Source organism: Rutilus rutilus (assembly GCF_951802725.1).
Source record: "Rutilus rutilus genome assembly, chromosome: 15".
Taxonomy (NCBI): Eukaryota; Metazoa; Chordata; class Actinopteri; order Cypriniformes; family Leuciscidae; genus Rutilus; species Rutilus rutilus.
The window spans coordinates 11,968,639-12,112,817 of record NC_140220.1 but is presented as its reverse complement, the minus strand read 5'-3'; the positions used below and the strand labels follow the sequence as shown (position 1 = coordinate 12,112,817).

Genomic DNA, 144,179 nt, shown 5'->3' with positions numbered 1-144,179 from the left:
AAATCGGCTAGTGAGTATTTTTTACGTTTAAGTATTTAATGTGTTGACTTATACTTCTAATCAGTGACTTATTGTCAGGTCTTATATTGCCCAAACGTTCAATTATGATGAATTGTTCATAACTCATAAGTAATTTAAAATGTGCAGTCTTTCCTTGTTTTCTAGGGCCAGTGAAGAAGTAGGTGGTCACTGTTGTACTCTATTGGTGGTTCACACTGTCCAATTATTACTTGAGTGGGTTGATGGTGGTATTGTATGATATGCAGAACAGAATTATCATAATTTTCCAATGCTCAAAGCTTTTATTCACTTATTTAAAAAAGACAAGCCTGATGAATTGACAAAGATATCTAATATATGTCTCCCCGCTCACACAATGAATAACTGATTTAGTTCAAGACAGCGATGAATAATAATAATAAATCGTTCGTTACATTTATATAGCTCTTTTCTCTGCACTCAAAGTGCTTTAAATAGAAGAGGGGAATCTCCTCAACCACCACAAATGTGCAGCATTCACCTGGATGATGTGACGGCAGCCACGTTGCGCCAGAACACCCACTACACACCAGCTTATTGGTGGAGAGGAGACAGATCAGCCAATCAGTAAATGGGGATGATTAGGAGGCCATTTTGATGGATTAAGGCCAATGGGCAAATTTGGCCAGGATGCCGGGGTTAAACTTCTACTCTTTTTCGAAGGACATTCTGGGATTTTTTATGACCACAGAGAGTCAGGACCTCGGTTTAACGTCTCATCCGAAGGATGGTGCTTTTTGACAGTATAGTGTCCCCATCACTATACTTGTGCGTTAGGACCCATACAGACCACAGGGTGAGTGCCCCCTGTTGGCCTCATTAACACCTCTTCCAGCAGCAACCTGGTTTTCCCAAGAGCCAGGTCTCCCATCCAGGTACTAACCAAGCTCAACCCTGCTTGGCTTCAGTGGGCAACCAGTCTTGGGCTACAGGGTGATATGGCTGCTGGCTTAATTTACTTTATAATGTTTGATACATTAGTACAGTATTAACATCAGCTTTGATTCAGTATGAATGCCATGCAATGCCATTAAAAGATTAACCTCTGATTAACTAGGCCTAGTTGAAATCAACATTACCATACATAACCCTCTGCAAACGTTACATTTTGGTCTCTGTTTACGAATGAAACATTAATACCAAACCTGTGGGCTCGACGCAGCGAACAAGCTGTTAGATGAATTGTCCAACAGTGAGAATTCAGGCTCCCATGAGCACTTGGCAGTAAAAGTTGAGTACCATGCCTGAAGTCTGTTTATATTGTTGACAATAATAGAGGAATAGCCTATACAGTCTTCTGCGTGTTTACACTCAAGGCTGGATTGGGCAATGTATGCTGGTTTCTATAGAGAGCCTTTTGACATTGACTTCTGGTGTCCAAGCAAGTAGCCTAATTGTTATTATTATTTTTTGTGGAGATAGTTACGATTTAGTTCATTTTTGCACTATGATTTTATTTTTTCCCATAAAAAAAATCACTATAGTGGTACCATGGTGGTCATCAGATAGCAATACTTTAATACAGTGGAATTAAATGATGACTATATATATATGTGCCATGGCATTCACATTGTATTCTAAAGTACTTCAAATGATACCTTGGTGCTTTTTGTTTACCGTTATGTGTGTGGATGGGCCTATGTTTATTTATTGCACAGGGGGTTTTAATGGTCGTAAAAACTTTAGACCCCACGAAGTTCTACACCTCTCTGCCTCCGCAATACGCCAGACAGGTAACCAGTATCATGTATTAAAAGCTCCTGTGTTTGGTTTTGAGCTATAGAGGCTGAGGCTCTAGCCTAATTCTTTTGCAAACAGATGGCATGGGCGCTGTCCTCATACGGTTGTGTGTGTGAGCGGGCATCCGTTGGTGTTGTGTTTTGTTGTTCTCTGCATGGCCCTGGCTTGGTTCACTGATACCTGATGGGAAAGTGAGAACTGCCAGGTTTTCAGGGTTTTAATGAACTGAGTTGCAGAACGGACAAGGGCTGGCCCAACCCGGAGCATTTTTTGCTGCTTTCTCAGCAACTCTGATAATAGATGTTATCGCATGGATTCTGTTGAGTCAGAAAGCTAAATGTTCAAAAGCAGGGGATTCTTAATGACAACATGTTGTATCTTAAAACCTGACATAAGGAAATTAAAGATTGCTGTTTATAACACACTCACGGGTGCTCATACTGCTGATAAATCACAAAATTCAATGTCTCAAGTCAAGTCTCAAATCAATTTTCTTGAGAGTTAAACCCAAAAAAATGGTGTCATCATTTACTCACCCTCATGTTATTCTAAACCTGTATGACTTTATTTCGTCATTGGACCCCATTGACTTTCATTGTATGGACAAAATTTCCAAAGACATTTTCTCATACACGTTTGGAAAATAAGTCATACAGGTTCATTTTTGGGTGAACTATCCCTTTAAAGCAGCTGTAAGTTTGTTTGTTTATTTGTTTACTTTGAAATATCAGTTTCAAAATTATTCTGATGGTGCACTGACTTCTAATAGGGCGAATGGCTTTTGTTTCTTTATTTATGTGTCATCATACGCAATGTATGATGACAATCATGTACAATGTACGTCCATCATGTCGTCAACATTTAATTGCATATACACGTTTAGCAAAACTATTGTCAACTATCCTGAATTCCACTGTTTGTGTCTTCTAGTCATCTAAAATGTGCTTTCACATTTTCTATAGAACTATTCCAACCTTAATATTAAGAGAAATTGTGCTTCTGTATAACTTCTGCGCCATTTGATTTAGTACTGCGAGCAGGTAATCGACGCCAGTCCGGATTCCATTGGATTTCCTGACTAAGATGGAGTGCATGCCACGCACCTTGGCTGTCCATTTTGTTTTTTGATTTGGTTTGGTCTAAAAGGGTGTGCGCATAAAGAATGTCACATAAATATCCTCAGAGCAGTCCATGCATTTCCCTTGCCAGAAAATTCTGCATAAATTCTGTTTGAAGTATTAGGCTGTCTCATTAATGGACAACCATGAACCAGGCCCAGCTGAGCTTGGCCCACAGAGTATTTGAAATAGCTTAATTCTGACTAATGTACCATAGTCACGGACAAGCATCAATTCCACAGCTCAATCCTCAAGCCACCATTGGTCATATTTTGTCTCATTATTTGTTAGTTTTGTCAGCTAAACTTCATGGGCTGGATTACATTGCAATTAAGTGAAAATGTATTAGAGATCAAATTTAGAATAAATACAAGAATAGCTGAACTTTAGAGTGCTTTTTTGACCCACTTAAGAAGGACTTAAATTCATCTTTATATGTAATTTCATAATAACCTTTCTGTCTTTGAAATTTGGTTAAATGAGTGCGCTTTAACCGCTGAATATACTGACTAACATTTATGGTCAACTAAAATGTACTTTAATGACATTTCTATTTATACTTGTATGCAGTGGCATGCACAGACCTCCTCCTCCAGGGCAGGGGCGGAAGGACCAAAAAGGGCACTTTTTTAAAAAAAGTTAAAAACTGTATTTAAAGCAGTACCCGTCTGTCTGTTGTGTTTTTATATATTTTAATGATTTCCTCACAATTATTTGGAATATCTCGCTCGATGGAGAGCAGCAGTAGGTCAGAGAGCCTCTCTTCATTACCAATGAAAAGATGTTGATACAATTAGAATGCATAACACATCAAACAAAAATAGGGAAATGATGATAATATTACTAAATATGATTTACTTTACCTAACAAAACAGAGAATCAAGTAGGTAATTATGAGGAATTCATGTTTAGTTATGTTGATGTTATACATTTTATGTAGGCTATGTATTCATTAAAGTGTTAGCTATCATGAAATCAGTAACACTTTAAAGTAAGGTTTCATTAGTTAAATGAATCAGAGAGGGGCACAATACATTTTTAGACAAAAGGGGCAGGGGCTTGAGCCCGGCCGCGACATTTTTTTCCCCAGGATGGTAGGGGAAGACTCATGAATATTCATTAGGGAAGTCATCCCTGATTGGTCTTAACCCCAGTGACGGGTAGGTTTAGGGGCGGGGTTAGGGGGTAGGTCATCAGACCCCCAGTGGCGGGTAGGTTTAGGGGTGGGGTTAGGGGTAGGTCATCAGACCAATCAGGGATGACTTCCCTAATGAATATTCATGAGTCTTCCCCTACCATCCTGTGGAAAAAAAATATCGCCCCCCCTGTGCACGCCACTGCTTGTATGCCATGTATTTAAATATATTTGAAATTACACATTGGTAATTATAAAGTTGCAATTTGGTACATTTTAAGCATATAAACTTTATATGTAATATTGAATAACACACTACACTGACAATCAAGTTCACACCAAGAATGATAACACAATATCGTTCAGTTTGTTATAAGTGCACGCGGCAGTTTTGTAATCTGCAGCTTTAAATGCTCACGCTCTTCAAAGCAGGATGGATTCTGATTGGCTGTCGTTGTTCTTATTGCTCATCAGCTGAAAAAAAAATATTCTGAAAGTGATTCCAACGATATTTTTTCTCTGTGCCGTTATTTTATTATTAATAGAACTATTATCTTTATCGATATAGTTATCGCTCTTGGTGTGAACGGGCCTTTAGTCTACAAAATTTGTGTATTTCTTTAAAGCATGACAAAAGATTATTAAAACATAATGATTTAAAATGTATTTGAAAACTTTTAATTTGACATTACAAAGTGTAAGTGTGTTAAGAAACAGTCATGAAAGTGTTCTCTCTTTAAATACACTTTACTTCATTAATATTATTACAAGTAATTAATATATATATATATATATATATATACTTTTAAGTTTTGAAGCACATTCAATACAATTAAGTCCAGTTATTTGTGATTATGGAAGGTCTGGCCAATCATTGTTACAACATTAAAAGCAACCAGTTTATAAATGATTCTGTTGCATTTCAATAATTAAATTCCTGGCTACTAGTTGCTTACAGTAATTTGTAGTTGTGTAAACTTTTTCTATATTGTACCGTATATTTAACAGTGAGCAGGAAACTAAATGTAGCAGCATTGTGCTGCATTATTTTTAGTTAAACTTTTAGTTTTGTTTTATAAATGAACATTTTTAATCTAAAATTCTGATTGTCACCATCTTTGAGTTAATGAGTTTGGTGTCCACTGTTTATATCTGTGTGTACTAAAAACCTGTGATGGTAACCAGTGAGCTCACTATGACTGTTTATGAAAGATTATGATTTCTATTCTGTAACATATAATATTGGCACATATTTAGATTGCAGGTTATAATCAGACTAGAATCAATCACTAAGATTAGATTATCTTTTCCATGTTACACAGTGCAATCATTTGTGTTCTGTAACAGTATTACACAGACTAGGAGGAAAGTAATTGAATTAAAAGTAAATACGGTCCAAGTTCCCAGACAAAGTGAACACTAATCACCGTAATGGTCACTTTAAATGAAAAACGATTTAAGCTTTAATGCATTGTGGTATGGTTATTTTTGTACAGTAATTTGTTGCGTTTTGGCCGAAAATAACCTAGACTGGATTGATTTCACAGTAAATACAATATTCTATCCTACTGTAATTTAGTGAATACAATATTCTACTGTACTATATATATAATATTAGTTAGGCTAAATCTTTTTTTTTTTACAATTAAGTTGTAGACCTAAGGCATTAAACCAATAGTCAGGCAGGACCGTGAAATCATACTGGATAGATTGTGGTCAATATTGAAAACTGTGTTCTAATTATCCTCATCACCCTGCAGTGGGTTTGTTGTGCTTCTCTCTCTCTTTGGGAATTCTAATCGTCTCCCTGAGCAACTCTCTGAGCAGAGTGGAGGCTCCAACTTACAAATCCTCTCAGACAGGAGCAGGACCTTGAGGTCTCAGTGAACGGATTACTGTTGTACTGATGTTGTGTTTCCGTGCATTATTGAACAAGGGCAAGGTCAGACGTGAAGTTTTTCTTCTTAGTTTTTCCCATCTGTGAGGAAAAGACTTGAGCTTTCAAACCATGTGTTTGGTTTCTGGTCTGAAAAGGTGTAATATAGCAGTAGGAGGTCGTAATTACACTCACACTGTAACCGTTTACTTTTCTGAGATACTGTACTGTGTTTGCATTTTGCCTTGTGCACAAATGGAGTTTTGGAGTAAAATTTAAAGCAAATATGTTTTTCTTTGTCAAAATGTATTTTGAGGTTTTAGTAGGAAAAAAGAACTGAAATGAATACTACAGAATAAGCATAATACTAATTGATACTATTGATCCCATTGTATTTTCATCTCCAATAGAAAGACATGCAAATTGGAAAGCTTGTTTTAATGCAATAAGGTCTTCCCACATCTTACAGAACAAGAACTGAACTTAACCAGAGGCCCCTGCAATTTTTTTTTGATGAAAAAAAATTCTGGTGAAAGAAATGGTTCTTCTAAAGAAGAAATCCAAAATATTAAAATTCACTGTTTTGTAGAGGGAGCCAAAAATGACAATTTTTACCCAAGATTTGGAGCCAAATTACAGAGGGGTATAAATGACATTAGAAAGATGGCAGCATCATTATTTTATTTTTACACAGAGATTGGTAGGTCTATTTGTAAAATCTGTTGACTTTAGCAATCTTTATTTCATTATATGCCAACGGTGACAGTTCAAAAATGGGAAAAAGCACTTGTGTTTTTTGCTCCAAGTTTGCATGCCTGTAACTCAAGAAGCATTAAAGATATGTTAATATCCTTTTAGATTTTGGTTCTTAGCAAACTTTCATTTTAAAGGCCATATATTGTACTTTGATATATTGTCCCAAAGATATGGAGGTCTTAATGCGGCTCCATGTGTAAATTGGTCAATTGTACACATTCTTAGTGGTCGAAAACCAATTGTGGGTCACTTTGCATACAGCTGATATTTTTTTCTTTTAAAGAGGAATATCTGAACAACATATAATGATGAAACCTGAAATGTATCTTGTTTTTTTCTATTCAACACAATTGCATAGAACATACCTGTCTGAGTGCCTTAAAAAAGTTTGCATGGTCTTTGCAATTCTTAATTAACTTTTCTTTTGGAATCTTCATTTTTTAAGATCCTTTATGGTTCAATCGCATAGATATGGGGATCATTTTTTACCCCTCCCCAAGTAATTTTTACCCCCCTGTTTGGCTCCTAATTTCATGTGAGATTGTCATTTTTAACCCCACTCTGCAAAATAGTGGATTACTCTGTCAATATACATCCATTACATTACATTTGACTTTCATCATATCTGTCTGTCTTCAGAAAAAAATATTAACAAAATCAAAATTTTGACCTGGGGAAGTTTCTGAAATTTGGTTTATTTGACATGGAATGACCCAAAAGCCTTAAAAAGATAGTTCAGGACTCTAAAACGAGTAGGCTATACCATTTTCATTTAAATAAAAGTATAGCAAAATATAAGCATCATGTAGCAATTGTTATCAATAACAAAACAATAGCAAAGATCCCATAATAAATGATATCAAAAGCCATGTTGAAGAACTCCAAACGCAAATGATGAACAGCAGATTTCTAATACAGGGAATTTTCCAGTAAAACATGAAAGCTTCCGCACTTTCTCTTTGGAACATTTTGTAGTCTTTTCTTTTAAGATCTAAAGGTCCATCTAGGAAGGCAATTACTGTGACACGCTGAAATGTCCTAAAGCACTAAACTAAAAAAAGGATTTTAAAATCAATCCTAAATGAGAAGGCTTGCTGTATTGGTGCCAACTGCCAAGACATGGGTTATATGCTCTTACTCCTTGTTTTTTTCCTAGGATTATCGTTTTGTTCAAGGCAGCGCTGTCTCTGGATAGTTTGAATAAAAGCTGCATTTTTGCTCTAGTCAAGAAAATGGCATGACCTCAAATTTTAAATCTCGTAGTGTGAGCTGAGCCCTGGCATTTCTGACAGCTGTATTTATAGTTTCCAGGTTTATTTAATAATAGAACTAGATATATTTGTTGCTTTGCTAAATAATTTCTTAATTTGTTTTAAAAAAAATCCTAATTGAGCCAAGACTCCATCAGTTATGTTCTAGGATTTTATTGTCAGACTACACAGTTAACAGAAGGAAAAATAATGATGTTCAGAGGCCTAAATATGGAACTAGAATCATATCAACATGATAGACAGGAGTAAATAAAAGGGCTCTGGGAAATGGAGCAAGTTCTATAAAAAGCAAAGTATCCTGAGACCATCAAATAATTGTTTGTGGGTTATTTTGTGTCTGCAGACTAAGGCAAAAGCTTGTTTTGCCATGAGAGCCCTGCCCAAATAATTCAGAGAATGTCAGAGAGCAATAAGGGAAGAGAGGGGGAGATGCTGACCCTGGCTGCTGTCATGTGCACACCGCACGGCCTGTTTCTTTGACCCTGACAAACGCTGGATGATTGGCCCCTGGCCTCCACAGAGAAAGGGTTTCGCCATCTGTTTTCGCCAACAACAGCCTTTAAAATGACTAACAATACAAATATATAATAACAAGCAATATTAATTATCATTTATAATTTATCAAAGTAAGTAATCCTATGGGTTTTATTGAACAACACTGTTAAAATACGCCATGTAAAATTAATATAGCTATAAACTATAAACATGTATAAATAAACATGTAGCATACTAATTTGCATTAAAGGGACAATATGTAGCTTTTTAGGTATTTTATTATCTAAAATCAATATTTTTATTCATAAATATGCCCTCAATGGTGTACAAATACCTATGCCAATGATCTGACTAATCCTCGTAAACGAAGAATTTATTATCTTTATATACATGGTCCACGGAGGCTTCCATGTAGTTCCTCCATCTTGAAAAACTATAATAGCAGAGAGGGACAAAAAGTACTAGGCCAACGCGTTTCCACAACGCGTTTTCATTCAGAGCCAGCGTCACGTGACTGAAGCCAGCAGAAGCGGAGGAGCAGAGCAGTTGAGAGGCGCTTGTCACTGCCCCGGCAAGTTTAAAAGGCTGCACTGCACGGTTATTATGACCGCCGCTAGCATAGCTAGCGAAAGCGGTCATATAGGGATTGTCAAAGTTTTTTTTTTTTTCGTCAATCTACTGAATTTTCCGTCAATGATACCAGGGACACCGAAACACCGGGGAACATGAAATTTGGTGAGCATGTAGCCCCACTAGACTTTTACGGAAAAATTTCGTTTGGTCCCCGGGGGCCACTCCCCCCCCCGCGCTGGGCCCCCCCAAACCCAAAAAATGCAGTTTTTCTTAAATAACTACTTGAACCGTGGAACCGAGGATGAAGAAATTTTTATGGTATGTTGGTCTTAAGGGCCCACATCAACCTAGCCCATAATCACTCATTTGTGATTTGCACCCCTCCCATAAAAAATGAAAATGCAATATTATTCTGCTTTAATCGCCCCTATCTTCAGTGGAGATGTTCAGAACTGCACCATATTTCATGTGTATGATTAACTTGACATCCTCTGGGGGTATGCTAAGTTTCGTAGAATTTCATCCATGGGGGGGTATAAAATAAATTCATTTATGTGCACATTTAGTGACTGTACACTCATCGGCCTGTAGATGGTGCTGTTGAGCAAAGGGTTGCTGGTTTAGGATGATACTGTCACACACACACATGCAGGAATACAAACAAACATGCACACACACTGACATCCACACGCACAGACACACACCCATACACACACAAATCCACATGCACAGACACACACAAACACACACACATGCGCACACACAAACACACACACATACACACACACACAGACAGACATGCACATACTACTACTTTTTTTAGGTATATACATAAACACGCAATACAGCCAAATTGCTCCACGTCATTTATTTTTGTGGAAAGCCAGTGCAGGCCTGAGCGGCGGTCATATTTTGTACCGCCATGCGGTACATCTAGTTTATACACTGTTCATTCATACATACATATGAGTCACAGGATAAGGAGTCCTCGTCATCGAAAAAGTCCAAAATAGACCGTAAAAGGAAACGTGACCGGAGATTACAAAAACAAGGGTTAATGCAGGAGAAAGCTTTCGAAAGAGATGCTGAAGTTGCCTGCTTTCTTCTCGACAGGTAAGTCAATGTTACGGTCTTAATTACAAGCTTATTTTTCATTGCTTGGTTGTGAACTTTATTATATAGATAGTAGAACATTTATAGTTATATCTATTTATCTATTCTATTCATAGTAAGTTAAACAGGCTCTTTGATGAATAGCAGCTATTGAGTAAAGTAACGTTAGAGAAGGCACGGATGATGATGATGATATCTAACAATGCACGTACTTCAAAAATATAACGAATAAAGGCGGCATTACTTCTAACTACCATAGTTAATGTTTTTCACAGTCAGTAATTTATACTGTAACATTCTTTTTTTCGTTGATTCAAGTTTCAGTTTGTTTTAAATAACAAACCTGTTCACCCGAAGGAAAACTCGAAGTGCTATTATAAGACAACCTGTCATAGCTTTTTGGTACATAACGTCTACGGTAGATGCAACGCGCATTTGGAAAAGTGAGGCGCTGGAGAGCATTATTCGTTTGAATGCAAAATACAGTTTCACCACTAGATGGGAGAAATTCCTACTTAGTGTCCCTTTAACAAATGCCGCAGAGGGCGCCAATGGCCTGGTGTTTGTTGTTGTTACACTACGGCTGTACCCTGGTACTCCAGAGTTCTCGCGAGAGCACAAGTTGAATTTGCTCAGCGAGTTACTCTGGTGTGATGCTCATTAAATTTGCCCCTCTATCTGAGCTGCACCAATCACATCGGGTTATCTGATATAGGCGGGCCAGAGGCGAGATGACGACAGCGCTGCGACATTGAAGTCATTAGTAGGCTAAACATTGCAAGATGGCTATGGATGAACACCATTTGTTTGAAACGGCTTTGGCCGCTACAATGAAAGATTTCGACTTTTTCTCTAAAAGAGGAACAGAAGACGGCGCTCGAATCATTCCTTTGCAAGAAGGGTGTTTTTGCTGTTTTGCCGACCGGATATAGTAAGAGTCTAATCTACCAGTTAGCTCCGCTGGTAGCTAAGCGATAACTTATTGTGATTGGTCGTAGACGCGCAGTGAGATTTTCAAATGCACGCCTGGTGCCGCCCTTCGAGCTTGCCGATTCATTAGTCGACGCCAGACCATTAATCGTTTAGATTTGGGTCTGGATTTCCAGGCTACTACGGCTGTACGGCATGATCAAATCCTTGTTTAATATTGGCCAAACAACATTTAATTCAAATGTCACTTAATCTTTAATGTTTGGTCACTTCTGTACTATGGAAATGCAACAGCCGCTGTAATTTCTTGAACAAGAACATGTGCACATCAAAACATGCAAACTCAGAGCGAGGGTTTAAACTTTTATTTTGAAATCGCGATGAACAACAATTCGCATATTTAGAAACATATGTATGTATTCTGCTGTATTGGTGTAGATTTAAAAATGGGTTTCGTTACAAATTTTCTGAAAAGGAACACTCTGGAACATACCCGAGACGCGCTCCACGCATATGATAACAGTTCAACTATGAAACACAAAATCTGCGCATATATTTATTTAACTGAATCGCAGCCTTTGTGATTTCACAATAGCACTATGCAATAATATGATTTTCAATTATTTTAATATTATCGCATAGCCTTAGAAAACAGTGTAAAAAAATATTGTCCGTGGAACGCGCCGCTTCCGGTATTTTGCTGGTTACTCAACATGGGTAAATTGCAAAAGATGATTTTTTTTTTATTTTTTAATTTTTTTATTGAGTAGGCTACTCTACTTTAATCGAGTAATCGTGACAGCCCTAGTTTGGAGTGAACCTGTGCTGCTAAATATTCGCAGAGGACTCATTACCTAAAATTACCTAAATAAGACTGATCTGTTGTTTTATTGTTTTTGGTGGTTGCAAACTGTTTTTGTGGAACTTCATAAACATCCCCCCTATATTTTGTAAATGTAATTTTTCCATTGTCCTTACCCATCTAAATTTTATGGAGAATACTCCGTTAGAGGGTGTTGTCCATCTTTGTGAAAAACCCAGAGCCTCAGGACCTTCCGAAGCCCATAACTCAAGCACCCAAACAAGACCCAGAGATCAATGAGTGTCCAGCCAGTCAACCAATCAGCTTTCACCCTGCCAGCAATCAATATCTCATCATGATCCCAAAATATCTCCAAGTGCAGGATCTGGAAAAACTGCCCTGCCACTGCGTCCCTTTCTATTTCAGTCATTCAGCAGCTCCATAGAATCTTATTTAATGAGCCGTAGTCAGTGCTTTTAGTGGCTTCAAGTGAACAGCCTGAAAATAATGCAAACACTATGAGCTTCCCGCAAACGCTATGTATAGTAAAGTACACTGAGATGATCAAATTATTGTTGTGGGGATGGTGAAGAGCTGTCCTGTGCCGTGCGTATTGACTTTTGCTGGTGTAATTTAAAGCTACACAGAAACAAGAACACTCTTGTGTGTCTTATTGCAATGCCCTATATTGTTACTTCTTTTTTTTGGAAATGTAGTTCCTTTGTTTACTTGAAACAAAACAATAGTACCCAGAGAAAAGAAAATGAATATGTCTCTGTTGCTCTGCTGGTCTTTAGAGATGCAACACTTTGCTTTTGAAAACACATTAACATTAAGGGTTGCTTTTTTATGTTATAGCATAGGTATCACAATGAACAACAGTTCTTTTACAGCATTTGTTAATCTAGCTTAAATTCATTTTTAAATAAAATAAAATACTATTGTTCATTGTTAATTAATGCAACTTGCTAAAATGTGTTAGTAAAAGAGCATGTTATTATTATTATGTATTATCGATTGTTAATTTGTGATTTTGTTGAATAAACTGTAAATGTAATGTGTTACTGAAAGTGCTTTGAAAATGCCATTTGGCTAATCTTATGTTTTTTTTTAAACTATTTTATAGACCTTCTCTCTCATGGTGGAACTTAAATAAACTGTAAAGGATTCTGAAGGCAAAATTAAACTACTAACAAACACCTTTCGTGAACCCGAGAGTTTAACAATCCAAACCAGTAGAGCAATAGATTAGGCTGAGCCAAAAAATAAGTTGCAAGAATCAAGCTTTAAAGTAAAGAACAAATATTTTGCTTAGACTCATTGTGGGAACCATAGAAAGAATGGATGACTTGTGCTCACTGATATTTATTTGCACTCATTGTCTGTGTTGTTTTAGCACCCTGTTCTTTGGAAAAAATAAAGAAATTCTTAAAAAAATCAGGTTTACTGAACACAATTTGGATAGCCCAATATCTGATCATGCTAGTTGTGCATGGTTGGGTCAAGGCTTTCTTTACCACAATCAGTGTTAAAGACAATTTAGGATCACGCCGTAAAAACTATTTGATTAGCCTGGGTTTCCCCATGCTGCCTTGTGCGCAGTGCGATTTTATTCACGCTGCTAGGCAGCCTGGACACCATGGACCAGATTTTCCCCTCAAAAAGGGAACCAATCACAGAACGGGGAGGGAGCAGCAAGACGATGACGACGTCTATGCGACACACCGAAGCAGTTTGTTTATATCTATGGATCCAACATGGCATCAGATGGAAAGTTACCTTTCAATGCAGCCTTAGATAGTGTTCTAAGTAGTTAAGAACGCAAGTTTATTTCGTCTTCTTCCTCGTCGAATTTCTGTCGCTCTACATACGTCATCTGGTATAATTGAAACAATTGGCTATGATCTAAGTACAGACGCATTTCATAGACATTCGTAGCGCCCAATAAACGGCTCTGGGCATTCGTAAACCACGCCTCAAATACGAGAAAATGAACATGTGGTTCCCAGACCACGTCTCAATGAGACGAGGTCTGACGTTAGCCAGGCTACTATTTGATAAGAATTTATGCTAAATAGGCTACTTGTATCCAGGGGCTTCATCTAAACTCATTGCAGACAAATAAGAAAAACCCTCCTCTTTATATAGCCTTCAATTCAAAGAGTAGACTTCAGAATGATGAGGAACATGCAGACAAATTCAATCTTATAAGAGAGATCGTTGATTAGTTACAGCCACATGAAGATTTTAACGCATTCTCAATCTTACGTCTCTTAGGTTTATATTCATGTAATGCGGCAAATTCTATACACGATGCACAAGGTGTGTGTGTGTGTGTGTGTTTGTGTGTAGAGAGAATTCATCTTGTGGTGCTCATTATTTGTACTCTGTCTTGTTAAATTGTATAAAATCGAGCCTCATTAAAACAAAGATCTAAGTTCCTGCTCATCTCTCCTTTGATCCGCTTTTTGCTCCTTTCAACCCCCAATCTAAAAAATTACTGCAAATCTAAAGTAGGATCAAACAGTCCACTTTTGAACAGGAGAAATTGTAATGCTCAATATGGTGGCTATAGTGATAGAAGTCGTTCAGTAAAAAGAGCAGATCTTGTTTGTTTAGAATGTTGCATTAACTGGAGCAGGCTGAGATTTTTTTATTATTTTTTTTGCCTGGTTTGAGCTAAAGAAGCTACATTTATGATGGCAAATGTATTATTATTATTTTTTTTTTAAATATATCTTTATATTTGCATAAATGCTTATTGTCAGAAACAAATGCAAAAACTGTACCTTTAGCTTGTCACTGGGATAGCGCTAGATGCACCTTAAGCCCAATTTATACTTCTGCGTCGAACTTACGCCGTAGCTACGTCGTAGGCTGTGTGTACTAATTCGTTACATTTATATAGCGCTTTTTCTGAGACCTCAAAGCGCTTTACATAGAAGGGGGGAATCTCCTCAACCACCACCAATGTGCAGCATCCAATGTAGCGCGCGTACCCTTCGGTGTACCCTGACGTGCACCTCTCCAAAAATGTAACAACGCGTCAACTCTACGCGGACGCAATCGCTGTGATTGGTCTGCTAGGACCGCTGCCTCGGGTTTTACATGCTCCCTCTGCGCGCGTAAACGCGGACAACGACGCAGAAGTATAAATGAAAACCAACGCGTTGCCTACAGCGTAGAGGCTCCGGCGTAGGTCCGACGCAGAAGTATAAATCAGCCTTTAGTAGGCTACATTATCTACCCTTTAAAGGTTGTATCAGTGATTTCAGGCCCAAAAAAGGCCCAAACATAAATGACACATTCATCAAATCTTTCCTACCGATCCGCTAGCTGCCCGCCCCATAAGCAGGCCAAAATAACTAAAAACCAAAATAAATAATGTTCCAACCAATCACCGGCAAAACCTCACAACACCCACCCCCTGTTGGTGATTGGTTGGAACACTATTTGTTTTGGTTTTGAGAGGTTGGTGAAACCAATTGTTTTTGTGTGCAGATCTCAGAGCCTAGGCTGCCTACAGAGACGCGGTTTTTTGACGGCCTGCTTATGGGGCGGGCAGCTAGCGGATCGTTAGGAAAGATTAGATGAATGTGATCATTTATGTTTGGGCCTTTTTTGGGCCTGAAATCGCTGATACAACCTTTAAGGTGCATATTAGTATAAGGTGCTACAGTAAAAAAAAATCTGACAGGGTTGACTTGAAAGAGGCTTTGATGATATGCGAGCCAATAAAACATGTTTTTTTTTTCACAGAATGCCTGCCCTCTCAGACCACAGATACTGCATCCACACATGAGTTCACATGAGGAGAGCGAGAGCAGAGTTCACGTTAACCTCCTTTGCCCTGGAGTGCTCAACATGTAGCTCAGGTGTTTTTTGTTTTTTTTAAACATAGCACCTTCAAAAGTTCAGCACTTCATGAATTGCCAGGGCAGAAATGTCAAGTTAAAAACTGTCAGCAGTCAGTTAAATCATAGAGTAATAATTTTCCAAAATACACTGACCATGAACTCCATCATTAACGCATATAACGCATAATATAATATAACTTACCTGTAAATATTTACATTTAGAGCTGTGTAGAATTGACATATAATCCTATTAAAATAACATCTTTTGCAGGAAAACTGTAATTGTGCGGAAAGCTGCTTTTTAATTAACATTCAATCTCACACATTGCTGGTTTATTTCAGTGGGCTTTCCCGTACCAAAGATTATCTACAGATATGTGATTGCTCAAGATTCAAAGGGAATGTATGCTCTTTCATTTGCATATCCTTAGCAGCAAAAACTGCAAGGCAAAGAGAGAACATTAGGACAGAGAAGAACAAAAAGACAAATCACAGCTAGCAAAATGTAAAATGGGAATTATTGTAGGACTTGCAATAGCGCTCAGAGGGTATTGTCATCCCGATATAATGACCAGGGCCAAGGCTGCACAGCTGTGGAATTGAAAAGAGTACGCTTTGCATAGATATTATTAGAGCTCTTCCCCAATACCATTTGGCTGTGATATTGCCAAGTGAATTGAACCCAGTCGCCTTTCACACAATAGCCGTGCTAAAATGCTATGATGCATTCCAGATCATCTTTATGTGACAACGATGGGAACTGTTCTTTAGTTATCGCATGGAAATAAATAAATAATAATAAAATAAATAAATAAATAAAAATAAGATAAAATACATGGCAAATATATTTTATTAATCAGCATTTTATGTTGTTTTCTAATACAGAAGCATAACTGGGGATAGTCAGTTAGAATTAGGAAATACAGTAATATGTTGAATTCTTTTTTTTTTTTTTTATGCATTTAGTTTAATTTAATGAATTATTTGTAAATTAGTTTTGTGCTTCAATGATTTTGAGCAGTCAATTTTGGGTATTCTGTAATGTACTCAAAGACCTAAAGATGAATTGAAACATTTCTACCTACATATATTCATTTATATATATAGTTTATATATTCAGTTGTATTGCAATTTTGATGTTGAGAAATGTTGTGAAGTTCTTTTTTCCACTTGAGCCAGAATCAAGTTGCAGCACTTTATTCCAATAAGAAGCTCATATTTCCGTAGTTCAAAGCACAAATCAATCATTTGGAAGGTCATGTTCTTTTCAACAGGGTAACAGAGTGCTTTCCTTTATTAAAGTGTGAAAGGACTCTTTAAAGCTCAGATCGAGACGCTGAATATTCCTGTAGCTTTCAGTTATTCATGTAATTGTTGCAACTTTGTGTAAACAACATTATTGCACTGCCATATGCTGCAATGCAGTGATGGATTATGAGCATATTGTAATGCTTTTAGACTGTCACTGTTGTTCGCAATTTTTAAAAAAGTTAAAAAAGTCACTTAAAGCAGATTTTTGCTGTTAAAATTATTTTATTTCACAGCTTAATGTGCAGGAAACACTGTGGCAATATCAAAACATTACTCATCAATTTTTGCTTTAGAATCTTTTAATCGGTTTAGTATTTACTCAGTATTTAGTATTTTGTGTCACAATATATACAAAAATGCAACAATAGTTCACCCAAAATAAAAATTACTGTGTGAGGAAAAAATTCTTAGTTTTAGTGTTAGTACTACATTACTTTTATAATGTTGAATATAATAATGCAATGGGGGAATATTTGTGGATCCTGATAATGCCAAATGTCTTATGTTACCAGTAAAAAGTGGCCTACATTATTTTAAATATATCTAGTCAGTGACGGAGTGCAAAGCATATTCGTCTAAAATAATTCTTTATTTTTTCAGCTTCAGAATCATGAATATTTTTATTCTGGTGTCACCAAGCCTTTTCATTTCCACCCCCAATGTAATACCAAATTTAGCATTTTAATCAACAGTAATTTTTTGTTAACCTTTTACCATATGTCTTTGAGTATTGCAATAATATCGTATCGTGATATATATCGAATCGTGACATGAGGGTGTAGTTGCACCCCTAGTATGTCTTCGGAAACCTGTATTTGAGATGCTGTGTGATTGAAAAGAAGTATAGTATAGCTTATATTTTAAGGATGCATTTTGGTGATGTGACCTTTATGGGATATAATGTGTGAACTTGTCTGTGAACTTCACTTCATTCTGCCATTTAATGAAATAATTAACCTTCCAATTGACACCAGCCTCACAAAATATCCTAATAGTCACGTTAATGTTGTGGGAGCCATCCTAATCATCCTGGATAGTTGAACGGCATTTGACAGCTTCTCTTGGCATTTGAAATTACCGTACATAACTGCAAGTGTTTTGTTGCCATGGCTACAGTGGATCATATAAGGGACTGCCTCTAGTTTGTCCTTGTGGAAGACTCCATATGTCATGTTTAGTTTAAGGCTGTTGGTTGTGGGCTGATTGCATTGCCATTTGCTTGATAAATGCCACAGAATGGACAATGAGTGGACATATTTGTGCCATCAGAACAGCCATGCTGTTAGCATTTATAGGGCCAGAGAAATAGACTGGGTAAACCAAGCCCGATCTGCCGGTGATTTGATTTCGCCCTGCGGCGATATGTTCTTCTATCCTACTTCCCTTACAAATTTTCGGGGACCAATCACAAACTGGCTTATCCACCTGGCGCGCTATTGGTGGGTATAATCCAGTCCAATTCCTTTTAACCTCTCGGCGATGCTCAATGGCTTCTTTAGTTTAGCAAACAAATCGCTTGAGTGGGTGTAAATACCACTCACTTTCATGTTTTTCTTTTTTGCACAACCTGCAAAAAATCGCTCAATGCCATTGCTGCTTCTGCAAACCGCTGATCAATGCTTCAACCCAACACGTTTGTTGACACGTTTCCTACCTGGAGTTTTCTCTGCAAAGTACGTCACCTGGATCGTTGGTCTGATTGGTTGAAGGACTATCCAGTTGCGTACAGAGGCATTTGAACTATGCCCGTTGATCACACCTCTTGTGCAGTAGAAAATACAGAGCAGACTCCCCAGACTCATGTTCAATCTTAAAAGATTGAGCTTGGTCTGGTGATAGCCAGACTACCAGAGAAATGCAAAACACAGATAAATTCATCTTTTTTTTCAGTGGAGTTATGTAGTTTTTATCTAAAGTATTGCATGAGACATAGAAGGGTGCTAATACACTTTTCAGATCCTTTAAGAGTGGGCAGATATGTATGAGATGTTCTTTAAAGGGCTCTGCTGACGTGTGTTGGCTGTAGGGAAAGAATCTGCATGTTTAATAATGAAACAAGGAATTTGACAGGCGAGATGGAGCGTTTGCCTTTATGCTGCTAATATGGATTGAACCAGGCACCCTTAGAGTTTAAAAGATTGGCATAAGTTGGATTAATTCATCTTTTTATGGAGAAAGAGTTTTGTTACACTTGTCACCTCCAGATGTGTTGTGTGAATTTTTAATGAATTCAGGACTGATTAATGATTCAAGTCTTTGAAATAAATAGCTCTTATTTAGCTTTGGAGGTCCACAAAAATCTTGCAATGAGATAAAAATGGCACAAGAGCGCTGACAGAATACATTTGGCCCTATGCTGTAACAATGATAAGAGACTCGAGGCACCATTTGAGGTTGAAACCCTCTGGAGAATATTTAGGCTTCCTGTCGAAAAGGTCAGTTCTCTGAGGAGCTTACAAAATGGAGCCCATAAGTTACTGCAAAAGCTTTAAAAACGGTCAGCGTTTCCTCCAATAAATACAGAATATATACAGAGAGAGACAGAGATAGACAGATATTGAGAGGTGATTGTGCTTTTGCCGTTGCTACACCGGAAAAACAGGAAAGCTGTTCCAAAGTTATTACAACTGCTCCTACACTTTGATAAACAAAGCTTAAAAATATATTAAAAATATAATTTTCTCTCATAATTGATTTGTGTGATTGTTGGTCTTGTTTTTGATTTATATTTGTAATCTGTTATTTTGTATATGATTTAGTTATTGATTGTCCTTACGCATTTTACAGCACATTGATTAACAATTGTTGTTTTTATAATGGTGTCATATAAATAAAGTTGACATTGACCCTTTTCACATTTTTGGGTTTTTTCAGAAGCGAAAGTCGTCATAGTTGGGTAAAATAGCGTTGAATGAGAGATGAGATTTTTTTTGAGTTTCAATTTGCTTAAACAACTTTCAAAAGAGTATAACACAGAGACAGAGAGATTGATAGCAGTCAGAAGAGAGAAAGATTGCAATTTTACCGTCACTCCCACATCCGCTGTATTAGAAACACCCTCACAGCAGCGTTAAAGCAGAACTTGGTAACTTTTTTAACTTAATAAAACTGTCTAGAAATAATTTGGATGGTTAAACAACCTGTTCTGGTGATATTGGTGACTTTCCCCGCTCCCCTCAGCGTTCCCAGGCGGAAAACCAACCTTGCAACTTGGGCACTACCGTCCCGGCAAGATAGAAATCGGAAGTCTCGTGAGAAGCGAGAATGAGAACGAGAACGAGCGCGAAACACGAATTGCTTTACGGCAATTCGACATAAACACACGCGCATGTATGATGTATTACCAGATTACCCACCTAGGTAGACATAGCTCCACACGATACAGTTGGCTTGCTCCGATCAAAACAAACGCACATGAGCAGCGGTAGAGAGGGGGAGGAGGCCGCCGCAAGTGAGTTTTTTACGACCGTGTTGTGAAATATACGCCCCACAGCTGTAGGGGGAGCTCGTGTGGAAAACATGCGACAACAAAAGGGAAAATCAGCGAAGAAGTGACTAGAGTTCGCTAGAGTTGCCGAGTTCTGCTTTAACTAGTTTTTTGTAATTTGATGCAAAGGTAATATAATACTAAGTATAGTGTTATAAATATAAAATGTAATTTTTTTTTTTTAAAGGATTTACGATGCTGATGATGTTAAAACGCATCATCACAGTCTGTGAAAAGGGTCCATTGACATACAGTAGTGTCAATTGAAGTTCCTTTACATTTTTGAGGCACCCTGAAAAGGTTCCTGCCACCTGGAGAAACTAAAATTGAGCTTTAAGTATCTTCAAATTTTTTTACAGTGTACTTCTGTAATCATTTTATGTCCAGAAAGCTCTTAAGTCATGAATGAACAGTCTCAGACTTGGCTTTTGTTCACAAAATTGATTGGCATTAAGTGTAAACCTCTGTTCTCCACATTCAGTATTTAAAAAAAAGCTTTGAAAAGATAATCAGTGTCAGGGAGAGTTTCTGTGGCAGAGTTGATGTTGTTGAGCTGCAGAATACGTTCCCACAGGAGAACTTTTCTTACTGGACACTCATCTCGCCCAATATCTCCCAGCATGAATCTGAGATGGGAATGAGCTATAATGAAGGTTTAATGCTCTGCATTATGATGCGTATCCTCCAGGGCTGTGAAGATGAAGATTAACTGAGGGTGTTTTCCTTGAGTGTTTGTGTGAGTGTGCCACAACTGCCACTCATCACCAGAAAGGGTAAGAACATTCGTGTACAGTACTACATATCCTTCTGAAGCACTAACTCACCAATTTTGTTTCAGCACCCAGAAGTTCTTCTAGAGGAGAGGCTGGGCCTCTGCAGGACCCAAAATGAACTAATAATATCATGTACCATCATAGATGAGATTAAAAGAGGAACAGATTCTCTCTATTTTGATTTCTTTCCCAACTCCTTGCTATGTTAAAATGCTCTTACATCTGCCTGCTCCTGCTTAATTACTGCAGTAAAAGGTAAAGCAAGAACCCCTTCTCTGGCCTCGCTGTGAGAGAGTCTTGGTCTCTCTGTCAGTCATGTTTGTTGCGAGGGGAGAGATGATGCTAATTATGAGCGTGATGCTTCCACAGGATATTGCAGCCATGGTGCTTAGTTGGCGGTGTGGACAGGTGGCATCTCATGCATATTCAAGGGGCAGGCCTCGTTCCCTGACAGCACCGGTCTGACCGTGCAAGGGAAGTAAGCAAATGGTTCCAGAGAATGTAATGCATGGTCTGTTACCATAGCAATAGTCAGCCCACACTGGATAATTTGATACAATTTTCCTGTGTGTGCGTGTGATATTTGGTCTAATATTCCACTCAGTCATCCTTGACTATCTTGCTCAGGAGCTTATGCTTATCAAATATACCCCTAATTCTCTAAGGCTCAAACCCCAACAAACCTGTTTTAGAAGTGCCCTAGATCACTGATTTATGAAAGAAGGACATAATCGAGTCATTTCACTAGAATGTAATTAAAATGATACTGTATGTAACATTGTTTTTGCTTCAAGCTAAATCATCTTTTCATGAGTTTTTAAGAGATTTTTAAGGTTGATGAGCTGCCCACCATGATGAACCTGAGTTTTTATCTTCGTCCCCAGATGGTTGCTGGCATACAAAAAGAAAGAGCAGAAAGCATTGACTATGCAGCGTGCATCAATGATTTGACCCCAACCCACTGAGGTCAGCGAACAAGCCAATGCTTTCCTGCTTCGGCTGTTTCCCGATGCCAGAAATGTTCCATTTGTGTCGACTGCTTTTGAGAGAAACATTGCAGAACTCTGGGTTTAACAAACATATGCTAACAGTGCATGTTCAGTGTTCAAATATAGGATGCACTACCTTGATTAGGCAGAGTGGACAGAGAAGGGGCCCATAGGGGACACTCAGCATTGTCCTCAGTTAGTGTTGCCTAGTGGAGGTGCTTTATGGATTTTTTTAGAAAAATAGATATTTAGGAAACATGCTAAGTTCACATACTCGTTTCTCTGAAAAACAATGCTACAGCCAGTTATTCTACTCTGAAATGTGCGTTCCGTGTCGGAATGTTTGTTTTTGTTTTGGTCTGTGTGATTCTGCCCACTGCCAATTTACCCAATAGTATTCCGACACCCCGGGTTGCCATTTAAATACAGCATATTGCAGCCATGGAAGCCAGCAAACGAACTGGGTCAGAGATCGCAGATTCTATCCGACCTAAAAAGCCTCGGCATCCATCTAAAAATCTCTATGAACTGGGGTATATTAAGACGCTGATAAATCAACTCATCAACTTACGATGATTTAAGACCTCCTCGCTTTCCATTTTTATTTGCGCTCGCTCCTGTTGCGTGTCCTCAATCTGGCAACCACATGAGTTAAACTAGCTAGCTGTCAAATTTACATTGCATGTTTAAATTCGGTGGTTTGTCCCCATCCCTTGCTACTTTTCCAATCTAGCTTAAAGACTTGTTTAATTTTTGTAAATAACTAAACTAAACATAAAGTTCAGGGCTGGTAATTGTAGATTGTAGGTTCAAATAGGGCAAAGGGTGATACTCGCAATATCATAATCGTGCAAACTTTTTGTTGCACCTGCCAATGGTAAATGAGTTTGTGAAACTGAATATTAGTGACAAACACTGCAGGTCATTGTGACATTATCATACATTTCGATGACTTGCCGATGTTTTGTTTTGAATGGAGCTCAAGTGTAATTCAGGCAGACCACGGCATGACAGCCTCCATCAGCTGACGCTCAGCTGGGCCGTAACTCCTCCCACTACCAATTAAGCAAGACATTAATGTTTATCGTACTCTCACTTGCCTTAGTCTGTCGCACAGACACGCACTCACCCATCCTCCAACCCCAACTCCTCCTTATGCAGGCGCATGTTTGTTTAGTTGCTTGTCCATGGAGATTTATCTATCTATCCAACTTATTGTTGCTCAATCTTGTACAAACTCTTTACAGTATTTGTATTACTTCCGTGTGGAATTATGTAACTGTTGCTTATACATTTTAATTGGTTTAGGCTTCGGGGGGTTCAAACCTCAGCAAGGTTTGCTTAGTCAAGCTTGCCTCTACAGAGTGGTCCTGACTGAAATTTTTTTTGCTTAAGGAATTTTCCACATATGTCTCCAAATGGTAATATTTTATATTTGCTTTAGTTTTAGTACAGTGACAGTATAAAATACAATTATTAAATTTTTGGGAACATCATGTTGTCTTTGTGAAATGACATTTTTAATGACAGATTTATGACAAACTATTTATCCATTAGAAATTAGTGACATTATACAACATCTCAGGCCTAATGCAGCTCATAGTCTTTATCCACCACTGTTTGGTGATCTAGTGGTTACAAATGTGAGATTCTAAAACAGAGGTTGCAGGTTTGGTTCCTTGGATAGTTTACTCAGGAATAGGACAATTATTGAGATTTGCATTCCTACACAATCACAACTACACATTGTTTGTTGCAGTCGGGCAATCAGAGATTCTTAACTGATTCTCTGGATTTGTTTTGCTGCATTGCAGTGCTCATTGCCTCCATGCCCATGACATGGAAGGGAGGGGAGATAATCCCTTACGCTTCAAGACTCTCTTTCAGTTCACAAAACAGCCACAGCCCTCCAGACCTGAAGCTCTCGCAGCTCACTGTAAGTCACTCATGATAAAAATTGCATAACTTTGTCACATCTACTGTGTGAACTGTGTTGATGTTAAGTTCCCTAAATGAATTTCGCTCTCTCGCTTTCTCGCCCTTAGTAGAATTCCCTTTAAAATGAGGCTTTACATTGGTAAAATATATTGACCCTCAGAGATCCACAATATTGATTTTAAGATATTTACATATTTACATATTTAAATTCCTATGTTTTTACTAAATATGTGTTTAAGCTATACAACATTAATTTGCACTTCTAACGACAATTGTGTTGTATAACAACATATTGCCAGGAACATGCACTGACCACCATTACTAACTGTTTTGGATCAAATTTAGCAAAAAAGTATATATATTTATATGTGTATATATATATATATATATATATAAAATTGCAAATATAAGATGTTTATAACGAATGCTGCAAGTGTTCCATAAAATGTTCCACATACATTCATACAAATATTAAAGGTTATTTATGCATTAATTTTACTTATTATTACCTACGACTAGGTTGCTGGGTTATAACCAGCTATATTAAACACAGATCACAAAGGTCGTATTTCTACAGGCCATTTCATTTCAGATCCATCTTGTGCTATGCTGACAGGAGAGTAAATCCTGAAGTCAGTGTTACACAGTGAAACAGGATTTGTGGGGAATTTGAATTACTTACAGATCAATATACATTCTCAGCAATCCCACCTGCCTTCAGGAATAAATACACCTGGTACACACCATGCCCTCGGAGACCCAACGTGCAAGTACTGCAAGTAGAAAACCACCGACTTGAGATGATTAATGTCCATAGATTTAAAAATATCAAAATTAGCGGTCAGTATCTGGTGTGACACCAGCTGCTTTAATTATACATTGCATCTCATCTCCATGAACTACAGCAGATTTGCCAGTTCTTGCTGTGAGATGTTACTCCACTATTCCACCAAGGCATTAGCAATTTCTTGAACAGGTCTACGGGGACACATGGTTTTATCACTGCGAGGACGATCAGCTGTCCTTCATGTCTCCCTGTAGAACTATCTTAGGCGTCTTACATTAGGACATTACAGTTCACATCTGCAGTCCTCAAGCCTCCCTGCAGCAGGACTATGGCATGTTCTCACGGTGATAGAGATCTATAGACATCTTTCTCCTGGTGTTTTTCAGAGTCAGTAGAAAGGTCTTTTAGTGTCCTAAGTTATTATATGTGAACTTAATTGAACTTAAATGTGCACTGTATAATTTTTATCGAAATCTAATGGTGACAGAAGTTACGGTGGCCGACAGGAAAATATGTCTTCGTCTGAGACAGTAGAGAGTAGCCGGTTATGCAATGAGGTTTCTTTACAAAGATACATTCAGAAATTATGTTTACTTGATTATTAAGTAAAACGATATGTTATTTTGAATATTATTGTTACTTGTTCATCATTGTGTCAGTGTTTTATTCGCTGACTTTAGCTAGCTTCTTTGCACGAAGAACAACATGGTGACGAAACGCGTTTGTCCGTTTAGGGCTTCTGTAGAAACATGTCGGCACAAAACGGCTATTTTAATGTAAGGGGACCCGCGGTGTATTTAGATAGAAATGGCTCATTCTAAGGTAATACAAACATAACGGTTTATTATGTAAGGTCTTTATACACCACTGAAAACATAGTTATGTATATGATATTACATTTCTCTCAACAGATCCTCCTAAATATTACACAATGCACCTTTAAATCTAGCCTACTGCATGTTAACTGACAGATTTTCACCTCCTTATCTGTAAAAGACCAGGGCTGCATTTCCCAAAAGCATTAAGCCTGAGTAGGTCGTAGAACCATTAGCCCCAGTGGTCTCTACGATCAACTTAGCTCACAATGCTTTTGAGAAACGCAGCACCAGAGTTTTTTGCTCTAGACATAGTTGCTATGAACATGCTCTTGTCTCAAAGCCAAATAAAAGCCGTTTTATGATGTATTCTTAGGCAGTATTTCATTTAATCAGTCTCAGTGCCTTTACCTTTCTGTCGTTAAATTTATTAGATACAGCTGAAACTGCAACAGAGCAGGATGATTAAAATGATCTATTACAATGTCTGATAGTTTTCAGAGAAATCCCTCCAGGTGGTTCAGCAGCTTAGAATTGCTTTCGAATCATTACTCCATCCATTTTTGATTGAATGAACGGTGTGTTTGAGAGGTGCTCCCCCTGAGATAAACTGCATCTGGTAATGCCAGATGACACATCTGGGGTTTATGTGCAGAGCTGATATCATTCGGAGTTATTCACACGCTGCAAACAAATCAAACTTAAAATGAAAGAAATACATGTAAAATAAAATGAGAATATATAGGCTAAGCTTAAAATCTAAAGGACGTTTAGTGCTGGTGATAGTTCATGTTCGTTGAAGGCATGGGTTAATATATCAGCCTTGAGCCCCATAGCCATAATTGACAGTTTTTTTATGAGAAATGGCATGGACACATCTGGCTTATAGACACTCGCATTAACTATCCATTTCCTCTCTAAGAGAAAAGCCTGTGCACATTCCTACAGAGAGGCTTGGCTATCGAGTGAAGACATTCATCATTCATCATCATTCATCATTCATCCATTTCAATATTCCACCAAACAGCAAAAACAAGAACACTGGCAAGTTATAAAGTATCTGTTATGGAAGTATTTTTACACTGTTTTTGTACATGTAATTCTAATTCAGCATTTAGAAGCTTCTGGGAAAATCTGTGGAACATTTTGCCTTTGGTAATTGCAGAGTTTTTGTTGAAGTTGAAAATCTGCAATTATCTGACTCCCACATATTGTGCATGTAGGTTGCACTCACAGAAGGGTTCATTAATACAAATGATGTTGTGTTATGATCCTCTTTTTTTGCATTTAATAATTATTTTGTACAAAAACTCTAAACCACTCTCTTCCTCCCTGAGATCACTTTGCTTTAATTAAATTAATTATAATGTAGAATATCATATTAGTTGAAAGAGCCCAGAGAAGTTTAGGTAATATTAAAGTTTTTATTAATATTTTGAATTATCTTTCATTTGTATTATTTTGTTTTGTTTCAATTTTAGCTGTTCTCATTAGTTTAGTTTATTCAATATTTCTAAGTTTTATTTTTGTTTTGTTTTTATTTCAGTTAATTGCCAAGGCAGTATTTCAAATTTTTCATTTGTTGTTTTATTTCAATTCACAAAAAAATATTTTTTTAAATATATTTTTCGGTTTAGATTTATTCAGTTTTGTTTTAGTTTAGTTGGTTGCCAATTAAGGCAAAATTTCAAAATGTATAACCTTTTTCATCTAATATTTATATTTTATTTCAGCTTTTTTGTTTGAATAAAAACAGCGTTTTTAATAGTTTTAGTTGTAAAGGTAACTATAAAAATAACAATACTGTCTTAGATCATCGGTGCAACAAGCTGCAGTGATTGCAGTCAACACTTTCTCCCTCAATAAAGACTTGCTTAGAGCTTTTTTTCCCCCTAGTCTCCAAATAGAAACCAACCAACTTCATTGATCTTCTATGCTGAATAACCACATTAAATAATTACTGGGCCTCATTATATCAGCAAATGAATGACACAGAGAAGCATCTGCGTGGAGAATAGCTCATCATTTTTAAGAACTTCAAAAGGATGGGGATACCTTCTGGCTCGGCGGGAAACTTTGATGTCTCCACGTCCCATCAGTGATGTGTCTCTTTCATGTTACAGACACAGTTTATTGATTTTTAGATAAACCAAATGAGACCATTAATGAAATCAGGGCGGCATACTCCCTGACATCTAGCAGGGGTTGCATCATTGAATATCACCAGCACCCTGGCACTGTTTTTCCTCTAATAATGAATGGGCTTTCTAAGTTAAAATGACATGAAATGCACCAGACTGCGTAATTTTGGGGTACATTATGCATAAAACCTTGATCGAAAACCCAACAATGAAGCACGTATACATACTTGTCATTTGCATTGCCCCTTTTTTTCAAATGTGAAGCAGCTATTATCATTAATAAGAGGGTTTGAATTGTATTTCCATAAGAACCGTCCAGAAGAGGCAATGGAGCACTCCAACCCAGATGCAAATGATCTCAATTTGTTGAATGACATTATGCAAGCAGTTACCTTTCTGCAAATGTGAAGCAATCAAGAGACAAACCTTCACTGATGTTAAACCACTGTCTGTCTTGCAGTTGGCATGAAATTAATAGGTCCTTACTTAAATAGCATTGAAGTTTCATGTTCTTGCTCCTGTTTAATGAATGTTCTGCCAAATGCATTTGTTAGTGGCTTCTCTCCAATGATACACAACCTTAAATGTATTTTTTTACAGTGTGTGTAATCTATAAGCACTTAAAGCCAAAATGAAGACCTGATTATGACAGCTTTAAAGGGTTAGTTCAACCAAAAATGAGGATTCTGTCGTTCCAAGCCTGCAAGACCTTCGTTCATCTTCAGAACACAAATTAAGATATTTTTGATGAAATTCGAGAGGTTTCTGAACATAAACAGCAACGTCATTGCAACTTTCAAGGCCCAGAAAGGTAGTAAAGAAAATGATTAAAATAGTCCATGTGACTAGTACAGTGGTTCAACCTTAATATTATGAAGCGACAAGAATACTTTTTGTGTGCAAAAAACAAACAAAAATAATGAATTTCTTCTCTTCAATGTCAGTTTCCTAAGCGGATCACGTAGTAAACACAGTGCAGCGCTTCTGGGTTCTACGTCAGAATGCCGGCTCATTTTTGGCCGATGCTGTTCACGTGAGCACTACGACTACGCGTGATGCTGACGCAGGAGCTGGCTATGGTGAGCCGGCGTTCTGACGTAGAAGAACCCAGAAGCGCTGCAATAGCCGCCAAATAGCTCTTCAAGTGCTTAGACAGTTGGTTGCTGAACGGCTGGTTCAGTGTTCTAAACATACATCTTTGATAAAGTCAGTTTTTGGTATTCAATCCCTATTTAAGCCTAAAAAATAGAAGGGGAGGGTTTAGTGTCGATGGTAAGGCGCATTGGAAAGCGCATTAAAGGTGAACTAAGTAACTTTTTTTACCTTAACTGAACAGCTTCGGAGTCATTGGAATGGTTATATTACTTATTTCGGGTTGAATGGTGGTCGTTTCGCACCCCCCTGGTGCCCGTGAGCGGAAAATACGCACTTGCAACTTTGGGGCGGCGGGCCGCCGGCCGCCGCGTCAGGAAGTCTCGCGTGATATCAGTTCTCGCGATGTAAACAATTGCTTTACGGCCAAAAGAAATCTGCTAAAATGCCGTCATTATTGCGCTCCCTCACGCTGTTCGAACCCGAATGAAGAAGACGTTTTAAAGAATATCCCATCTGCTTTGATGTCGTTGATCTGCTAGCCTCTGGTGTCTGAGAATAGCCAACGAGTTTTTACAACAGTGTTGTCAAATATCTATTCCGAAGCTGTGGGGGGAGCTCTAGAGAGAAACCTGCGAGCAAAAAGCGAGAATACAGCGAAGAAATCCAGAAGTTACTGAATGCAGCTTTAACCTTTTAGCGCCACTTACCAGACATTTCGTTTCCAAACTGCTGCGATACAACAAACAACGCCATAAAACGTTGCCAGATTCACATTATACTGGTTCGGTAAAAACTTAAACTGCTTTTAGCACTTCTTACTGGACATTTTAATTTGAAAGTGTTGTGCAAGAAGCAACGTAATATCATTTAGCAGAACTGTCGCCACTGGCCCATTTCTTTCCAATGAGCCTGCATGGGATTGTTAAGTTTATAATGGAAAAATGAATCAAATGAGAAATAAATGTTAAATGTTATATATTATGTACCATAAGCATTTTACCCAAGAAACTAGTGGTAAACGAATTATACTGACAGTCTGGAGAAACCTGAGAGAAATTGGGTCTCAATAACCCTAAAGTTTATGGGTTTCCCTTTCTGTCAAAACTGTAACCTTTGACTTTAACCATTAGACAAATAATACTCTCAGTTGATGGTTGTTTTGCATTCAAAAGCTTTGTCCATTACCAATATTAAAAGCAACGTTGTTGGGCATCTTCAGTTTGTGTTTAATGCGGGTGTTTTCAGGACTGTTTGTTCACTGTATCAGTAGCAATTTGTAAAATGTAAATGAACTGTAAAAATCTCTTCTTTTCCTTTTATTAATTCAAATGCATTTAATTTTTTGTGTTAATGTAGACCTGACCCGCATGGGTCGTTGTCCTCCGCCTCCACACCTGCTGGGTCTGGATTAGTCTGTGCCGCTCCACTAACGTCAAAACTCTCCACAGGCCTAAGGAGAATTCCATATGATGGATCGCCTCCGCTCTGCTTGAGTCAGCGGCCACCCTTGTGCCACCATGTTTTTTTCAGGAATAACAGAGCGTCATAATCGTCTACATGTTGAATTTTACTTAGGTAACCTGTAACCTGATTTCATGTGGTCTGTTTAACAGAGTTGAATCCCATTTTGGAGCAAAATCCAAATGTAGCCAATTTTTAAATGTCAAATCTTAACCTCTCCATTGATTCCATCGAGCATTTGTTGTATCAGTGTTCTCTCTGTGACATCTTCACATTCACTAATCTTGCAACAGCTGTATTTTGAGACTGTTACCCACTCGAGTTAGCCTGGTTAAAACCAGACCATTCTCAGTAGTAACTGAGTTATGGTCTGGCAAAGCTTCATTAATAACTCATCACCAACGGACGTCGCTCAAATGCCTCTGGGCGCAATTGGATAGACCTAAAACCAATCAGAGCAATCGTCATCGTGTAAAGCCATATGCTGCGTCCCAATTCGCCTATTTACACTAAGCCATAAAAGTATGTACTCTTTTTGTGAAGAAAAGGTATTTACTTTTGAATGTGTAGCAAAAAAGGCAAGCTTTGGGACATACTACTTCGTCATCTTTATCGGATGGCTCTGTCGCGTGCATCCAGTCACGTAAACTGCCCTGTCAATCATCTTGTCACAGTTAAAATCCACTATTAAATCGAACTAATCTATTAATTTCCTACCGTTTCGGAGAGAAATGTAGTAGCACGTTCATCTGCCAGTGGGTCTTTCATGGAGACTGTCCTCATGTGTTTGCAATTTGAATATAATAATGCATTTAAAAGTTGGTGCGCTTCACCAACGGACGTCGCTCAAATGCCTCTGGGCGCAATTGGATAGACCTAAAAACCAATCAGAGCAATCGTCATTGTGTAAAGCCCGCCCCAACGTTTCTGATTGGTGCCGCGATTTCGACGGATTAGAAATGGGCTTGAATGGGCTCTTTGCCAGACTACTTGCAGAGCAAATCTAAATTTGCCGGAAGTTGTCTGGGTTTTCCCAGGCTACACTTGAGTGGCTGAATAGCAGGCGTCAGATTTGATCAAAGCTGACATATCGTCATCTTGATCTGATTTCTCTATTATTCCCTAAACAGGATTCAAAGTGTATGAATCAAATTACTGTGAGGTCGTGTCGGTTGCCAATACGATAGTGTTAGTTTGCCATTGTCATATGAGCAAGAGTGCTTTTGCACTGAATATCATTGGATTTGGCTGTAGCAATTACAAACAGTGGAGTGACAAACTCTGAAATGTTTTAATGCCGTTATAAGAAATCTACCATAATAAAATATCATAACAATACCAGAACTAACTGTTGTATAAAACACTGCAATTCATGAAACTTTCCTTTTGTGCCAACCAGTGGCCAATTCCATTCAAAAGTTAACTCATTGAAACGGAACCAATTCTGAATTTTGCATAGCCCTGCTTGCTGCAATTTCCATATTACTCTTCAGTCCTTATTAATGTCTTTGCTTCTCAATCCAAGGCTTTAGCATTTCTTTTCAAAACAACTGTCAAATTTGGCAGCACTGTGCTTTTTCTCCCCGCCTGGGTGTGTATTCTGCTGTAGGATTCATTGTGCTATAAAAAAGACGTAATTTTGAGGCTGGCTGATCAGAGAGGTCTGGATAACCCCTTGATTCATTCCCACAGCTCTGATTCTGATTATAATAGACTAAATCCCCTCTTCATTCCTGCCATGACAAACCTTTGCACTTGCCAGGCTCTTCACTTGCACTGTAAGCTCTCAGCAGGAATTTTTCACAAGTGGAATCACTCATCAAAGCTTTGTGATTTGCAGTGACCCAGCGGAGTTTGATGTGATTGACGAGAATGCTTTGGATGCCTACATGTACTGATGTTCAAATGATGCAGAAGGCCTATTTGTGTAGCAGAATGGAAGTGATTTACAGAGTGATTCTTTAGTAAACAGGCACTGCTCTTCATTTTCTGCCATGTGATACTGAATTTATTAGCATGGTGTTAGTACAGTTTGCATTTTGCTTTAACACCCAGTAATATTCACTTGTATTTTTTGAATTTTAAACACAAGTAGGACGATAAAATAACAGCACATTTTGACAGGATGCAATGCATCAAAGAAAGTGATTTCAGTCTCTCGCTCTTTAATATAAAAATGTAAACTGCAAGAGGTGTAATAGATTTATATGAGCATTCTGATTACAACATAGAACTATCTATAAATTATTCATGACATTTTTAAGACACCTCCATGAAAGTTAATGCATGAGTTTTGGTGCACAAAACATTTGGTAACACTTTACAATAATGTTTCATTTGTTAACATTAGTTAACTAGTTAACATGAACTAACAATGAACAATACTTCTACATGTAAATCTCAGCATTTACTAACACATTTAAGATCAAAAGTTGCAGCTGTTAACATTAGTTAATGCATGTGAACTAATTTGAACATGAACATTTTTATTACCTAACATTATCAACAGTTAATAAATGCTGTAAATACAGTTTTCTTATTGTTAGATTATGGTAGTTAATCCATAAACTAATGTTAACTAAAGATACCTTATTGTAAAGTGTTACCAAACATTTGGCCAAAGCTCAAAACTACCGTTTTATTTCTGTCAGGCTTTCCATTAAATAATAGCACACCACAGACCTAATTTTTCACTTTTCTTTTCTCGTCTGTTCCATTTGACACTTTTATTCTCAGTAGGTGGGTCACGAAACACTTTAGAATTGGTTAGTTTCAAAACAAGCTGCAGCTGAAAGACTGCAAATAACTTTAAAGGAGAAACTGTCATGGGACACTGCTGTCGAACCACAACAGTGTTGGTGCTTTAAGAACCATATGCCACATATCATTTTAAAGAAACGGAGGGGCCGTTTACACAACACCGTTTTCTACTAAAAGCTGTAAACTTTATATGCCTTTTGGCCGTTCTTTTACATGACAATGCCGTTTTGGGGGCCTGAAAATGTTATTGTAGGCTACATGTAGGGAATAATGGGGTTGGTTGAATAGGGGAATTACAGTTAGACCACATCAATGATACAGAAACATTAGTACTTATAGTCATATGGATAATCAGTTCACACAGAGCACTGATACAAACTTCTACACATGATTTACTGTCATAGCTTAAAGGTAGGGTAGGCAATTTCGGAGAGGCAAGCTTTGAAAGCATGAGATCCCGCCTTCCCTTCAGAGCGTCTCCAAAGCCACGCCTCCTCCAAAACACATGAACGTAAACAATTGCCTACCCTACCTTTAACATAAAGTAACCAACGGTGCTATAAATCCCATAAAGAATTACACATGCTAAGCATGTGTTAGTGGATACATTATTGACCTTCATGACCTTAGACACTTTAGAGACTTTTAATGCCTCATAATAAAATTGTGTTATTGACTAGGTAAAAGTAGCCTATATGCACAGTGAAACATTAATAATTTTCAAACTGAACACTACGCAACAAATATCTGATATACTTATTTTTATGATTATGATATATGATTCATTTTTACAGTATTATAACACTTTTTAAATCATTTAAATTCAGTTGACAAAAACAGGTAGGCTAAGGTAAGGCAAACTTTGTTTCGCTAATTTAGTAAAGAGTTGTTAACGCGAATTCAAAAAGCTGCTTTGTTTGAAAATTGACCTCTCTGTGACATAGCTATCTAGGCTACATTATTGACAATCAGACAAAGCTTATTTTTTTTGCCCGCGAAATTTCGCAAATGTGACCGCGCCTTTACATTTACAATTCACAGGCTTATTGGCCTAATACGAATTGGTCTAGTTGACGTTTGTGTATTCTTGTGATCATCATTTTTAAAAACGGCCCCCACTGAAAGCCATTGTATAAGTCACACATAGCATAATTAACACATGCTAATTATAAACCACAAGGAATGTGTGGATGAAGACTTTGACATTTACTAACTTGCTGATGCCATTTTCAATCATGTTCTATTCGAGTTCGGTCAGAATTTACACCACACACACACACACACACACACACCACAGAGCAGTGGAAAAACACGAGATGGGTTGGTGTGGTGATGAACACAGACCGACGCTGGCTGACTCTGAGCTCTATTGTATCTCTATAGCGTAGCGTCACATCACCTCGAGCGCTGCGCGTGGACTGTCCTCGCTGCAGTAATCGCTGCGCCTCTCCTTTCACCCCAAAGAAACCTCACCGCAGCTGTCAGCAGATTAGTGAGCACTTCCATCGCGTTTACCTTTTACAGTCGCCCGAAGCAGGAATCGTCAGACCTTCTTTGGCTCTCCTTTTCGGTAAGCCCATCTATGACTATGTGTTTTCGCCGGAATAAGCAACCTTTAGAAAGTCGTTATGGATTGACGTGACGATTGTTGAGCTGGCTCATTAAGGCTATCTGCAGCAATGCAATGCATTGATTTATCACAGAGGATGTAATATGCATGATTATGATATTTCAGAACACTTTTGCATAACTCCTCACCCTGGTAAACCACTTTCTTATATGTTATAGGCTATAGCAAAATGTATATGCATCAGTGTCTGTTGATTTTACAAATGCCATGAGTTAAAACAACTAAAGGGGATCCAGAGGACAGTAGTAAAGTTGAGGTAAAAAATGTGAGCTTGCTATGTCAAATAAAATGGACACTGGTTGACAATGGCCCCAGGTGTACATGTCTGAGACAGACAGCTGTGTGTCATACACTGTCATACTAGGGCTCGGTGAGAAATGTATTTGTCTGCACAGGTTGGTGAATATCATTTGTTTTGCATGCATTTTGACAGATTATCATCAGAACTCTGCCTGTATTGCATAACATTTTTCTTCTGAACAGTTTAAGAAAACCCCAAAGCCAACCAAGCATTAAAATTCTGAAAATTAATTTTAAATAAATGTTTGATGTCATATGGGGCAGTTTATCCTTTTGGTAATCATACTTGTCCTATACTATTTGTTCTAAAATATCTAGTTTTTGTTTTGGTATGATGGATTCCCATTGACATGACTTAGATTTGATTCCAAATTATGTTAATGAAATTCCAACAAGATTACTTTAGAATTTTTGGACTAGGGGGATATCATAATACTGTGTTGTTGCTTTTTTTTTATACATCAGATAAAAAAAAAAAAAAACTTTCCTCACTACTAATACAGTTTCTTATACACTGCAGGATCAATGCAGCTATAATGTACAAGGCACAGTGACATTTTAAGCATGTATTTCCTATAATCGGCTACCCACAATCTTACATCCTCAAGGTGATGCTGTGAAATAATGAAATAAAGTAAATACTTGTTATATAATGTGTCTTTCCAAATAAGCTGGATGTGCCAAATCACTTGGCTAGCTAAATTCACATGTGACATAATCTGTCAGGCTTGTGTGGATGTGAACACTGTTGTGATGAGTCGACTCGGGGTTTAAAACGCCTTTTGATCTCTGGACAGGGCTCAGTTTGCATAGTCATCATAATGCCTGCTAGTCAGTTCTTAGGTGACACGGATGCTTGTACAACGTAACACAGCATCGTTGTGTTGATCATTCATAAAACAGCCTTTTCTGTGGTACAAACATAAGATGAGCTCAACATAGCACTACTTTAAATCAGAATATGGCGTGTGTTCTACCTCGTTGCCACTATGAATACACCACTGCTAGTCCGTGTGTACTCCAAAGATCAGTTAAATCTATCTGCATTACAGCAGTGTCGCGTGAAAAGGCAAAATCATTTTAAAAGATTGATTCAACCTGTGCGTTATAGTCACAGGGGACAGAGTATTCTCTCTGGTCTCCTGTTGCAGCAGAAATAGCACTGATGCAGCCTAAATGGAAAATGGAGTGGACTATTGCTTTGTAGATAGACAGGCTCTTCGGTTCCTTTTATAGCCTGCAGTGACCAATTCTTTTCAACAGCATCAGTAGGTAGATCATTGCTTCATGTACAGATGGACCTTATTGTTCAGACTTACACTTCCCTTTTTTAATTCACATAGAATGATGCAACAAGTTGCAATATCTCATTTTTGTATGATCTTATTATTTATACTGGGCAAATGAAATGCTAAAACTTAAAAATAGGTCTTTAAAGCTTTTGGAACTGAAACGAGTCTTAGTTTTGACACTGCACAAGGAAAATTTCTACAACCCTGAGACAAAAGATTCTCATGCACGCTCTTAAAAGATTTAACAGTAGGAATTGGAAATTATTACTGCATTTGCAATTTCTCTAGCTATTTTTGATCATTGTGCCACATGGAAATGGGAAGTAACCTCAAATTTGGACACCTTTGACTGGTTTAAAGGATAGTTCACTTCACCCATGAATGAATATTAATTTACTCACCCTCATGTTGTTCCAGACCTGTATCAATTTCTTTCTTCGGTGTAGAATATATTTTAAAGAATGTTAGTAATCAAACAGTTCCATTGTATGGACAAAAAACACACAAAAATATCTTCTTAAATGTTCCACAGCAAAGAGAGAAAGTTATAGGGTTGGAACGACATGAGGGTGAGTAAATGATGACAGAATTGTGGTGACCAGGGGCTGTAAAACTCAAAATTACTGCGACTGAAATTACAGAAGAAAGTCATATGGTGTTCACATGACATCAGGGTGAGTAAATGATGATTTAATTTTCATTTGCAAGCAAGCTATTCCATACATAATTGGCAGAAATATTTAGCCTGACTACGTCAGACTTCTTACTTCCGCTCAATTTCATTTCGCTTCTGTACTCAGTCTGAGACAGCGTAATAGCTTTCCGTTTTCCTCCGGCCTGAAAACAGCCGGCCAATCAACGAACAGAGGGCGGGCTGAGAGCCGTGACGTAGACACTGATTGTACCGTGGATGCGTAGATTTACTTCACATAATCTGCAAAAGTCGTTCACAGCCATGTTCACTCCGGTATTTCGCTCGATGGTTTTGTTTTCGCATCATACATGTGTTTACAGTGGAAGTTAGATGCGGCTGAGCATCAGCATGCGCATAACACACGCCATAACCAAACGTTATGTGATTGGCTTACGGGAACCAATGATTTTAAACTTCAGACAAGCGCCTCCCCGCGAGAAAGAAAACGCTTTTCAATTATGCCATGCCAGACTCTGTCTACGAAGCAAAGCGAAGTAGCAGAGTTTGGTATTACCAGGCTAAGAAATATTGTAAATCTTTGAATTGAGGAGAACAAACGTTTTTTTTTTGCCATTCCTATTGACCAATTACTGGATCCTTTGAACCTTCAATTTTGCGGCTTGACAGAAGTCATGTAAATCTTTGACAGTGATGGGATCATCTCGAGGAGGATTCAATTAGGAACGATGCTGATCATCTAATTAGTTTGAAATCATAAATCACACTCACAAAGAGGGAACGAGCGATACGACGATGCATTATCGCTGATTCATAGTCAGTTTTGATGCAGCTGTTTTTAGCACTCTTGAATCTGCTATGCTGTGCTTTTTCTCATGGGTGGATCCCTCATTAAGAATGGTATTCCCCAAGGAAACAGCGCTTCCAATGCACTCTGCAGATCAGGGAGGGTTACGCTCCTGCCATTAAATGCTCACGAGTCACAATCTGATGCTGTGCATGGGTTGGTGGCCTCATTTTCACCATGGATAAAATGTAGTATTTTCTACATCCATGTCTTTAGAGAACAATCAAGATTTATGTCCTTTACTCAGCCATTTACTTGAAAATAAAATGCTGTTGTGTGGGAAACTAAATTAGCGCTCATTATCGTCAGCATCGCTGCTCGTTTGTCAGTCTCAGACTGAAAATTAATTTGAATGAACTTTGAAGTGCAATGTTCTCATCTAGTATTGACGTGAGCCTCGATGAGTGTGATGAGAGCTCATCTCTATGATTTAGTAGTGGTGACCAAATTAAAAAGCGTCAGAATTACTCAGAATTTCATCCACAGCACTGCTGCCCAGCTTCTGTCTATCTCCGTCTCCTCTCTGTGTTTTCGTCGTATCCAATATTAATGTAGCAGAAGGAATCGGCTTTTTAGATGTGCAAAAAAAATTAAAAAGTAAATGTCACATTGAAGCTTAGGAAGTGATGACCTTTTGGTAATTATGCGATTGATGCTTTGTTTAATTATCTCATTTCCCTGACAGTTACGCACACATCTAGCCATCTAGGGTGAAAAGGGCTATGTGCTGCTCTTACAAGCAAATGTGGGCAGAATAACACACTATACATAATTCCTTAAGTGTAAAGGCACAGGCAAATTTGTAAAAATGATAATTATAAGCTGAAATAAGGGATTTCTGTCACACTTACGTTTAGGGTCCAATTCTCACTATTTAGTTGCTTTTTAGCATGCATATTACTAGGATATTGGCTGTTTATTAGAACTTATAAAGCACATATTAATGCCTTATTCTGCATGACCATATTATACATCCCTTAATTCTGCCCAATACCTAAACTGAACAACAACCTTACTAACTATTAATAAGAAGTAATTAGGAGTTTATTGAGGCAAAAGTTGTGGTTAATAGTTAGTTAACAGTGAGATTTTGACCCGAATCTAAAGTGTGACTGGGATTTCTCTCGGTCACACTTTAGATGCTCTCATCCTTAGTGTGATATTATGCACTGACACAGTCTATTCTGGAACGTTTTCGAGGTTTTTTCTCACTTTCCCTAATGTGTTTAGAGTATGAACACCTTCAAATTATGGGACATCACCATGTTTTGACAAGATCTTTCAAGGAAAAAAAATCTGTAACTGGTGGTCTCAGACATTTGGTCAGAGTGTGTTTGTCCCATTGATCTAAGCCTACTTTAAATATATTCAGCCAGCATGAAATTATATAATCCACAATGAATCACTCAAGCCATCATATTTGTTCAACTGCACGGCTTGCTTAGTCTTATTTTAGCCATGATATTAATTATGAAATGAGTATTTCCACCCATGTACATTTAGTATATTAGTGTGTGTGCGCTTAGCAAAATGACTTAATATCCCATTCAATTTGTATAGTCTCTCTCATCTACCATTCCAGCCGTATCCGACTCTATTCCATGCCATACGCGAGAGACCATGAATTTTCTTGGCAGCGTTTTTTCCGGGGTAGATTGCCAGGTCTTTCCCCAACTCTCCCCATTACATGGCTTTGGATTCACACACATGCATTCACACCTACGGCTATTTTGGCATGTCCAATCCAACCAGAGCACCCGGAGGAAACCCACTCTGACACAGGGAGAACATGCAAACTCCACACAGAAAGGACTCCTGGCTCATCCGGGGCTTGAACCGGGGACCTTCTTGCTGTGACCCAGTGAGCCACCTTGCTGCCCTAGTTTGTACTTATATGTATATATATTGTTCCAAAGCAGTTTTTTTTTAATGAATTGTGCTTTACCCCAGTGAGCAAGCCAAAGGCAACAATGGCAAGGAAAGACTCCATAGTATGTTTGAAATGAAGAAGAAACCTTGGGAGGATCCAGACTCTTCTAGAAAAGGCCACCTCCTTGAGCACTTATTTTTAAACAATTTTATCTTCCATTCTATGAAACTTGCCTTTTAAGTTAGATTTTAATGGGGATTATGAATGTGATTTTTTTTCCTGAATTTTGTAAGGTTTTAAATATTTTGTCTTTCTATTTCAAATAAATGCTGTTATTTTGCAATATATATTCATCACAGAATCCTGAAAACAGTACCACTGTACTACACAAAAATATTAAGCAGCACAACTGTTTTCAACATTGATAATAATAAGAAATGTTTCTTGAGCACCAAATCAGCCTATTAGAATGATTTCTGAAGGATCATGTGACACTGAAAATGTAGCTTTGCCATAACAGGAATAAGTTACATTATACAATATATTAAATTAGAAAAAAAATTGTATTACTGTTTTATTTGATGAAATAAATGCAGCCTTGATGAGCTTAAGAGACTTCTTTCATTTTACCAATCCCAACATTTTGAACGGTAGTATATGTGAGGGACATAAATGGCCTATAGTTTATGCACTTAAAATTAATTACAGCACAAAGTGAGATCACAGCTGTTTTATTTTTCTGTTCCTTGCAGACACCATGGGGAAACAGAACAGCAAGCTGACCCCTGAGGTAATGGAGGACCTGGTGAAGAACACAGAATTTAATGAACACGAACTCAAACAGTGGTACAAAGGCTTCCTGAAGGATTGCCCAACTGGCCGACTCAACCTGGATGAGTTCCAGCAGCTGTATGTTAAGGTAGAGACCCTAGTCGCTCCCTAGTTGCTCTGTGATACATTTCTCTATGTGCCGGCTTTTTGTTGGTCTTGCTCCAGACTGAAGAGTCATTGAGAAGTGCATCAGATGTGCCATGTGATTTACAAGCGAGTGGAAGAGCCCTCTGAGTCATTCAGTTGGATAGTCTGATGTATAACTGGCACCAAACTCAATTCAGATCTCCTGGGCTATGCTAGCTGGCTATTCATATGGCTGGCTTCTTTATGGCGTGTCAAGCACAAATAGTTGTTGTTGTGGCGTGTTTTAGTAGTTTAGTCAATTAGATTTATGAGGTTATATATTTCAGTTTTGACTCTTTTTCAAGGAAACATTTTGCTGCACATAACACAATGTCTGCTGAGTTTACCTACTGTACAACCTTGCAACTCCAATTATAACATGACACTCCCTGCTGCTTAATATGAATATGAATTATGTAAACTAAAGACATTATGCAAGATCATTTAGATCATCTACTAACAACCAGAGTAAATAACCACAGGTCTCACGGCTCTGCTCAGAAACCACAATGCTTTGAATTGGCTTGAAATGAAAAGAAAGAATGGAAACCTGCTGTAGGCCAAGCCTTTTAGTGATCAGGGATAGTGGTTTTCCGCAAAAGGATATCAATGAGAGAGTTTTATTAAAATCTGAGGGAGAGGAAATGGATGACCTCGCTTTAGCAGGGCGCTGAGTTCCTGTGGACTGAGTGAGTGTGTGTGTGTGTGTGTGTGTGTGTGTGTGTGTGTGTGTGTGTGTGTGTGTGGTAGGTTCAGGTATACCCTAAGTTATGGGGCACAATGTCCCCACAAAGATGGCATATCCGAAATCCTTGTCCTTGTGGGGCCATTTGTTGGTCCCCATGAGGAAAAACAGCTTATAAATCATACAAAAATCTTTTTATTTCAAATAATTGCTGTTCTTTTGCAATTTCTACTCACCAAAAAAATCCTGAAAAAAGTATCACAAAAATATTAAGCAGCACAGCTGGTTTCAACATTGATGATAATAAGAAATGTTTCTTGAGCATAAGAGACTTCTTTCATCAGAATTTTTTAATCATTAAATTTCTATACTGTATTACCATCAATTCAATTATGATAAAGAACAATAACATGATATATATATTATGTATATGTATACATACACACACACACACACACACACACACACACACACACACACACACACACACACACACACACACACACACACACACACACACACACACACACACACACATATGTGTGTATGTGTGTATATATATATATATATATATATATATATATATATATATGTATATGTATACATACATGTATGTATATGTTTCTTATTGTTGTAGAATTATTTAAATATTAATTTCTTAAAGTATAATATAACTGTTTTTTATGTACATGGATTTATATGGATTATCAGCATGAACCTATAACTGTGCGTGCTAGGCGAATGTTTTCAGATATTTTATTTAGAAAGAATACTACTTTCTGACAAGAGTTTTTCCTTACAACTCATTAGGTTTAAGGTATTTAAATTTTCTCTCTCTGTACTAATATAATGTTTCTATAGATGTAGAGGCAATAATCTGAGCTCCTCGATATGGTATAGAGCCAATAATATATGTCCAGAAATGAGCATGCTTTGTGTAGACCAAGCTTAGGAGGTTGCTGGCATTTTCTTTTGTTCTGTTTTTGTGGAAGCCATATGGTTGCTAAATTTAGCATCTTTTTTCAATGATTCATGCTTTTTCAATAATAAAATTGTTGCCAGACTAGACTGGGGATGAGATCAGTCCTACGGAAAAACGAAGCATTCTCTGAACTCACTCTGTTATCTGCAGACATTTGATACAGTTTTTAATATTCTTTGGGGTTAGTAGATTGCGTAAGTCCAACTATTGCTAAGTAGTGCAGCCTAAACAAATAGATGTGCAGGACTGATTATGAACTGGAATAAAATGATGATATCTATTTCTACGGGTGAAAGTATAGAAAACCACCCGCCAGTTGCTGGCAAAACAAGCATCAAAGGTTGTCCCGATATAAGAGTGACACGATATATGGGTCAATGACGTGACGGGTAATTTTTTTGCAAAGGCCTTAATAATAATAAAAAAACAAATATATAACATCCAAAGTATGTAAGGTAGTACAACTTGATCTCTTTTACTGAATCCAAAAGGTTTTAAATATATTTTACTACATATAAAGGTATTTTAAAGATTTTGAAGTGTCAAAAGGTCATTCGGTTTAACCGATATAGTAAATATTTAAATGGAATAATATTGTTTTTAATAACTAAAGGAACTACAATAATACAAATATAAAGCAGATAAGGCTCTTTTTTTACATTTCCCCTTTTCTCCTTTCCCTGTGCAATGTTTTACTTGAATATGTTGGAGTGTTTAGAGTAGTCCAATAAATGAGATCATTGATAATTTTATTTAATATTTCTTCTGTGGTACACACTATATACTATCTCAACATCAATGTCAAATCAGTTTTTAACTTTCAAATCAGTGGTTAAACCGAATGACTTCAAACTAATTTTTTCCATCTTGTAAAAAATGACAAAAAACAGTGTTAATTGATTGTACAAACCACAAAATCTTATTGTTAACACATAGGTAAACTAAAAAATGGTTTCAAATATAGTTATATCTCCATTCTATTTTTTTACACTTTTAAAAACCTTATTCGTCAATGACCCATATACATCTACTAAACAAACTTTATCATTGTGCCTTTTGTGTTTATAAGACTCTCTGGAGTACTTGATTCTGATTGGACAATAGTTGTATTGAGTGGTAAGAAGGAAGAACCAGTATGAGACACAAAGAGCTGAATGAGAGGAAGCTCAATTGCAAATAATAATAATATACACACACTAAAAAAAGTTTGGGGTCTGTAAGATTAATTTATTATAATTTAATATTTTTACAATTTAAAATAACTGTTTTTATTATAATTTGATAATTATAATTTAGATGTAGTAGACCTATTTTGATTTCAGAGATTGTATGATAATTATAGATAATTTATGTATTTATAATTATAAATATTTTCATGTTAATACATCATTATTTCATATCCATTTACTTATTCAGTAAGTACCTATGAAATAATGGGATAGTGAGTCAGCCAGTCATTATTGCAAAATAATCCATTTAAGGGTGATTATAAGACCCTTCCAACTTGCTTCAGGGTTTATCGGTTGACTACACAGTTTTACTGGGTTTGTACATTATTCCTTAAGTGTAACAACCTAAATAATGAAATGAACATGGAGTCAGACTCAGGATAATGGCTGGCTGGCTATTTAAAGAGACAATATGCGGCAAAGTTCCTATTTCTATTTATAGCATTTTACTCAATACCTCTGTGGATATCTTTTCATACTAGTGCCACACTAACTACAGTACATGGGAAATGATTAACCTTGCGGCTAAACGCTGTGCAACGCCTCTGTGATTAATCTGCCAATAGTATCCAGAGGTGATGGCTGTACATGGTGTCAGTAGTGATCCCTTTGTTTTCTGGGGTTTGATTGTTTGCTGCGGTTTCAGATGTTAATACTATGACAACTGTGATGAGGTGCAGTGTAATGGACTTTAGGTTTGTTTTGTGCTAAACGAAGCACTTGAAATGGCGCGTGTTCAGATCTAATTGACAGTTGAAAAGATGAGATACACAGTGTTGTGGTGGTTGGTTGGATACCAAAAATTTGACAGTAAATCTTTTGAATAGATGGGGGATGGGGGATGCATTGGACGTTAGCTTTACCAGAGGATTCCAACGTGCTCCTTTTTGACACCAGTTTGTTACATCACCCTAAGCAGACAGCTCAGACCTCAATTGTGTGGCCAAACGGAGGGCTGTGTGGTGGATCGAACATCGGCCTAGATCTGATCTCACAGCACATGAATGTGGAATGACAGGATGACGTCTGGTTTGCGGGCCTGGTGTGGTAGGCATAAACAATAATGTGGCTAGACATTTTAACGTTAAATACTGGGCAAACGTGAAGATTTCTTTCTTTTATTTGATGGATGAAAATGTGAAGGTTTTTTCATCACATGTGAGATGAATGTGTTCATCTTTTTTTTTGTTACTTTTAATTCAAACTTTGACATCACTTATGCTAGTGTAAAGATAACACTTTACAATAAGGTTCCATTTGTTAACAATAGTTAACATGAACTAACAATGAAAAATACTTCTAAAGCACAGTTAATAGTTAAAGGTCCTGTTCTTCGTGATCACATTTTTCAAACTTTAGTTAGTGTGTAATGTTGCTGTTAGAGCATAAATAATACCTGTAAAATTATAAAGCTCAAAGTTCAATGCCAAGCGAGATATTTTATTTAACAAAAGTCGCCTTTCAAAGCCTACAGCGAACGGTCGGTTTGGACTACATCCCTCTACTTCCTGCTTTAATGACGTCACTAGAACTGTTTTTTGACTAACCTCCGCCCACAGGAATACACAAAAAAAGGGGGCGTGGTCTTGTTGCGCTCCCACGGAGAAGAGGAGGAGTTGCGTTTGTAGAGTGTGTTTGTCGCCATGTCGTCGAGACGCTGTTATTTTCAGACGGGTCTGATTCCGGCTCAAATTGATAAGGTAATATTAAAGACATGTTTACAATAACACTGAGCGCATGCATCTCCACGTTATGGTAAGAGGAGTGAGTCGTGACCTTTCCGGGCAACGTGCGCTAAGCTGCTGTCGAATCACAACACAGGAACCGCTGGCACAATCAGAACTCGTTACGTATTTCTGAAGGAGGGACTTCATAGAACAAGGAAGTCATCAGCTCGTTTTTAGGACAGTGAAAACAGTGGTATACAGATAAGTAAATTGTGTGAAAAATACTGTGTTTTTTTACACGCGAAACATGAACACATGTTATATTGCACACTGTAAACACAATCAAAGCTTCAAAAACACAGGAAAAACGGTCACATGGGTCAATTTATCAAAATTGAGATTTATACATTACATGAAAGCTGCATAAATAAGCTTTCCATTGATGTATTGTTTGTTAGGATGACATTTGGCCGAGATAATAATATTTGAAAATCTGGAATCTGAGGGTGCAAAAAAATCGAAACATTGAGAAAATCTCCTTTAAAGTTGTTCATTTATGTTCGCGATTGTGCTGCATTCACTCACAAAAATACAAGTTTTATATATATTTACGGTAGGAAATGTACAAAATATCTTCACGGAACATGATCTTTACTTAATATCCTAATGATTTTTGGAATAAAAGAAAAATCTATCATTTTGACCCATACAATGTATTGTTGGCTATTGCCACAAATATACCCGTGTGACTTATGACTGGTTTTGTGATCCAGGGTCACATATGTACATTTCACCATTGAATCAAAATTGTATTTTTTTAATGGACCATGAACTAACAGTGAACAGTTGTATTTTCTATTAGCTAACAGTAACAAAGATTGTTGCATTAATCAATGGTACCTTATTGTAAAGTGTTCCCAGATTGTTTTCTTTTTAAAGGAAGTGGGTCGAATTTATTGATTTATTTAAATTCATTTAAATTATTATTGTAATTAATTGTAGAATGATAACAATTATTACTTAAAATTAATTGTAATTAGTTTAACAACAACAAAACTGCTCGTTATGACATTTTATGGGGATTTTTAAGTTGCTTTATGGTTGTCTGTCATTGTCCCTTTCCATAGATCGAACACATGAAAACAAACACCGTCTGAGACAAGCAGGCACATCATTGAAGTTGACTCCAATTGTAGTCACTACCAGCAGATTTTCTAAAATTAGTGAATGATCTTATACACTTTCATTTTCCCATGCTGAGCATGAAAAACATGCATAGACTGTCTGAACCTGTTTTTCTTTGCAGTTGTTTTATATGTACAAAGAGACCAGAAGGATCAAAGCAGGCTTCGGGAGTTTCTAGCGTTTAATTTATAACACAATGAAGACATCACTTTAAATATGATGTTACTTTAACTGTGTCATGGGAATTTTCCATTCCTTCTTGTGATTAATTAGATTATCTGTCAAATATAGACTGACAGATAATTCATTCATGAGATCGAGGCTAACACACCAGAACCAAGAGGAAATTTAGCTTTTTTATCATGGCATCATGCATCATGTGGACTGATTCATTGTTTTTGCTTCAAAAATCAGATTGCATACAGAAACAAATTGAAACCATCCAAAAGGATCCTATATGTCACAGTTGAGATTTGGCAGGTGAGGCTGAACAGCAGTTCATGTGTGCTTAAGTACAGTAGCAGACGGGTTGAATCGTCCCTTGTGTCGAGATGCAGTAATGAATGACCTACGTTCTCTGGATTTATTGAAGTATCCATTTTGTCTAATGATAGCTTTGTGGAGAAGATGGAGGATCTTGGTGTCACACAAGGTTGTCTTTGTGAAGGAGACAAATTGCCTCCCTGCGATCAATAGGACGCCATCTTATTCCCCATCCACTGATCTTGTAAGATGACCTATCAGAGATAACAAGCCTTATAGTATAAAATTACATTTTTAATATTTCTAGAATCATTATAAGAAATCCTTGTTTTTGATAAGACATTTCATTCAGTCTATCAGTTCATTTGCATTTATTCACATTTATGCATTTAATAATGATAATAATCATAATTAAAGCTGCAAGCAGCATTTATCGGGGTTCAAGCATTTAAGGCCTTTAAGCACAAAAGCATCAAAAGTTATTAAGTTTTATTTAGCAAGCATGTAACCACTGACATAATAGATGGAAAAGACCATTTACAGCCAATACAGGCAATGTACCATAGCCAAATATATGGTTTTAAAGCTTTTTAACATGGGTGGCGCTGGTTCAATCTCCATGAAATTGTGCATGCTTGTTAATGATGTTATGTCACATATGCTCACCAATTTTTGTGAAGTTCTGAGTTTTTATTTAGGATTTATAGGCTTTTTAGTGTATTTTGCCAGGCCCATTTTATAAATGACCCTATTACAGCCATCCAAATGCAAAAGTTCAACTTTTTTTAATAATTATTGATCTAGAGAGTCCAGAGAATTATCCTAGACTGGTTTGGTTCCGATCGGGCCAAAAACCAGGGACTAGTTAGCAAAAGTAGGTTTTGGACAAAATTCGACATAGCGGAATTTTTTTTAACGGTCTTAGAGTTATGAGCGATTTTGTACTTTTGCTTGCTGTAGCGCCACCTATGGGCCAATCGGGGTCATGCTTTGTCAACCTCTCCTCGATTTTTGTACTACCATCTGGCCAAGTTTCAAGTCTCCAGCACTTACGGTTTGGGCTGCACGATGAAAGATAATAAGAAATAATAAAAATCAGGACAATTACAATAGGGTTTCAGCACTTCGTGCTTGAACCCCTAATAATGCCTTTTTTAAAACTATTTAAGTGTTTTGGAATTACACTATCAAACGAATATTTGTTAGTCTCACAAAGCAGTGCATGACTCACACATGAAAAAGCAACCATAAGCTTTAATATTAGTGGATTGGTTTAGCTTTATTTTAGATAATGACAGTGTACAAGATTCAATTCAATATCAAGAAAATTATGCTCTTGACTTATTGGGTGCATCCGAAAACTTAGGCAACTGACTTGTTGCCTCACTGCCCTATTGTCTGCACACAAAGGTTCCTCAAGATTTTGGACAGACTTCTGAGGCAGCGTAACGGTGTAATGATCGACACTACAGCAAAACAGAACAAGCTTCATTGATAACTAAGCAAATATTCCATTATTTCAATAGTAATTTCTCGCTAGAAATGACATCAGAAGTGGAAACGTTGGAAGCTAACATTGGATTTGGATGTCAGGATGCTAAAACCAACAATGTTTTGATGGCTCCACAGTGTAAACAGCTTCATTTGGGAGTGTTCTAGTTTGGTTGTGTTGTGTCATTCATTTTCAGTGTGCAGCCTGAGGTGTACTATGTAAAAAATCTAATTTATGACCTATTATGTGTATTTAATTAAATTAAATTAAATTAAATTAAATGTATTTAATTAAATTTATTTAATTAAATTAAATTAAATTAAATTTTATTTTATTTTATTTTATTTTATTTTATTTTATTTTATTTTTTTTAAATGGGCTGGGACAAACAAACACACATTGTATCTATTGGAGGAACTGAAAGGCTAGCATATGTGTTTGTGTGTACCGCAGCCTTGCCCCATGTGACTTCTTGTGACGTGCGAGGGCTGGGTGGAAAATGCTCTGATGGGTCTCTTGATTAGCTCTGGGTCACAACAGCAGCCCGGTGTTTCACTTCCCAATGTCACCTCAAGGTCTCCCGCCAGCAGAGAACCGTGCTTGCCTGTGATTTATGGTCAGTCGGGACGGGTATGCTTTATACATCATTCAGAGGAGGGCTTTTGATTAGCCGGACACTTGAAGGGGGCTTGTACCACCCTGTTAATCTGTCTGATTCCTATTTGATTTTATCCGACATATTCACCTGGGGTTAAGTGCCTTGCTTAGGGGCACAGTAGCTCTCTCCAGTTCAAAGGTCGTGCCCACTGGGGTCAGATCGTACAACCTTTGGATTACCAGCCCAGACCTTTAACCACTCCACTGCAACCTCTCTGTAAAGGGCAAATGAAAGAGCAGAGTTAAATAAATATAGGTGTGCAACAGAATATTGTCACAATATATCACAATACAAAAAAATAGTGACAATATGAATCATGTATAGTTCACCAGAAATTTAAGTTTAAAGTTAAAATTTTGCATCAGATACGGCAGTGGCACGTCAAACATGATAAACCCAGAAGGTCACACATTTGAGCTTCCATATTTGTTCATTATTATAAATAATTTAAACATAAAATCGATTTTTAAATAAAATAAAGTATTTAAAACTTTTTTTGAATATATGTGCATGCATATTTGTCTAACATTATTCTGTATTTTTAGCTAAGGAAATTATTAATTAATTAATTATTTCTGTTCTAGCGTCACCATTGTTCTGTGCTTAGGGGAGAAGGAGCCAAACCTATTCAAGTCCATTCCTGATGTAGTACCAAATTTAGCATTTTAATGAATGGTACTTTTTGTGAACTGTTTATGTCTTTGATTCTATTTTGGCTTGGTTTAAAGTAACGTGAGATTAATATCGTGTCTTGAACCGAATCATGGCACTATTGTTACACCCCTAATAAATAGTCAACACAATGTAAGGAAGCATCAACTCAAATAGTATTAGCAGTATGAATTTGCTTGATTGTTTTCTTGATTTTATTTGTGAATGTTCACTAAAGCCCAACTGTTATGGGCTATGTGGGCCATTGATTCAATTCTCATTACAAATGCCAACCTTATCGAGTCCTCAGTTTTAAATTAAGTTTGATTGCACTGAAAAGAAAAGCAGTTCTCTGAAATGTCAGCAAATCTGTCATTTGCAGAAAATTAAGGAAATTGCATTGCTGCGGCACTGCATCCTTATTGAAAATAAATAAATGGTTTGTTTTTTCTTCCCATTCAGAATCTGATTCGAAGTGAACGGTTAGGAATAAAAAGTGTTTACATAATGCTATTGGGGGCTGTTGTAGTAATGGCAGGGTTGTGATAGCCAAGCTCAATTATCCCTTGGGCACATTGCCCATATAATTCAATCAGTAGTGCAGAGGGGAGGGTGATTATCCATGACCCGTGTTAGTGAAGTCAGCTCTGTTTGTGGCGCTAACCCTCCTTCTTAGGACATTACCTTAACCTAGTCCTGCTCCTTTGAGACCTTATTATCTTGTTGAAATGCATTGCACTTCAGAGGCCTAAGAGCTATCTGTAGCCGGTTTGATACACTGTATCATACAAATGGGAAGAATGTATTAGACTGAGAGGTTAGTTTGGACTGGCTACAGCAAGCAGCTAATGTATATAATTAAATGTTGTAGCTTGCAAAACTCACTGATAATGATGGATTTTGTAGTGCTTTTTGAATCTTCTGCATCCTGAAAGCAAAGAATGATTTTTTTTTTCTTTCTACAACTGTTTTGTCATTTGGTGCAGTTTCTTTCTGTACTCTTAATGCTATAAAAAAAAAGGTTAGGAGTGACATTTTTCAGCAAGGACACCTTAAATTGATCAAAATTGACACTGTTTAATATTACAAAATTTCTATTTCAAATAAATGCTGTTCTTTTGATCTATTCATCGAAGAAGCCTAAAATAAGTATCCGAGTTTCCACATAAATTTTAAGTAGCACAGCTGTTTTAAAGATTGATAATAATAAGAAATGTTTCTTGAGCACTAGGGATGTTGCGGTGACGGATATTTTCCACCGGTTAATCGACGTGTAAAAAAAACGGTAATCCCGGTGTCACCGGGTTTGCGTGTCGGGGATTTCGGGTGGCCGAAAATGCGGACGTGCACACGTCTCAATTTACTTTCACTTTAATTAGCGGCAATTCAGTAGCATTTGTTTGAATTAATCATGGGTTAATTTATTTTATTTTTAATAAAAATACACAAAACAATAAGATACTCGCTTGCATTACACACATCTTTATTGCAAAATGAATAATAACTTAACACACCATGTAAAAACTAAACAAAAGCACTTATGAAACACCTTTAAAGTGCATTTATTAACAAAACGAACCACTGCACACATCGTGCAAGTATCAAACAAGAAATTATATATAAAAAAATCACTATTCGTTAAATAAAGTGCCTGCCGTTTTCAGCAAAAAAAAAAAAAAAAAAAACACCGCACAAGCGGCACAACCATCGAATATGAAACGAACGAACATCAAAAACTTCGTTAAATAAGGTAGCCTACCCGAATAATCACTGGACACTTGACTTAAGTGCAAAAAAAAATTCGTAAGTGTTACCTCCGGATGCTGCCACTTTCATCAGGCAAAGTTTACAGGTTGCCTCGTTAACGTTTTCAGGTTCCCTGTTGGCATTTGGTTTGAATCCAAAATATTTCCAAATAGGTGCTTTTGCATTTTTCTTTGAAACCAGATCATCCGCCATCCTTTGCCAGTTAGCTCGCCTCACTCTCCTCAAATGATAAATGAAATCGGACACCTGCTGCTTTACTGCGGCGCTCGTTCCGCTTACGCTAAATTACGAAGGCACGTAGTCACTAACTGAATTAAGTGCTTTATTACTATAGGCTAAAACTTCAACACGATGGGGACGGTGCCGGTGGTCACGTGCTATGACCGGTAGGTGGGTTAAACACCGTGTATCACCGGTAACACCGACTATCGCAACAAACCTATTGAGCACCAAATCAGCCTATTAGAATGATTCATTGTACTCTGTCTAACTGCCAGCCTAATTATTCAGGGCTTCCTTAAGACTAAATAGTCGACTAGTCGTTCAGGCAACCCAATATTGTTTCTTTGGAGTTGACAGTGGATCTTTTGGCCATTGACAATGCAATTCTCATAGTTGCACCACTTGCACACATCAAGCACACTAATCACATCAAGCATTACAGTGCAGCTGCAACAAACTGAGAAAATCCAGATCTGTAATATGAGATGGCATGACATGACATTGCAACCTCCTCAGGCAATTCAAACATGGCTAGTCCTTTTAGGAGAAATGCAAAGTGTTTATTTGATAATTTGCATGAAATATCCCTGTGTAAATTATGTGCATTATTTCCTGGAAATGGCTAATTAGACATTTATTGCCAAAGCATGTCATAGGCTAGTGATCAACAATTCAATAGGTATGCAGTTGATCTGAAGAGCTTGAATTTTAGTTTTTTATAGCTCCAACTCAAGTGCAAAAGCCCAGAACAACATGCCACCATCAGTTTACATAATGCATATCTGAGCTTAGCGATGCTCATTATCATGCTAATTTCACTGTCTTTTGCTGAATCAGAGAGTTCTTTAATTTCACTTATTTTCTCCACCGGAGGATGACATCATGTCGTTGTGGCATTCACCTTCTGAACGCTTTCCTTGGCCTGTCATGAAGTAACTTGTGTATGTTGGGAGGAAAGGCAAGGTTGCATAAATTATAGGACATTGTTTATTCATGATTCATGCGCTTGAAGAGAAGCACTTTGTAAAGGAAGAAAAAGGCTTTTAAAATGTTCTCGTATAGAGGAGTGGATGGGAACCAGTGATGTGTAATTCATTTTCTTGGTACATTTTTGTGTTGTGAAGTCAAATATTCTGTGACAAAGTGGATCATTTTTTATCTTAAAAGGATAAGTGTGTTATTTTCTGTTAAAAAGGTAAGTTTTTGTTTTAGTTCTTTCATATTTTCAGTGATGATACTTGAAAAAGGATAAATTTAGAGACAAAACAGTAGTGTGCTGACAGCATGCTGTTTTTAGTGTGCTGTTATCACAGTAATGTTTTATGATTTTTTTTTCTATTTAATTTGTGTAATTACTGACAACAATAAATAAGCCATTCTTAAGCTGACTTTGTCCTGAAGAAAACACTGTGGTGCTTTCAAAACGTTACGTCCTGACATATCAACCAATCAACAATGACGTGAGTTTGGGCCTGGACTACCAGTCAATTCAACCCAAGACAGGCGGGACAATTCGACAGGAGGTAGTAGATGTGTTTTTGAAAAGCATTATTTTTGCAGTACCTTTATTTGCACAGAAATGACATACTTCACCTGTAAAGACTAGGTCATACTGACAACACAATGCCAACAAACCTCAGTTAATATTGTTCACTAAAACTATTAACAAATGTTTTTGTTGATTGAAAAAGCAGAAATAAACTAAGATATGAATATTATATGAAAAACCTAAACTTGAAAAACTTAAATGAAAATTAGAAATTTTACCTTGACAACTAACTGAAACAAAATAAGTTTAAGTGCTAAAATGATTAAAATAATAAAAATGACAAAAGCACATAAAAATGAACAAAAATGAAACCTGAAAAAATAAAAGCTTAATAAATAATAATATAATTGTCATAGTGAGGTTATCTCAGGCACAGACTGAAGACTCCGATTAAAGATGCAAACTTTCATAATAACTCTCTGGAACAAGCTGACGGGCAGGGAAAACACACATTAAGGAAACGGAGACTGGACAAAGCAAGGGAGCATCCTAAATAGCAAACAGAAACGAGATAATTAATCAGACACAGCTGGGACAAAAACTCATAATGACAGTTACCATAGAAACAAAGGAGTGGCGGGAAACAGAACAAATGAACACAGGAACTTATCAAAGATACAAACAGAAAGTCCAAACATGGACTGAAACATGACAATAATAGTATAAATGAATAATACTAACATTAGGGCCAGATTTACTAAACAGGGCAAATTAGCGTGAGAGCGCAAAATCCAAAAAATCAACCAAGAGCAGCGTAAATTAGCGTCTGGTTTAAAACATGCTTTTTTGGGCGGTAAATAATGTCGCAAATACCAGTAAATTGACCTTAGGTCAATCACCTTGCGTGATTCAGTTAAATACATATGCAATAAGTTCAGCTGCAAAAACAACCCTGTCTATGCATTTTTAGCACTATGTTTTCCACTGCGTGTCTTGGTAAATCCTGACAGTAGTTTTTATACGCCAAAAGAGGGTTTGCGCTGGCGCAAGCTGTTTGTAAATCTGGCCCATAGTGTTTTTTGTATTTAAAGGGTTAAGCTTTGGTGGTTATCATGGCACTGTTACCCCCTGCTGGTAGATGCCTTAATAACACCACTTGGAAAAAAGGCATTTCAAAATTAGATTAGCATTCTGATTAAATACAATTTTTGCAAGCAGCATATCATCAATATTTCATTATAATATAGTAGATGTTTTGCCAGTGTCTAATTCCTTTTTATAGGGCTCTTATAACTGACTTATAGTGACCATCTCAGGATAGTCACTTGTAAAGGGTTTGTGCACATTGCAGGTATCTATAAAAGGAATTCTGATGAAGAATTAATCAGTTTAAATAAATAGAAGAACTCATTGGTTATCATGAAGTACTCAAAATGAGTGCTGCCACTATCTTACAGCTGTTTCTTATAGTAGGCGTCTGATTATGTTGACCCGTGTTTGGGTACTGTATGTACTGTATGTGTGTTTTGTTGAGAGATATGGCAGTCTTCCAGCAGAGGCATTACCATCCACCCAGTTAGTATTATCACCACTGAGGTCAGACCTGCTGTAGAAGCCACTTCATTTGAACTGCACGCTGAGCCCTCAACAGCTGTCTCTCCTTTGCTCACTGTGGAGGTTTATATGTGTGATGACAGTGATGGCAGCTGGCATGGTGACTTAGATGATGTAGGAATGTGCTTTTTGTGCATGTCTGATGGCAAGTATGAGAATCTGAATCTGTATTTCTTGCCGAGAACATTTATACCCTGTAGTGCTGTCTTCTGGTCCTGTAACCTCAACTGTGTAGCAATGCCACGCTCACGGGGAACACACTGATAAAGTCAAGAGAAGAGTCATGATGGTTGAAGTAGTCAGTTAGTGAGGTTGATTAATTAAAGATATTAAAAAGAAGAAAATGGCCAATACCGATAAGTCGTCAATTGTTTCTTTTTTTATGACCAACAATCAATAAATGGTAGATAATCAAATTGATACAATTATGTTTAAAAAATTTATACAATTTTGTATAAAACAAATTTTATCTAAAGAAAAAAACCTATATATATAATATATATATGTATATAATTATACAGTAATTATACAATAAAAATATAGTTAAAAAGACTAATTTAATGTCATTGAATATAATCTTTATGGGATTTCTTTAGATTAGTCCAAAAGTTTAAACAGATTTTGATAACAATATTGAATTATTACTGTTTTTAAAAGTGAAAAAAAAATGAAAAACTCCTGAATGTGTTATAAAAGCATCTGTCAAATGAAGTTTATTAGACAAAAGAAACATGGTGAATAATGCTTCATTCATTCCACTGTTGTTTTCACCATCCTGGATGTTCAGGCATTAAATTCCACTGTGCACTTTTAATAGGTTCAGGTACTCTGATACGCTGCCCCTCGAGGAAATATCCATGACTTTCGCACCGTTAAATGGCCTGCATTAGGAGCAGCGTGACAGGGATGGTGTAGACTGTCTCAGACGTGGCTAAGGTTGGCATCAGTTTGTGCTCTGATTACACAGGCTTTTAGTGGCTGGACTCTGCAGGGGTTTCTGTGGTCGTGCAGTTCGCCTCACACCCTTCATCAGTTTAATTCAACAACTGTGTAAAGGCAGGCTGTCTCTCTCACCCTTGTATTCTCACCGGGAGTCTTTCTCACCTTCTCACTCATTTACATTTATTTAGTTAGCAGATCCATTTATCCAAAGCGACTAACACAATTTCTTTTCTACAAAGACAGTCAACCTTGAGAAGTTTGGGGTTAATTGTCTTATTCAGGACTTGCTTAGTTGTGGACACTTAATATTCAACAATATTATTGATCTGACTGTACCTTGACACTGTTGTATGAGAACTGTAATTTTTTGCAGAACTGCTTAATAGATAAATGAACTCATTTGATAATTCATGATCTTTACAATGGAACTGAATCAACACTGAACTGACTTCAGCTGAACAACTGCCGAAATGCATCATTTTCCTGTTTATCGCTGTAAAGCTGCTTTGAAACAATCTGTATTGTATAAAGCGCTTTATAAATAAAGGTGACTTGACTTGACTTATGGATACAGTGGTGTTAGCTAATGAATCATTTCAAACCCACAGTGTTTTAGTTACCAGCCAAACCACTTCTCCTCTGCAGTTTTGAAAATAAAAATGGTCTCACAGTTGTTATTATTATAAAAAGGTCCTTCAGAGTTTTAAATTGTGCATATGTATCCATACATTAAAGGGACAGTTCTCCCAAATATGAAGATTTGATCATCAATTACTCCTCATGTCATTCTAACCCCATAATTAATTATTTCTTCTGTGAAACACAGAAGGAGATGTTAGGAACATTTCTGAGCTGCTATGTTCTGGACAGCAAAAGTAGATGGATATTAATACTGTCATGCTCAAAGTGTTCACTAATGTTTCTATATGTTTGGGTTGGTAAGATTTTTTTATGTTTTTGAAAGAGGTCTCCTATGCTCACCAAGGCAGCATTTATGTGATCAAAAATACAGTAAAAATTGTGAAATATCACAATGTAAAATATCTTTTCTATTTTCATATATTTTACAATGTAATGTAATGTGCAAAGCTGAATTTTTACCAGCTATTAGTCTAGTCTTCAGAATCACATGATTCTTCAGAAATCATTTTAATATTTTGATCTGGTGCTCAAGGAACATTTCCTAATATTAACAATACAAATGGTCAAATGGCTGAGCTGCTTAATTTATTTTTGGATTATTTGAGTTTAAATAAAAACATTTATTCTAAATAATCTTTTGTAACATTATAACCTTCTTTACTGACACTTTTTATCAACTTAAAGCACCCTTGCTGAATAAAAATATAAATTTCTTACAAAAAAAGTCTTACTGTCCTCAAACTTTTAAATAGTATGTCTATATTACACACAAATTGTATTTTTCTTCTCTTTTATGGTCCATTTTGCAACTTGGCAACTAGAATACCATCCACTTTCCTTATATGAAAAAAATAAAAAAAAAGCAGATCGGACAGCCTGTTGAAAATGTCCTTTTGTTTCACAGAAGAAATTAAATAATACAGCCAAGGACATTAGAGCGAGTAAATGATGGCAGAATTGTCATTTTAGTTTCCTTTAACACAACCAATCTACTGTAAAAAGACATTATAAAAACACAAATGTATGCAACACTTTATGTACTCATCAGAGAATAACAGATACTTGGAACCTGATCAGGTGGCATTCTCATGTGATAACAACACATCCCCTGACAGATCTAATGTACATGTGGAGATCTATTTCTACATTCGGATTGTGCTTGGATCCAAAACAAAGTGAAAAGAAGAATATTAATGTGATGTGAAATTCGAGAATTTCACACAGCCTTGCCCTAGATAGTTATTAAAAAAACTCTCTTTTACATAACAAAACATTTCATAACCTGCCAGATTCGCACGGAAAAACGTATGTAGAGGGTCGGCCAGCCCAGCGGCAGCTCTCCAGTTCTTCAGTTCTTCATGACTTGCACTTTGTTTGTTTTCTTTTGCTCTCCTCTACTTTGGTGAAGGGCAAGGCCATATGGAGCAGAAGGGCCAGCCCCATGAGAGAATCATTTTGCATGTGTGCAGGGTACATCACAGTGTGCATTACTTCCTGTCTCAGCTCTCTCTTCTCCACCCAGTGCCAGTCTGGCAGGGGCTTATGACCAGACCTGTACTTTCCCAGAGGCCTTCTGCTTTCTGGAGGAGTTTGACACTGTAAAACTCTTTGATATATGTGAGCATGCTGCATTATCACAGTGTGACGCTGTGTTGGATCACTTGATTTTTCTTTCTTTCTGATGAAATCAAAGACCACTGCGGTTTGTGTGTTGGTGTCTTGTGTTCAAGTATATGTGCAGTGCAAAGTGTATCAGATATAGTGTATCTCATGCTAGAATTTTAGTTTGGGTTGCACTGCAAAATAAAAAAAATTGTTTACTTAACTATTTTTGTCAGTACTTAAAGTTTTTTATTGATTTTTTTTTTTAAATATATTTTCATAAAGACATTATTTTGTGTATTTATTAAGCCTCATGAGGACCATTGCCAGCTCCCCATATAGGCATGATGTTGCAGGCACATTTGGTACACAATCACACACTCTTTTCTCCCATTTGGTGCAAACTATGAGAATCTCATTTCCCAGTCTTTGAGCATGGCATCTGTTCCTAAGTGCTCAGAATTTATTATTAGCTTAGTTCAGCCCTGCCATCACACTCCAGTGATTCCATCGTTTAATATTTAGCAGGCAAATAACTCAAATGTGAGGTTAGGTAACATTTAAAAACATTTACACTGGCTTCTCAAATATGGAGTGATACACTTGCAATTCTCAGCTATTGCATTTGCTCAAAAAAGACCTTAATGTATTTGCATTTCCCTTTCGGGTTAGAAAACATCATATATTAGTTGTCAGTGGTGCCTATAAATCTTCACTTTATATGAGTGTCTTCATCTTGGCGCCAGCATGAAAACCCTTTATCTCCCCCTGTTGCTCATTAGATTGCAAATCCAGTGGTGTTTTGGGCACTATAGGTGACAAATAGTGCTTTGGCTGGGACTGCATTGGGAACGGGTGAATGTAATTTTTGCCCTCAGTCACTGAGAGGGTAACAATATTAGAAGGGGAATGATGCCCTTCTTCAAAGAGAAGCTGTGTGCTGCTCTTGTACCGACTGCACAGCTCACTTCCGCATTGCAGCCCTCTTCTGCAATGAGGCAGGCACTGCGCTGGGTGTTGATTGCCTGAGTTAACACACATACTGTACACATACACTCAGATCTCCTGCATACATAGTGCTATCTGTGAAGTTCCTGTTGTTTCAGCTTGATGCAACAAAATGACAATTAAAGTCCCGCAGCACTAAAATGAAGCAGTTTTTTAATAGGAGAAAATATAAAGATGAGCATTTCTGACCAACAGAAATAACAGTATTGAGGTCATTCCTGTGATTCAGTACCTTTTCAATGCTGCTGCTTTAAAAAAAATTAAATTACTTCTGTAATTAAAGGACGTACGCTACCATTCAAAAATGTGGGGTCGGAAGGATCTTTTAATGTTTATGAAAGAAGTATCTTATGCTCACCAAGGCTGCATTTATTTCGTCGAAAATACAGAAAAAGATATTGTAAAATTTTATTCAGTTTAAAATAACTGTTTTCTATTTGAATATATATATATAAAAAAAAATAATAATTCAGTCATGACAGCTTAATTTTTGCATGATTCTTCAAAGATGATTCTAATATGCTGATTTGGTGCTCAAGAAACATTTCTTATTATATTATCAATGTTGAAAACAGTTGTGCTGCTTAATATTTTTGTGGAAACCATGATTTTTTTTCAGGATTCTTGGATGAATAAAAAACTGCATTCATTTTTATAGCATTGTAAATGTCCTTACTGTCACTTCAGATCAATTTAATGTGGTCTTGCTGAATAAAAGTATTAATTTCGTAATTTTTTTAAATAAAAATAACCAATCCCAAATAAGACTTTCAGGAATATGCTTTGCTCAGGTTCAGGGACTTTGAGACTTAGAATTGAGAGGGGTTGCTGAAAATGATTGATTTGAATCTTTTGTCTTTAATGACCATGGCTTTTGTTATTTTAAAGGCATTTTTCAAAAGACTATCAAGATAGAAAATGAATTTTAGGACAGATAAAAACAAACAAACATAAACTTAGATGACCAATTAAAACAATATTGATTATAAATTGATTAATTGTATTGTCTTTCCTCTTTTGCAGTTTTTTCCTTATGGTGATGCCTCAAAGTTTGCTCAGCACGCTTTCAGAACCTTCGACAAGAATGGAGACGGCACCATCGACTTCAGAGAGTTCATCTGTGCCCTGTCCATCACATCACGAGGCAGCTTCGAACAGAAACTCAACTGGGCCTTTAACATGTACGACCTGGATGGAGACGGCAAAATCACACGAGTTGAGATGCTTGAGATCATTGAGGTACTCGATTCAGTCTGTTCTTCTGTTTACTTGCGTAAAGCAATGAAAGATAATCAAAACTAAATTAAAATTTAAGCCACATAAGAAAAGCTGTTTTATTTTATAGCAGTGATTGTCAACCCCAAGGCCCCAACTGTCCACAACATGTTTTAAAGGCCCACTGACTTTTACAATTTTCATGCTTTACTGAATAACATAAATATGTTTTTCTCACAATTTCTATCGAATAAAATATTTTAGAGCTTGGCATAACTAGAAAAATTCATATATTTATAAAAATGTATTAAAACATTTAGATCATTTACATGAATTTTCCAAGTCTAGAAATGGACCATGAGAATGGATTTCACACTTTTAAAATTAGTCTACCTCATATTATCCAGGTTTTTCAAGACTGTGAAAGAAGTACTTTGGTTACTCAAAGAAAAAAAAAGAAAACATTTGTTGAGGGGGTGAATTAAAATAAATGTCTTGATTTTAAATTGTTTCGGTATATTTTAATGCTAATTTTTTTTCTTGTTCTATGTCTATTACAGTTTTTCTCGATTGCTTAAACACTATAACCAGGCTTTTGAACTAAAATTTCAAAACCATAATGCCATTTATCAAAAAGCAAACTATAAACACTATTCCCTGTTTTGACACATGAGTCAGATTTGTTGAACTGTCACTGCAAAACTCTACACACAAATCCCTTCATTTCTCATTGCCTAGACCATGTTGTCATTTAGAAAGCACTAGCATTCAAAATTGTTCACTCAAGTCAGCACAGCTTCAGCTCAGTTAGCACACAATTACCCAAGTGGAAACACTAAAAGTCAAAATTTAACACACATCAATCAGAACCTTCAATAGATATATAAAAGGGCCCAAATCAGTTTGAGTTTTGGAACAATGGATCCAGAAAGACATGAAGGAAGAGGGATAAGAATGAGGAGGAGGAAGGGCAAGGACAAGAAGACAAGCAGTCTCAGATGAAATTCAAGTCACTTGTCCATGTCTTTGTCAACGGTATGACTATGAGGGAAGCTGGGCTACGAGTAAGGCCAAATTTGAGTCGCTTCACCGTCGCCTCGAGAACCTTCAGGGAGGTGTGGTGGCAAACAAAATCTGTCACTGAATAAGAGACAAACATTTCCAATAGTCTTTGATGAGGTGTATTTTCTTGCAAGAAAAGGCCAGCAGTCGTACAGTCACACAGAGTGGCTGCAGAGTGTGACAGTGAAGGGAGGGCATCCTTCATCCTTTATAGTCTTGACTCCCAGAATGTTATCTTTCTAGGCCAATGATGGTATTTCAACCATATGTGGAACATTCTTAGACTTGTTCATCATATTGTATCCTTGAGTGGAGGCCCTCCTGTCACGTAACAACACTCTTTACCATTCCAATACAATTCCATATTAGAATATGGTTTGTGTGTGCTCTTTTACTGTCATATGATGGTCACACACATCTTACTGTAAGTAAATATTTAAAAACAATTAGAGGAGAGAGTAAAAAAAGAAAGAAGAAAAGAGTAAAACAGAAAAAAAAAAAAAAAAAATGTTGTGTGTGTGTGTTGTACTGTGTAGTACATGAATGAATAAAAATGTGCCAATGTATCCATTGGTTGTGTCTTTTGTGTTCATCATGTGAAAAGGTTTGTGATGGGGGGAACCACAAGCAACATAACTTACCAGTTTTGGAAATGTTGTTTTGAATTTATTGCACCAGTGACTTAGACAATGTTGTAGTGTGTGTGATTTTGAGGGCTTGTGTGTCCTGTCTGAGGGCAAAGTTTGGTTTTTCAGCAAGAGTGAATGGTTTTGAGTGTAGAGCTTCATTTTGACCTGAAAATAGGATGTTTGGGGAATTGGGTGAAACGTTATGGATTTGTGTTTATAGTTTTGAGAATACGAGGCATAGTTTCAAGAAATGTGTTCCAAGCTCTGAAATATTTTAGGGATGCACGATATATCGGCCACCATATCGGTAGCGGCCGATATATGTTCATTTTTAATGTTATCGATATCTGCCCGATAAGAAAATGTGGCTAATATATTAAAGCCGATAAATAATGGATTATGTCCATCAGCTGAGACACCTCAGATGTGCACTGTTCGCCATGATGGTTGCGAATTGCTTGAAATATGACTGGAATCACTTCAAAAAAGGAAAATACAGTTAAGTGCAACATGTACAATGCAAGTATGTAATATAGACTACATATAATTATAATGAGAACATTTGAATTGTGTGCTTGGGACGTGGCTTTTAATGGTGGGGAGACTTTTGTATTTGTAATCAGGTTTCTCTGCCAATATATTGGTTACCCGCTTTTTTAAATATAAAGAATTATCGGGCAAAGGGTTCATATCGGTGCATCCCTAAAACAATTTTTAGGGTAGAAATTGTTGGTAAAAATATTTCTTAAATTCTTATCCTTAAAGGGTTAGTTCACCCAAAAATTAAAATTCTGTCAGTAATTACTCACCCTCATGTTGTTCCAACCGCGTAAGACCTTCGTTCATCTTCGGAACACAAATTAAGATATTTTTGATGAAATCTGAGCCATGTTTCACTCCTCCATAGGCTTCCAGTGTGACCGAAACTTGCTGGCCCAGAAAAGTTATTAAAGAGATCGTTAATATAGTCCAAGTGACTCCAGTGGCTCAATCTTAAGTATATCAAGCGACGAGAATACTTTTTGTGCGCAAAAACAAACAAAAATAACGACTTTATTCCACTATTAATTTCCTTCTCTCTGGACCTCTAGTTGGTTCGCGTAGTGTTTTTGCGCAGCCCGTCTGTGTTACACGTCACCACGTAGGCTCACTATTGGCCGACGCCGGTCATGTGTGTGTTGCGTGATGACGTGCAACACAGACGCGCAGCGCAAAAACACTACGAGGCCCAGAGAGAAGGAAATGAAAAGTGGAATAAAGTCGTTATTTTTGTTTGTTTTTGCGCACAAAAAGTATTCTCGTCGCATGATAAACTTAATGTGGTGCCACTGTAGTTACTTGGACTATTTTAACGATGTTTTAATAACTATTCTGGGCCGGTTAGTTTCGGTCACACTGGAAGCCTATGGAGGAGTCAAAATTCTGTCAGATTTCATCAAAAATATCTTAATTTGTGTTCCGAAGATGAACGAAAGACTTACATGGTTGGAACAACATGAGGGTGAGTAATTACTGACAGAATTTTCATTTTTGGGTGAACTAACCCTTTAATCCTTATCCAGAGAATCATAAACAACTGTAAAATACATGGGGCTTTCAAATATTGTTGTGGACAATGGGCTAGCCCAATGGGAATGCCTAGGGCTGCGTCCGAAGTCGCATACTCTCTTGAGTAGGTACCTATTTAGGAGTTTAGGAGTCAAAACGTTTGAGGAGGACCACTGTTCTATGTGGAGTGAGTCGCCCCCTCATGGTTAGAGAGAGAGTGGACAGGAAATGGAGGGGGGATTGACTCTGACTTTCCAAAAGATTTGAATCTAAATTGTTCTGCTTTTCTCATTTCAAGGCAATCTACAAGATGGTGGGGACTGTTATCATGATGAAGATGAACGAGGACGGCCTGACGCCCGAGCAACGGGTCGACAAAATCTTCAGTAAGATGGATAAGAACAACGACGACCAGATCTCATTGGAAGAGTTTAAAGAAGCAGCAAAGGGTGATCCCTCCATTGTATTACTGCTGCAGTGTGACCTGCAAAAATGAGCGTCTCGGAAAAGAGCCAGGGACTGCACAAATGATTAATGTTCCATTCAGTTTGCAGCTATTTCCACTGATAAAAAAAGTTGCTTGGACTACCTTTCAATGAATCCGCTTCCTGTGTTTGAAACACTTGTGTGCATGAGAATGTTCTTTGCTAACGAATTTCACGTACGCACCCACACAAACACCTTTGCACACATACAGAACATGCCATGCATACACACATACATGCACAAATAGAATTATATGAATATTAATATACATACATATTAAGTTGTCAAAATTAACTGCCAATATGTGAAGAGTGTGCAAAGTACCTTCTGAATCCACTGGAGCTTGCGCATCATTGATGTGCTGTATTAAATCGAGCTACTATTTATTGTACTGATGCTAGCTATGTGTACCATATACTGCGTAATGTCAACCGAACTGATTCTTATGGTAATCGTAACTACTCCGGATTTACCCACTCGTCTGGATGGACAAAAAGATAAGCTCATGTCTAACAAGAACTTTTCCCTTCAAATGTGCTTGTACTGTTGGTGAATATAAATGTAGTTTCTTTGCATGCCATTAGGTTTGCCTTAAGAATACTTCCCTCATTTGCATCCTGCATAAAGAATGATAACAAGCCTTATTTAAAAGAAAAAACAGCTATTGAAATTTGAGTTGTGCAATAGAATTAGATGGATAATTCATTGGTTTTGCAAAGATCTTCGGATGTGGTGCACTAGATGGGAAAAGGCTAGTATACTACACCTTCTATGTCTAGCATGTACAGCACATGTGAGGGGGTTAAATGTGACCGAATGTAATCGGTGAGAACAATTCCACCACTGAGACCATGCATTCATTCTCATGGTCGAAATATTATGCCATTAAGAAATATCCCCATATTAAACTTACAAGCTGTGCATTTTCAGAATGCACTTCAGAATGTGATCAGATGAAATAAATTGCATATCAGTGTGCAGATTAATGTGGGGCCCAGGCATGGAATGAATTTGTGAAGATCATTTTTGAGTTGTGTCATTAGGTTTAAAGATGATTTTGCCTCAAACATGGATCTGTTGGAACTCCCAACTCGTTCTTGACAGCTGAAACCGTCCAAGACTGTATTTAATCATACTTTTTACACAGTGCTCTTAAAGGAGAACTCTAACTGAGGGTTTTAAAGGTCAACCCTAATGTTATTACTTTTTAAATCCAGGCATTTGCACCGACTGCACATTTTGAGCACTGACTCGATTTCTAAATACGCACATTTCTGTGCTCCATTTGAAAGTACATTCTGCCAGTGTCAAGAGCTTTACACAAGCATAACCTTTGTCATTGTAATGTTTACCTACGTAGGCACCGCACCAAATTCATGCGATGGCAAACTTTTCCAATTTAAAAGTTATTTTGTACATGTAGCATGTATTGTGCCCCTGACGCCATGGCTGCACTAACTCCTTGTGTTGTGGTTTAAACTAATAAAAGAGTATATGGGATATTTTCTCAATGTCTATGTTTGATTTGAAAGGAGTTTGGTTGTCAATATGTAGATACTACACCATATAATTTGTTAAAGGAATAGATTGTTGAGGGATAGATTAGATCCTCAAGTTGTTCCAAACCTGTATGACTTTCTTTCTTTTGCTGAACACAAAAGAATATATTTTGAAGAATGTTGGTAACTAAACAGGCCCAGGGGTCCCATTGACTTCCATAGTATGGAGAGAAAAAAATTCAATGGAAGGAAGTCAGTGGGGCCATCAACTGTGTCTGTTTGGTTACCAACCATCTTCAAAATATCTTCTTTTTTGTGTGTTCAGCAGAAGAAAGAACTTGGCACAGGTTTGGAACAACTTGAGGGTGAGTAAATAACTGTGAACTATCCCTTTAATCGGCACAAATCGGGACAAGTAACTTTTATGCAATTTGGAGTCACTTTTGAATACACTTGTGCTGTAATTTAAAGGAAAACATCCATGAAACGCTATCATTTTAATTAGAGAACGTACAAAATCAAGAAACACCTGGGATAGTTGTAAGTTTTTCAGGTCAGAAGTTCCTGTGGAGTGTGGACATAGCATCAATCACAACCAATAAGTGAAATGATTATTTTGATATAAGAAAAAATGAATTCAATTTCAAGAAGTTTATTATTTCACCCATTACATGACGGGGGCATGGAAATTCCTGCATAACAGAACTGGCCCATATCATTCTGGACCGCAAATCCAGTAAACTGTGATAACAGAAGAGGTCCGTTAGATGGCAGCAGAGTCTTGAATTCTAAATAGTATAGGCAAACAAAAAGTATAGGCTATGGAACAAATGCAAATATATACTTAAATGAAAAATTACTTAAAACAGGACAAGGCTATAACTAAATAAAATAAATAAGATAAAATAGATAACAAAAATAAAGTAAAATATTACACCTCGACAAAATATACTTCATTCTTTAACAAAATAAATGAATTTATGAAGATTTAATAGCTTGGATATATAGCCTATTGCTCGATATCTTTTTCAAATACAATTAAAGGGCTTTTGATGACTACTGAATTTACTACAATGAATGTGATTTGTTAAGGAACAATAAAAGATAATTAAGTAGCCTAGTAGTTTATGTTTTTTTTTGTTTTGTTTTGTTCACGTGATAGAAACCAAACCAAACCAAACAAATAAACCAAAATATGTGTAATAGATCAAAAAGTGCCGTTTCATTGGGGGCAGGCAGCACAAAACGAGCAACTGGTATCTAATAATATTATAATAAAGTTACATAAGTAGAATCGTAGTTTGACGTCACCTCAAAGGAACCTGGCCGCAGCCTTCCCGGAAGAACGTCATCACACTGCGCGATCAAGCCAACATAGCAAAGTGCGCAGCTACTTAGCTTGTGCTAGCTGTTACAGATTATAGAATAGTTGAGGCTTTTTCTCGCAAAGTTTGAGTGTTTGTTTCCTTTAAACAGACCCAACCATGGCGATGCAAGCAGCTAAACGTGCGAATGTAAGTCCAGCTTTGGTTCAGATGATCGTTATGTTGATAGGTTGGCCATCAAATGGCCAATCCGCACTTTTAAGATGGATGTTTATTGTTGTTTTCCTGGTATAAAAATGATCAATTACCTCTAAGACAAACAAGTAAGCGCTATTGCTAGTGGTATGATAAAATATATATTCCCTGCTTTTGTATTTATACATGTGGACATATTATTTAGGACTCGAATTCCCTCTTTTAGTATAGAAATGTGGTTAAAGTATTTATCATGTTACGTCCATGTGGGAATTCATAAATTCAGTTTCATACTTAAATGTCATTCGAAGCACTTGAGGGTGTTCAAATTCTTTAAATGGTGGCGTGGTTTGTGTTTTAATGCTAAGAAACAATTATTTTCAATTTATGTATATCTCAATCTTCCTCTTTGCTGCTATGTTTCAGATTCGTTTACCTCCAGAGGTGAACAGGATATTGTATATTCGTAACCTTCCGTACAAGATCACTGCAGAGGAGATGTATGACATCTTTGGAAAGTACGGGCCAATTCGTCAAATCAGAGTGTGAGTATCAGTTTATTTCTTACATTAGCATACCAATATGCTTGACAGACACTTACTTACAACTACTGATTGTTCTTTCAGTGGGAACACACCAGAAACGAGAGGAACAGCCTATGTTGTATATGAAGATATCTTTGATGCCAAAAATGCCTGTGATCACCTTTCTGGATTCAACGTCTGCAACAGATACTTAGTTGTATTGTACTATAATGCAAACAGGGTGAGTTTAACTGTTCTTGTCTTTGATTCAATCACAGTGCTGGGTAGATTACTTACATATTGTAGTCCATTACTGAATACAAATGATATAAATTGTAGTTAGTCACGAAATTTACATGTAAATTACATTTCACATTTTTTAGGTAATATATTCTTGATTACTTTTGACCTAACTTGTTTATAACGATTCAAATAGTATAACCTTGTAGCCTATTGGTAATTTCAAAGGCAAAGATAAATTATTCTATTTTGTTGATTTCAACAATATGAAGTGCATTACACATTACGACAGGGTTTCCCTAACTAGCATTTGGGAAGGAACTGCAGGGCATTCATAAATTTATGAAAAGCTTAATTAAATCATAAAAAAATATGAATTATAAGAAATTATCTAATAAAAACAATTCAAATAAAATACTAACTAAAAACTAAAAAGAAATTATATTATTTTATGCTGTGCGGCCTCTCAATTTTCCTATTAATAGCCTACGTATTATAATCTAATTAGATTTTTGGAATCTGATTACATAATCTAGAAGATTACATATAATCAGTTACTACCCAACACTTATACACAACTTGATGGTGTGAATTTCAAAAAGGTTTTCATGTTTCAATAATTGTTAAATTAGTAGTTCACCAATGAGGATACATAAATGACAATTAAGATCGTCATTTCTGTTTCAAACACTGTTATCTTTCTTCTGGGGAACACAACACAAAGATGGATATTATGCAGAATGTTCTTTACATAAAATTAACTATTGTCCAACGATTCATTTTTGGATGAACCTTTGACATGTTAATAGCAATGAGAATGTGATCAATTGTTACCTTTGTTTCCCCTCCCCCCCAAGGCTTTCCAAAAAATGGACACAAAGAAAAAGGAGGAGCAGCTGAAACTTCTCAAAGAGAAGTACGGGATAAACACAGACCCACCGAAATAGTCAACGTAGTTTTTTTTCTTTCTGTTATTGTTGTTTTTCCCACCTTGCATCCATCTCCTTTCCCTTCATCCCATTAAGTAATTTTTTTTTTTTTATGTCAGTTGAACAGTGTTCATTACTTGGCCTGAAGTCTTGTTATATATATTGACCCCATTTCTTTTTCGGTGAGTTCTGTTAATATCGAATAAATTGGCATTTATTCATCAGCATTTGTTTTATTAAATCACTGATTTCCTTTTTTAATAACTGTCTGGTGTCTTATTTGCACATTTTTATTAAACTAGTTTCACAGTTCCAGAGTTTAAAATCTAGTGTTTAGAAATTAATATGAATATAATGACTTGATTGATGAACTCTAGGATTCACATTTCTCTGATTAATAATAAAATATTGCATATAACAACACAATGTATATTACTTTATTTGAAGATAATGCTTGTCATTGATGTTTTTGTTTCTGATTGCAAAATAAACAAATAATATAATTGCATATATGGCATTGGTTATGCAGTAACATTAAAGTTGCTTTAGAGATGAGATTGAGTAAAAAAAACAAAAAAAAACCATTTTTGCTGCCTTAATGCAGCCCCTTATTTTTTTTGTCTTAAAATATTTTGTATATTATATTGTAATATGTCTGAAATTAACCAATCTATGTTTTTAGTAATCCAGTATTATTATTCAATATATTACGTTGGATTATTATTGGACTATTGTTGCTTCCGTTTTTAATGCACTTCCGTCTGACCATAAATGAGCCAATCAGCTGAACGCTCGAGAACGAGGCGCGAAAGCGACAGTCGTGTCTAGTTACGTATCCTAATTTCTCCGTTTGAACATCGTTTGTAGAAATAGTACGCTTAACGTTCCCCTGATTTTTGTAGAACTGATTCTTAGTTGTTCGCGATAACTAATATAAGTATCACGTGGTGAAAATCAATTTTTCGGTTTGTGTGCCTTTACAATTGAATCCGCCTCGACGGTTGACAAGAAGCCAAGATGTCGTCGGTCTTCAGTGAAGTAAAAGCGGAATCTTCCCTAAAGTGGTGAGTGTTCGTAAAAAGTGTTCGTTTTATGTTGACTATATCTATTAAATGTGTGCTAATCAATATGAGCGACATTTGTCGAGATTGTTTTGTCGCATTTTAGCCATTCGCACAACGTTGGGGAAAGTCACGATTCTGGATGGGTTAGCTAACGTTAAACTTACTGAGTTTATTTAATCTAACTTAAAGTTAATTCGCTTGTGGTGGGAGAGAGTTTAGTAAGTCATACATTTGAATGTAAAAGTCTTGCTTTTATGCTAGATGCGGAATCCATTAAAATTACTCGTTTGCCAGTAAAAAAAAAATGGATTCATGCTCTCTCTTGCAGACCTGACGCTTTATTGACTCTACCGTATCTATAGCGATGTAAAATAATGATTATCAATTGATTAATGATCCTATATAGAATGCCAATTCGTTTTAGTTTACTTGTTTATTTCTTGTGTTGGTAATCAGAGGCTGCACCTGTTACAATCTCTCAGATCTCACCTGTGAGAGGTCAGCTGATAGACTCCTTCCAAAAGCACATTTTCTAATTTCCTCGTGTTACTTTACTTTTATACTGTTAAAGGGATAGTTCACCCAAAAATGAAAATTCTGTCATCATTTACTCACCCTCAAGTTGACCCCATTGACTTCCATAGTATTTTTTTTTTTCCTACTATGGAAGTCAATGGGGTCCATCAACTGTTTGGTTACAGACATTTTTAAAAAATATCTTCTTTTGTGTTCAGCAGAAAAAAGAAATTCTTACAGGTTTGAAACAACTTGAGGGTGAGTAAATGATGACAGAATTTTCATTTTTGGGTGAACTATCCCTTTAATGTCAAATTGCTGTAGTTTCCAGCTGGTGTCTTGAGCTAAACTGAGGGGTTAAAGCAGAACTTGGTAACTTTTTTTAACTTAATAAAACTGTCTAGAAATCATTTGGATGGTTAAACAACCTGTTGTGGTGATATTGGTGACTTTCCCCGCTCCCCCCAGCATTCCCAGGCGGAAAACCAACCTTGCAACTTGGGGACTACCGTCCCGGCAAGATAGAAATCGGAAGTCTCATGAGAAGCGAGAACGAGCGCGAAACACAAATTGCTTTACGGCTAGAGGTCGACCGATATGGTTTTTTTCAGGCCGATGCCGATGCCAATCTTTTGAAATCTGGGTCGATGGCCGATGGCCGATTAATGCTGCCGATTTATTTTGGCCGATTATGTGCTTGTTTTTAACCTCTATTTGAAAGATAAAATGTAACAAATAATTACTTAAGATAGACAAGATTTCTCAACAAAAACATTTATTGAACACTTGACTAATCTGCACTTGTACAAAAGACAAAAAGACCTTGAGATATGTTTGGTAATTGTACTTGAATGAATTGAAAATTAATTTGCTACAATTCAGATTAATATATTTGTTTTCCTTAATTTTAATTAACAGTAACTTAAACACTTTGCAGTTTGAATGATGTCTTGTATAAACAAAATGACGGTGTATGTTTTTATGTTTCCACTGTTCGATCGCATCTGCGCCACACACACACACACACACACACAAATATAAGTAAACACTTTGCGACTTTAAACACACGCGACTTTTCGATTGCGCCCGCGCCCCTCTCTCCCTCTCTCTCTCACACACTCACTCACTCACTCAAACACACACACACACACAACATTATCTTTACATCGCTGCCTGCTTCAGAGCTAAGGCGGAGCTACAGATTAGGTGTCCCCAAAGAACCCGCGTATCTAACAGTAGTTCCGCATTACATGAATTAATTTGCACGCAAGCTTTATTTATTTTTATACCATGTATTATCCTTGTAAATGTATACACCGAACCGTGACGCCCGTACCGTTTCGGTTCAATACAAATACATGTACCGTTCCACCCCTAGTCTACAGTGAAATACAGTCACACATTACACTACTGTTTGGCCAGCATTTTAACAGTGTTTAATCCAGCTACTAGCTAACGGTATGCTAAAGTTAACTGCTGACTAGCGTCATGTTTCTAACGTCCGTTTTCAGAGCATCCAAGAGAAGCACAGGCATAACAGTAGCACCGAAATTAAGCACAGAAATCCGCATTGATATTCGGTCCGGTAAATAACGGTCGGATTCTCTGTCTGTAATTACAAAATTCTTGATTACTTATTGTGACATGATAGCAACCCTTCTGCTGTGCTAATGCAACCTCAACTACGCTATCAATATCCAAAGTAGCCTAACGTCATGTCGCCTATTCATATTTTTTCTCGAAGTTGGCAGTAACATATCAAAAGGTTTTAATTAAATATAAAGGAGTTTTCTCCAAGGAACTTAGCTCCTTCCGTAGGCACTGGATGAGGTCTGCTCACTCTGCTGGAGAATGACTCTAGGCGCAGCGTGCGTCGAACACGTGTTCCACAACAACAACAACACTAGGCTGCCCACAGATGCGCCCGTCTAATAATCGGCTTGATATACTGGATATTGGCCGATGCCGATTATGTTAAAAAATGCAAAAAATCGGCCGATTAATCGTCCGACCGATTAATCAGTCGACCCCTATTTACGGCAATTCGACATAAACACACACGCATGTATGATGTATTACCAGATTACCCACCTCGGTAGACATAGCTCCACACGATACAGTTGGCTTGCTCCGATCAAAACAAACGCACATGAGCAGCGGTAGAGAGGGGGAGGAGGCCGCCTCAAGTGAGTTTTTTACGACCGTGTTGTGAAATATACGCCCCACAGCTGTAGGGGGAGCTCGTGGGGAAAACATGCGACAACAAAAGGGAAAATCAGCGAAGAAGTGACTAGAGTTCGCTAGAGTTGCCAAGTTCTGCTTTAATGCGGAAGGTTATGTATTGTCTCATATGTCAAGTTGTGTGGTCCGTAAAAAAAAAAAAAACAGTATGAAGTGTTCTTAAGATTAAACATCAGCTAAAGGCTTCTTCCAACTTGTATTTCAATATTATACTATCTTGTGTCCTGTCCCCCCACAGCTGTATTTTACATAACCTTGAGAATCAGTTATCAAAAACCTTTACTTAGTGAACTGCTTGGCCTATTCTATGAACAGCATGAAATTAAATGGCCAATTTGAATTACTGTGCTGCTGCCAGACTAAACCATTGTAAAATGTACAATGTTCAGATGACCTCACATCAACTAGGCTAAATGTAACGGGCCTATTCAGGGCTCCAGACTAACATTTGAGAGCAGTGGCAACAGCGCTTTTAAGTTCTACAGATGGTGGCACCAGCACCTGATTTGTTGGTTTTGAAGGGAACATTTATCTTAGTTAATTTAATCATAAAATTACTATTGTTTTGTGTTGTTTTAATAAGTGCAGTTACTAATAATAAATAATAATACATGTTTGTTTATTGGAAATTTAACAGTGAAGCACTGAGCTTGAATTGATATGCAGATAAAATTAACTTTTATTAACAACTGTAATGCAAAAACCTAATTTTATATGATTTTTTTTTTTTATATTCTACTCTTATTAAATGTACCATTGTTCTTTTATAGCATCATACTGAACTGACCGACAGCTTCAGTGATTACAAAAGGAGCACACCTGTGTAATTCAGTGTAATTCAGTCAATTTGAAAAGTTTTTGCTTTTCATGAGCATTTCTATGGCTCAAAGTGAATATGTGCTCCCTCTGCCACCATCTACTGGTTATAGTGGTAATTTCAAGTTTTTTTAGTTTTTTTAAATAAGTGCTTGTTTGCCACAAAATGGCCTACACTAGGAATGAATCAGCCGTTTGAACGAATCGATTGAATTGGTTCAGTCATAAAGACGGTGGCTGAATCCGAAATCGCCCCCTATACCCTCAAATAGGGTTTTATTTGAGGGGACAGCAATTTGTAGTTGTTTCCGAAACCATAGTGGATGTTATTGAGTGCACTTATTTAAAGGCACACTATGTAAGAATTGTACCTTAAAGGTCCTGTTCTTCGTGATCCCATTTTTCAAACTTTAGTTAGTGTGTAATGTTGCTGTTAGAGCATAATACCTGTAAAATTATAAAGCTCAAAGTTCAATGTCAAGCGAGATATTTTATTTAACAGAAGTCGCCTTTCAAAGCCTACAGCGAACGGCCGGTTTGGACTACATCCCTCTACTTCCTGCTTTAATGACGTCACTAGAACAGTTTTTTGACTAACCTCCGCCCACAGGAATACGCAAAAAAAGGGGGCGTGGCCTTGTTGCGCTCCCACGGAGAAGAGGAAGAGTTGCGTTTGTAGAGTTGCGTTTGTCGCCATGTCGTCGAGACGCTGTTATTTTCATCCCGGAGTCAAATCACTTAAATAAATTATTGTAATGCATGGCAATGATTTCTTTTACACAACATGGCAGCTTTTAAGGCTATATTCATGGTGAAAATAAAGTGTATTTATATAAAGTTGTTTGGTTGAAAACAATTTCAAAAGAACTATACACAACAAAAAATTATTTAATTAGGAGGTGTTACAGTACTTTTTGTATTTCTTTGCAGCAGATGTTTTCAACCTCCGTTGGCATTTTGTCACAGTTACCACATGTACACCTATAAAACATATTACTAGGGCTGTCAATCGATTAAAAATTTTAATCGATTAATCACATGATTGTCATGAGTTAACTCGTGATTAATCACACATTTTTTTATTTGTTTTAAATGTACCTTAAATTAATACTTTTCAAGTTAGTAATACTCTAATCCAGGGGTTCTTAACCTTTTTGATGTCGGGGCCCAAATTTTACAGTACAAAGTGGCCCAGGGCCCATTCAGATATTAGCACTGTATTGGTTTATTGATCTCACCCTTGGTTTGATTTGTATTCAATAACTAAATGAAATCCACTTGCAGTTTAACAGTTTATTATTCATGTGTATGTAAACCTTCACATACAATTATTCAAGGAACAAATCAATCTGCATCAAGAACAAATTTAAAGGCTCAAGTCAGGCACAAAAATCAGTTAGATTTGACAAATTATACTTACAAAAAAATATAAAATGTTTATAAATAAAATAAAAACAATAAAATGTGTTGCTAAAATAAATAAATTCAAAATAATATTTTTCAAATTAAATAAATAAGTTGTAAATGAAAATTGAAATAAAGTGCAAATGAAAAAAAAAATATATAGCTTTATAATCTGCATAATCTGCATATCGTGAATGCTTAGGCCCCGATCACACCTGACGCGTTTTTTGCAATGAGAGGCGCCTTTTTTCAATTGGTTTCCTATGGCAGCGAGCGTTCTGCGCGCTGTTTATGCGCCTCGCGTTTTTGCAGTTGAGAAAAAAAGCAACTCCGAGCGGAAAAAAACGTCTGACGTCATCGCGGTTTTTTTCCACTGTCCAATCGCATGAATGGAGAGGCGGGCCTTCCGTTTTAGTGATGAAACCTACAGTTGCTTGAATGCCCGGAGAGTGCGATGATGGAGGATAAACTTGTGGTGCTCTCGCGGGTTACCAGGAGCTTAACGACTTCACGAACCGTAACTACCTGTTAACAGAAAGTAAATAAAGTTAATAAAAGGCTGATTTGACGTTTACTTGACTGACAGGACAGCTGTTACAGTGGTCGCCTAGCAACATAAAAAACGCAGCGCACTGCTCGTTCTGTGTAATGGTAACGGTGAGAGTCCACTACAGTGGCAAAACTCCGCTCAGTGCCACTGGCAACGCTATAACGCGTCCGCTTTGGGGTGTGTCTGTTACGAGTGTGTTTAATCTAAGTTTTTTTACAACACACACACACACACACACACAGTATAATCATTAGAGATTCACGGGATTACATTAGAAATAGACCAGCTTTGTTTCCAAATGCACCAAGCAAAGATATCCTTTCAATTGTATACACTTTTATAAAACCAGCCAATATAACACATCCAAAATGAAATATTTAACATATATAACAACTGCAAAGCCTCTAATTCGTAAACAAAACGATTTACGTACTAAATTCAGCAATAACACCGGCACAATTTGCATATGTTTAAACTCTCAAGACAGACGTAACATCCCGAACCTCACAGCAATTGGCTGCCGACCGCGTTTTTCACTTGATATTTGCATAAAGTCAAGACCTGCCCAACCTTTTTGACGCTCTCGGTCGCTCTCAACGCTTTCTCCGGTCCGCTGGCAATCCCAAAATGCACTGCGCGAGCGTGAAGCTCAACTTCCATAGGAATGAATTAGGTGTGATCGACCCCTGACTGAGACATTAATTTACTGCCACTAGTGGTGGGATGGTGTACTGTAACTGTCTCATGGATAACAGTGGTCATTCTGGTGTCTTCAATTGATAACTTGTTTGGTCCCGCGGCCCTCGCGGCCCACAGGTGAAAAACGTAAAAAAATTTGCGGCCCTCCAGGTGGCGCTCGCGGCCCAAGCGTGGGCCGCGAGCGTCCCATTACTTCTCTTTCTTTGCACTGAGCAATTAACACAAACATGTTTAGATTTTTGCATGACAGGGCAGCTCTTCTGAAAATGCTGAATGTACATTTATTATTAGGCTACATTATAGTTTGTCTCTCTCTGTCTCTCTCTGTGCCCATTTGATGAAGCTAAATTCTCAATAAAACGGTTTTCATTGGTATATTTTACTGTTTCTGTTGTCAAACAACGGAACGAATATGAAATGGTGACTGAAACGCGACCCATTAAGACATAACCTCTCCCTTCCAAGATGTTAATCTGCACAATAATCCTGATAATCGAGCCGTCGTCTAGGGCTGCACGATATTGGAAAAAAATTACATTGCGATTTTTTTTTTTTTTTCCCCAACGATATATATCGCGATATTGCAAGCCATCAATCCAGGCTAAAGTCAATAATTACCATTCCATGTTATTAATAATTTCACTAATAAGCAAGCTTCATTACAAGTAAAAAAAAAGGCCACTTAATATTTTATTCCAGAAACATATTTCTCTCAGAATTCGGTGAACGTTCTACACAGGACCTAACGTTCTTCGGGTTCTAGGACCTGAAAAATTATGTTTTCTGTGCTGATTCAGTGACGCGTTCATGTAAACGGCACCTATAACCAGCAAAAGTAATGATTAATAATATGTAAAATATTGCGATGTGACATTTTAATTGTTTATTAATAAACAAGTGTTTTCTGTAAAGATTAAGTTGACAATACTGACTCGCGATCTTCGCAGCAGTGATCGGGAGAAATGCACTTTTCATACAGATTAGGCTATTATTATTATTTTTTTAATGGTTCTGTTTAAAAGTAGAGATTTCTGTAGATAATAGTAATATTTCTATTTTATTATTATTATTATTATTATTAGTAGTAGTAGTATTAGGTGTGTGAGGCGAGTAGGCTACCTTTTATGCTGAGTTGCGGTTAATGGATGATATCTTATAATCTCCAGTTCAGGCGCTGCATGGCTGCTATAGGCTATTTAATATTTATTTATTAATCCAGGAAATTGGATAATGAAATACTGATTAAAATTAAGATACAATTAATACGAAACGAAATTCGTTTTAAAGAAAGGCTTTGTGCTTTCTGTTTGAGGTATCTGTGAAAGTTTTAAAGCAGTCTTTTACTGCCGCTTTCATAACGGTCGCATCCTTAATAACATTGTTTTTTCCTCATAAATGCGAACACGAAAAATAAACGACTTAAAAAAAAAAAAAAACATCCACAACTTTATAACACTCCAGCAAAGTAGCCTACCTCTTTTTGGTCAACATCCTCCTTTTTGTAGACGAAATAGGCTAGTCCCAAATAGCTGATTTTGACTTTTTTGCGGTGGATCCTCTTCGTAGCGCATTTTTAGCTATAGGATTGCCAGTGAATGTTGGCTGTGAGCGTGAGCTGCAGCACAGCGAACCAATCACTGTGCAGGCACGCGGATCGTGTATGTCACCCCAGCAAAAAGCCATACAACAATCTCGTGTTTACTGTGTGCTACTAACGTTACCCTTCACATCGCATGTTCCGGCGATGTGACTATCGCTCATTCGCACATCGCGATGTCGATGTTAAAACAGAATATCGTTCAGCCCTACCGTCGTCTGATGAAATCAAATACACATAAGATAAACACAATATCTGTTTTGCGATTTCGGCTATACTTGCATGTAAAATTAGAGAAGCAACATCATATCTGTGTTTAACTGAATTAAAGCGGTGCTCCTCTCTCCAGCGCGAGACGCAGAGAGAGAGCGAGAGAGAGAGAGGCGCGCGCGCGTGCTGGGAGAGCAGTACCGGCGGTACCGGTAGATTCTCAGAAACTAAATAAGGTTTGGGCGCTTTGTTGAAGGGAAAAAATCGCTAAATGGGTCTGCAATGTCGCTAAGTTGGCAACACTGTGTATCTCCATTTCTCCAACTAGGTTTTGGGCCACGGGTCAAACAGAAAATACGCGCTGCGTTAATCGAGCGTTAAAAAAAATAGTGCCGTTAATATGATTTTGCGTTAACGCGTTATTAACGCGCTAACTTTGACAGCCCTACATATTACTAATCAAAACTCGTGCTCACGTGTAACTAAGGTAGGATTAAACAATGCACTTATTTTAAAAATTCAACAACACCATCGTTAAAGGGATAGTTCGGCCAAAAATAATATTTAACCCATGATTTACTCACCCTCAAGCCGTTCGAGATGTATATGTAGGGCTGGGTATCGTTTAAAAAATTTCGATACCAATACCGATACCGATACCTTGATTTCGATACCGGTTCCTGATCGATACTTTTTTCGATACCAATTTTATGAAATCCATTTTAACAAGATTACATGACACATTACCTCAGAAAAACTTTGGTTTTGTTTTTTCAGTTTGACTCATGCTCCTTAGCCAGTGCACAAAGGAACAAAAAAAGCACAAAGGAACAAAATATTCCTTATACATATACATAAGGTACAAAATATTTTTTTTATAAAGAGCTCATGCTCACCAAAGCTGAATTTATTTCATCAAAAATACAGTAAAACTTGTAATATTGTGGAATAGTATTAGCCTACAATTTAAAATCTTATTTGAATATATTTCAAAATGTAATTTATTCCTGTGTTGTCAAAGCTGAAATATGAAAACAGTTTTTGGAAGGTCATTTTTGATCACTTTAATGCATGCTTACTGAAAAAAAATTCTGACCAACACGTTTTTGAACGGCAGTGTACATTCAGTAGGTCATTATTGCAATATAAACACAGTCAGAGTGATCAACAAGGTATCTCTTCATTTACCAGTCGAAGACGCAGCAACTTTCTGCTCTTATGTTTACTCCGTGCACTGTCAAGGGCTTCATCATATCTGTCGCGGTACCGTCTTTGCAGCCATTATTTTACCACAAATACTGCATCGCACGCTGTTGGCATCGAGCCTGGAGAAATGTAGCCACACTTTTGATCGACTTTTCCACATCTTTAGGGTATTGTGAGTGTGTGTGCTTGCGTGTCATTGAGTATGTGCGCGAGTTTGTGTGTGTGTGCTCGCGTCTCATGAGAATGTGCGTGGACAGTTTGTGTGCGCGCGCGCGTCTCATAAGAGTATGTGCGGAGAGTTCCGCGCGTCTCGTGTGTGTAGAGTTTGCGTGTATGTGCGTGAGCGAATTTAGGCGTGTCGTTGTGCATTTCATATGTATTTGTTTGAGCACTGACGTTGACGAGTTAACCCCTTAGGTATCGAAATCTGGTACCGAAAAACAAGTCATTTTTCGATACTCGATAGTATCGAGGCAATTCGGTCGGTACCTAAAAAGTATCGAACTCGGTACCCAGCCCTATGTATATGTCAATCTTTTTTCAGACGAACACATTTTCAGTTATTTTAGAATTGTCTTATTGTCTTATTTTAAATGTCTTAGATCTTTCAGTGGTTATAATGTAAAGCTATGGGGTCCACCTCCTTCAAGTCCCAAAATGTGCATGCATCCTTCACAAAAGTAATCCATCCGGCTCCAGGGGGATAAACGAAGGCCTTCTGAGGGTAATCCGTGCGGGTTTGTTGTTTGGAGTGGTTTTACAATAAAAATAAAAGTTTGTCGTAAAAATATACATATTTAAAACTTTATAAACGAAAATAACTGGCTTCCGGTAGCGGTCGACGCGCGTTCACGGAGATGGATGCTGGCGTAGGACGTAGCGTAGGAAGCGTCGTGACGTAGAACGAACGTAGAGTTTTGTTTTGCTCTGCTCTCTGGATGCGCTATCACGTTTGTTCTACGTCACGACGCTTCCTACCGCTACCGGAAGCCAGTTATTTTCATTTATAAAGTTTTAAATATGCATATTTTTACGACAAACCCGCACGGATTACCCTCAGAAGGCCTTCGTTTATTCGCGCACGCACCCGTAGACCAGAGCGAGAGAGCGAAAGCAGTATGCCCATCAAAGCGCTGTGCTCGGCTTTAGGGAAGTATTTGCCGGATTTGCAGATCGTCTAATGCTTAAAGGGGTGATGAACTGAGAAATCAAATTTTCCTTGAGCTTTTGACATATAAGAGATCATCATACTGTAATAATATCCTGTAAGTTTCAGAACTGAAAACTACCTTGTTAGTCCAATAAAAGCTTTTATAAACATCAGGCTCAGCAAACGACTCGTTTTTCAAAGTGGGGAACTATGACGTCAAAGAGGATAAAACACCGCCTCCACAAAAGAAGATCAACGCCTACTTCAACACGGCCTGTTTAGCCCCGCCCACCGATTCGCTCAAACATGCTAAATGACATAGGACGACATGATGATTGCTAAACCGGATCGAGCTACTTCCAAGCAATAAACATGCTGTTTACTAAATATTGTGCGTGCCTGTTTGTGGAAGAAGACAGTCTGCATAAGCTTCCTTCGGATTCCAGCATGGTTAAACTTTATTAAATCAGTCAATCACAATTTCCCGACGGATCTGCCAGCAACATGTAAGTAACCATGTGTATTCTAATGCCTGATCTGCGATCAGTGATTTCTGATGTGTAATTTTTCAAGTTCAGATATCTTTCTCTTAAAATCGTTCAATACTGTTTATGCATCAGTGACTAAACGATCAACTTCACATAATTTCTCGCAGTATTATGAAAATAATCTTTTTTAAACTGTTATTAAATTATATACAGAAAGCGATCAAAGAACGATCCCTTTCCATTCGCCCAAGCTGTCAATCAAACAGCACAGCGCGAGCCGCGAGCCGCGAGAGCTTATCTGGACACTTACCAAACTCGTGATGAAATAATGACACTGTTACACTACACAACGAAGCTCTTACTGTGTATTCACATCGTGTTTGCATTGTGATTTGGTGTAAGCATTTGTGAGAGTGCAAAAATTGCGTTGCAATGATAAGATCTTTATTCACGCGATCAACAGACTGTCTGTCATCTGCTCAGTCAAAGCTCATCATGCTGCAACCTTTCATGCGATGTAATAGATTTAAATATAATGCTTTAAACGATACTTTTCACGATTTGTTAATCTCGATAGCTGTAATAGTAAAAACGTAGTAAAAGTTTTCGAGAGAGTTCATGTAATACTAGCTATTTCATATGCAAGCATGTCAGCCAATCACAGCAGTGGGCGTTTGCACTGCAGTCTCACAGCAGACACGCCCCTTAAAACGGAGCGTTCAAATCTGAGGCTGAAATCAGGCTTGGAAAAATGGCTTTTATTTATAAATTATGACAATTTTTGATGTAAAAATCATACTAACATTATAAGGGCACCCCAGGCAACATTATAAAATAATAAAACAATCCAGTTCATGACCCCTTTAAGGATGGAGCAGTCCCAATGATAAAGGTTCACGGTCGTGCGTTGGAACCGCAGGCAGTGAGTAAAACTGCTTCAAATGTCTGTGTGTTGTTAGCTATCGGCGCGTAAGCACAGCAAGTAAACATGATCACGTATAGTTAATGTATCTATGGAGCATGCAATGTATGTCTGTGTTTAAATACATTTGTTTAGCTGGCCACTGTAGGTGTCTGTTTGTTTATTGTAAAACCACTCCAAACAACAATACACAAAGAGTGTGAAAATATGTTGAAATAAATGAATTATTTCATAATAAACCTAGATTACCTAGATTTGTTCACACAAAGCGCGCTTCTTCATTGAAATGCGCTACTATTCCATTGTTTTTCTATGAAAATACTAGGGGTGTAACGATATTCGAACCGAACCGAAAAACCGCAATACACCACCCACGATACGAATCGCGATACTCTCATGGCGTACCGAACACGCCCGCCCCGCCCCCTGCTGTCCCGGCTCATTGGACCTCATGTCTTATGTGTACACAACGAATACAGCGTTGCCTAACCACCATTAACCACATTTAATCGCAATAAGCTCAGTGTTTTGTTACATTCGATACAATAAGCAAGGTGTAATCTTTCAAATTCTGTCTATTTGATCACGAAATTCAAACATTAAATGTCGTTTTGGCGCTCTTTGATGTGGCGTGACAGATCACCGTACTAGCTCCTCATTTAAAGCGGCAGCGCGGAGCGCGAGTAAACGCGATTCTCTTCCTCAGTTACAGAATAAACATGAATGGACACCTGAAGGTATGTTGAAAAATACAGTATACTTACTGAAAGGCATCATAACTCGTGTAATCGCTCAGTCAGTGTTTCAACAGCGGAAATATGTCGATAAAACGCTTAGTTTTTCACATAGCTTTATTTACCTCAGGCAAGTCATTCAGTGTCCACAGCTTGTTGGTTTGCTAAGGAAATGAACTCTTTCACTAAATAAATGCACTATATTAGCCTATATATTATATTTTACTTAACCTAACCTGTTAATGACATCTTGATTATTTAATGTATGTTTAAAATATCTGTCATGAAAATGACAGCAACTGTGTAAATGATTATACAGTATTTCAATAATAAATTAGAGTAAAAATGTTAATGTAAAAACTGCCTTATGTGCAGTTTACATGTTTTCATACAATTTGTTACTTGAGTGTTGATTATTATTATATCTAAAAATAAATAGCAACTGAATTTAGGCTAAAAGTCTAGGCTCTGTTGTTAAGCTTTAATGTTATAGTAATGTAAAGTATGGGCTCCTATATAGTTTACAGCATTAGCAGATCATTTTTTTTATCCTTGAGAAACATTTACTTGTAATTGAATTAATTTAAAGACAAGGACACAATTTGTTAATTAAAGCACTGTTTAACAAAAAAAAGCAATTTTAGCTTTCTAAACCCCCCACTCCACCTAAATGAACCGAACCGAACCGAACCGAGACGTCAAAACCGTGGGACGTACCGAACCGTCAGTTTTGTGTATCGTTACACCCCTAGAAAATACTAGTCTGATGTGCAAAATTGTTCCGCTTGCTACTGCTAAGTCACATACAATAATCCATAAACCAATTCATGTCAACTGTTCACTGAAATAGCTGGTTTCAATAAAACTACTTGTGACGTCATATTTGGCTTTGACTTTGAACGTTTGCTCTCACTTTGCGGAAAAAATATCGGGATATATATCGTATATCGTATGACTATTCAGCATTCACATGTATAGTTAATTTTGACTGACATGACATAAGCAAATGATAATGTTATAAAACAGCAGAGAGTTGTATGAAAGCAATTGTTGCATGTCCAAAAGCATTTGCAATTTGTTGGAAGGAATGAGAAACTGCTACTATGATGTGCACAAATGACTAAATGTTGTGGAGGTTGAACTAACTGTTGTGCAAATGTAAATAGTGATGTGAGAAATGCACCAAAGCGACTGAGAAAAACTGTAACTAGAGTTTAATAAATGGAACCTTATTGTAAAGTGTTACCGATTTGTTATACACTGTAAAGGAAATTTCTTTAATCTGACTATCTAAAATAAAACTTGCGTCTACTGTCGACACTTAAAACTGTTGCGTCTACTCATCGACACAGAGTGTCTACAAATCGACACTTAATAACCTTTATACTCTAGCTCTTGCGTCTTCAGTCGACAACTGGCCGAGTTTCTTACTCTAACTTACTTGCTTCCCTAAACTGACCTGCTGCGCAGCAGTAATAACAGACAGACTTTCAGCAAATGTCCTCTAAATGCTTTAATAACGGCCGGGAGAGTCTTCGAGCAGTTCTCAGAGAACTCTCCCAAGAAGAATCAAGGCCGGAGGATCTCAGACAAATTCCATTGAGACATCCCACCGTAAAACACATATACAACAGTTTTTATAGTATAGAGGTATGACATAAATGTCAGGCTGCATTACATAATTTCCCCACTGTTTGATTGGTTCTTCATATGCAAACCCCTATGTTACTAGGTAAAGCAAACTCTGATCTTGTGGTGACTTCATCTAGCCTGGGTGCCAGCCCGAACCCCGCCCACAATATTTTTTGGTCGGGAAGTTCGGTCTGGACTCGCTCCGTTGAGGAGCTATTATGCCCGAACAAAAATAGTTCGGACCAATCAAATTGTCAGGGCGGGCTTTATACGATGATGGACAGATAAGCAACGGTAACGTCATCATCCACGTCATCAACGAGCGCTTGGGTTGAATTCAAATGACTGCCACTGAAGAATTGAGATTTCACGAGTTCACGCTTACAAATAAGTCAGATAGAATAAATGCATATTTGGCGTGCTGTCTGAGGAGAGGCTTCGGGCTCGGTATTCGGCCCGAACTCAAAGTACTCCCCCCGTATTCCTGGCTGTGGAAGAACAAGCCAAGAGTGAGTGCAGGGATGCTGAAAACTGTCATGTTAGGTGAGTTGACCGAGTGAATAAATATATGCTTTCCTCTCATGCTGATAGACGGTTGATTGGATTGATTATTTGAATGTGCTCCTCCTGAAATTTGTTTATAAAACATCATGTGTAGATTCCGCCATCGCGTCTGTTATAGAAGATATCCACAGCGCATTCATTTTAAAAGAGGAACAGAGAACCGCGATCGGAAACATGAATGAAAAACATACGTCACTTACTCCGTTGCTCTGATTGGTTGTAGGTCTATCCAATTGAGTGCAGAGGAATTTTTTTTCCTGGTTCGGTTGAAACACGCCCCATAATCAAAGCTCAATGGAGAAGTATCAGACTCACATTCTGACTAGAATTGAGTATGACGACGTCAGGCTAGACTTCATCTGTTAATCACAAGATTCTAACAGACTGTCTAGTTTCATTTCCCAAAACTAAGTTATTTTTACATACATACGCACATGTTCAAAGACACAAGTTTTCCATTGGTTTCATACCGTCCATTGTTAGATGTTAAATAAGGTTAGATGTTAGAAACATGGTTAGTTTAATATACAGTTTAAAATTTCCACGACAACACCGATTCAGTGTTGGACAGATCAGTTGTTTTAACCATTCATTAAATGGAATCGGTTCAAAGGAGTCATTAGTTCTCGAATCGGACGTGTCATTAGCGGACTTGTACGCGTTGTGTGATTATCCCGGCAGTTAGGACATCGCACAAGATCTGTCAACACAGAAAACATTTCATCATTGGATAGGTTTTGTTTTGTTTATTGAAAGTGTTTTTTTATGTCAGCTGAATGGGCGGAACGCTTTTCAGAGAAGATAAGGCAACGTAATTTTATGAAATTTTTTTTTTAACACAATTCACACCCAGCGGTAATTCAGGAAAAAAATATCCGAATGCTCCACGTGAAATTTCGGTCTTCCGATCTTTTACCATCGTGTCAATTCTCAATTGATTTTGAGTAATATGCGCGAGGGAGCGAGAGACAGCAAGACAGTTTGAAGACTGTGAGGGTGCGCGCGCGCGACCTGGCCTCTCTCTGCTCGGTCTTTCAGGAATATGCGCCCTATCGCAAGCGCAGCAGTCATCTACATCACTCACCGATCAAATAAGGCTTTGGCGAGACAAAAAATCGCTTGTGAGAGAGACGCGTGAGTGACAGAGACGGAGGGAGAGCAGGGAAAGGAAATGCAGCTGAATGAATACGCTGCGTGTTTTAACCCTCTGAGGTGGACAAACGCGTCCGTGCGTTTTGCTGGATTTTTTTCAGTTCAGTTCAAAAGAAATTAATTTTGCTCTGTTGACTTTGATATTACAAGCAAGTTTCATACATCAATCGATTCTGTTAAATGTGTATTATTTTTGTGTATACTCACAATAAAAACAAACTGTTGTGCTTTTTGCCAAATAAAGAAAAATAAACGTGATGCGAGTTCTGCCTTCTCTCTGTCAGTGAAGACCATTCTGAAACGCGTCCGAAAATGAACAATAACTCAGCGAATACTGAGTCAAACAGGCATACAGACACACAGGCATGAAGCTTGAATTCTCTTCTTTAAAATTAGGTAATTTATATAAAAAACTAATATTCTCCTCTTGTGAAATCTGTATTAAAAGAGAGCGATTCCAGTCGAGCTAATTAGAGCTCATTCAAATGTAATGTGAACCCGCCCACGGAGAGCGCGTGCTATTCAAACGCAAATTACTGAGGCAAACCTGTGAACGCCCCCATATCAGCTCGAGAAAACACAAGTTTAATCATATCATTGTAGCCTACGTGTTTACACCATCTGGCAGCGCTGTGAGGAATAATAATAACGGAAAATCTACCTCAGAGTGCGGGTATTGCGAGGAGAGAGGATCCGAATACTGTAGTAAGTTTTTTTTCCTTCTCAAGTTAATCGCGTTTCTGTGAATGAATGAACGGCAGCCGCAGAGATGCGCGCTGTTTATCACAGCTCGCAAAAAGACAGTTTAAATTTAAATTGCGTCTCTGTGTGAATGAATGATGATGTTTTAGCAAACTGTATTGCTATACTGAGTTGAGTAAAAATCGACAGAAATATGTTGAAATAAAATGTAGGCTATTTGTATAAGCAATGTATTAAACTGAAAATTAACATTTATATGCCCTAATATTTCATAAAAACAACGTTACAGTCAGGCGTTTCTGTTTGTTTCGGTTTTAGCAAACTGTATTGCTATACTGAGTAAAAATCGACTGAAATATGTTGAAATAAAATGTATTTGTATAAGCAACGTATTAAACTGCAAATTAACATTTATATTTCTTATAATAAAAATGAAAGACCTATGTTACAGACATATGAAAGACAACATTTTGTTGATTAGTTTTGGATAGATTATACATTTTTACTGTAAAATATCTGCCACCTCAAATAAGCTTTTGTTTGCCAATATTTGCTCATGTTAAATATAGTATGTTTTGTCAAAAATAAAGTAATCAAATAATCAATCAAATCCTTAACTTTGAAATATGTATGATAAAATGTATACTTTAGTTTTTACAAAGAAAGATTACACTTGAATTGTTGTTGTAATTGTAACCTTTTTAATAAAAAATATATATTTACAAGGTAGATGTAAACAAACTATTAAAAGGTAAATATAAGCCTTTTCTCTAAATAATTTTTATTGTGTTTTATTAGTGACAAATTTGGGGAGAGGATAAATATTCCAAAACTGAAAATACAGTATGAGAATTAACTGCACAATTACTAGACATGTTTTCCTTGGATATTATAGGCCAAATTGCAAGCACAATATGTGGAAAAATAAAAAAGAATTGAGATACTTCCAACTGTTGCTCTTGCGTTCTTGTGGCTCAGTGACTCACCTGAATGAATGGCTAATTAAGTATGCAGGCCCCATTGTCTCCTCAGGTGTGAACCACTAAATATGCATGATTGTTGACGCCCACTCCGCATATTGCCTTTCCAAACAGAAAGTGCTTTGCAAAATTCAAATCAATGTATTGTGTTATGTGAATGATTAGGCAGGGTGATTTTCACATCATTTTGAAGAAAAAACACTAGGCGATGACATCCATTAGACAAGTCTTATTGGCACATATTTAGTATGTGTTTTGTGGTCTTATTTCAGAAACTTTAGTTTTTCGTTTTTTCAATAACCACGCATAAACATTATTCTCTCAAAAATGCAGACATGTACATTCTTGTTGCTCACATATTATGGTAGCCCTGTTTGTGCTAAATAGTGTGTAATTTTTTTTTGCCATTAATATGTTTATAAGCAACTGAAAAAAGCACAAATGTCAGGGCATGTCAGAACATCTCAAGGACCCCAAAAACACCTTAGACCCCAGAGGGTTAAATGGAGTAAAAAAAAATAATTACGAAACACAATATGTGGCGGCCGGTGTTGATTCTGTGGCGCACCGCCACAAATGAGTCTATGTGTGGGAAACACTGGTGTCGTCTTCGTCGTTGCCCCCCTCCCCCATTGGTACGCAAAAAATAATTTCAAGGTTGGCAGGTATGGTACCAGTTTAGGCACCGGTACAGTTTTAAAAGTATCGATTTGGCACCGGTATTGAAAAAAAATAAACAATACCCAACCCTAGTTAGGAGTGGGGTTAAAGTTAAGACTAAAGTTAGGATTTCTTTGTCAAGTTAGAATGCTTCTGTAATACCCTTTTCCTATCTGTAGTTGAGATGAGATTATGCATTTAAGAAATGTCATTCTGTAATAGCCTTTGTCTTAAACGAAGTCCTAACTGAAATGGCCATGGTTACCAAACAGATAAGAAAGGTTTCTAAAGTTAGGATCTTTCTGTAATACGCCCCCAGAATTTCACCTCTGATGGGAGTTTTTTATTGTTTTTTATTTTTTTTATAAAAGTATGAGCCTTGATTATGGACTAGTAATACATTTAACTTTTCCCCTCTCTTTCTAGATACACCTAAATACCAGCGTGAGTGAGTCACGAAAGGAATCACAATGTGTTCTATACCGGGGCTCCCATCAACAGGTTCAAATGTACCTGTACTTATTACCAGAGTTAATCTGAATCCATCATGTGTTCTTGTAGAGTTTTGGGGAAATTTTGACCAAGACCGGAAATTTGCTTATCAGCAGCTGAAAAAGGAGATACAATACCCCAGAGAGAGTTTCTGTGAATCAGATGGAAACCCTGGTGACTTGTGCCTTGTACAAGTGTATGAAACATGGTATAGAGCCCGTATAGTTTCCAGAGACACTGAAGAGTACAGCGTGTTTTTAATCGATGAAGGCAGAACACTATGTGCCACTGTTAACACTCTTGCATGGGGAAAAAGTGACTTTTTCTATCTTCCCCCTGAAGTTGAATTCTGTGTTCTTGCCAATGTGTTACCACTGTCTCCTGAAAATAAATGGTCAGCGATGGCCTTCGAGTTCATGAAGACCTTCTGTGGTCGAAGAGTCAATGCTTCGGTTCAAGATGTTCTTGTGCCTCATCGAACATTCCTTCTTGACATTCCTTGTCTGTCCAGACAGATGTTTGAAATGGGCTTTGCAAAGAAATTGTACAGTGATCGGTTCAAGGAGTTTGTTGCAAGATCTTTACAGACCAACAATGGAACTGGAGAACCTCCGCGAATTTCTTCCATTAGGCCAAAACCAGTTGAGAGTATTGCGCAAATGGAGAAGCAGCAGGCCTACATGTACCCAGAGCTACAAACTGATACTGTTGAGACTGTCATGGTCACAGAAGTAACAAGTCCATTTCGAATATTCTGTCAGCTTAAGGTTTTCTCTCAGGAGCTAAAAAAGTTAACCGAACAGATAACTCAGCATTACGAGGGAAGAGTTGGCAGAAATTTTGCAAGACCTGAGAATTTGGGCAGCCCGTGTGCATCAAGAGGAAGTGACGGCAAGTGGTATCGTTCAGTGCTGCAGCAGGTCATGTCTGCCAACAATGTGGTTGAGGTTTTGCAGGTGGATTATGGCAAGAAACAATTTGTACAAGTTGAGAATGTCAGGCATCTTGCCTCTGAATTCTTCAGGATGCCTGTCGTAACGTACGTGTGCTCCCTTCATGGAATAGTCGACAGAGGTGTTGGTTGGACAGCTTCACAAATTGATTATCTGAAATCGCTCCTGCTCAACCGCACAGTGATTGCCAAGTTTCAGTATCAAAGCCTTTCTGAAGGTGTTCACTATGTCTCGCTTTATGGAGAGGAGAACACAAACATCAACAAATTGTTTGAACTGAAACAGAAATGTTCACTGGACTCTGAAATGACTCTTGCAGATTTTGCTGTTCAGAAGAGCCCATCATCTCAAAAGCGCAAAATTTTGGAGACAACAGAGATCTCACACATTGACGAAACCTACTCTGACCTTAAAGGGAACAAACCAGTCTTTTTCACAGAAAGTCTCACACCTAATACTTCACATCTGGCTGTTGTGCAGCACGTTGACAACCCTGGAAAGTTTTGGGTTCAAACTCAGAGTCACGCTGATGAATTCGACCAGCTAATGAATGACCTTGGAAATCTGTACATTAATCCAACAAGCGCTGAAGGATTGATAAAGCCTGTTGTTGGTCTCCTCTGTGCAGCTAAAGCCCAAGATGGTGTGTTCTATAGAGCAGCTGTCCATAAGGTAATTGACAAGAAAGCAGAAGTTTACTTCCTTGACTACGGCAACACAGAACTTGTTGATTGTTTCAACCTCCGACAGTTGCCTCTGAGATTCCAGCAGCTGCCAGCTGTGGCGGTAAAGTGCTCCCTCCATGGCATTAAATCGAGACTGAAACACTGGGACGAGAGGGCTACGTTGTTCTTTTCAAAACTTGTCGAAGACAAAAAACTTGATTTGCACGTACAAGACAAGCATCAAGACACTCACATGGTTCAATTAGTGGACCCGAGTTTAGATGGAGAAAATGATGTGAATAAATTGTTGTGCAATGCAAATTTAGCAGAAAGTGAAAAGAGCATTGTGGATAATTCTGTTGTAAGATCTTGTGGTTTAAAAACCACACACACCTCTGGCATATTCTTGACAGGCACTCGACCTCAGACGCCTTCCAGTTCTTCTGCTGTGGCGGAAAGTGCATCGGTTTTCAAGGAATACTTGTTTCCAATTGGAAGTTCACTGGAGGTAACCGTATCCTACATTGAGAGTCCAAATGACTTCTGGTGCCAAAAAGCCCGAAATGCTGCATGCTTAGAAGTGCTAATGCAAGATATTCAGCGTTTCTATGCTCACAGTGAATTTCAGCCACCTTTGGAAGCAGCTTGTGTTGCTCGTCATCCTGAAACTGGGATATGGTACAGAGCCTTGGTCATTCAAAAACACCAAACGCCTCATGTTGAGGTCTTGTTCGTTGACTATGGGCAGACAAAGAAAGTTGCCATTGAAGATCTCCGAAAGATCAGTCCAGCATTTTTGAAGATGAAAGGACAAGCCTTTCGATGTAGTTTATATAATCTGATCCACCCCATTTCCCACTCAGCTATAGACTGGAGCCCTGAAGCCACATTACAGTTTCGAGAGTTTGTTGATACTGCAGCATCCATGAACGTGCCTTTGAAATGCACCATTTTTGCTGTAATGTATGATTCCCAGAAAGTTGTGTTCAATGTGGTGGACTTGGAGACCCCATTCCAAAGCATTTGCAATCTCCTTGTCCAGAGGCGCCTAGCCGATCGTGCACCCTCTAAGAGAGTGCCTCTCCCACCCTTTCGCCTGGACACCTACTATTATTCCACACACGGAGTCAAGACTGGATGTGAAGAGGAAGTGAGTGTCACCTGTGTGAAAAGTGTCACTCAGTTTTTTTGCCATCTCGCCAGGAATTCAGATGAGATTGAGAAACTTGCAGACAAGGTCAATTACCTATGCCGTCAGCTAGAGGTAACCAAGTGTCCTCAGACTTTTGGAACTGTTTGCTTTGCAAAATACACAGATGGACTTTGGTACAGAGGCCAGATAAAGTCTTCAAAACCGTCAGTGGTGATCAATTTTGTGGATTATGGCGACACATTGGAAGTTGATAAATCAGACTTGCTGCCAGTTCCAATTGAAGCAGGAGAGATTATGTCCGTCCCAGTGCAGGCAATTGAATGTGGGCTGTCAGATATGCCAGAAAATGTGCCATGTGCAGTGGAAAATTGGTTTCAGAATTTTGCGGACAGTCATTGTTTCACTGCTTTGATTGTGGCAAAAGAACCTGGAGGAAAGCTTATGGTGGAACTTTATGAGGGAAAAACTCAAGTGAATGCACTGATCAGACACAAGTTTCACAATGAAATCCATAGAATTGAACCAAGCCCACTTAAAGGATATAGTTCAAAGAACCAAAGTGCACAAGTTCAGGCAGAGAGCCTTGGAAAGGAAAGTTCCAGTGGTCTTAAGAGAGATACCACAGATCAAGTTCAACAATCCCGGGAAAGTCACGCAGCGCAACGAGGAAACTTTGAATCAAAACAGCCACGAAGCAAGTGGGGATTCCATACAGATGGTAGACCAGAACCAACAAGAGGTTTTGGGACAATCCATAATTCTCAGAAGCAAAATGAACCACAAAGAAAGTCCAATGATAGAGGTAATGTACGTCACCCATGTACATCTGACAAAACTGATGGTGTTAAACCAAAGTCCCAGGCTCTTCTCAGAGAATCGGCGCTCCCAGTGAAAATAATAAAACCTGGTCTAGAAGCTGAGGTATTCATCTCTCATTGCAATAGCCCTTGTAGCTTCTTTGTTCAGTTTGCAGCAGATGAGGATGACATTTACTCACTTGTAGAGAAGTTGAATGCTGACCAGTCAAGGTGCGCAAACATTGAATCTAGTGAGATCCGTGAGGGAAACATGGTCTGTGCAATGTTTCCTGATGATAACTCTTGGTACCGTGCAGCAGTACGAAAAAACATTGATGACAAAATTGACGTTGAATTTGTCGACTTTGGAAACACGGCTGTGATTTCTGCCTCAAAAATATGTCGTCTTGATCAATCATTTGCTTCGTTTCCTAGGTACAGCATCCACTGCTCTGTACATAAACTAAATGTTGACAGCGGGGACCAAGAAATTGCACCCAACTTCAAACAAGTAATTGATCAAAACATTGAAAAGGTCATGTGCACGTTCGTTAAAATGTCAGGGACCGTGTGGGAAGTGAAACTCAATGTTAATGGTGTAGTGCTGGGATCCACCTGCAGGCATGAAATTGCACCAGCAGCTGAGCTTTTGACTACAGATGTCAAGCATCAGATGTCTGATATCAAGGTCTGTACCATTTATAAGGACCCGGACATATCAGCTGGTCAAATGATCAATGGATACCCCTCATTTATCAAAGGTCCTCAGCTCTTCTGGTGCCAATATGTGGAAATGGACAAACTTCAAGAGATTTCAGATGCTTTACAGATTGCTGGTAATGCATCAGATACAACTTTGAGTGAGGACTCTGTGCCAGCTGGAAGTGCTTGTATTGCTCTCTTCAATGAAGACAATTTGTGGTATCGAGCTAAAGTAACATCTAGGGACCTTGACACACTCTCCATTACCTTCGTAGACTATGGAAATGAATCAAAAGTCAACATGGGTGATGTCAAAGCACTTCCACCCGAGCTATCAGATGTGCCCCCTCAGGCATTTAACTGCCAGCTTGAAGGTTTTGATCTTTCCAAGGGTTTCTGGGATAAGGTGGCAGAAGATGCTTTTTTTGATCTAGTTAATGACAAGCTTTTTAATATCACTGTTGAGAAAATGGGGGACTCTGAAACGCCACACTTCGTCAAGCTGGATTGTAATGGTGTTTTCATCAATGATGCCATGAGAAGCTATTGGAAAAGTCAAAGTCCTGAAACTCCATCAGATGAACTCTTAAGTGGAGCAGAACTGGTGTCTGCCAATGACTCTGTGGCTGCTGAAGTCAATATTGACTCTGAAGTTACCCTTGATGCAGACACTGAGCTTGTTGACGACAAAACGTGCTCTTCAGTTCTTGAAATGCAACTTTCTGAACAAGAGCAGCTTGATTTACTGAGAAATACAGAAGCTGGAAATGAAGCTCAAGATGGCCCACTTGAGATGACTGCTGAAAATGTTGCCTCATCTGATACTTGCAGTATAGTGCCCTCTGAAACACAAAGCAACCTGGATACCACATGCATCACAGAAGATGAACCAGTTTCAGGTTTCACAAGTCCATCTGACACCACAAACCAGCATGCCTTTGCTAAAGAGACAGATGTTGACCCAACACCTTTTCTTGTAGTTTTGCCACAGCAATCTGAGGGAGCAACATCTAGTATTTCCTCAGAGAATATTGAAAGCTTCTTGATGAATAACACTGATTCTCAATTATGCATTGAGGAACCAGATTCACCATCATATGAGATCATTCAGTCAGGTAAGTCTGCATTTGACACATTTTGTGATACAACTTTTAAAGATAGTGTTCACTTAATGCAAGAGTTCTCCCTTCTTTAATTCTTTATTTTATTTAAATATAGGCCTAATTATTATTTATATATAATATGTATGTATAAAAATAATAATAATAATAATAATAATAATAAATTATTATTATTATTATTTTATTTTTATGTATTTTTTTTTTTTAAAGACTTGGGCTGTTTGAGGCGATCGACAGAGAAGAAGCCTGTTGGGTCAGATTGTGTGATCTGGTCTCATGTAAGGAGGAATTGGTGCACAGCACGAATTTTAAAGGTTTCTGAAGATGCTGCATTAGTGAGTGTATCTTTCTCTTCGAATTCACAAATGTTTGTTTTAAGAGCTGCCCTTGTTTTTCTGGTAAAGAAACTTGTACTTTGTCTTGTCTGACTTCAAATTCATCTTCAGGTTATTTTTTTTTTCTGTGTATTTTTCAGGTTTTGCTTGTGGAGCATGATTCTGAGGTGGTAGTAGATCCACTCAACATCTTTGAAATTCTGCCAGAGAAGCCATTGCAGGTGTGGAACACTAGAATCTACTTTTGCATTTGTGTGTGAAAAATTAGAAACCATTATTTACTCATCCAGTGTTTTAATTGCAGACTTCAAGCATTGAAGCTGCAGTTCCAAGTGGTATGTATTATATCTATATCTATTTATGTATTATATATTTTAATGGAAAAAAATAGAGGGCACAATACTTATCATTCTCATTGTTCTCCACCAATGCCGTAAAAGGTGACATCATTTTTTCCCTCTCTCTATCTCTTCATTTGAATTAAATTGTAACTATTCAAGATGTAACCAAGGGAACAAGTACTTCATTGAAGAACAGTGCTTCAAAGGTAAATGTATGTTTAATCGTGGTAAGTAGAATGTTTACAGCAGTTGGGAATAGAACAACATGTAGAAACCAATTGTATCTCTGTATACATCAGGACGAAGATGCAGAATATGGAACTACAGTCGCTTTGGAGTCTGAAGAACCAAATGGTATGAGTTTATGTACCTTTTTACAGAATTATTGCATAACATACCACTAAGGAAATTAAGAAAAAGCTATATACTTGCATTACTATTTTATACTATGGAGTAAATCATAAATGCAAAATTTAGTTCAAAATAGCATTTTTAATTATGTCAAGGTGAAGAGGAAACGCTCATTGACCAAATGGATCCAGGCGATGAACTTGCAGACCAGGTACAGTGTGGTGCTGTTTTACCAATCAAAAGCAATTGAATGACAGTAATCAGATAGCTTGAAGAGTCTCAACATGTTCATGTAAATAAATGCAGCCTCAAGACAAGGGGTGTGTGTCCTGCTCCATTGTTTTGGTTGAAGATTCTGAGGGTAAGTGAGCTTGCTTGATATACCTATTTATTAAAGTATTGGTACTTCAGTTATTACAAAGTGCATAGTACACTTATTCTATGAATGTTTTATAGTTTGTATAATGTCTGTTTGCATAAAATAATTCTTAAAGGATTTGTTCACCCAAATATGAAAATTGTCATTTACTCACACGCATGTTGTTCCAAACCCGTAAGACTTGTCCGTCTTCGGAACACAAATGAAGATATTTTTAATGAAATCTGAAAGATTTCTGTTCTCTCCATTGACAGCTACTCAACTACCACTTTGATGCTTCAAAAAGTTAAAGCGATCATAAAACTAATCCATATGAATTGAGCAGTTTAGCCCAACTTTTCTGCAGAGATGATCACTTTATATGATGAACATAATGAATGTAGGCTTTTATCCACTGAAGCTCAACCAAGCTCAAACTTGCTGCGAAACACGAGAATGAACCTCATTAGTTCCGTTTATCATAACTGACGTGTGCGTTGATAGTTTCAATTTAGGCTTTTATTCACATATGAACAGTTCATCATATGATACTATCGTGTCTCTTCAGAAAATTTGGACAAACCGCTCAATTCGTACAAATTAGTTTTATGATCTCTTTATGAACTTTTTGATGTCAAAGTGGTAGTTGCGTAGCTGTCAATGGAGGGAAAGAAAGCTCTCAGATTTCATCATTAAGATCTTCATTTGTGTTCCAAAGATGAACGAGATCTTACGGGTTTGGAACAACATGAGGGTGAGTAAATGATGACAGAATTTTTGGGTGAACTATCCCTTTAAACCTATTAAATTTGCACTTTAATAAAAATGAATATCTTTATATTGTAAGACAATGAAATATGAAGTCATTGTGAAAAGTTTTGATGTGTGTATCTTAGATCTGAATGCATTTAAAGGCTGAATTTGTTTGTGTTTAGTTGAAGATTCATTGGGGGAAGGTGCACTTGTTCAAGTACTGAGTGTAAGTACACATATTAAGAACACATTCTGTCATTAATTACTCACCCTCATGTCGTTCCAAACCCCGTAAGGCCTTCGTTCATCTTCGGAAAAAAAATAAAGATCTTTTTGATGAAATCCGAGAGGTTTCATAGACCACAACGGGATTGCAACTTTCAAGGCCCAGAAAGGTTGTAAAGAAATTGTTAAAATAGTCCATGTGACTACAGTGGTTCAACCTTAAAGGGCACCTATTATGCAAAATTCACTTTTACATGGTGTTTGAACATAAATGTATGGAAGCCCGTTTCCGCCACATTGCGTAAAAAAAAAAAAATTCTTTAAGTCATAATAATGAGAAACTTTCTCATAATAATGAGAAACTTTCTCGTAATAATGACTTAACATCTCATAATAATGAGAAACTTTCTCATAATAATGACTTAACATCTCGTAATAATGAGAAACTTTCTCATAATAATGACTTAACATCTCGTAATAATGAGAAACTTTCTCATAATAATGACTTAACATCTCGTAATAATGAGAAACTTTCTCATAATAATGACTTAACATCTCGTAATAATGAGAAACTTTCTCATAATAATGACTTAACATCTCGTAATAATGAGAAACTTTCTCAAAATAATGACTTAACATCTCGAAATAATGAGAAACTTTCTCAAAATAATGACTTAACATCTCGTAATAATGAGAAACTTTCTCGAAATAATGACTTAACATCTCGTAATAATGAGAAACTTTCTCGTAATAATGACTTATTTTCTCGCATGCGCAAAGCAGCGGAGCAGAAGAGCGTGCCACACTAGCGACATCCCCTGGTCAAAGCCGTGTAAATGCATCACAGCAAACATGGCACGCTCTGCAAAACAGTTGTTTTCATTAAAGTCAGTTTGATCTACTAAGTGCAATCTGTAGTATCATTAAATAACATCATCAGTAGGCCTATATCTTCCATACTTTTCCATGCGCACGATAAGGTGTGAAAGTGGAATGCAGAAGCAGGACGGTTACCATGGTAACGAAGGACGCCTGCTTGTGCGCACTGATGGAAATTGTTACATGAATTTACAAAACTATCAGATTAAAGTTGGAATATTACATTTATTCGTCAAGTTTAAGTGTAACACATGTGTGTTAATATAACACGTATTTTGCAGATGCTTCTAGGATATTTGATGTGCATGTTCATCTGGAAGATATCAATACAGAAATCACGTTTAAGATGTTTATGACTTTGGGGACATTTACACATAAGTGGGCAGTGGAATGGGGGAAAACGCAAGGTCGAGACGTGTTTTTAAAAGCTGAACTGCTTTTCAATTGAGCGCCGCGTTTTTAGAACGCCGTGTCATGCGCGCGACGCTGCAGAAGAGCGAGCGCAACGTCCGCTAGTGCGCGTTTGCCTAGAAAAGCAATGAAAAAGCGCGTTCTGTATGAATGGACCCTTACACAGATTTCCAGATGAAGTGTTCTTAAACAGATTTGGAAAGGTGTGCTGTCTTATCATTCCTCCATCTATTTGAAATGCATGGATCACACTTGTGTTGCTGCTTGTTCATACACAAAAATACACATTAATATTACAAATGAATAAAAGACAATCTATGGAAGCCTGTCTCATATACTGATCATTTATCATTAATGTTATTCACTGCAGAGCGTGCCATGTTTGCTGTGATGCATTTACACGGCTTTGACCAGGGGATGTCGCTAGTGTGGCACGCCCTTCTGCTCCGCTGCTTTGCGCATGCGTAGAAGTGCGAGAAAATAAGTCATTATTACGAGAAAGTTTCTCATTATTACGAGATGTTAAGTCATTATTTCGAGAAAGTTTCTCATTATTACGAGATGTTAAGTCATTATTTTGAGAAAGTTTCTCATTATTTCGAGAAAGTTTCTCATTATTACGAGATGTTAAGTCATTATTTCGAGAAAGTTTCTCATTATTACGAGATGTTAAGTCATTATTTCGAGAAAGTTTCTCATTATTACGAGATGTTAAGTCATTATTTTGAGAAAGTTTCTCATTATTACGAGATGTTAAGTCATTATTACGAGAAAGTTTCTCATTATTATGAGATGTTAAGTCATTATTATGAGAAAGTTTCTCATTATTATGAGATGTTAAGTCATTATTATGAGAACGTTTCTCATTATTACGAGATGTTAAGTCATTATTATGAGAAAGTTTCTCATTATTACGAGATGTTAAGTCATTATTATGAGAAAGTTTCTCATTATTACGAGATGTTAAGTCATTATTATGAGAAAGTTTCTCATTATTATGACTTAAAGAATCTTTTTTTTTTTACTCAATGTGGCGGAAACGGGCTTCCATATAAATGTGTGTTGGCAGTGTGTGAGCAAAACCACCCTAGAATGATAAAAATCCACCCAGTGGTTTTTTTACAATCTCAATAAATCTCACAATGAGCTGTTCTAAGATTCGGTGCAATGTGACGTAGAATTGCGCAAGCCCCACCGACGTGGTTTGATTGACACTGTGGTTACCCCGCCCTCGGTGATCTGCACACCATCGCCATTGTTTCAACGACAGCCGGTAATGTCTCCTATGAAATGTACGTGTTCTGTTGTGGGATGTAAGAATGGATATAGTAGTCTTCACTGACATCAGAGCCACTGAAAACGCAGCGGATGGATTTTATTTATGAAGAAAAGGCGCCACTTAAACTTCCTAAATACGTTTATGTTTGCGAGAATCATTTTCTGACTGACTGTTTAGTGAACGAGGGTCAAAGTTAATCCTCAAGTGTGGATCGTTGCCTACTGTTCGCGATCCAACGTCACCTCCAGAAGAAGTAAGTGTATTTTATGATTTTTGAGCAAATAGTCATTTCAATCGATGTCAGCCAGTTCAACAACAAATGCGTCTAAAGCTATTTATTACCGTCATCATAGGATGTCTCAACAAACAACGTCAGACAGTTTTGTCACGTATCTTTTTTTGCAGCAATTACAAATGTAAATAAATTAATACATGCTCTATCTCTATAGACAGTATATAAACATCTATCTCCCTGCAGCATATGTTTTCTGGTTCTGTAGCCATCTTCTCACATTTGCCACATAAGCACCTGTACGACAAGTAATGTCAACATGACGCAACAGCACCCCTCGCATAAATATAATTTCGTTTGTACTTAAAAAAATAAAAAAATAAAAAAAATAAATTTGTTTGTACTTAGCAAACGTTATCACAGTATTTGTGTGTATGTAGTTTCAAAAAATTGCGTGAACGTTATCACAGTGTGTGTGTGTGTTGCACATCCATAATTGCAAAGGGGATGCGATTAAAACTTTGTGTACATAAATGTATCAAATATCCATTCCGAGACGTCTTGGTCCATTCTCATTTCGAGTTTCTTCTGCCGCAGTCTCTTCATCATCTGGGTCCAGCAGGGCGGGGATATGCAGCTCATTTACATTTAAGGTGGTACACACCAAAACAGCTCTTTTTAAAACAGGCCCCAAAAATGACATTTTCAAATGGTTATAATAAATTAACTGTGGGGTATTTTGTGCTAAAACTTAACAAATACATTCTGGGGACACCCAAGACCAATATTACATTTTGTTAAAAGGGGCATAATAGGTGCCCTTTAATTTTATGAAGCGATGAGAATTCATTTTGTGCACAAAAATAACGACTTTATTTAACAATTTCTTCTCTTCTGTGTCAGATCACCTATGCTATTTGTGGTGTAACCGTAGTGTGACATGCGTGTGATGCTGATGCAGAAGCTGGCCAATAGTGAGCCGGCGTTCTGACGTAGAACCCGGAAGCGTTGTACGGTGTATTACGCAAATAGCATAGGAGATCTGACACTGACGAGAAGAAATTGTTGAATCAATTCATTATTTTTGTTTGTTTTTTGCACTCAAGTATTCTCATCGCTCCATAATATTAGGGTTGAACCCCTTTAGTCTTATGGACTATTTTAACGATGTCTTTACTACTTTCTACTGTCTATGGAGGATATTAAAAAAAAATCTTCATTTGTGTTACGAAGATGAACGAAGGTCTTGTGGGTTTGGACCGACATGAGGGTGAGTAATAAATGACGGGATTTTCATTTTTGGGTGAGCTAATAACCCTTTAATAAAAAAAATATTATTAACCCACTTATCTTAAAGAAATAGTTCACCCCCAAATTAAAATGTTCTGTTAATTTACTCACCCTCAGGCCTTCCAAGATGTAGGTGACATTTATTTATTTCAGTATAACAGTAAAGATTTTTACCTGAAACCATGGTCCTTCGTATAATACAAGTCAACGGCTACCATCACTTTGATAGTAAAAAAAAACAAAAAAAAACATGTAAATGCAAAACAAAATTATTGCTGCTGGCTCCTGACAATACATTTAGGTCTTATGAAGAGAAACGATTGGTCTGTGCAAGAAACTGAAAATAATTTACTACATTATTACTAGGGATGTCCCGATACCACTTTTTGCAGAACGAGACCGATACTTTCATTTTTGGTACTCGCCGATACCGTAACCGATCCCTGAATTTTCACTGCATTTGTAATTTTTAAATGTATTAGTAGATAAACCAAAAGAATATAAATCATATTAGTTGGCTTAATTTGTTCATCGAATATATATATATATTTCTTTCAGTTATTTTCATGCTTAATTAAGCCTGCTAAAATGCATTGTATGAGCTTCTGTTACTGTCACTGTTCATTCTATTGCTCTATCATATTTTATCTTTCATTTAATAGCCACAGCACATATTTAGAGCTGCTTCAGCAGGGCTCAGTACTGAGGATCGGGTCAGCGGTTCAAATGTTTGTCAAAACCAGTGAAATATCAATTATTTAATCCAATTTTGATACTACAACAAAAACTACCAGCCTAATTAATGTGAATTTAAAACAAGTAAGCAGTCAGTAACAAAATAAGAACAAACAATCGAATTACAAATAGGACAAATAAATACAATAGAACAAAGAAAGGTACAGAAATTTGAATAAAGTAATCAAATGTGAAAAAAAGCATATTCATTACTGTATAAATTATATATAGATAGATATTTTTGTAAAGTTGAAAAGGGTAGCCTATTTAGTCAAGAGCAGTGCGTATTTCTTTGTCCTTTGTTTGATTAACATTAAAACACAGAAGCAGGTTTATCAAACTGCTGCCCCTTTAAGACCGAGCGCACGGACCGCATTTGAACATGGCTACGTTCATTTGAGATATAACCGACTTTGTTTACTATAGGATACTCGCCAAGACGGGTGTTATTACATAATTTTGTGTGAATTCGTCCGTACAAGCGCAAGACGTGAAAGACAATTTAATTCAGTATTCGCGCGCTGAGACGCTGGTTTACGGGGCGCGCGCTTCAGATGTTTGCGTTCATGGAACTTCTTGACCTGCACATGTCCTGTAATAATGTAGGGAACCAGGCGTTATACTTAAATCAGGTAACAGTTCATGTTTTACTTTACTTACATATACGATTTAGTTTTCATCCAAATAACATGTGCCGAGTGAGTGAACGATCAGCAATCGAGCATTCAACAGAAGTGCGCTCGCTCGCTCTCTCTCTTGCCAGTTAACGTTAATAAGCTACATGCCTCGTTATATTTTCTTTGCCATTGACATCCGACTGAACAAACTTTCCACTGTCTGTTTAAAGGGATGTGCTCGCAAAATGTACGTGGTATCGGCAAATTTTTATGAGTACGAGTATATGAGGACAGTATGGGCCCGATGCCGGTATCGGGCCATCCCTAATTATTACCTGTAATCCACAGCTTCAGCAAACCTTTTTGAGCGTGTTTACAGCAGTCTGGAGTGTGAGCTTCCGGTCACATAATGACAATCTGTCTATACAACACGTGTCAATAATGAGTTTGCTCTCATGCCTACGTCATTATGCGGCCTCGTTTACACGGTCAGTGAAATGTGACCCAATTCCGATTACATTTTTTTTTTTGCTCATATGTGACACAGATCCGATGTGTTTATGACAGTGTAAACAGGAAAAAAACGCACGCATTCGGATATTTAGAGATCGGTTTCAGGCCTCATTCATATGTGGAAATAAATCGGATATGTGCCAATGCGACTGTCATGTAAACAGGCAGATCGGATTTTCTGAGGCATTAGGCAACGTCTCCACGGTTTAATGACGAGAGAAACCGCAACGCGCATCTGCAAAGGGACGGATGGCCCGACGAAACGTTGTCGTCGTAGGAGAGGAATGTGGACAAACGTTGACACAACATGTTGTACACAACAAAATTTCAGACCGACCTCGTTAACGACCACGAGGACCTTCGGATACCTCGTTAAAGCCAATATTTAAACAGAATATGCTCCCACTAGTCCTGAGATCTCTCTCACACACAATATCTGAAGCATATGTGCAATGATGGCACTTTTCGTCCTCCTTTGCCTCGTAATCATGGTGATGTTTGGCGAACTTCGCATATATCGCAGAGCTAGCATCAAGCATATTTTGCGTTCGTCCATCTGTGCAAGATAATTTAACCCTTTAAGCATGTGCGATGTTTCAGATAGTATGGCAAGTGTAAACACATGAATCGGATATGGGTCACAGTTGAAAGAACGTGTAAACGGACGGTCAGAAAAATCGGATAAATGTAACAAATCAGAATTGGGCATCAAGACCTGCAGTGTAAACGAGGCCTATGCGACAGGTAGCTTACGCTCCAAACTGGATTACAGATAATGTTGTAAATAATGTTCAGTTTCTTGCACAGACCGATCGTTTTGCTTCATAAAACCATAATTTATCAGCAGGAGCCACGGGTATTAATTTTCTTTTGCGTGTATAGGTTGTTTGGACTATCAAAGTGATGGTAGCCATTGACTTGCATTATATGAATCATTAAGGACCACGGTTTCAGGTAAAAAAAATCTTCTTTGCTGGTCTACTGAAGAAAAAAAGTCACCTACATCTGGGATGGCCTGAGGGTGAGTAAATTAACAGCAAATGTTAATTTTTTTTTGGGTGTTCTATCCCTTTAAATATGTTTGTACTCCAGCTTGAACCGGATCACTCCCAAGATGACTTGAATACTTCAGCTGGAGAGCAAAGAGGTTACCCTGCATACTTCATATAAAACATACTTTAGTTTTATGTTTTGGTGTTTATAAGTCTGCATGGAAGAGTAGTTGACTGTTCCATTATATTATTTTTTTTAAATGTGACTTTAGAAGACTGTGCCAAGATGAGTACCGGAGTGGATTTACTGATGGATTTTCTTGATGTTGCTCCCCATGATAAGGTGTTTTGTCTTTTCTCTTGTTTGTCTTTTTAAAGACCTACACCACTCAGTGGCTGAAAGTATTTTCCTCTCATCTCATGTTTTTGCAGGTACAGGATGCATGTGAGACTGAGCATGAAACAAATTCCTTACCTGAACCATTTAATAGTATGTCATGTTTGAATTCCATATTCAATTAAAAAGTTTAATGTAAAGCGCTTCTATTTTAACAATAGAATTGGATGTGTAGCATTCTAACAGAAACCATGGATTTAATTTTTTTAGTAGATGTTACTGAAGATCTTATTGTTCTGACCAGTGATGATGGAGCAGAGTCTGACACAGCATCTGATGGCACGGTATTATAAGCTTACTGCTAATTCTTGAACCACAAACATATTTGTTTTCTTTTATTAATATCTCCTTTACTTTGAATACTTCAGCTTCAGGGAGATGTGATGGTCACAGAAATCCATCCTGATGCTGAAGAATCTTCATGTTAGTAATTTAAGTATACATTTAAATAGAAGTGTCATAAAGAGTCCTAATGCTTTTCTTTGAAGTAATGAGACAATTTCTGGTTGAACTGATGGTAGTTTGCTTCACAGGCTTACAAGAGAAGTCAAGTGCATCTGATTGCACCAACTCAGAGGATCCACAAGTCACTCATCTGACCCTGAGAGTTGAGGACGCATCTGACGATGATGTCATTTTTGTTGGTGTTTTGCAAGAATCCCATGCAGAAGTATGTGAGCCGGAGAGTGAAAAAGAAAAAGAAAAACGTGACTAATGTAAACTTTGATGTCCCTAAAAATAGTTGCTTTTGTTTGTGCATGGTTTTTCTATTTTGTTTATTACATTTGAATTTGTATTAAGTGGTGTTGTCTACTTGTTACCATAAACCATATAGTAGCAACAATAAGCACTGCTGCTTGTTCATAGAGTTGAGCTGGAGTTTTCACTTTCCATTACTGTTCACCGATTTCACTTTGCAGATATGAAGGCTGTTTTGTTTTTCCATTTATTACACAGCCTTTCGTTGTGTTCCTTATTGGATTTCTAAAACTGTTTCTAAATTATACTTTGTACAAGGATTTTGTTATTTGTTCAGATGCTCTTAAAAGTTTACACTTGTGGTGAAAAAGCAATTTGCTGCATTTTGTGGTAACTGGTTGAAATTTTCTTTAATAAATATGCTCCCTTTGTGTGCAGCACTAATACGAACATCTTAAAGTTATTATTCAGACTTTTTGTATAATAAAAAAAAAATGACATGGCAAAGGTAAGATATGTTTAATAAACAAAATCACAAATACATAAGAAAAAATTGTGCATTTTTTGTGGCTGTACTGGAATCCAGCGAGAATTATTGAAATCTTACATAATAGCTTTTAAGAAATTTCTTACTGACCAGAGAGTAGTGTAAAAATTGATTTCAATTTACAAATCAGGAAATCACAGGTTTGTTACAGATCCAGAGATGATTGTAGACTCTCTAATAAGGTTATTTTCTACAATGTTAAAATTGTTCTCAATATAGGGCAACATATAAACGCTATGCTGAATACATTTCACAGTATGGTATTTATATTTGTAAATGGTTGTCTGCTAATGGCCTCCTTGTAATGTCAGAATCCACTGAAAACATTAAATTGATATAAAAACCTCTGCTCTACATGGCTGTAAGAACATTAAGGCACATAACAGGATGGTGTTAAAAAATCTATTGCACTGTTTGCAATGTAGCTGGTAGAAATCCTGTAAGTTGTAGTTTTACCCTGTTTAAAAAAATACTAAATGTAATTTAAAAAAATACTAAATGTAATTTACGTAAGATCACTGTCTAATCCATAGTGCAAATTCAATCGTACTCGTACACCGCATTCAATATTTAAAGTCTCTTATGAAATTTCCAAAATAGATAGGCCCCTTTCTCATGTAGCCTTCTGACTCAGTTTCATGCGAATTTGCATTTGCATTGCACATTACAAAATCATTGTACTGATTAAACATTTCATGTTACTCGATTACATAGATGATTGTGGTATAACAATATTGGTTCCTTGAATCAAGTTGTCATCTTTTCCATCAATTAAAGGATCCCACTTATTGAAGTCTCTGTCCAGATCTGGAAAATAAAGTTAAAAATTACATATTGCAAACAAGTTCACAGTATTCTGTACACTAAGCATGGGGTGAAAAATGCTCAAAAAGGCTGAAATGATTTGGTCAAAAATAGTCATATTATGAAATACTATTGAAAAAAATGAATTCCTTTTTTCATACAGTGTAAAATGTTATTTATTCCTGTGACGTCTTTTTAATGACAATTTAATGCATCCATACATTTTTTCCCCCTAAAATCTTACCCCAAACTTCTAAACGGTAGCGTATTACAAACGATTTAACGGAATAGCAAGAGCTGAAACACACTGAACCATTCATACTAAAAAAGGTAAATTAACTCACTTAAGTGCCTTTGAAGAAAAGCCAAAGTTGCTTTGTTGGAAAGATCCATGGCTATATACGGATCAATCTCTCCTTTCAGCTTCAGGAGCCTTCCAATCCAGTTCCCAGTAAGAAATGTGAAATCTGGGAAGCTCTGATGGACTGTCCCCCTGCCAAAACATTGTAAAGCACAATTAAATGAAGCAAAAAAATATTTTGTGGAGGGGAATGAAAAAAATTATAATGAATTACTGACTTGATGGTTATCATTTTTCTGGGAATCATGGCAGAGTCCAGCTTCTTCATACGAATGATATTCCCAATCCACTGGAATTTTTCAGAGTTGATAAAAAAGATTGGCTGCTTCACTCCTGGGAAGATCTCCTCATCCAAGGGAAACATCCAGGAGTCCAGTGCCACTCCACACCTAAGCAGCAACATTGATGCAAGGATGAACATTTTGTTTTTCAATCTCTCTTCACAAGCTACTAGCACTATTCCTATAATTCGATGTTTAGCAAGTAAATGTGTCTTTCATGGCTAATGAGTGTAATTTCTTCCTGAAAAAAAATCACCTCTGAATTTAATGCAAATAATGTTTTCATTAACTTTTTTTTGTAAATGATTCCCTCTATAAGGCTATTTAGAGTGACAACAAGGTTTCAAGTAGTGTGGGAGGGAGTGTGAAAATGCTTCTTAAAAAAAAAACACAGGAAACTTGCAGAAGTTTTCAGATATCAGTGTGGAGGATAAAATAAAGGCCAACCGCACTGACTGAAAGCATCGTTTCTCAAACAGTCTGCTAAATATGCTAATAATCTACCCACAAGATCTTGTAACACGAAGTATGCCACGATACGTATTGGACATGCTAGTCAGCGCAAAACATACTTGAATTTGACATCCTTGCACAAACATTCGATCACCGTCGCGCCTCCGAAGGAATGCCCCATAACTGCTATTCTACACAAGTCCATGGAATTCTGTAATGCAGAAAAGCTCATTACCACCAGCTCTCCATCACTTATTTACACTACTATAATCAAGTCTTACGGAATATGATCAAGCGGTTTCTTTTTTCTTTGTTCTCACAAGTTTAAACTCATTGTAATATTCACCTCCAATGTTGACAAATCAAAGTTGGACTGTAAGACGTTCTCGACAGACTTTCCTGAATTGATGTCAAAGAGAATATTTAAGGCTCTGATGCATTCATCTGCTCTTTGCTTTACCTGAAACATAAAGGACATTTGATTCATTTACATGGAACACAGACAGTTTCATCAATTGTGCACTAGCCAGGACCACAATACAGTTCAGTAATTATTTACAAACAAGTACAGTTGTCACTAATACTAATAATAATAACTATTATTGATGGGCTTTCAGTGCAAAACAACACAAAAATCTAATATTTTAAAAAAAGGCAGCAGCAAATTAAGTCATTTACGGATACAAATATCAGACTAGGACTGATTCGCACAGGAAGAATATGTTTGAGATATCTGATGAGTATTGAGATTTTCCTCACTTGCTTGTTTCTTAGAGGAAACTCATGCTCCCCTGGTTTCAACGGCCTGTAGTACATCCAAACCTCCTCCAGATTATCAGACACAGGCTTGGCAATGTCACATGACGGATGCATTTTTGTTCCCGGCTCAGCGTGTTCTCTGAAGTAAAATGTTGCAGAGGCAGATTCATCCCTGAAATTGAAAAGATATTTTAGTGAAAGTAAAACACACCAGGCCATAGACAACACATGGTAAAATGGCCTGTCACTAGCTGATTTTCAGTCATAGGCTTCATTTAATAAAATATTCATGTCATAACCATAAGTGACCTTGAGATTTTTAACAAGAGTGAGTGTTTTATAGCAAAATCTAATTTCTAGTTAATAGTGAGGCTCAAAACTGCAATACTACAAAGCATTTCCACTGTTCCATTTTGACTTAATAGTTTACACTACTTTACACTAGTTTGAATTCCGATCCCAGTTCCATAACCTGAAAGGCCGTGTGACCGTCGCTGCTGTTAGTCCTGTGTTATGTGCCACCGGTAAACACTGTTAAAAATGTGATGACCTAGTTTATACTATTGTTTGCACACTCTTCACACACTTTGACTATAACAACATACAAAACCTTTCAGGGCAAGGAACATTTCTGAACAGTAATTGTGACCATGTCAGTTTGTGGTTAGCGGATATCTCTTATCTCAACATACTGGTCCGTTGGAAAGCAAAAAAGCTTTTACAGCTAATAACTGAAAGCAAGCACCTGTGCTCCACGGCTGCAACAATGAAGCCCTGCGACGCCAGTTCAACACATATGGCTGAATACAATGTCCTGAACATACAACACACAAAAACACAGTGGGAATGTAAAATACTGCATCATTGTTCAGGTTTTTGTGCCTAAATTGTCAAACCAACCAAACCTGAAAGCTCCCAGTCCATGAGAAAAGATAATGACGGGATATTTCCCATCTGGTTTAAATGATGCACTCCAGGCTGCTGGGATTTTACAAGACCCTAATGTGAACAAACATACATAAATGGCCATAGCATGACAACAGTGGCAACCAATGTTTTAACCACATTTCAAAGTGCCAGGAAGTGGCATGGTGAGCTGCCAATGTGTCACGACAAAAACTACATTTTCAAAAGCCCCAGCACTGAATAGCCCATACAAAAAAAAAAAGTTTACCAAAGAGGTAGTTGAAAATTCTTTCACTCAATGCTCTGTTCATCTTCATAAAGTCTGCGAGGCCGTTGAAATACTCTCTGCACGGGACCCAGTCTGGCAGCTGAGGATTCTCGGATGCTTGGCACGGATAGTAGAGTCTCAAGAACGTATCCTTGAAAAAATACATAGGCTATATATTAATCTGATAATGACACACATACAATTCATGTACACACAATTCAAGTACACACTTACATGTGCTGTGTGGCCCACCATCAGGTCTGTGCATCCCACTTGGTGGGGTCCTTTTCCTGGCGGGATACTCATAGTATTGTTGTGGCAATTTGAATTACCCATTGCGAAAACAACCAACCAGTTCACCTTTGGCATAAACTTTAAACCTGAAAAACAAGAACCACATGTCACAAGTTTTCATGTCACAGCATGACATTTTCAAACAAGCTTACTGACTCACTCAGTTCACACTGTTCTTGGTCCTTTTAGCTAACTCAGTGCTTGTGAATAACCACTTTTTGGTTTATTAGTCATATGGATACTGTCTTTTAGAGAAGTAACGTTACTCTTAGTTCATGTGAGTTCACTGTGCTTGTCAGTGTAATAGCTACTGCCCGCACAATAGCAGCTTACATAAATAAAAAGAAAAGCAGTTAAAGCAATGGTCTGACACTTAAAGAAATATGATTTTTTTATCAGTGACGTATAGGAAGTGGCTGACAAAACAGCGAAACCAGTGACACAACCAGCTTGTTTACAGTTAGCATACTAGCCATTGCTATTGCGAAGTGCCGAACCACTTTTAAATCTCATTTGTAATGACTTACCCGACGTTGACTTTGACCATTCATATATCTTCTTGGCCAGAGTCAGTTGAACAAGTCTGCCGACAAAATACATCGACATTAGCAGGGCTAACTTACATTAAGCGTCAGCTGAAGACCAACAGGCGGAGCCTCATCCTGACCGCGACTCGACACGTCTGTAAATTGAGTCAGATCAAGCTGTTTTTGGATCAGTTTGTGAAAGTGTTTTTGAACAAATCTGTTCAGTGAATGATTCGTCGAGAAAGCGATTCGATTCGCACTAAAAATGAAATGCCTGCGTTTCTGCCCTCAAAGACGGACTATAGCGTAGGCCAATAGCATTCGAGTGCGGGTTGTGACGCAGCATTTCATTGGTTGGACTTATTAAACGAACACGCCCCCTTCACTGAACAAATCAGTTCAGTTCAGTTCAGAAATTGAGAATCTTTCAGAGTCTGAACAAGATTCGGACCGGCGAAACAGCTGGTTTGGGAAAGAAAAAAAAAAAAAGAAAAAAAACGCAATAAACTGGGAAGTCCCGTCACTAAACAAATTAGTCACTTTTCCGGGAATGGGGATCTGTTGGGACTGGCAGAGTCAGACTGAACAAAAGCAGGCATGTTCATTCAGTTCATCATGCGAGTCAGTTTCATGTTAAACGATGAAAGAAATTAAGCCGAAGATTTATGAATGTGTTATTAGTAGATGCATGTGTAGACAAATTTAAAAGAAATTAATAAAGGACTTGTTTTAGTTGTTAACGACTCGGTCTTTTGGAATTAATTAGTTCAGTGAGCTGAACTGGCACGGAGCGAGTGGAGTGTTCTCAATTAATTACTATGGAAGTTGTGCTTCACGCTCGCGCAGTGCATTTTGGGATTGACAGCCGACCAGAGAAGGCGTTGAGAGCGTCAAAAGGTTGGGCAGTTCTCGACTTTATGCAAATATCAAGCGAAAAACAATAGGCTTGTTTGAGATGCGCCTTGCCTCGCCTGAAATGTAACCGAGAGTAGGCGGCTGCAGTGAGGGGAGGAGTGAAAAAAGCGCAGGCAAGCCGGACACTTCTCTCTTCTCGCAGTGGATCAGACACCTGTGAGATCAAAGATGGATATCGCGGGATTCACGCTCGTGCACAGTGTTGCTAATAAACTGGATGTAATTCGAGTTCTGTTGCTTTTATATGAAAATAAATAAAATGAACAAGACACCCAAAGTACTTGTTATTTAATTCCATTCCAAATACATGTTTATCAATCATTTTTTCTTTAATACAGACATATGTGTTTTTATTGTTGGAGAGAAACTGCGCTCGACTGCAGAATCCGACACCTCCGCCTAGCGCTCGCGAGAGATTTTTGACATACATCAGCATGACATCAGAGAAAGGCGGACCGCACTCGGACACATTTCTAACCGGCATGCATCTCGCGCTGATCACCGGTGATCGGTTCTGCGCAGATTTTGCTCATCTCAAACAAGCCTAATTGCTGTGAGGTTCGGGATGTGACGTCCCAGCAAACACATTTGCGTTGTGGCAACATCTGTGGAACGTTGCATTTCTGCTATGGCAACGTCGACGTGCTCGCAACATTGTAACAACGTAGAATTGTAACGCGCCAAGGCTGTAGCAACGTTGTTGCGCGACATTCAGTAAATGAGAGACGACGTTCTGGCCATTTTTTTTAAATGCTAGATATAGATATCCCCCATTTAGCATGTTTTGTGGTTAATTTTTAATTAGTCATATGTTTAAAAAAATATATACTTTTTAAATATTGTTTATCCCTATTATTATTTATGGGCCTAACAGTAAATTCATTATAATCAACATCTGCAAGAGTACACTTTGAAGAGTAAAAATGACATAGAAGGTCACCTAATTCAACTTTATTAAAACTGCATATGGTAATAAAATTGCACTTCCAAAAGTCATACATTTGTGAGAAAACCAAACAGGGAGTGGATTAACGTTAACTAGCATGAGCAGACATGAGAAAATTTAGCAAAGAAACGAATGAGATGACAAATGAAAGGAAAAAAGAAACAGTTGTGCGAGCAGTTACACTTTTTTTTTTTTCTGTGCGTTTCCAAAAAAGAAAAAAGAAGGAAAAGGCATTAACGTGCAACAAGTAGGCTACACGCTGAAATCAATTAACGTTACTCATCATTAAAGTAATTTTGGCTTCATACTTTTGGCATAAAGTTATTAAATATTTGTCATACCTATCAAATCAAGTTGAAGATGTTCAAATAAATGTCACATTAGACAAGGAAGTTGTAGGTTGTGTTTGAATAATTACGGATATTTGGGCCTGCATATAAATAAATTACGCAACAACTCCTTGGCATTTTGACTATAGCGACAACACCACCACTATGCTACTAGCCTAAACCCTTTACTCCGGTACGAAGACCGCGGGTCTTTCTGCCTCCTGGTTGCGTGCGCAAGCAGTGATGACGTCGCCGAGAAATCCATGTATGAAACTGCTTAGTTTGTACATCACGTTTTTCTTAAATTAATTTAAATACTCCTATTTTGCTTTTAACAGTGTTGTCTTGCCAACGTTGAACACACTTTTAGCATTGATTTCCATCTTGAGTCATACTCTGCACTTTATAAATAGCCCAGTTGTTTTTTGTTTTCATTCAGTGCATATTAATTACAACATTTACTAGGATAAGGATTGTTTTGTGCAGTTATTAAACATGTTGGGCTGTGTTTGGTTGCATAAGGTCTGTAAACAGTGAAACTACTCACTTACTACAGACACGTGTCCTTTGGGTTATCACAAATCTACTGTCAGTAATGAGACTTCAAATCCATTGTTCCAATAAACATGGTCAAAGGCTAAAGTTCTCTTTATATAATTTAAGCGATGGCAATATCTCCTACCTCACATACTGTCAGTAAGTATGCTTTTACAGGGGCTGCTCATCTTTACAGTGCTGGCTGTAGCACTTCATGCTGTGAGTGATTTTCTGTAGTTATAATTTACACTTTATAATATTATATTTTAACAGGCTTTGGTCCCTATTGCATATGCACTTATCTGGATATATACAGTGATTTGCTATCTCTAAATGCATTGGGATTAACCATATTCCTGCCATGACTTTCAGATTCCAGTTTCAACTCGTATTCATGGTAAGATTAATGATTTTAATTAATTACTGTAAGTTATGATTTTTTTTTATTTCATTCATCTAAATAAATGTATAACACTATATTTATTACAGAGGTCGAAGATGAACCAAATTTCAACCCTTTCATCAACCTTGGTAAATTGTTTTATGCATTCTGTTACAAAACACTGAGGCAACAAAGTTCCTTTTAATGCTACTGTATATTCAAAGAAATACTTTGAGTTTGATTACTTTGCAAAATATTGTACAAATGCATTATTTTATTACTAATTTTTTTTTAACTTGTTTGTCAGGAGCAAAAACCCGACTGATTGAGGGAGACATAGCCCTACCTGTAAGTGCACAACCATGTCATAATTCAGTTTTGTTGCACTGCTGAAATCTTCTTAATAATATCTATCACTATGTATTGTTGATTTAAAAAACTGTCTATTTAAACCTACATCCCTTTACAGCCTGGTCGAGTTGGTCTTATTAACACAACATACAGATGGAAGTTCCCTATTCCATACATTCTATCTGACAGCCTGGGTAAGTGATATTTACTTGTTTTGCAAAACGTTCAAAAACAAAAACGGACTTATTTGTGTTTTTATAATACTGATTTTCTTCATGGATAAATTCTCCCCATTTTACACAGACCTTAATGCAAAAGGTGCGGTCCATCAGGCATTTGAAATGTACCGTCTAAAGTCATGTGTTGATTTCAAACCCTATGAGGGAGAGAAGACATTTATCAAATTTGAGAAAAGAGATGGGTATGTGTGCAGCCAAACATTTTTCTGTTATAACATCAGCATATTTATGTTGAGCATGCATGAGCACATCCACACAGAATTTTACCACAAATGATAAGTGTGTATATGATAATAATAAGCTCTGCTAAATAAACAAATTATCAAACCATTGTAGCATTCTAATGATGGTGTTTAGCAAATGGGATTCCGCCATCAGACAACGCTTATCGTATATTATAAAACAAAGGAAATCACACTAACAGGACTTGTAATTGCGGTAGGTGCTGGTCCTATGTTGGAGATCTACAGAACGGGCAGGTGCTTTCTCTGGGGTCGGGCTGTGACCATAAGGCTGTGATTGAGCATGAACTTCTGCATGCCCTGGGCTTTTACCATACGCAGTCTCGCCAGGATCGAGATGACTATGTGAAGATCTGGCTAGATCAGGTCACTGAAGGTTAGTTCATTTGTTTTGCATTATTTCCTGTGTAGTTTAATATTCATTACTTACTCTTACAATTTTGCATGTGGCTTTTATTTATAACATAATGTTTTTGTTTCTAGGCATGGAGCATAATTTCAACAAATATGATGACAGTTTTGTCACAGATCTAAATACACCATATGACTACGAGTCTGTCATGCATTATCGTCCATTTGCTTTCAACAAAGACCCCAGTATTCCTACCATCACAACCAACATCCCAGAGTTCTTCAACATCATAGGGCAATACCTGGACTTTAGTGAGATGGATGTTGTCAGACTGAATCGAATGTACAACTGCTGTAGGTTATTAAAAATAATATAGAAATATTAATGCATATACATATACAGTGCTATGCATAAGTGAATACACCCATGCTAAAGTTGACTAAAAAGAGGAATAAAAAATCATATTTTGGAAATTGAACTTAATGCCTTAATTAAAAAAATTAGGAAAAATCCAACCTTTAAGGACACCAATTTTCTTTGTGAATGAATAATGTATCGTAAATAAATAAATGTTCTTCCTTAAAATACATGGTGCATAAGTGTGTACACCCCTATGTTAAATTCCCATAGAGGCAGGCAGATTTTTATTTTTAAGTATTAAAAAAAAATTTTTTTTTAGGATACTATGCATCCTGATAAAGTTCCCTTGGCCTTTGGAATTAAAATAGCCCCACATCATCACATAGCCTTCACCATACCTAGAGATTGGCATGGTTTTTTTTCAGTTAGCCTAATAGCTAGTTTGATTTGCATTGAGAGATGATCTTATGGAAAGTACCCCATGCCAATCTCTAGGTATGGTGAAGGCTATGTGATGATGTGGGGCTATTTTAATTCCAAAGGCCAAGGGAACTTTATCAGGATGCATAGTATCCTAAAAATAAAATAAAAAAAATACTTAAAAATAAAAATCTGCCTGCCTCTATGGGAATTTAACATAGGGGTGTACACACTTATGCACCCTGTATTTTAAGGAAGAACATTTATTTATTTACGATACATTATTCATTCACAAAGAAAATTGGTGTCCTTAAAGGTTGGATTTTTCCTAATTTTTTAAATTAAGGCATTAAGTTCAATTTCTAAAATATGATTTTTTATTCCTCTTTTTAGTCAACTTTAGCATGGGTGTATTCACTTATGCATAGCACTGTATATATATATATATATATAATTTTTTTTTCTTTTTCAGCCTCTTCTCTTACCCTCCTGGACCAGTGCGCTTTTGAAAACATAAACATTTGTGGGATGGTACAGAGTTTGACTGACGATGCTGATTGGGTCCATCTTAAGAGTTCTCCTGGCTCCGAGGATCATACTCTCAATGGACTATGCAGAGGTTACAAATCTCCATTGCCTGAAATATACATTTTCCATTGTGGCTGCCGTTTGGCCAATTTAAATAACGTTTTTTATTTATTTATAGATTTAGGATATACTATGCACTTTGACACCTCCACTGGAAGTGCAGAACAATCCGCGCTCCTTGAGTCCCGCATCCTATATCCTAAGAGGAAGCTGCAGTGCCTGCAGTTTTTCTACAAAATGACAGGGAGTGGAAAGGACAGGCTAGTGATTTGGGCCAAGATGGATGATGGAACAGGAACCGTGCGAAAATTAAAGAAACTGCATACAATCTGGGGTAATTGTTTTCCTTTTTGAACTACTAGTAGCTTAGACTCTTAAAAATAAAGTAAGAACCACTGGAAACATTCCATTCCACAAAAGACCACTAAGAAAAAATGGTTCTTTTAAGAACTGTTCACTGAAAGACTCTGGGAAAACAAAACCCCCAATTTGTAAGTGTAAATTGCAGGAAAGCTTTAAGATATTATACATGATTGTAAAATAATTTGAAATAAGCATTTCATGTCCACATATTCATGTATTAATTTAGTGAGTGACTGTATGATAATCAGAATAATGTACGTAATAATTATCCCTTAAATGATCCCTTATGTAATCCTTTATCATAAAATGAATGTGGCGTTAACAAAAGGCTTGTCTTACCCAGCTGACGAAGACGAAACATGGAAGATTGCTCATGTGCCATTGCAGATAGGAGCAAAATTCCGCTATGCATTCCAGGCAGTGAGAGGAGACCCTGCCAACTCTGGAGGAGGCATATTCATCGATGACATCAGCCTGACTGAGACGCACTGCCCAGCCGCTGTCTGGCGCATCCAGAACTTCTCGAGCATCCTGAAAACAGCCGACTACAACACCGTGCTGAACAGCCCTCGTTTCTACAGTCCTGAGGGTTACGCTTATGGGATTCAAGTACGCCCAGTCTCTAGCTACTCCGATTACACAGGCAACTACACTGGTTTGTACTTCCATCTGGCCAGTGGTGACAATGACATTGTGATGCAGTGGCCTGCTGTGAACCGCCAGGCCACCATAGTGGTGATGGACCAGGATCCAGACATTAAGCTGAGGATGTCCTCTGCTCGTAGCCTCACCACTGACCTGACCACAGGTATGTGGTGATGGCTTCTATTGTGATATATATATATATAAATATATGAATATATATGTGATATAACATGTTCTTTTTGTTTTCCTGTTCTTTAGCCAATGGAGACAAACTAATATGGGACAATCCAAGAAAGTTTGGGACCTTTGACCCAAGCTGCCAGTGTTATCGAGGAGAGTCAGTGGGATGGAGGACTTTCATAAAACACTACGACTTACGTAGACGGAATTACCTGAAAAATGATGACCTCATCATCTTTGTTGACTTTGAGGGTACGTTTACACTGAGTAACACATTCTGTCTTAGAAATTAATTGTGTTACTGTCTAATAGTTTGCTTTTGTGTGTCTCTTTAAAGACTTAACAAGCCTGATAAATAGTGAAGTTCCAGTTGCACCAAAGGTTTGAGGCTGATAAGTGTGTAAGTGAGCTCAGTTACCATAAATACAGCAGTTCTGTTCTTTCAGAACAATAAACTATAAATAACTTTGCAACTACATGTCAACTAACTCTCATTAATTTGCAACTATACGTCAACAACAAAAATTAATTAGAGTATAAAGTAGACTTTTAGGTCATGGTTAGTAGAATAAGTTGAAATGTACTTGCAAAGTAACTTATAGTTAGTAGAATGTCTGTTGGGAGAGCATCAAAATAAAGTGTATTCAGCAGACATTAAGCAGACAATCTGCTAATAGTCTAATAACCCTTGCAATGTATATATTATTCAGTAAAATATCTAAAGTGGACTATCGAAATAAAGTGTTACCACTTAAGTTTAACTACCTCTGCTTTAGATCTACCAATAACTAATTAAGAAATAATCAGTTGTTTGATAAATGACATACAGTATGATATGTTTGTGAAATTGTATGAGAGAATTTACTTTTTTATCTCTTTGAAACAGGTGCCTGTCTGAAGAGAGAAAGCCGTGTGCATTGTGGAGAATGTCATCTAACACATCTTAGAATGGAATTATGATGATTACTACAAAAATGTGTTTGATATACTCACTCTGTACTCTAACTTTTTAAACATTCCCAATAAAGTCTGAAATGAAACTCTTTTACCAAACGTCATATTAATGCAGTCAATAATTGTGAATATCTTACACATTGCACTGGCATCTGAAGTGATACACCTGCATGCAGTTGAAACCTTGTTAGTTTTCTGTGTGCACTTTACTGTTAAAATGTAATATCTTAATCTTATCTGAAATCTGATATGACTGTTTTCACCTATGTTGCAGTGCTGAGGTTATACTCATCTCCATATCTTGGCCTGCAGTAAACCTTTAACTCTATTCCTCTTATCTTTTATTTTGAGTTTGCAGATCAGATATCAAAAAGTCCTTTTACACATAAGCTTTTGTGCTTTAAAGTCACCAGAGTTCACCAATCAAAATGGTCAATTCTTCTTTTTTAATGGAATGTTACAGTATTATAAATGATTTATCGGTGCACATTATTATTATTTTTAAATTCATGTGCCCTCGTAATCTTTGATAAAAACTTCCCCTCCCACTTGCAATGACTTCTCTTCTCTTCTCTTCTCTTCTCTTCTCTTCTCTTCTCTTCTCTTCTCTTCTCTTCTCTTCTCTTCTCTTCTCTTCTCTTCTCTTCTCTTCTCTTCTCTTCTCTTCTCTTCTCTTCTCTTCTCTTCTCTTCTCTTCTCTTCTCTTCTCTTCTCTGATGATGTGTTTAATGGAGCGAGGACAACCTATCACTCACATGATCAAACAACAATAGCAAACCACAATGATCCAACAATGATTCACTCAGATATACATCACAATAGAGAAGAAAAGCCTATCGCAACTTCTGTTCCTTGCTGACTTTATTATACAAAAAATGGGTTACCAAATATTAATTTAAATTCAGGACCATGTTGTTATGGCTTTAGTTACTTAGTTGTATGATTTTCTACAACATTTCAAGCATAATCAATGCGTATTTTTCGAAGATTTCAGTTTTTAGTTTAGCCCATTAAATACAACATTGCTGCTAAAAAATGATCTAAATAAGTCTGAATCCCATTTTTCTTTGCTCATCAGATGTTATGAGCGACACAATGTAAATATATCCATTTTGACAGATTTAATTCCTGATACTGTTATCATAAATAAGGATAAAGATAAAAAAAAAGATAAAGAAGAAAGAGATAAAGATAGATATAGAAGAGCTGATGCATGCAGTAAACAGACACTTCACAATACACATGACAGGCCACTAACTAACTGGTCCATCCACGTGTGTTATTTCACCTGGTAATTGTCTGTGCTTCTCAGATCAAAGTTCTACTCCAACTCTGACTTTATTGGTATATTTGTAAGTGCGCTAAACCCTGTTGTCGTCTCCTGGAGTTAACATGGACTCTGTTTGGAGAATCATTCTCTTCATAGTACTTCTCATGTTCAAGGTATTTTAAACTTTATTGTTATTCATTTTTAAATGTAAAAACCTCTTGACATTTTTAGTTATTGTAAAGCAAACACATCCAATGAAAATGTATTAATCTAATCTATAATCAATCAATCTTGCAGGTGCATGCTATTCCAACACAATATGGTACAATATTTTAAACATTTTAAAGATCATGTTCAATTAGAATTTTTATCTTCATAGAGCTTCTTACACGTTTGTATGCTTTATTAAATATTAGGCAAGGATGCAGATGCAGGTGAATTACGGGAGGACATTCTTGAAATCAATTTAGGTTTGTATAAAAGCAAACAGTTTGCCATACAAGCATAAGTGTTTTACATGCAATACAATCTTATTATACATATATTTGTCAGTTTGTCATGAGAAAAAAAATATATTTTAAAGGATCTGAATTTATCCATTTAATTGAAACATTTCAGATTCCCAGAGAGATTTGTTTGAAGGAGATATTGCTGGAGATGTAAGTCTTTCTTTTAAAAACCAAATGTCCTTTGTCCTCTACTGCCTTTTGTTTTTATTTGATCATATTTTCTATTCAATATTTTAATTCCTAAAATGAACTCTTATCTTAGCCACGAAGAAATGCAATATTAGATGAAAAAGCAAGATGGGAGTTTCCCATTCCATACATACTCACAGATAGTTTGGGTGAGATTATTTATTATTTTCAAATGCAAAATCAACAAACTGATTCCAGGATGAGAATATTCATATAGCTTCACTTGTTTAGATCTTAATGCAAAAGGAGTGATCCTTCAAGCATTTGAAATGTATCGTCTCAAGTCTTGCGTGGACTTTAAGCCCTATGAAGGAGAGAGCACCTATATTTCTTTCACAAAGCTGGATGGGTAAGTAAAAATCAACCTGGTCTGCTTTTCCCAAAAGCATCGTAAGCCTGCTTTTGCAGTTTTGTTTTTGTCATTGTTACAGATGTTGGTCATTTGTGGGAGATTTAAAGAATGGGCAGAACGTCTCCATAGGGGACAGATGTGACACCAAGGCCATTGTAGAGCATGAACTTCTCCATGCACTGGGTTTCTACCACGAACAGTCTCGCTCTGACAGAGATGACTATGTTCAAATCTGGTGGGATCAAATCATTCCAGGTTATTTGCATTTATTTTTATTATAAAAGTGCATCATGAATCTCTCTTTTAGTTTCGTGCAAATTTGTGATTTGCATTGCAAAAATAGGGAAGGAAGGGACAAATGTAATGCCTCTTTCCTTTTGTCATCCACATTTGTGCAGGAAAGGAGCACAATTTCAATAAGTATGAGGATGATTTTATAACCGATTTGAACACGCCCTATGATTATGAGTCCATCATGCACTACAGGCCTCTGTCTTTCAACAAGGACCCTGATATTCCCACCATAACCACTACCATCCCTGCCTTCAATAACGTAATAGGACAGCGCTTAGACTTCAGTGCTCTTGATCTGGAAAGACTGAATCGCATGTATGAATGCAGTAAGTTCTGATATTTAACAATTGCCTCAGGCTCTTACAAACATTACAAACAGCGCTTGACATATTTTGTGCTTGAAAAAACATTCCATACTTGCAGTATTGCCATATCAACTTGGTTTCTTTCAGCTGCAACCCACACTCTTCTGGATCAATGTGCCTTTGAGCAGATCAACATTTGCGGAATGATTCAGTATGATGAAGATGATGCTGACTGGGTCCAGACATTGAGCTCTACAGATGTAAAGGACCACACACTTGCAGGAAACTGCAGAGGTAATTTCAGCTGAACACTTCAATTTATTTATTTAAATGGGACAGTGCATATTCATGAACGTACAATCAAAGTTGAACGTAAATACGCCGGATTTAGCACAATGCTAATTTCCATCCGTAGTCCCAAAACACTTTTGTTTATAGAATAAAGCATCGTCAGGGCTCAACAATAATATATATATATATTTAATATAAAAAATAAATAAAAATAAAAAACCTTAGGCTACATGATGCGAAATCAAACTTTTTGATTTACACACATTTAAAGTGACATGACGTGAAGGCCAAGTATGGTAACCCATACTCTGAATTTAACCCTTCCATGTTAGTGTACACACATTAGGAGCAGTGAGCAGTGAGTAGTGAACACACACACACACAGCAAACCGTGAGCAGCAACCTTTTGCTGCGGTGCCCAGGTAACAATTGGGGAAACCTTCCCTTGCTCAAGGGAACCTCAGTCATTTTCTGCCGGTATGGAGAATCGAATCCGCAACCTTTGGGTTACCAGTCTGACTCTCTAACCATTAGGCCATGACTGCCCCAAATTTGATGTAATTTGGTGGAAAAACATGACTGATTTCCAAGACTATCACAAGTTACTCTTAATTTGAATAAATTCTCTTCTGTATTCATAACCTAGTTAGAATTTCCTTATTTGACAACAATATTCAATATATTATATATAGCCATTGAATGCCATTTTGCATATGTTTTATTTTTATAAGATGCAGGCTATTTTATGAAGTTTGACACCGCTAACAAGGCTAAGGGACACAGTGCTTTGTTGGAGTCACGGATTCTTTACCCCAAGAGAAACCAGCAGTGCCTTGAGTTCTTCTACAAGATGACTGGAGACTCTAGTGACCAGCTCATCATTTGGGTCAAAAGGGATGATGGAACTGGCACTGTTCACAAAATCAAAAAAGTTCACACAATCACAGGTCAGCTACGGCCAAACGTTACTGTATATGCACTCACACACACACACAAACATTTATATATATATATATATATATATATATACACTGAACAAAATTATAAACGCAACGTTTTTGCCCCCATTTTTTTTGCTGCACATTTTAGACATACTGTTTAATCAGCATCTTGATATGCCACCTGTGAGGTGGATGGATTATCTCGGCAAAGGAGAAGTGCTCACTAACACAGATTTAGACAGATTTGTGAACAAATATTTGAGAGAAATAGGCCTTTTGTGTGCATAGAAAAAGTCTTAGATCTTTTTGAGTTCAGCTCATGAAAATTGAGGGCAAAAACAATAGTGTTGTGTTTATAATTTTGTTCAGTATATCTGAACAATTTGTACAATCTGTATATTTGTATATATATCAAATCTCAGCTGTAATTTTTTTTAATTTAGTCGCAAAATATAACTATATTAATGCCCAGCTCTAAACTGCTAAAAGCAACCAGAGCATGAAGATATTAAGATATTATAAACATTAACATCATGTTTTTCTATAAAGCTGCTGTGTGCAAACAACTGATTTGTCTTGACTACTGACAATTGACTCAAAATATCTCTTCTGATAGCCTACTATGATTATGTATTAGATATTGAATACTGTGCACCTCTTTGATTTCTTTAGGGGATGGGGATGAGTCATGGAAGATTGCACACGTCACTCTAAATGTTGAGGAAAAGTTCCGGTACTTCTTCCAGGGTATTGTTGGCTCCAACAAAACATCAGGAGGGATCTTTATAGATGACATTACTCTGACTGAGACATCATGCCCAAATGCTGTCTGGAGGATTCAGAACTTCACCAGCCTCCTTAATACTATCCCACAGGGTGACAGAGTTCAGAGTGCTCGTTTTTACAACTCTGAGGGTTACGCTTATGGAATTAATGTGTATCCAAATGGCAGGAATAACTCCGCTGAAGAGTTTGTTGGGATCACTTTTCACCTCTTCGCTGGTGAGAATGATGCTGTATTAGAATGGCCTGCAGCGAATCGGCAGGTCACTATTACGGCTATGGATCAAAATCCAGACACACGACTTCAAATGTCTAACAGCAGAAGCTTCACCACTGGTGCGTCTGTCTGTCTATCTATCTATCTATCTATCTATCTATCTATCTATCTATCTATCTATCTATCTATCTATCTATCTATCTATCTATCTATCTATCTATCTATCTATCTATCTATCTATCTATCTATCTATCTATCAGTCCATCCATCCATCTATCCATCTTTGATTTCACATTGCAGCATCAAGGAATTATGAATGATTTAATGACCCCTATTAATCACTCACTTAGATGCTGACATGCGGTGGAGTAAACCATCTACGTCTGGAGAATGGGACGAAAACTGTTTTTGTTTCAGAGGTCCAGAGTTTGGTTGGGCCACTTTCATCTCACACGATCAGCTCCATAGGCGTGACTTCCTCAAGAACGATGACCTGATCATCACTGTTAATTTCGATGGTAATTTTGATCATGCAGAACTGTTCCACCCATCACTATAATTAGTGTAGTTACAGCTATTTGGATAATGTTAATTGTTAAAAGTGTGTTTTACTTTAACAACCAGATTTGGCACATCTTGTCAAATCTGAAGTTCCAACCAAGCTCCAACTCTCAAGCAACCCCCAGCCTGCAGAAGAAAGCTTTGAGAGCCCAAAAGTCCGGGTGCCACGAGCGATCAGCGACCCATGTCAGCCAAACCCCTGCCGTAATGGAGGAGCTTGTGTCATACATCAGGGGAGAGCAACATGCAGGTTCGTGAACCTATCTGACCGTCATCTCAGCGTTTTTAATTATAAAACCACAGTTTGTTGTTTAAGAATGAAAAAATGCTTGCGTTTGCGTGGCTTATATGGTGACAGTTATATGTCTTCTGCAGGTGTGTCTCTGGACAGGCCATTGTGTACACAGGAGACACTTGTGAGAAACAGCACTTTGATGGAGGAATTCTGGGAGTTTTGATCGGTGGTGCTGCAGGAACTGTAGCTCTTACTGTTGCCATTATAGCGGTGATCTACAGGCAGAACTAAACCTATTTCATCATATTTGACATCTGAATAACCACTCTGTGATAAGCAAAGTATTTTATTGATGAACCATCTTACAATAGTATGCCCAAGATCTTTTATTCATAATAAAACTTGTGTTATTAACAATCTCATCTCTCTTTTTTTCCATATCCCTTTACACGAAAAAAGTAAATCGGTCTAACAAGAGAAAAACCAAAAAGCTCAAGAAGAGTGCATAGATGTGTTCAATTATCATTGGTTCATCAGATATTTTGTCAGAATTACTAAATAGCAGAAAATTATGTCATAGTTCCATATGTTTGGCAAAATAGAAGCAGAGCTAAAACTAATTAGATTACAACCAAGGTAAGTGACCACATTTTACATTGCATTAAAAGAGATAGACATTTTCATAGGACGATTGTTCATAAAGACAACAACAATCTGGGTATCGCTACATATATACAGCAGCACTTTATATTGTTCTTTTAAAAACACAAACACAAACATCTATTATATTTTTTTGTTGTTTGTTCCTAAGTTTATGCAGTAAGTAAAAAGAGACGACCACAGCCTATACTTTGTTTCAAAGATGTTAAGTCTTTACAAAAAGAACTTTTAGGTCTTCACCAAACAGTTGTGCTTCTGCTCCTCTTTTTGTTTCTGCTGTGGGTTCAGAGGTGGATCAATGTCCTATAATGTTTTACATGCTCCTTCTGCAATACAAATCAGAAACAGAAATTTTATTAAAGAAAATGTTGTCTTCAAGTCATTTAGCTGCCTTTGAATTGATGAACGTATTGTTATTTTCCTATAAAACTGTTTTAAAACAATCTGTATAAAAAGCTACCTATATAAATAAAAGCGATTTGACTTAAATCTTACGTAATAATTCCTGGTTGTCAATCAAACAAGGGAATTAAGCTGTATCAAAAACTTACCTTGTGTGCATTTATTTGAATGGATCATTTATTTTGCGACAGATGTTGCTGTTCCTTGTTCTTTTCCAGATTTCTGTGGGTGGAGGGGGGGGTTGTTATAATGTTATGTTTCATAATGTTATTTAAATATTATTTATTATTTAATAATTAAATAATATTTAAAATAGTATTATTTTATTTTAACATTACATTTTGCAATTATTATTTGTATTATATTTTTTCTCCTAACTTTGCTGTGGCATGGCATTTGATTTTTTTTTAACACGGCTTCCCCAGAACTTACCCCCAGAACTATTTTTAATATTTCATCTCGGACCTGTAGAAAAAAAAAGAAAAACAGGTAAGTGTCCTGTGGTCCTAACTGTACTAAACATCTTCAATGTCAATTAAATGCATACCCTTTTTTCTGCAAAACATCCTGTCAACAAGATGAAGAAGCCCTAGAAGGTATAAATGATACAGAGGCATAAGGTATAAATGATTCAATATATATGTCATACTATTTAAAGTGTAATAATTTCCGTTTAGAGATGGGAATACCTGCAGGGAGTTGACTATGGTGAATGCGTAATGCACTAAGTATGTAGTAAACTGTGTAAAGTCGTCCATCAGAAACACTAAAAGTCCCAGAATCCAAGTCCCACCAAAAACAGGTGTGAGAAAGATAATCACTTTGATTATGCTTTTTGCTGCATCTTTGTCCCCCTTTTTGTTGGTCTCAGCTCCAGACGGCTTTAAAACCGTCGCAATGACCACCACCATGGAAGCCACGTTCACCAGCACGATGGTCCCAACTGGAAAGAGAAATGCGTGGATGGATCCTTGCATGGTTGACTGATAGGTAAGCCAGCATGTTTTCGAGCTGTAATACGGGATGTCAGTTGCTTGATCATAGTACACGTATGTGACCGCCACAGTCACTGTTGGACAAACATAGCCGATGGTGAATCCGAGGATCATGTACATCTTTTTCCCAATGTGGCTGAAGACGAAAATGAGCTGGTGGACCAACATGACACTCAGACACAGCATCCAAAAGAACATCGCCAGGAAGAAGTAATGCTTCATCACCACCAAAACAAGGCACAAGGTTTCATTTAGGATTGATGGGAAAGAGGAAGCTAAGAAGCTACAGTCGGCCAAAAGCAGACACAGTGAGATGTTGAGGAGAGAAGTGTGCCGGAAGTGAGAGAGGCTGGATTTAACTACGGCGCTCCAGACCAAACACTCGATGATGATATAGACGATGAGAGAGCATATGGAGATTCCCAGTCCGATGTACGTGAGCTGATCTAGAAAAGGCATGCTTACTGCATGCTTGGACATGAGCATGGAGAAGGAGGTGAGATGGTTGCATTCACAGTAGGCGGTGTTCCCGGGACCTTGAACATAATTGCAACCTTCGTCTGACCATCTCTCCTCCGAGACGTTCCAAAACACGCATTGCATCGTGGCACTGCTGCCCTCATCATTTGGAAAAGCCAGTCTGATGTTCACCGAAGGCTGAGTGTTGTTCTCAACTGTGCTGGATACGACTATGCTAGGAAACAATGAGTTCTCATAACCCAATTTTGGCAAGCGGTTGGCCAAGCTCTGTAATCCTACTGTTTTCACCATATCTGCTGTTGCGTTCAACTCAACTTCCACGTTGAAAACGGTTTTGTTGCAAGTGGTGCCACTTCGGCAGATCTGAAGCTGGATGTTTGAGGAGTTGTAGCCCTCACTGGCGTTTATTCTGATGCTTTTTACAAGGCCTTCTACGGATGACAGATATTGTGAGGCCAGTGAACTGCTCTCTTCCTCTTCTCCCCCATTCCAGGTTACGTTCAACATGCTGCTGGCTGATTCAATGAAATCCTACAAAGAGAACAGATTTTCTACTGAAACAGCAAATTTCTCAAAGCAACACATTTTCACTCCGAGCCTGTCACACATTGACGCTTGGTCAGGACCCTTCAGCGTAATTTTTTAACGCACAGGGTAGCCCTTTAGCGTAATTTTTTGACGTGCAGGGTAACGTTACTCCATTGCTTTCAATGAGTAATCTTTGGCATCATACACAGATGCGTTGGGCATGGAATTTTAGTGTCATGATGAATTGGGTTATAATTTTGCCATTATGACATGTTGGAGTGTGATTCTCAATTTAATCAGCCAGCATCATTTATTTACATTTATTGATTTATTTTATTTACACTATTTAGACAAGTTTGAACACGTAACCAAACCAAACCCTACACCTAAACCTACTCATTTGTATATTATATGATATAAAACACAGGCAGATACGACAATAGGCACAATTTATTCAAAAAGTACAAATATTCCAAGTGTTCCGAGGCCAAACGATTGATTTGTGTGAAGAAAAGTCTCAAAAACGATCATCGTCTCCATCCCCCGTAGGCTAGATCATGCCATAGATTTTACAAATGCAAAGAACTATGTGTTCTATATCTGACGCACAAGGCAAACAACTGAAAGCAATGGAGTACCCTGTGGGTCGAAAAATTACGCTAAAGGGGTACCCTGTGCATTAAAAACTTATGCAGAGGGGTTCTGACCAAGCATCAATATGTGACGAGATGGGTGTGAGAACGTGTTGTTCAAAGTATACAAACATTTTGATAATGTTACAGTCTGAGTTACATTTCAGACTTTAACATGATCAGAACCTGAAGATGTAGCTCTCAATATGGGTACCTCCAATTTTCTAAATGTTATATTATATTGAAAATGTAATGAAGAATTCTAGTAATATTTTTTTTTTTATATCGAATTTTTTATATTTATTTTTTATATTCATTGATAATTAAGTAAGCAATAAAAAGACTCAAGAGGCTGTGCTGTATCGTTCGCTGAGTGCCAGCAACCCTTTCAGCCCTAACTTATTCATGATACAGCACTAGCCTTGAGTACCTTATTGCTTTATAAAATGGTTACCACACAATGCAAATATTAAAGGCAAAAAATATGTATCAATACAACTTTCAGGAAGTAAAATCACTAAAAGCCTTCCTTTCGCTGGAAAAAATAGTCCCAGACCGTGAACAGCAACAGCAGTTACATTATTTCGCCATTAGATGGCGGAAAAGACTGTCTTTATGAGTGAGTCAGTCAGTAGAGAAGACTTTTATATTGAAAGGACTGAAACTTGTGCACACGGAGAAGCAAGACGCAACTGACAAATGACTAGCCTAACTGTTAAAAGGACAATATATTGCTGCGGACATTCACACGGATGTTTTATTACGAATATAGCACTGACCTATAACACTCAGTTTCTAAAAAGTTTGAAATCTAATTTGAATTGTTAAAACAAACAACAACAGCACATGAGGAGCTTGAACTCATTCTCTCGCTGCTAGTACAGGTCAAGCGCTACGAACCGGAAGTAGGCAACCAGAGTCGTCGTCATGGCAGCGCGCATTGTTTAGACTGAGCAGAATAAGGTGGATAAGCTTCAATGAACAAATTACAATATCATTGAGAACATACGTTTACGTTGCTAAGAGTGGTTGCTAGGGGTGTTGTGTAGTGATACATAGAACCGTTGGGTGAAGCGGTCATAGCCATAGATATCATATAATAAAGGCTAGATGTCTCGTCCGCGCTGCTGGCCAATGGAGGTCGGCGTCCGCACACGGCGGCCATCTTACCACAGGGTGCTCGCTCACTAGTAACATGGTGCATGTACTTTTAAATAACCATAACTTGCTCAATTTTCAAACGATTTTCAAACGGTTTGGTTTGTTATAAACGTCAGAGATGTAGTTATGACACTGCATACATATGAATAATTCTAACAATGGACTTCCATATGAAAGAATTATAGCCACGTTAATAACGTTTGTAAGAAACCAAACCGTTTGTAAATCCGTCAAGATTTCAGCGAGATAAGAGGATTTGTGTGCGCGCTGATCACTCACCTTAATTCACAGCTTCCCTGTGGTAAGATGGCCGCCGGTGATGCCGGAAGTGACTCCGCCGTAAGACATCTAGCCTTTATTATATGATATCTATGGTCATAGCCGTGTTTTATCATGAATAAAACACAGCTATTGACCAATCAGAATCAAGGACGGGAACTAACTGTTTTATAATAACTAATAATTTGTATTATTTGAATTAATTATATAATATAATGATTTAAAATGTGAGCTGTCAAAAGGGAGTGAAATAGTTTAAATGCTTACTCCAAGAAGGTTCTCGCCTAGTGGCATGTTTACTGATGCCTTTTTCATAGTTTGGAAAACATTAACTGCAGTTTTGACATCACCAAAACTGTTCTCGTCATCTTCGGATGTGTTGTTTTTCAAACTCTGAAAGATTAACTGAGCGCCCTCTTGTGTTGCTCCAAGTCCCTTTTCAAAATCCTGGAGTGACATAAAAATTAGACATTTTCACATTAAAGACATACTTCACATGCCATAGTTGTGTCAGGTCACTCAGAATCAGTCAGGTCTATATATTTGCATACCTTTGCTTGCAAAGCTAAATTATTCAGGACTGCTTTAACACACAGAGAGACTTCTTCACCCCATTTTTTCCCATTGCATTTGCGTTTCATTGTGCCCTGTCTCCCTGATGCAATACAGTCTATAACAGCTGTTTCATTATTCTTTGTTTTTGGCCATGTTCTCTCTTCGATTACTTCCACTGCACAAAACAGGTCACTGGCTACAAAAACAAACAAACAGACAAAAATAAAAAAATACAAACATTAGTTTTTTTTTTTTTTTACATTACCAGTCTTTTGTAGAATGGCATACATTTGCATTAGAATATGACTTTCAGTACTTACGGTAAATGATTGGTACTTTTATTGAGCGATTTTGCAGCTGATTCAAAGTGTTCTCAAAAGTGCAACTGGCCTCAAGTGAACTTGGTTTGCCTTCTGCCAGACAATTAACAGGGAATTCTGTTCTATACTTGATTATACCACTGAGCTCTGTAAAACATGGGTAACATTTTTAAATGTGTTCGCAGGTTATGGATAATTGAAATTAACAGTGAACAGTGTATGTGGACACGCCCAAGTTTATGGCACGCCCAACTCAAGAACTTGGGTATCAAAATGATCCCTGATCTTCCCAGTGGTAAATACGACTTGAGAGGGCGTATCCAATTTTTATCTAGGAAACTCGTATTTACGATAACTCTCATAGTACGTGAAGGCAGCATAAAACCATATCTAGTGGCGAATCATCCGAATTTGGAAATGTTTTGAAACCAATGTTCGAACAGTATGATATAGTGCATCCTCATTGGCTGAAATCACGTGACTTGGCGAGTTCGACACAAGCTCCGAACTAAAGAAAATATTTGTAAATGTTTTGAAGCTTCAAGCAGTAGTGTTTTGAAAGCGCCCATCACTAATAATATTGACACAATATTCGTGTTGTTGCTTTGTTGATTATTTTGTCCATTGTAGGCCTAGTGGACGATTTTATTCATAGTGGAAATTTTAAGATAGCATAGGTAGAATTATGTAGGCCTATGTGGACACACTCCAAAATGTATGGATTTCATTCAATTTGATGATTGTAAATGTAGTTTATCACATTTGATTGTTCAAGTTTGACAACCATAAAGTGTCCAAATCACTGATCTATATAGTCATTATATAGATCAGTGGTCCAAATACTTTTTTTTGTAAAGTAGCCTATATTTTTTATATTATATCATTTAAAACCAATGTCTTCTTGATATGTTTTTCTAGAAAAAAATATGCTTGTGCTGTCATGTTTTATAATAAATAAATGTAAATATCCCTTAGTTTAATATTTTGTCATCTAATGAAAAGACATTCATTTATTTAAAAGTATTTCACAAGTTCACACTTACATATAATTAAATAGACTAAAAAGGTTATGCGTATTTGGCGTGTTGTCCCGAGCTCGATATTTGGCCTGAACCCAGAGTACTCCCCATCCCAGGTTGGGATAGGAATTTAGAAGTGAGGAGATGGGATGGTGGAGGGATGCTGGAAAACTGTCGAAGAACAAAGGTACGTCTGCTGTATATATATGTATATGTATACATATAATATATATATATATATATACACACATGTATATACCTCCTGATGCTAATTGAGTGGACTGGATGAGCTCCTCCTATGTTAATTAGGTTAATTATCTGAAAGTGCTCCTCCCAAACTTTGGTAATAAAACATCATTACACATACGTCTAAATACATTTTGGGGCCACTGCAAGCCAGATTTTGATCGCTTGCACTTCACAAATGATGAGCTAAGACACATTTCAACAAAGCTTGACCTGGAACATGTTTACATTTGTGCTACTTGGTAAACTGCTTGATTTTAAAACCTGTCAAATATATTTTATAGAATAAGTATAAACTTTATGTGATTTGAAGCTTCAGTTGATTATTTGCTCTATGAAAGATAAAAGTCAGCTTCATGTGCCATCAAACAGAAGATTTATATATAATATATTACAAATTGATAATTTATTTACAGCTTTACCTTCTGTAATAATTGGTGCACTATTTTCTATACTTCCGAGTTTTACCCGGGATATGTAGGTTTCAGTACTGCTGTCGATGGAACATGAGATGGTTACTGTGGCGGATGATGCTTCAGAGCAATCTATAGTTTGTGGATTGCTTGTCACATTAATCGTTTCTGGCAGCAGTGCAATTTGAATAGGTGCCATGGCCATGTGAGCTATGTTCCCGCTGACAAAAAGGCAGCTGTATATTCCTGGAATATCAAAAAATGACAAAAGTCAGAATAATGTAAATTGTTGTCCCTGTTTCACACATGATTGCATTGACCAACACACCTGACCAGAATCCACTTGTCTTCAGAAGTGCGACTGTTGATGTTTCTGTACAAGTATCTGACAGCATTATTTCACTCCCTGGTCCCAGAATCAATGGCACTTCTTCACCTCTTGACATCTGCCACACACACTTGCTCATAGCCTCTATACTGGTACAGTTCAGCTGTTGTCTTGAATTATAACACACTTTTCCTGTAGGTGCCTCTATGAATACCATTCCTGTAAATTATAATCAAATACTGTGATGGTGAAAAGATTGGTAGGAATGCATAGATAGAACAAGTGATGAAAATATTGGTGTGATTGCAGTGTTTTACCTAGAGACTTAACATTGAGACTGTAAATGGTTGGATCCATCAATATTGTAGCAATTATGCTTTGAACTTTGGAGGTGGCAAACACAGAACTGAGAGACACTGTGAAATTGTGAGCGTATGTAAATGACCCTGTGAGACTGTGACAAAAGAGCGGAAACATTAGTTTCTTGGTTACAAAAACTATTGCAAGCTAGTTGTTATCAAATGAAGAAATGAAAATAACAGAGTATTTCAAGTGGTTATTATTACTTGATTTACTTTCAAATAATAAAATAAAAATGTAAAATGAAATAAAAATTATGAGAAAAATATCTCACAGGCTGCCTTGCATGGTCAACGAGTTGAAGGCATTTAGCACATTAAACGCATTCAGCAGCTGAAAAGCAAATGGGTTAGAATGATGAGTAAGAGATTTGTCATAATTGAATAAATAGCTACTCTGCATTCGTGTTTCAAAATCTTTTCAGTAAAGACAAGAGATATATTACTTTAGTACATGGCTCTCTGGAATATTTGATTCTGTCAAGTTCATGGCGCCATCCAGCGGTAGATACTTTCAAATACTCGTCCGTGCCAACGCTCTCTATAGGCTATCAGTCAGCTCATCACTGAAACCCGCACTACTCCTGCTCTGTTTCATTCAAATTCTGTCTGGTGCTTCCCTGTGTCTCGGTAATCGACTGTATTGTAAATGCCATCAGAAAACGTCAGTTAATAGGTTATAATATTTGGTGACTGGAGAACCGAAGCGTTACAAACTCTGAATTAAAAGCGCTTAAATATCTTCCGTTTTTAATTGAAAATAGTGTTGTGTAAACAGCTAGCCTAGAAATCTAGACGCACTCTAGCGGTAGCAAATGTAATTTGCAGCCAAGGTCATAGCAACTCTCCGTTGGTTTGCGAGCTGGAAAAACCAAACTCTATGCCAATCACATCGAGTTGGTGGGCGGGCTTAACATAATGACGGCAGAGTTGCGACAGTTCCGCATGAATTCCCTGCTACTTGAAACAAAGAAGATGGGTCTTTCGAATCGGCTTTGGCTGCGACTCTGGAAGACTTGGAGTTAAGTTTTTCTTTGAGAAAAGAACAAAGAACGGCACTGAAGTCATTCTTAAAAAAGGAAGATTTGTTCGGAGTTTTGCCGACCGGATACGGCTATCAACTACAGTGCTATGCATAAGTTTAGACACCCATACTAAAGTTGACTAAAAAGAGGAATAAAAAATCATCTTTTGGAAACTGAACTTAATGCCTTAATTAAAAAAATTAGGAAAAATCCAACCTTTAAGGACACCAATTTTCTTTGTGAATGAATAATGTATCGTAAATAAATAAATGTTCTTCCTTAAAATACAGGGTGCATAAGTTTGGACACCCCTATGTTAAATTCCCATAGAGGCAGGCAGATTTTTATTTTTAAAGGTCAGTTACTTCATGGATCCAGGATACTATGCATCCTGATAAAGTTCCCTTGGCCTTTGGAATTAAAATAGCCCCACATCATCACATAGCCTTCACCATACCTAGAGATTGGCATGGTTTTATTTCAGTTAGCCTAATAGCTAGTTTGATTTGCATTGAGAGATGATCTTATGGAAAGTACCCCATGCCAATCTCTAGGTATGGTGAAGGCTATGTGATGATGTGGGGCTATTTTAATTCCAAAGGCCAAGGGAACTTTATCAGGATGCATAGTATCCTAAACAAAAAATAAAATAAAATATAAAAATAAAAATCTGCCTGCCTCTATGGGAATTTAACATGGGGTGTCCAAACTTATGCACCCTGTATTTTAAGGAAGAACATTTATTTATTTACGATACATTATTCATTCACAAAGAAAATTGGTGTCCTTAAAGGTTGGATTTTTCCAAATTTTTTAAATTAAGGCATTAAGTTCAATTTCCAAAAGATGATTTTTTATTCCTCTTTTTAGTCAACTTTAGCATGGGTGTCTAAACTTATGCATAGCACTGTAGCTCCGCTGGTGGTAAACTGCTCTGGTTGGTTGTTGCGCTATCCTATAGCGTGCAGATGGAATTTGATAGACAACCGTTTATCTCGCCCCTCGGATTGAGCCCTGCCAATGGTGTGTTCCCAGACCCAACATCTTAGTCTTGTTCGACTTCATGCAGCTCTGCACAGACCGATCGGCGGCTGACTTGAAGCAGTGCATGCCGGTTAGAAATTTTGTCCGACTTGATACAGCGCCGACGCCACGTGACTGTGACGTATGCCATCAAAGTACCGCGAGAGCGATTCGAGAGTAGCCGGAGAACTCAGCCAGCGCAGCTTCTCAAGAGCGTCTGCACTGGGCTGCACAAGTTCTGGGCTGCGTTCAGCCCCGACAAAACGTTGCACAACGTTTTGAACTTGAACGTGCCCCTGATGACAACACAGCTGTTCCACAATTGGCCGGATTCACCGCATGACAACGATCACGTGTGTTTCGTGTTTATTCTAACACCTTTAGTTCCTCTAAAGCTCACAAATCAGTTTTTTTTATAACAGTAAACAGTTGTAGTTGCAGTGTTATATTGTGTCATGTTTATCAAATTAAAACTGATTAAAAAACGTAGACTCCACTTCATTGATAGTAGCTTATGTTGAACTTTATTCTTGTTCAAATAGACGCTGTGTGAAGCAGTACATAAAGTATTGAATGAAAATGTCTCTGAAACATCTGTGTATTATTTGGCAAATATTGCATTTATTTCACTTCTGCTGTGGTAAAGTATGCAAACACCACGTGAGCGGTCACTAGGGGAACCAGAAAGTGTCGGACTTCAGGGGCATGTTCAAGTTCAAAACGGTGCGCAACGTTTTGCTACGGTTTACGGGTTGAACGTCATGTTTCCTGGAAACGGCGTGCACCGGTGTGCAACGGGGTTTGAGATACGTTTTCTCTTGTTTGGTGGGTGTGTCAGAACTGCAGTCCAATCAGCAGCAACATGTATATAAAGCATGTGGTATTAAAGTGAACTCGCACAATGGGTTCAAGGAAAGTAATTTACAAATGTGTTTGATGCAGCTCGGTATACGCAAAAACTGAGGATATTAGAAGACATGTTTGTCGGAAGTTTTATTGTAAAAAATATAGATATCAACATAATGATGTAGTTGTTTATATTTTTAGCTTCATTGCAAGTGTATTGGTATAGAAATAAACAATGGTAATTAAGTGCTTTTCCTAAAAATGAGAAAGAAAATACAGGGTATTAAAACAGTACCTACAAATAAAGTCAGTATGTGAGGCTAAATAGATGTGTTTTAGTCTGAATTAGGTAAGATGTGTGCTTCCATTTCAGTTTCCACAAATCCCTTCACTCGATTGGGATGTTCTCTTTTGTTCTGGGCGGCAAGTGCAGTAACTGTAACATCGGGCATATTTTGTAGTAGCCTATTAAACACATATTTATACCGACTTCATCAGGCTCCGAAAATTCTTCACAAAGAACACAAAGAATGGCCTTCTCAGCTGCCATAGTTGCAACTCTTGCGTCATCAGAACAGTGTGTTCAACGCATCACCGTTTCTGTTTAAAAAACGTTGTGCAAGGTTTTGTCGGGGCTGAACGCAGCCCAGGTCTCCATTTTCAACTCCTCCCCGCCTGCACGCGGCTACTCTCGCCGATCGGTTACATCCAGCCCCAGCCGATGTCGAACACACCTCTTGATGTGGGTCTGGCGGCTTGTAAGGCTAGTAAACAGCCCCTAGTGTAGGCCTACTAATTGCCTCGCAAAATGAATCACTCGAAACAACACATGCTGGCACATGCACATGATGTTCAAAACTGTGTAAATGCAACGAAAACTCAGGCCAAACATGTATAATGGCATCTTTCACAAACCAACTGCAAATGTTTTCATGAATGTCTATGAAATGTAACCTACAAATAAAAATGCTGCATTTATGCCATGTAAATAAAGCAGCTTTAGATTCGCTCTCGCGATACTTTGATGTATATGCACCAATTTGATCGGCGGGAGCTGCCGGCCTGCCGCGTGCAGGCGGGGAGGAGCTGAAAAAAGTCGGACACTTTCTGCTTCTCGTAGTGACGATGTTTGCACAGCTGAAGTGAAATAAATGCAATATTTGCCAAATACACTGATGTTTCAGAGACATTTTCATTCAATACTTTGTACTGTTTAATACAGCGTCTGCTTGGCAAAATAGTTAAATTAGAAGCAATTAAATATGATTATCCTTTTTGTATTGTTCATGCATAAGTTAAATCGTTAAAATTCATAAAGTTAGTTAAAAATTAACCTACAAGAACAGTTAAAACCATTAGTGTCTGTTTCTTTGGGCCGCTATATGTAAGCAGTCCGCCATATTGCAATGGTCAAAGCCAGTTCGTGACCGTTCAAAATCTAGTTGACTTAGTTTAACCGTATTTATACACATGTATGAATAGACTACAATAGACTTCAGCAGATGATTTTCATAGGATTTAATTGATCATTAATGTTAGATAATTCTGCATTTGCTAAAAATATTGGTTACCATAGTTTAAAAACCCTGTAAAATTTGGGAAATAAAACACAAACTAACACATTATCATCTGTGAAAGGTTATCCCATTTCTTCAGGAATTTAAATCTCTGCGTTTTTTACAAGCAGAGTCTGCGTAATGTTGTGGCATCTTTGAAAACGCATTGATCTTTTACTGCGAGTAATGACAGGATCTGAAATGTTGACCGTTCCAAGATGGAGGATGTGTCAACGTGTCTGGAGCGGTCGAATGTGGAACCAGTGTATACAGAGGCTATATGATTAATGCTGCTTTCATGTCCTATCGAAAATTGTCCCTTCCACCATGTTTAAAGTTTATTGCACGCCCAACTAAGGAACTTGGGTAAATGATCCCTGAGCTTCCCAGTGGTAAATAAGATTTGAGAGGTTGTTCATGTCCAATTTTTATCTAGGAAACTCGTATTTACGATAACTCTGATAGCACGTGAAGGCAGCATAAAACCATATCTAGTGGCAAATCAACCGAATTTGGAAATGTTTTGAAACCAATGTTCGAACAGTATGATATAGTGAAGCCTCATTTGCTGAAATCACGTGACTTGGCGAGTTCGACACAAGCTCCGAACCAAAGAAAAGATTTGTAAACGTTTCGAAACTTTAATTAGTGTTTGAAAGCGCCCATCACTAATAATATTGACACAATATTCATGTTGTTGTACTCGTTACGTTTTATTTTATTCATAGTGGTAGAATTATAGCCCAAAACAATATCACTAATTTCATCTCAAACCAACATTGTGATCACTTATATTTATTTGAAGAGTAGCCGTGTAATAAGCAGGATAACGTACAGTCAGTGGATCGGACATTAGCCTATACCGCAAAATAAATCCAAATACGTTGGCGTCCTGATCGCCCTGTGGGGCTCTATAAGGACCGCCTGACTGTTCGTTCTCCCTTACATATTTAATATAATACTATTCATTTCTGCAGCTGCTTACATATGCTTTTCAGAAAAAGTAATCAATTATTAAATGAGTTAGTGAAATCATACGTACCATGGGTTCGACAGTTGAGGAGCTACCAGTGAGCATGCCAATGAGTGAAACTATACGGATCACAGCAGTGAAACAATCATAAATGTTGTTTGGAGGTGCACTCGTGCAAATTATGAATGGTCTAACTGACTTTAACTTAAATGACAACTTACCATTCACTTTGGGCAGACACAGAGGCGTGACGTATGATATATTTGCCTCACATTTATCCACGTTGCAGCATTTATTTACAGAGTCACACACAAAATTGCTCCAAACATAGTCTGGTCCACACCAGCATGTTGTATTTTGGCCAATTATCTCACACTCTACAACACATGATCACATAATGACTTTACAGCGTATTTATTCTGTTTTGAAATGTAATCTGGCAGGCTGGTTTAATGATACTGAACATTTCACATAGACTTTATTATACAATCAACATCAGAAAAAGAATACATCTCTTACCTGCTGCAATTTCAGCATTTGTGATAGTTACCCCTGTTGTATCTAGAACGGTTCCTATAAGTCCAGGCAGATTGTCTGCAACATTTAAGGTTTTATTCCCCTCAATCATGACCTCTGCCCAATGGGTCACATCTATGGACCCTGAAAACATAAAATGCAAAATTATAAATTTGCTACATATTTTATTTGTGTTTGATGTAACTTTATAGTTTGTGGATTTTAAAACAACTTTTTAAATTATTATTAATGTGGAAAGGACTGTGTCTGGTGAAATTAAAACTTACCCACATGTGAAGTCTGTTGGGTAACAGAAGAAGAAGATAGTCAGTAATTTTGTTCTGCTTCTGCTTTTTTTTTTTTTTTAGTAAACAAATGATCATGATGCGTGATGACAAGAACGGGATTCTTATGTGTTAGAAAATATTATATAGCAGAGACAATATATTTAAATAAATTAGCAGTTTGTAGATGATGACTATGATGTTTAAAAATTAATTTAATGCCATGATCATCAGTCAGTTTAGCGGAAATATAAATTTCGAGGGTGGTTATACAGTATGTGGCATTCAGGCGATTACTATTTGTTTTACTTAGGATAAAATCTGTTATCTTGTATATTTCCTTTATGAATTTACCTGGCTAAAAATGAACAGTGCAGCAAAAAGCAGCATTCCTGCACCAGACAGTGTCTTGATCCTATTAGGGAGATTGCATTGAATTCTTTAAAAGACAGTCAAAATGTATGCCTACCTCTAAAAGAAACTTAAAAGTGAAAACTTTCCCTGCACTTTAGTGAAATTGTTTGCACAAATATCTATTATTCAAATTCGAACTATATAGTATAGCACTATAAACTGTCCACGTCATCTCTCACTTAATAAACATCATCAAAACAACAAAACTGCAAAAAACTTCAACAAAGCTAATTGCTGCCTTTCAGAACACCAGCTAAATACATTCACAAGTGACATTTCCTTTCAATAATTGTCACAGAAGCTGAACAATGAAGATAAAAAAACACACAAGGATTAAAATGATTTGATAAACTGATTATTCTATGAACATCGAAATTATAGGTTATATAGTAAGATAAGAGTATGTATATTGTGAGATATATATATATATTTTTTTTTTACACCATACCTTTAATAATTGCATTTAGCTGCTGTACCTTTATAATAGACAAAATAATATATGGACATACAAACCACAAATAAATAAATACTGACCTTACAGTCTGCATTTTAAAAGAGAGGATCAGCAAGTTTTAAGCAATGCTATCTGTCTTAATAACATGTTCCCTGTGAAGAACCAGTTTCTTGAGTGAAATGGGGTGCTGAATGAGAATTAGGGAAAGTTGACAAATGCAGTGGGTGTGGCGAAAATTGATTTACAAAGCTCCCTCTCACATTTGCATTTTACATTCTCCAAGTCCATAGGCCACCTGGATAAGTTAGCACACAATAGTCATAGCTTTAGACTTTCCATTGAGATTTGGCTAACAAATGTAGCTCAGAGCTGCATGCCTGCCTTGTCCTACAATGTTTGGTTAGATTGTCATTTGTGGCTGATTTAGATAATCATTTTCATCTTTAAACCTGCAGTACTTTTAGAAATAAGATGTTTAGAGAGAAGTTCTGCTGTTTCTGAATGTTGAATACCAGGTGGGAGGTGTATAAAATTGTTCCATTTCAGGCTTTCAAATTGTGTGGAACATATAGACACAATTCAAATGAACTTTTTTGTTTATTGGAAATATACTAAAAGTGCCCACTTCGGCACACTATAAGTAAAAGTAAAACCCTGAATTTTGATCAATTCCAATCTGAAAAGTGATCTTTGCACTAAATTGTATATTATCATATGTTAACACTAATATAAAAATATTGTTTATTTGTTGTTTGAAACCCCGGTGATATGGTTATGTTTCTCCGTTATTCTGACCACTATCGCATCCAGCTCATCTAACCCACACATGACTATGGTAATATGTGGTAACACACAGTGACCATGTTTATTCAGCCTGAGGTGAAATCATTGAGCCTCATCATTTGGCTGTTGTGGAGAACATCAATCTAGACTGTTGTGTAATGTTATGAAAGGCGATTAACAATTATTATAAGTGAATTAAAAGCATAATAATAAACATGTACCACTATTAATGTGTATAATTCCAACATAACTACATACATTTAGTTAAAATGTAATAAAAGTTGAGGTTTTAAAAGATTTATTGTTAGGGAACACACTTGCAAATTAGTGTCTTGTTTTCTTCATAAGTATTTGCTTGTTAAATAAGCATCCATGGAAATGTATCTGTTTTGCATGCTCATTCAAAATGAGGAAACATGCAGGTTTAATTCCATTGAAGAAACCAGGTAAAATCATTCATATTTTTCCTTTAATTTTCTATTCCTGTTCTATTTATAATGTTAAAAAGGCAATGTAGCATTCTATTTTAAAGTCGCAACACTCTAAGGTGACAAAGCTAAATGAGAATATCTGCTTATATGAACACTTCATTTATTGTATGTATTTATTTATTTATTTTAACACAAATCTCTTTTCTGTTTTAACTCTCAGCTTTTACCATAGTAATAGCTTGTACCTTAAAGAATAAGAACAATGCTTGAACAGAAGTCAACTTTAGCTCTCAGCTTGTGAGGGGGAGTGTTTTGAAAAGAAGTCATTAGGTGCATCACAGCCACAGTATTTAACGAACCGGCAGCACCACAATTTACATCCTTACTAGTGTATTAAGACCACATGCTGAAACCTATTGATGTCAAACCAGAGGCTAATCCAGCAATGATCATCTTCTAAATGTGTAAACACATGAAAGGCACATAGCAGACATATGCAATGTGTCTATTGAATATGAAAATGTGTGGTCATATTCAAATTCAAATTTGCTGTGGATTGGTGCTTATTACAACAGAGACTGTCAAGGAAGTAGACTAATTAACCAATAGTAACCAATATAAGCACTTAGAATTATTCACAATTCTGTATTCTAAATTTTTATAATTTCATGGAATTCCTCACTCTAGGAAAAGTCTGTATTGAATATTCACAGGTGCTTTACATAGTGACATACTAAGAGGAAGCTAAATCAAATAAATTTGGAAAAATATCTATTTTTACCAAGAATTCTGCAGCTATGAATTTGAATAAGTCATTATTTCAAGAAAATTAAATTATTGGGGAAATAGTAACATTTTATTTTGCTCACTTGTTTTTAAAAACAAACTTCAAGTTTTCATGACTGAAATGTAAAATTTTGTATGTAAAAAATGTAAAAATATTGTGAACATGATGGAAATGAACTCGAGTGTTGGATCACTAGCTGCGTGTGAATGTGAAGACCTGGAGTGGATCTGGAGTGGATCTGTAGTGATTAAAGAAAGTTTTACTGATATCCATTGTGGTAGATTTTTCCCTAAACCTAACAAATCTCGTCTACAAATCAACGTCCCCGAACGTCTACTGTCGACGTTTAGTCTATCTGGGTCTCGTCTACAAATCGACGTCCCCGTTCAATAATAGTCACCTAACTAACTTGTTCCCCTAAACTAGCTTACTTCTTAAACTAGCTTCCTGCGCAGGAATAATCGACAAACAGACTTCAGCAAATGCCCTTTAAATGCTTTAATTACGGCCATGAGATCTTCCCGAGCAGTTCTCAGGGAATCTGTCCCAAGAAGCAAGGCCGGAGGATCTCAGACAAATTCCATTGAGAATCCCACCAGAAAACACGGATACAACAGTTTTGATAGAATCGAGACAACAAATAAGATTATCGTGACTAAACATGTCACCTTCAATATGATTGGTTCAATTGGTTCAAAAGCCCCAACCTTTTCCCTCTGTCACTGGCACAAGCAAACTCTGATTTTGTGATTACGTATCAAAAGGTTTGAGAACTAGTCATCTGTCTAGTTTCACTTCCCCTAATTGTTATTTATATACACACATACACACACACACACACACACACACACACACACACACACACACACACACACACACACACACACACACACACACACACACACACACACACACACACACACACACACACACACACACACACACACACACACACACACACACACACACACACACACACACACACACACACACACAATCAAAGTCACAAGGTTTCCCCAAAGAGTTTGGAAACATTTAAAAGCATATGAATGTTGTTACTGCAAGAAAAACAAATGTTAGTTGATTAATTTAAGTTGATTAATTAAAAAATCCATCACACCATTAATTTATATCCTTCCTCCATTCTGCCCATATGCAGTACCCTACCTGGTACCCTAGGGGCACCTCAAGCCTATGAGGGGAAAAAGGCTGTAGCTTGTCCAATGTTGCCACCCGCGTGCATATCCTTACTGCCAGGCTTAAGAAAACAACTACAAGTAAATGTTAAATAAATTGGCATTTCATTATTGGTGAAGCTGTAAAATGCAAAGTTTTATTAATAAATGCAATGACATTAACTAGATAGCAAATCTCTAGAGTCTAGACCCATCCAATCACACCATTATTATAAATATAAAATCTGTACATTTCTTCAATGCAGTCTACCTATACATTTTATACTAGTTTACAAGCGCTTTTGGAAAAGCTGGAAGGATGGTTAATAAAGTAGACTATAGTTAATAGTTGATTATGCATTCATAAAAGTATTTTATAAAACAGATAGTTCCGTTTGATTCTGATTGGTTGAGCCGTGTTTGAAGCAGTTGTAAATTACTCAACAAACATACACCTGTGACCGCATTACATTAGTATTACTGCGCAATTGCCATTTGTGATTCTTTGTTGCTGCATGTGTTGCTTGGCAACCTCTTTGGAACTACATTGCTTGGTGGAGGAATAAATGTGTTATAACATTATATTTTTTGTTGCTGGTATTTATTTTATGAATAAAATAAATATTAATAAGAATTTTTTTATGGAGTAACCGTTTTATGGAGTAACTAACATCGTGCCTAACAACGCCTAATAACGCCCCTTAGTTGTTCTAAATTCACTGTAAATCACGGCTTTGCGGGGCTTATTGCTTTAATGAGCCACTGGAGCTGTCTGAAGATGTAGTTGAGAAAACGCTGGCTCTAGATAAGTTGTTCACATCAGCAAATAATTATTTGTATGTTACTTAAAATATATAATAAAACAGTTAGTTCCAATCCTTGATTCTGATTGGTCAATAGCTGTGGTCAACAGCTGTGGCCAATTTTAGTCACGATAAAACACGGCTATGACCGCACTCTGTAGGTGTTTCTCAATGTCAAGGATACTTCCTTGGCAGGACTGGTCCTTCCAAGTCACTTCCTTCAGAGGCTAGGCGAGGTTCCTCTTTAGCATTCGGAGAACACGTAAATGGAACAGGCTAGCAAGTGCACGTCAGTGCGTCATTACGTCAGTGAAAATGAAAAACAGAGCGTTGCTATGGACGCAGTTCTGTTCACTCAGGCAATATAATCGTTTTTAAATCAATAAACTCATTTTTAATCATATTGATTATTTGACTGTTAAGTGTGTTTAAACAGTGCGGGTCAATTTGACCCATAACATAATGGATGTAATTATTTTTTAAAACAAATGTTTGGTAACGTAAATATATTTACATTTGAAAGCATATTGATCCGTTAACGCTCCAACTCCGTTAACGTCCAACATTTTGAATTTTTTTAACAAGATAGCAAAGCTGCGCGCATAGGATTGTGGGTGATTTGAGAGCGCGAAGAGCGCGAAGGCTACACATATGCATCCTTTCCTGTATATGGGATATTTTTCGAACGAAGGACTCAGTCCTTGGTGGAAATTCCGAGGATCCTCAACATTGGAACAGTCCTTCGACGGATGTCGATGACGTAGCATCCTCAAAATTCTGGCTTCCGAGGATCCGTCCTTGACATTGAGAAACGCCTTGTATCACTACACAGCACCCCTAGCAACCACTCTTAGCAACGTAAACATATGTTTGTTCTCATTGATATTGTTCACTGAAGCTAGAGTAGAGTATTGTGAGAGATCGAGTAAGCGAGTGTACCTGCATTTACAGTAGATATAACATTTTATTTCAGGTCAGTCCTATATTCATATAAAAAAATCAGTTTGAATGTCTGCTGTGATATCTTGTCCATTTACCAGTTAAGCTAGTCATTTGTCAGTTGACAGTTAAGGGGTTTTACCGTGCCCTAGTCATTTGTCAGTTGCATCTTGCTTTTCCGTGTTCACAAGTTTGAGTCCTTTCAATATAAAAGTCTTCTCTACTGACTTACTTATAAGGACAGTCTTTGTCACTATCTAATGGTGAAATAATGTATGTAACTTCTGTTGCTGTTTACAGTCAGGGACTATTTTTTCCAGTGGAAGGAAGGCTTTTAGTGATTTTACTTCATGAAAGTTGCATTGATACATTTTTTTTTGGCTTTAATATTTGTATTGTGTGGTAACCGTTTTATAAAGCAATAAGGTACTCGAGGCTAGTGCTGTATCGTGAATAAGTCACGGCTGAAGGGGTTGCAGGCACTCC

The 144,179-nt window shown here is 37.3% G+C and overlaps 7 protein-coding genes across 14 annotated transcripts in view; 5 read left to right on the top strand and 2 right to left on the bottom strand.

The window, feature by feature from the left end:
• Window positions 1–65,568, top strand: part of vsnl1a (visinin-like 1a) — a 67,000-nt gene extending 1,432 nt beyond the window's left edge. Inside the window, exons 1-4 of one of the 2 annotated variants that reach the window (XM_084431897.1) lie at window positions 34,634–34,832; window positions 40,606–40,772; window positions 60,152–60,367; window positions 63,881–65,568. In XM_084431897.1, coding sequence (XP_084288023.1) covers window positions 40,611–40,772; window positions 60,152–60,367; window positions 63,881–64,078 — 576 coding nt within the window. In that variant the 5' untranslated portion in view covers window positions 34,634–34,832; window positions 40,606–40,610 and the 3' untranslated portion in view covers window positions 64,079–65,568. Of the gene's footprint in view, window positions 1–34,633; window positions 34,833–40,605; window positions 40,773–60,151; window positions 60,368–63,880 lie in introns of those variants that run through there. The other variant, XM_084431898.1, reaches the window with a different exon arrangement.
• A 1,311-nt stretch (window positions 65,569–66,879) lies between these two features.
• Window positions 66,880–69,044, top strand: sf3b6 (splicing factor 3b, subunit 6). Its single transcript, XM_084431899.1, has 4 exons — window positions 66,880–67,081; window positions 67,514–67,632; window positions 67,714–67,852; window positions 68,709–69,044. Exons 1-4 carry the CDS (start codon window positions 67,052–67,054, stop codon window positions 68,796–68,798), a joined length of 378 nt encoding a protein of 125 aa, XP_084288025.1. The 5' UTR covers window positions 66,880–67,051; the 3' UTR covers window positions 68,799–69,044.
• Window positions 69,045–69,574: 530 nt separating this feature from the next.
• Window positions 69,575–104,878, top strand: tdrd6a (tudor domain containing 6a). 6 transcript variants are annotated; one of them, XM_084431914.1, is made up of 16 exons: window positions 69,575–69,844; window positions 88,494–93,944; window positions 94,161–94,285; window positions 94,426–94,506; window positions 94,590–94,620; window positions 94,786–94,832; window positions 94,926–94,980; window positions 95,133–95,188; window positions 95,284–95,338; window positions 96,271–96,314; window positions 103,362–103,416; window positions 103,534–103,604; window positions 103,694–103,751; window positions 103,869–103,942; window positions 104,027–104,081; window positions 104,192–104,878. In XM_084431914.1, the coding sequence occupies exons 2-16, from the start codon at window positions 88,538–88,540 to the stop codon at window positions 104,371–104,373; spliced, it is 6,396 nt and encodes a 2,131-aa protein (XP_084288040.1). In that variant the 5' UTR covers window positions 69,575–69,844; window positions 88,494–88,537; the 3' UTR covers window positions 104,374–104,878. The 6 variants fall into 6 exon arrangements, with proteins under 6 accessions (XP_084288040.1, XP_084288039.1, XP_084288037.1 ...); XM_084431913.1 differs by having other exon boundaries at window positions 94,786–94,838; XM_084431911.1 differs by having other exon boundaries at window positions 69,728–69,844; window positions 103,537–103,604.
• pla2g7 (phospholipase A2, group VII (platelet-activating factor acetylhydrolase, plasma)) lies at window positions 104,862–109,855 on the bottom strand. 2 transcript variants are annotated; one of them, XM_084431916.1, is made up of 11 exons: window positions 109,654–109,855; window positions 108,971–109,116; window positions 108,737–108,887; window positions 108,468–108,561; window positions 108,308–108,376; window positions 107,563–107,734; window positions 107,150–107,263; window positions 106,923–107,014; window positions 106,288–106,458; window positions 106,053–106,201; window positions 104,862–105,711 (listed from the first exon to the last, which is right to left on the bottom strand). In XM_084431916.1, exons 2-11 carry the CDS (start codon window positions 109,103–109,105, stop codon window positions 105,611–105,613), a joined length of 1,248 nt encoding a protein of 415 aa, XP_084288042.1. In that variant the 5' UTR covers window positions 109,106–109,116; window positions 109,654–109,855; the 3' UTR covers window positions 104,862–105,610. The 2 variants fall into 2 exon arrangements, with proteins under 2 accessions (XP_084288042.1, XP_084288041.1); XM_084431915.1 differs by having other exon boundaries at window positions 109,558–109,835.
• Window positions 109,856–112,429: 2,574 nt separating this feature from the next.
• Window positions 112,430–117,456, top strand: mep1a.1 (meprin A, alpha (PABA peptide hydrolase), tandem duplicate 1). The gene is made up of 14 exons (XM_084431450.1): window positions 112,430–112,503; window positions 112,657–112,681; window positions 112,774–112,815; window positions 112,974–113,014; window positions 113,136–113,211; window positions 113,321–113,438; window positions 113,699–113,874; window positions 113,982–114,203; window positions 115,103–115,249; window positions 115,337–115,552; window positions 115,925–116,389; window positions 116,485–116,658; window positions 116,744–116,806; window positions 117,293–117,456. Exons 1-13 carry the CDS (start codon window positions 112,450–112,452, stop codon window positions 116,791–116,793), a joined length of 1,806 nt encoding a protein of 601 aa, XP_084287576.1. The 5' UTR covers window positions 112,430–112,449; the 3' UTR covers window positions 116,794–116,806; window positions 117,293–117,456.
• Window positions 117,457–118,665: 1,209 nt separating this feature from the next.
• On the top strand, window positions 118,666–124,199 carry mep1a.2 (meprin A, alpha (PABA peptide hydrolase), tandem duplicate 2). The gene is made up of 14 exons (XM_084432232.1): window positions 118,666–118,803; window positions 118,928–118,952; window positions 119,047–119,100; window positions 119,249–119,289; window positions 119,402–119,477; window positions 119,560–119,677; window positions 119,760–119,935; window positions 120,079–120,300; window positions 120,427–120,573; window positions 121,302–121,517; window positions 122,184–122,630; window positions 122,862–123,029; window positions 123,136–123,322; window positions 123,448–124,199. Exons 1-14 carry the CDS (start codon window positions 118,753–118,755, stop codon window positions 123,596–123,598), a joined length of 2,079 nt encoding a protein of 692 aa, XP_084288358.1. The 5' UTR covers window positions 118,666–118,752; the 3' UTR covers window positions 123,599–124,199.
• adgrf3b (adhesion G protein-coupled receptor F3b) lies at window positions 123,637–137,761 on the bottom strand. The gene is made up of 15 exons (XM_084432231.1): window positions 137,627–137,761; window positions 137,329–137,484; window positions 137,177–137,226; window positions 131,960–132,018; window positions 131,643–131,779; window positions 131,326–131,544; window positions 131,007–131,243; window positions 129,320–129,466; window positions 128,996–129,195; window positions 128,712–128,891; window positions 125,059–126,375; window positions 124,917–124,958; window positions 124,802–124,834; window positions 124,519–124,591; window positions 123,637–124,293 (listed from the first exon to the last, which is right to left on the bottom strand). Exons 1-14 carry the CDS (start codon window positions 137,733–137,735, stop codon window positions 124,547–124,549), a joined length of 2,931 nt encoding a protein of 976 aa, XP_084288357.1. The 5' UTR covers window positions 137,736–137,761; the 3' UTR covers window positions 123,637–124,293; window positions 124,519–124,546.
• Between the last annotated feature and the right edge of the window lie 6,418 nt (window positions 137,762–144,179).

What these genes read in the sequence shown, in the direction of transcription:
- sf3b6 (XM_084431899.1), top strand. Translation starts at nt 67,052, where the DNA reads ATGGCGATGCAAGCAGCTAAACGTGCGAAT. An exon ending in AAGCAGCTAAACGTGCGAAT is followed by an intron (nt 67,082 to 67,513) that starts GTAAGTCCAGCT and finishes GCTATGTTTCAG; the next exon opens with ATTCGTTTACCTCCAGAGGT. An exon ending in CCAATTCGTCAAATCAGAGT is followed by an intron (nt 67,633 to 67,713) that starts GTGAGTATCAGT and finishes TTGTTCTTTCAG; the next exon opens with TGGGAACACACCAGAAACGA.
- tdrd6a (XM_084431913.1), top strand. Translation starts at nt 88,538, where the DNA reads ATGTGTTCTATACCGGGGCTCCCATCAACAGGTTCAAATGTACCTGTA. An exon ending in GGAGTCTGAAGAACCAAATG is followed by an intron (nt 94,981 to 95,132) that starts GTATGAGTTTAT and finishes AATTATGTCAAG; the next exon opens with GTGAAGAGGAAACGCTCATT. An exon ending in ACACAGCATCTGATGGCACG is followed by an intron (nt 103,943 to 104,026) that starts GTATTATAAGCT and finishes TGAATACTTCAG; the next exon opens with CTTCAGGGAGATGTGATGGT.
- pla2g7 (XM_084431915.1), bottom strand. Translation starts at nt 109,636, where the DNA reads ATGTCGATGTATTTTGTCGGCAGACTTGTTCAACTGACTCTGGCCAAG. An exon ending in AATTTTCAACTACCTCTTTG is followed by an intron (nt 108,562 to 108,736) that starts GTAAACTTTTTT and finishes TGTTCACATTAG; the next exon opens with GGTCTTGTAAAATCCCAGCA. An exon ending in CATGGACTGGGAGCTTTCAG is followed by an intron (nt 108,377 to 108,467) that starts GTTTGGTTGGTT and finishes TTGTATGTTCAG; the next exon opens with GACATTGTATTCAGCCATAT.
- mep1a.1 (XM_084431450.1), top strand. Translation starts at nt 112,450, where the DNA reads ATGCTTTTACAGGGGCTGCTCATCTTTACAGTGCTGGCTGTAGCACTT. An exon ending in AGTTTCAACTCGTATTCATG is followed by an intron (nt 112,682 to 112,773) that starts GTAAGATTAATG and finishes TATTTATTACAG; the next exon opens with AGGTCGAAGATGAACCAAAT. An exon ending in GCTAGATCAGGTCACTGAAG is followed by an intron (nt 113,875 to 113,981) that starts GTTAGTTCATTT and finishes TTTTGTTTCTAG; the next exon opens with GCATGGAGCATAATTTCAAC.
- mep1a.2 (XM_084432232.1), top strand. Translation starts at nt 118,753, where the DNA reads ATGGACTCTGTTTGGAGAATCATTCTCTTCATAGTACTTCTCATGTTC. An exon ending in TCTTTCACAAAGCTGGATGG is followed by an intron (nt 119,678 to 119,759) that starts GTAAGTAAAAAT and finishes TCATTGTTACAG; the next exon opens with ATGTTGGTCATTTGTGGGAG. An exon ending in ACTTGCAGGAAACTGCAGAG is followed by an intron (nt 120,574 to 121,301) that starts GTAATTTCAGCT and finishes TATTTTTATAAG; the next exon opens with ATGCAGGCTATTTTATGAAG.
- adgrf3b (XM_084432231.1), bottom strand. Translation starts at nt 137,735, where the DNA reads ATGATTGAGGGGAATAAAACCTTAAATGTTGCAGACAATCTGCCTGGA. An exon ending in ATTTAGCTTTGCAAGCAAAG is followed by an intron (nt 128,892 to 128,995) that starts GTATGCAAATAT and finishes ATGTCACTCCAG; the next exon opens with GATTTTGAAAAGGGACTTGG. An exon ending in TAGGCGAGAACCTTCTTGGA is followed by an intron (nt 126,376 to 128,711) that starts GTAAGCATTTAA and finishes TTCTCTTTGTAG; the next exon opens with GATTTCATTGAATCAGCCAG.